Source organism: Leptodactylus fuscus, chromosome 1, assembly GCF_031893055.1.
Source record: "Leptodactylus fuscus isolate aLepFus1 chromosome 1, aLepFus1.hap2, whole genome shotgun sequence".
Classification (NCBI taxonomy): Eukaryota; Metazoa; Chordata; class Amphibia; order Anura; family Leptodactylidae; genus Leptodactylus; species Leptodactylus fuscus.
In genome coordinates, this window is record NC_134265.1 from 369,286,128 (window position 1) to 369,430,306 (window position 144,179).

General features: G+C 43.1%; 2 protein-coding genes and 1 pseudogene across 2 annotated transcripts; 2 read left to right on the forward strand and 1 right to left on the reverse strand.

The window, feature by feature from the left end:
* Positions 1–5,206: 5,206 nt before the first annotated feature.
* Positions 5,207–31,615, forward strand: LOC142188570 (adipose-secreted signaling protein). The gene is made up of 6 exons (XM_075261864.1): positions 5,207–5,303; positions 14,439–14,524; positions 24,813–24,955; positions 25,857–25,995; positions 30,669–30,791; positions 31,055–31,615. Exons 2-6 carry the CDS (start codon positions 14,506–14,508, stop codon positions 31,153–31,155), a joined length of 525 nt encoding a protein of 174 aa, XP_075117965.1. The 5' UTR covers positions 5,207–5,303; positions 14,439–14,505; the 3' UTR covers positions 31,156–31,615.
* Positions 31,616–36,694: 5,079 nt separating this feature from the next.
* Positions 36,695–90,095, reverse strand: LOC142188588 (heat shock 70 kDa protein 12B-like). Its single transcript, XM_075261883.1, has 13 exons — positions 89,967–90,095; positions 83,383–83,428; positions 56,596–56,696; positions 52,168–52,292; positions 50,161–50,347; positions 49,889–49,993; positions 49,665–49,781; positions 49,314–49,485; positions 49,028–49,114; positions 44,207–44,311; positions 43,855–44,113; positions 42,147–42,250; positions 36,695–40,386 (listed from the first exon to the last, which is right to left on the reverse strand). The coding sequence occupies exons 2-13, from the start codon at positions 83,423–83,425 to the stop codon at positions 39,746–39,748; spliced, it is 2,046 nt and encodes a 681-aa protein (XP_075117984.1). The 5' UTR covers positions 83,426–83,428; positions 89,967–90,095; the 3' UTR covers positions 36,695–39,745.
* A 10,012-nt stretch (positions 90,096–100,107) lies between these two features.
* Positions 100,108–100,227, forward strand: LOC142190775 (U2 spliceosomal RNA; annotated as a pseudogene).
* The last annotated feature ends 43,952 nt before the right edge of the window (positions 100,228–144,179 follow it).

The following is a 144,179-nucleotide window of genomic DNA, read 5'->3' on the forward strand; positions in this document are numbered from 1 at the left end:
TGATATACCCCTATATATAGTGCTGAGCTGTTTCTTGCCCTGATATACCCCTATATATAGTACTGAGCTGTTTCTTGCCCTGATATACCCCTATATATAGTACTGAGCTGTTTCTTGCCCTGATATACCCCTATATATAGTACTGAGCTATTTCTTGCCCTGATATACCCCTATATATAGTACTGAGCTGTTTCTTGTCCTGATATACCCCTATATATAGTACTGAGCTGTTTCTTGCCCTGATATACCCCTATATATAGTACTGAGCTGTTTCTTGCCCTGATATACCCCTATATATAGTACTGAGCTGTTTCTTGCCCTGATATACCCCTATATATAGTACTGAGCTGTTTCTTGTCCTGATATACCCTATATATAGTACTGAGCTGTTTCTTGCCCTGATATACCCCTATATATAGTACTGAGCTGTTTCTTGTCCTTATATACCCCTATATATAGTGCTGAGCTGTTTCTTGCCCTGATATACCCCTATATATAGTACTGAGCTGTTTCTTGCCCTGATATACCCCTATATATAGTACTGAGCTGTTTCTTGTCCTGATATACCCCTATATATAGTACTGAGCTGTTTCTTGCCCTGATATACCCCTATATATAGTACTGAGCTGTTTCTTGCCCTGATATACCCCTATATATAGTACTGAGCTGTTTCTAGCCCTGATATACCCCTATATATAGTACTGAGCTGTTTCTTGCCCTGATATACCCCTATATATAGTACTGAGCTGTTTCTAGCCCTGATATACCCCTATATATAGTGCTGAGCTGTTTCTAGCCCTGATATACCCCTATATATAGTACTGAGCTGTTTCTTGCCCTGATATACCCCTATATATAGTACTGAGCTGTTTCTAGCCCTGATATACCCCTATATATAGTACTGAGCTGTTTCTAGCCCTGATATACCCCTATATATAGTACTGAGCTGTTTCTAGCCCTGATATACCCCTATATATAGTACTGAGCTGTTTCTTGCCCTGATATACCCCTATATATAGTACTGAGCTGTTTCTTGCCCTGATATACCCCTATATATAGTACTGAGCTGTTTCTTGCCCTGATATACCCCTATATATAGTACTGAGCTGTTTCTAGCCCTGATATACCCCTATATATAGTACTGAGCTCAGCTTCTCACCTTTCCTGTATATATGTCATTGTTGCCTGTTGTTATTTGCTTCTCTTTAAGTGAGAAAACAAATTCTCTCCGCTGCGCAGGTGATAGGACGCGGGAGCCTATTTATACCCTACAGATGAGATGCAGCGAGGTCCCGGGTGATGTGGGGACAATGTCCTGAGCACTGAGCTCATGCTGGGCGGGGAGGTCTATTATTTGTCTATTATTTCACTTTATCCTATAGATAATTTATTCTGGTTTATGTCCTCTAGGGTGTGAGGGGATCATCTGGATGAAGCTGCGGAGTGGCCGGATGGTGACAGGGCAGATGGGGTGTATACGGGCTGTATAGGTTAGAGGTAATAGAGTCCTGGCAGATACCCCATAGCAAAGGCCACATCCCTATATGAGGGTTAAAGGGTGAATGCCAGGGGGTCTCACAGGTGGCCCTAAGTCAAACCGGATTGGTAAAACAGAGGGTCCACAATCCACTGCCCATTACATCCACAAAGAAGACCCTAAAACTAGTCTAGAAATTTAGGGGTAAGGAGTGGGGATAGTGGGCAATATGGCCCTGGAGGGGGGATGGGCATCACCGGCAGGGCAGTGGGCTCTTCTGCTGTCCCTTATTCTGCCTGGCCCAGACCTGTTGGGTCCCGGGTGGGGCAGGTGGTGACGTTCTCCTTTACTGGACATAGCCCTGGGGGGTAAGTGGTGAGCCGCCGGCCTGTCCCTCCGGACCCCGCTCTATATATAGTCATCAGTAACCAGAAGTGATTGCCTCATGCACTTTGGCTGCAGAATAAATCTCTCCCCTTGTGATCGGAGCAGGAGATGTTTATCCAGGATCTAAACAGCGAGAAATGGAAAATACATCAATATCATCTGCTGGGGAACTCATCGCCAGGCATTGTCAGCTATACTGAGCCGGGGCAGTGCAATGTGCTGCAGGAGGTGGACTCAGCCAGTGCAATGTGCTGCAGGAGGTGGATACACCCAGTGCAATGTGCTGCAAGTGGCGGATACACCCAGTGCAATGTGCTGCAAGTGGCGGATACACCCAGTGCAATGTGCTGCAGGAGGTGGACTCAGCCAGTGCAATGTGATGCAAGTGGCGGATACACCCAGTGCAATGTGCTGCAGAAAGTGGCCTCAGCCAGTGAAATGTGCTGCAGGAGGTTGAGTCAGCCAGTGCAATGGGCTGCAGGAGGTGGACTCAGCCAGTGAAATGTGCTGCAGGAGGTGGACTCAGCCAGTGCAATGTGCTGCAGGAGGTGGATAAAACCGATGCAATGTGCTGCAGGAGGTGGATAAAACTAGCACAATGTACTGCATGTGAGAGATACAGACAGTGCAATGTGCTGCAAGTGGTAGGGACAGTGGGGACTTCTGTCATATTCCATATCATGATGTTATACTCCACTAGAAGTGTCCCAGTAAAGGAGGTGAGGGCAAGAGCGAGGAGAACAGGGAGAGGGCGCTGGGGACATATATTACACCTGTCACTTATATAGTACACATATATTACACCTGTCACCTATATAGTACACATATATTACACCTGTCACCTATATAGAACACATATATCACACCTGTCACCTATATAGTACACATATATCACACCTGTCACCTATATAGTACACATATATTACACCTGTCACCTATATAGTACACATATATCACACCTGTCACCTATATAGTACACATATATTACACCTGTCACCTATATAGAACACATATATCACACCTGTCACCTATATAGAACACATATATCACACCTATCACCTATGTAGTACACATATATTACACCTGTCACCTATATAGTACACATATATTACACCTGTCACCTATATATTGCACCTGTCACCTATATAGTACACATATATTGCCCCTGTCACCCATATAGTACACATATATTAACCTGTCACCTATATAGTACACATATATTACACCTGTCACCTATATAGTACACATATATTACACCTGTCACCTATATAGTACACATATATTACACCTGTCACCTATATAGAACACATATATCACACCTGTCACCTATATAGTACACATATATTACACCTGTCGCCCATATAGTACACATATACTACACCTGTCACCTATATAGTACACATATATTACACCTGTCACCTATATAGTACACATATATTACACCTGTCACCTATATAGAACACATATATCACACCTGTCACCTATATAGTACACATATATTACACCTGTTACCTATATAGAACACATATATTACACCTGTCACCTATATAGAACACATATATCACACCTGTCACGTATAGAACACATATATCACACCTATCACCTATGTAGTACACATATATTACACCTGTCACCTATATAGTACACATATATTACACCTGTCACCTATATATTGCACCTGTCACCTATATAGTACACATATATTGCCCCTGTCACCCATATAGTACACATATATTAACCTGTCACCTATATAGTACACATATATTACACCTGTCACCTATATAGTACACATATATTACACCTGTTACCTATATAGTACACATATATTACACCTGTCACCTATATAGAATACATATATCACACCTGTCACCTATATAGTACACATATATTACACCTGTCGCCCATATAGTACACATATACTACACATGTCACCTATATAGTACACATATATTACACCTGTCACTTATATAGTACACATATATTACACCTGTCACCTATATAGTACACATATATTACACCTGTCACCTATATAGAACACATATATCACACCTGTCACCTATATAGTACACCTATATTACACCTGTTACCTATATAGAACACATATATTACACCTGTCACCTATATAGAACACATATATCACACCTGTCACCTATATAGAACACATATATCACACCTATCACCTATGTAGTACACATATATTACACCTGTCACCTATATAGTACACATATATTACACCTGTCACCTATATATTGCACCTGTCACCTATATAGTACACATATATTGCCCCTGTCACCCATATAGTACACATATATTAACCTGTCGCCTATATAGTACATATATATTGCACCTGTCACCTATATAGTACATATATATTGCACCCGTCACCGATATAACGCACATATATTACACCTGTCCCCTATATAGTACACATATATTACACCTGTCACCTATATAGTACACATATAGTATAGCTGCCACCTATATAGAACACATATATTGTACCTGTCACCAATATAGTACACATATATTGCACCTGTCACCTATATAGTACACATACTGCACCTGTCACCTATATAGTACACATACTGCACCTGTCGCCTATATAGTACACATACTGCACCTGTCACCTATATAGTACACATATATTACACCTGTCACCTATATAGTACACATATATTACACCTGTCACCTATATAGTACACATATATCACACCTGTCACCTATATAGTACACATATATTACACCTGTCACCTATATAGTACACATATATCACACCTGTCACCTATATAGAACACATATATCACACCTATCACCTATGTAGTACACATATATTACACCTGTCACCTATATAGTACACATACTGCACCTGTCACCTATATAGTACACATACTGCACCTGTCACCTATATAGTACACATACTGCACCTGTCACCTATATAGTACACATATAGTATAGCTGCCACCTATATAGTACACATATATTACACCTGTCACCTATATAGTATACATGTCACCTATATAGTACATATATTATAACTGTCACCTATATAGTACGCTCCTGGTCCTTTCGCTCACAGGCCACTACCTACCTCATTGTATTACCTTTCGTCGCCAACCATTTGCCAATCATAACATGACAGAAGGGACGTCACCCATCAATCACTAAGGAAGGGAAAAGATGAAGGCGTGGCTTTTACTGACCAATGAATCTTGATACTGGGCATGAACTGAGGGAGGAGCCGCGCTTTTGTTGCAGCCAATGGGAGCGCGGTGGGCGGGGTTATAGTGGCGGTTGCCGTCTGAGCACTGAGCAGTACCTCACAGGTTCAGTCTGTGCCCGGGACTAGACACGGGCAGTGCGGGGGGGGGGAGTGCTGCGCGTGCCGTCACCGCTGTCTCCTGTCACCGCTGTCTCCTGTCACCGCTGTCTCCTGTCACAGGTGAGAACATGGCGGCTGCTGCCAGTCAGACCCCCCGGGGAGCAGTGCTGTGTGCCTGCGGGTGTAAGGGCTGCCCTGTGGGAGAAGTTTATAGCCGGCGTGAGGAGTGACCGGAGGGGGCGCCAGGGGTAATGGGGGAGGTAGAGCGGTGATAGAGGGGTTAAAATATATATATGTGCTAATGGGGGATCATGTGAGGGAGAGATGGGGGGTGAGGGCTGCAGTATGGGGGCGCCTAATATTATATAGCATTGTATGGTCTGTGTGTGTGTATGTGTATATATATATATATATATATATCACTTCTATCCTAAACCTCCGCTCACACCTGTACAAAGGAGACCTGAGAGAGGAGTCCTGCAAATGCGCTGTGTGCACAGGGCGGACTATGCTCCGTTTTTTGATTTATTTTTTTTTTTCTCCCCACAAATCCAGGACACACAAAATGCAATGGGACACAGAGATGCAGTAGGATGTACAGACCCCACAAATAGTGACCGCAACACAGGTGTGACCCTAAAGTAGTGACTGCAGAGTATAATACAGTATATAACTACTATAAGGTCTGGTATATAGAGGAATATATCTGCTATAATACTACCTCCTATGTACAAGAATATAACTACTATAATACTACTCCTATGTACAAGAATATAACTACTATAATACTACTCCTATGTACAAGAATATAACTACTATAATACTACCTCCTATGTACAAGAATATAACTACTATAATACTGCCTCCTATGTACAAGAATATAACTACTATAATACTACTCCTATGTACAAGAATATAACTACTATAATACTATTCCTATGTACAAGAATATAACTACTATAATACTACTCCTATGTACAAGAATATAACTACTATAATACTACCTCCTATGTACAAGAATATAACTACTATAATACTACCTCCTATGTACAAGAATATAACTACTATAATACTACTCCTATGTACAAGAATATAACTACTATAATACTACTCCTATGTACAAGAATATAACTACTATAATACTACCTCCTATGTACAAGAATATAACTACTATAATACTACTCCTATGTACAAGAATATAACTACTATAATACTACCTCCTATGTACAAGAATATAACTACTATAATACTACTCCTATGTACAAGAATATAACTACTATAATACTACCTCCTATGTACAAGAATATAACTACTATAATACTACCTCCTATGTACAAGAATATAACTACTATAATATTACTCCTATGTACAAGAATATAACTACTATAATACTGCTCCTATGTACAAGAATATAACTACTATAATACTACCTCCTATGTACAAGAATATAACTACTATAATACTACCTCCTATGTACAAGAATATAACTACTATAATACTACCTCCTATGTACAAGAATATAACTACTATAATACTACTCCTATGTACAAGAATATAACTACTATAATACTACCTCCTATGTACAAGAATATAACTACTATAATACTACTCCTATGTACAAGAATATAACTACTATAATACTACCTCCTATGTACAAGAATATAACTACTATAATACTACTCCTATGTACAAGAATATAACTACTATAATACTACCTCCTATGTACAAGAATATAACTACTATAATACTACTCCTATATACAAAAATATAACTACTATAATACTACCTCCTATGTACAAGAATATAACTACTATAATACTACCTCCTATGTACAAGAATATAACTACTATAATACTACCTCCTATGTACAAGAATATAACTACTATAATACTACCTCCTATGTACAAGAATATAACTACTATAATACTACCTCCTATGTACAAGAATATAACTACTATAATACTACTCCTATGTACAAAAATATAACTACTATAATACTACCTCCTATGTACAAGAATATAACTACTATAATACTACTCCTATGTACAAAAATATAACTACTATAATACTACCTCCTATGTACAAGAATATAACTACTATAATACTACTCCTATGTACAAGAATATAACTACTATAATACAACTCCTATGTACAAGAATATAACTACTATAATCCTACCTCCTATGTACAAGAATATAACTACTATAATACTACTCCTATGTACAAAAATATAACTACTATAATACTACCTCCTATGTACAAGAATATAACTACTATAATACTACTCCTATATACAAAAATATAACTACTATAATACTACCTCCTATGTACAAGAATATAACTACTATAATACTACTCCTATATACAAAAATATAACTACTATAATACTGCTCCTATGTACAAGAATATAACTACTATAATACTGCCCCATTGTCTCCTGTCTTGGGCTTGTCAGGATATCTATAGTGTTATCCCAGTCTGTATTTGTTACTAATGCCGATGAGATCACACAGATCACCCCGATCACAGGTCACTTCCCCTGGGAGCTGATGATATACGCATAGAGCGCAGTGGTAGTGATTTGCCGGATGGCGGTGATCGGACGCTTTGCACCCTGGGGCCTGGTCTCCTTGTAGTAATTGTTTCTGTATAATTGGTGTGTGAGATTCTTTGCTCTTGTGATTCCCTTGTGGTCTCCTCCAGGTTGGACACTTTGACCCTGTTCCATGTTGTGGGACTCGGGAGTCTGTGATCAGTGCAGGATTGTTTTTTGGAAACTGTTTTTATTAAGCAAATGTTTCCATTGTTGCTGGTTGCAGCTTAAAGGGATTCTACCACTAAAACACTTTTTTTTCTAGTTACCACGTCGGAATAGCCTTTAAAAAGGCTATTCGTCTCTTACCTGTAGAAGTGCTCTCCGCCGCGCTGTTCGTTCAAAATACCGGTTTGTACCGGTATGCTAATGAGTTCTCTCGCAGCGATGGGGGCGTCCCCATTGCAGCTCGAAAACTGACCACAGCGCCGCCTCTCTGGTCTTCGGTGTCCTCCCTTTGCTTCTTCAGTGTACTGTCGGACGCCTGCGCAGTACGCTCTGTTCGACGAAGATTGCCGAACGTACTGCGCATGCGCGAAATTGCGATCCCAGCCATAGTGCGGGGACCGAACTTTCGCGCATGCGCAGTACGTTCGGCAATCTTCGCCGAACAGAGAGCATACTGCGCAGGCGTCCGACAGACGCTGAAGAGGCAAGGGGAGGACACCGAAGACCGGAGAGGCGGCGCTGCAGTGAGTTTTCGAGCTGCAATGGGGACGCCCCCATCGCTGCTCCTGCGATGGGGACGCCCCCATTGCTGCGAGAGAACTCATTAGCATACCGGTACAAACCGGTATTTTGAACGAACGGCGCGGCGGAGAGCACTTCTACAGGTAAGAGACGAATAGCCTTTTTAAAGGCTATTCCGACGTGGTAACTAGAAAAAAAAGTGTTTTAGTGGTAGAATCCCTTTAAGAGTCCCAGAAGACTGAGGCAGATGAGCCACGAACCCTTCTGCTGTGTGCACTGTGGTGTAAGGGCCCCATGCACACAGGACTGTATAATCTGCTCCGTGCATTGGCTGGGACTCCTTGCAGTATAGTGGTGTGTGGTGCAGGGAGTGCCGGTCTTCTCATAGCTTTCTGTCCGTACTATATACAGTAGAGCTATAGGGACACAAGACCACAGTGATATAAGGAGTGCGGTCTCCTGACTCTGGCCTATGCACACGGGGCAGACAGAGGGTAAGGGCTGGCGGGAGCTGTTCATCCTTATGTGTGATCCATGGCAATGTCTTCTCTTTAAGCAGGAAGGAATAGAAAAAAGCTCCGCAACTCTCCGAGGTTTTCTTTTCATAAAAAATTAATTTTTATTCCATATTATAGTAAAAAAGAGGACATACAAAAGAAAAGAAAAACGATGCCATGACTAAGGAACAGTAGTTTCTGAAACGCGTTGGCGTTTTTTTATCTCTTGTTTTTCTTTCCTTTTGTAGGGGAGACCCGGGGAGGCTCTCATGTAGGGGAGACCCGGGGAGGCTCTCATGTAGGGGAGACCCGGGGAGGCTCTCATGTAGGGGAGACCCGGGGAGGCTCTCATGTAGGGGAGACCCGGGGAGGCTCTCATGTAGGGGAGACCCGGGGAGGCTCTCATGTAGGGGAGACCCGGGGAGGCTCTCATGTAGGGGAGACCCGGGGAGGCTCTCATGTAGGGGAGACCCGGGGAGGCTCTCATGTAGGGGAGACCCGGGGAGGCTCTCATGTAGGGGAGACCCGGGGAGGCTCTCATGTAGGGGAGACCCGGGGAGGCTCTCATGTAGGGGAGACCCGGGGAGGCTCTCATGTAGGGGAGACCCGGGGAGGCTCTCATGTAGGGGAGACCCGGGGAGGCTCTCATGTAGGGGAGACCCGGGGAGGCTCTCATGTAGGGGAGACCCGGGGAGGCTCTCATGTAGGGGAGACCCGGGGAGGCTCTCATGTAGGGGAGACCCGGGGAGGCTCTCATGTAGGGGAGACCCGGGGAGGCTCTCATGTAGGGGAGACCCGGGGAGGCTCTCATGTAGGGGAGACCCGGGGAGGCTCTCATGTAGGGGAGACCCGGGGAGGCTCTCATGTAGGGGAGACCCGGGGAGGCTCTCATGTAGGGGAGACCCGGGGAGGCTCTCATGTAGGGGAGACCCGGGGAGGCTCTCATGTAGGGGAGACCCGGGGAGGCTCTCATGTAGGGGAGACCCGGGGAGGCTCTCATGTAGGGGAGACCCGGGGAGGCTCTCATGTAGGGGAGACCCGGGGAGGCTCTCATGTAGGGGAGACCCGGGGAGGCTCTCATGTAGGGGAGACCCGGGGAGGCTCTCATGTAGGGGAGACCCGGGGAGGCTCTCATGTAGGGGAGACCCGGGGAGGCTCTCATGTAGGGGAGACCCGGGGAGGCTCTCATGTAGGGGAGACCCGGGGAGGCTCTCATGTAGGGGAGACCCGGGGAGGCTCTCATGTAGGGGAGACCCGGGGAGGCTCTCATGTAGGGGAGACCCGGGGAGGCTCTCATGTAGGGGAGACCCGGGGAGGCTCTCATGTAGGGGAGACCCGGGGAGGCTCTCATGTAGGGGAGACCCGGGGAGGCTCTCATGTAGGGGAGACCCGGGGAGGCTCTCATGTAGGGGAGACCCGGGGAGGCTCTCATGTAGGGGAGACCCGGGGAGGCTCTCATGTAGGGGAGGCCCTTATGTAGGGGAGACCCTTATGTAGGGGAGACCCGGGGAGGCTCTCATGTAGGGGAGGCCCTTATGTAGGGGAGACCCTTATGTAGGGGAGACCCGGGGAGGCCCTCATGTAGGGGAGGCCCTTATGTAGGGGAGACCCGGGGAGGCTCTCATGTAGGGGAGGCCCTTATGTAGGGGAGACCCGGGGAGGCCCTTATGTAGGGGAGGCCCTTATGTAGGGGAGGCCCTTATGTAGGGGAGGCCCTTATGTAGGGGAGACCCTTATGTAGGGGAGACCCTTATGTAGGGGAGACCTGGGGAGGCACTTATGTAGGGGAGGCTCTTATGTAGGGGAGACCCGGGGAGGGTCTTGCGTTAAAACGTCAGAAGAACTTTGGTGTATGTGAGACAAATGAAACCAGAAAGTAACAAGTTCCCTCCCCAGTGACTGCCATGGCATCAGCGGATAGGTCAGTGTGCCACACATAATATAAGGTGTTTTAGGAGATAATGATGAGGTGGGAGATGGTGCGTCTTATATCGGTAGCCAGAATGGAGCTCCTTAGTCTTAGATTTCTGATGTCTTTTCTCAGTCTTTCCTCATTTCTGATAACAGGATTGGAAGGGTCTGTGGTCTTTGAACCTTTTGGCTTCCCTTAACTCACACTCCGATGTGTAAATGAAGCTCCACATATGGTAGATGGAGAGGTGATGAGGTGTGAACGTCCTCCGGACCAGTCTTTCATCCCCAGTCCTGGCTGTAGCCTGCGGTGCAATGTTTTAGATGCAAGAGATGGCAGTTCTGTGACCGCTTACCCTCTGGATGTGAGAGAGCGTTATCTGCCACTTTCTGCTGTCTCATCGTGAGACTGAGGGGGCTGTGTCTGCTTTTTAAGGCAGCAATCTTATAGATGTGCAGACTACGGCTCTCATGGCTGTTGGAGCTCTGTCCATATTAGATAATTGTATGGTATTGGCCCTTGTGAAACCTCAGATGTGTAGGGCCACTACTTATCATGTCTACAAGTGTTGTCAAAAAACTTCAGGTGAGGGCTATACGTGCCGCTACATCACACTCCATAAAGGTGATGGTAACCTGTAAGGTAACATGGATGGACATCCAACCCTGCTGAGTTTGTGCTCTACTGCATTCACGGCTATTAGTTATGAGGGTGCGCCACGTCGCCAGTCAAGGGTGCGTCACCAGTCGAGGGTGCGCCGCGGCATTGGAGGTTATAATTTAATGTCTTGTCATAAGTGATGATGATGCAAGAGTGTAACAGACCACAAAATAGCGACATTATTGCCCCCTGAGACACAAGTGTCCAACAAGACCCTCCGATGACCTTGGTAAGATCTGAGCCGAGCCCGAAGAGAGAGTTAGAAGCTGCTTATAAGGCCATTGAACAACGGGCCAAGAAAAGGAGGAACGCTTTATAAGAATTGGTTGTGTACCAGTCCTATATAGGGGCCTTACCCTGATGGAACAGAACCCAGTTATGTTCCTAAATTTCTATGAAACTCGATATGTAGCCACAGCTGCGAAATCTATATTGCTTATATTTTTAATAGGGTTGAGGGAGCGGGAAAGATCGGATCCCGATCGACGATCGAGCAAATTTCATGATCAGGATCGGCTGGAAAATGATCGAAAATCAGATTTTCAAAACGATCCTGAAATCTCAAGATGGGCTCAACCCTAATTTTTAATCTATTCCTAGTATTGGCTTCAAAAACTGCACAGAAAAACCTGAAGGTGTAGATGCAGCCTATAAGTGCTCAGCCCGCTCCGAGCAGTCAAGGCAGTGATCGGTCCCATCTGGGGTGAATCCTAATGGTTGACACTCCGGGCCAAATGTGTGTGTATTAACAGAGGGAGAGAGGGATAAACACAGGCCTGAGGAGACGAGGAGTGGATTATCTCATGGATGTAGACATGCCTGAGGCTGCTTCACCCCCCCCCCCCCCCAAGATTCGGTTGGCCCACATACACATTAAGCTGTGTTCTGATCTACTTTGGAGGTGGTCGTAGGTTTATATACGGACGCTGTGTCCTATGATGGTTCCTTGAAGTCTTAATTCTCCTGATTAGCGTTGAGCGATCGGGATTGGAAAAGTTCGGATCCCAATCGGCAATCGAGCAAATTTAACGATCGAAATCGGCTGGAAAATGATCGGAAATCGGATTTTAAAATCGATCCTGAAATCTCAAGATCGGCTCAACCCTACTCCTGATATGTTGGGACAGATTCTGTAACAGCCTTAGGTTGTCTCTGAACCTGACGGAGCCGGGTGGCTTTTGTCCAGTGTCTATGGGAATATTTATTTGTGACCACCTCATCTCAGACCCGAAACCGAGCTGACTTGGTACGGTAAGAGCGGGGACTGTTCCTCTCGGCGGGGAGGCTTCATCTCCATCCAGAACTGCTTTAATGTGATTTCAAAGGATTTTCATCCAATTTGCAGGGTTTAATACAACAACGGCAATAAAGCCATGCGGAGCTCAATCCGAGACCTCTGAGACATCTTGTATTACGTGAGATAATGGGGAATGCAAATGGGTAGGGGGTTGACACACACTGAGCTCCGAGGCGTCTAATCTCCTGGAATGTAGGAAGAGAAAGCCCGTGGGATACTCTCCCTGTACACCCCAATAACATTGTCCTGAGTCACACCTTATCCTGAAGCCCTGGAGTTGTCCTCAGTGTCGGGATGACAGGCCGCAGTCCTTAGGGGTTCGGGAGGAGACGACAGGCAGTAGACCCCAGCCCATGACTAACTCTTCCAGCAGGTCCCTTATTGGATATTCCACCTCAGAAGAAGACCTTTGTCCATGGGTACCTCATTCTATTTGCTTTGGTCTCATCGAATTTTAAGCGGATTGTTTGATTGTTGGGGGAGGGGGGCAAGCTTGCCAAAAATTGCATTTTTATGGGGCGGTTGGTGGGGGCAACCTCACGTCAAGGGCTTGTCTTATGGTCGGCAGCTTCTGATGATTGGTGGTCCCGCGTCAGTGCTCCACTTGTCTCCATGGGAGAGTATAACTTTTTTTTTTTGCTATCGTGAGTCCTTTTACAAGAAAAATTTGAACCCCCAATGGGCGTAAAAACAAGACCACATGGAACGTCAGACTCTATAAAGTCTGAACTTGGCGATCTAGGGGTGCACGCACAGAAATACTTGTCCTACAGCAGTTCATCATGTTGTATATTCCCATTGATGGAAAAGTAACCCAATAATGACCCAAAATTTAGAGGTAGGCTATGTTCACGTGGAAGTTTGGAGACTCCGGCGCATTGTCTACCTTAAATCACCTGACAAGGAAACAGTTAAAAAGACCCAACGGACCCCCATAATAGTCAGTGTGGTCTGTCAATCTCCATAAGTCTCTAGCAGTCCGTTGTTCTGGTTCTCATTAGGTTACAAACACACGTGAATAGTCCATCTGGTCACCCGTTCACTGGGGGCTTACTCGTTTGTCGGACCATCGTACAGCTGGGGACATGGTCGCTCCTCTTCCGTGTCTCCTGCCTATATCATAGGCCGACACAGTCACTCGTATAAAAAAACAATAACAATTGTAGTCTAACGTGGGGCAGAGCTATATAGTTGGCGTGAGGGGACCCCTGTAACATTAGGCAGGTGGTTGTAATGTTACGGCTGAGGGTCGCTGTGTAATGTCGCCAGGTTGTGGACTGTATGGGCCCTGTATCTATTATTTCTTCCTCGCGGGCTCTTGCATCAGCTTAACCACAAGGTTTTCGTTTTCCGATACAAAGACTATTGCACATGCTGTATATAACGGCGGCGTCCATGACGGGCACATCCTGGGGGTGTGAGATCTGTAGCCGCATCCTTCCTGAAGTTACCCACAAATACAAAGCGATGACACAGGCAGGGCGTCCTTATATCCCACAGCACCCGATGTGCCCCAGGTCAGGGCAGATAACACCACAAATACATCGCCTGTCTGCTGAAGCTTTGTATAGGACAAGGATATGATTGTGTGCTCTGTGTTGGGCAGGTACAGGCGCTGGTCCAGAATGGGCACTGATTTCTGACGGACTGGAAGATTTTGCCTGGTATCCTAGATGGCTGCGGCTAAGAAAGGTAAGTTGGTCTCCTGCTCCATGTATTGTAGACTTGCTTGTTGTTAGTAATTCCTCCCAGAACTTGATGTGCCGAAACCCCTACCCCCATTTCTACGAAAGTGGATGAATGTAAATGTGATATAATGACACGTGACGGCGCCCCAGTGCTATCCATTGTCTCGGGCCCCATCAATCCTGCATTTGGTAGAAAGGTTGTGTGACTGGCATCAATAGGGCCGATCAGTCAGCTTAGTATTAGCAGCCACTGTAATGTGTGAGAACCCTGGGTGGCATCTGATCAATGGCTGGGAGAGCCCCCCCGCCCCCTCCTTGTTGTGTACGTGTCACAGCGCACACCGCCGGGGGCAGAGTTACTGAAAAGAGAGAACATTAGCCATGCAGGAATCCATGTGGAGGGTAATAATAGTCCCTGCCATTATACCTCAGGATGGAAGGCTATTCTCTATAGGTGGGAGGAGATACCTCCGAAAGTATGCAAAATGCCTGTCACCTCCAAGCACCTATGTACAAGAATATAACTACTATAATACTGCTCCTATGTACAAGAATATAACTACTATAATACTACCTCCTATATACAAGAATATAACTACTATAATACTACTCCTATGTACAAGAATATAACTACTATAATACTGCTCCTATGTACAAGAATATAACTACTATAATACTACTCCTATGTACAAGAATATAACTACTATAATACTGCTCCTATGTACAATAATATAACTACTATAATACTACTCCTATGTACAAGAATATAACTACTATAATACTACCTCCTATGTACAAGAATATAACTACTATAATACTGCTCCTATATACAAGAATATATCTACTATAATACTGCTCCTATGTACAAGAATATAACTACTATAATACTACTCCTATGTACAAGAATATAACTACTATAATACTACTCCTATGTACAGGAATATAACTACTATAATACTACTCCTATGTACAAGAATATAACTACTATAATACTACTCCTATGTACAAGAATATAACTACTATAATACTACTCCTATATACAAGAATATAACTACTATAATACTACTCCTATGTACAGGAATATAACTACTATAATACTACCTCCTATGTACAAGAATATAACTACTATAATACTGCTCCTATGTACAAGAATATAACTACTATAATACTGCTCCTATGTACAAGAATATAACTATATAGAAAAGGATAGTAGGATCCGCTCGACCAGGTAAGTTAAAAAATAACTTTTAATCCGACATGGTTAAAAAACACACAAAAGAAAATAGATGTGAAATGACAAAAAAGAATTTTTCTTCTTTTTTGTCATTTCACATCTATTTTCTTTTGTGTGTTTTTTAACCATGTCGGATTAAAAGTTATTTTTTAACTTACCTGGTCGAGCGGATCCTACTATCCTTTTCTATATGCTTCAACTACAAAGTGCCTTAGTCAGAGGCCAGGATCGTGCACCCAGGAATTATAAGGACTTATCAAGCTAACTGGAGGTTGTGAGCTATATGCTTATTTTTCTTATCTAAGAATATAACTACTATAATACTACCTCCTATATACAAGAATATAACTACTATAATACTGCTCCTATATACAAGAATATAACTACTATAATACTACTCCTCTGTACAAGAATATAACTACTATAATACTACTCCTCTGTACAAGAATATAACTACTATAATACTACCTCCGAATGTACAAGAATATAACTACTATAATACTACTTCTATGTACAAGAATATAACTACTATAATACTACTCCTATATACAAGAATATAACTACTATAATACTGCTCCTATATACAAGAATATAACTAATATAATACTACTCCTCTGTACAAGAATATAACTACTATAATACTACTCCTCTGTACAAGAATATAACTACTATAATACTACCTCCGAATGTACAAGAATATAACTACTATAATACTACTTCTATGTACAAGAATATAACTACTATAATACTACCTCCTATATACAAGAATATAACTACTATAATACTACCTCCTATGTACAAGAATATAACTACTATAATACTACTCCTATGTACAAGAATATAACTACTATAATACTACCTCCTATGTACAAGAATATAACTACTATAATACTACTCCTATGTACAAGAATATAACTACTATAATACTACTCCTATGTACAAGAATATAACTACTATAATACTGCCCCTATGTACAAGAATATAACTACTATAATACTGCCCCTATGTACAAGACTATAACTACTATAATACTACTCCTATGTACAAGAATATAACTACTATAATACTGCCTCCTATGTACACTACTATAATACTACTCCTATGTACAAGAATATAACTACTATAATACTACCTCCTATGTACAAGAATATAACTACTATAATACTACTCCTATGTACAAGAATATAACTACTATAATACTACCTCCTATGTACAAGAATATAACTACTATAATACTACCTCCTATGTACACTACTATAATACTACTCCTATGTACAAGAATATAACTACTATAATACTGCTCCTATGTGCAAGAATATAACTACTATAATACTACTCCTATGTACAAGAATATAACTACTATAATACTACCTCCTATGTACAAGAATATAACTACTATAATACTGCTCCTATGTGCAAGAATATAACTACTATAATACTACTCCTATGTACAAGAATATAACTACTATAATACTACACCTATGTACAAGAATATAACTACTATAATACTACCTCCTATGTACAAGTATATAACTACTATAATACTACTCCTATGTACAAGAATATAACTACTATAATACTACCTCCTATGTACAAGAATATAACTACTATAATACTACTCCTATGTACAAGAATATAACTACTATAATACTGCCTCCTATGTACAAGAATATAACTACTATAATACTACTCCTATGTACAAGAATATAACTACTATAATACTACCTCCTATGTACAAGAATATAACTACTATAATACTACTCCTATGTACAAGAATATAACTACTATAATACTACCTCCTATGTACAAGAATATAACTACTATAATACTGCCTCCTATGTACACTACTATAATACTACTCCTATGTACAAGAATATAACTACTATAATACTACCTCCTATGTACAAGAATATAACTACTATAATACTGCCTCCTATGTACACTACTATAATACTACTCCTATGTACAAGAATATAACTACTATAATACTACCTCCTATGTACAAGAATATAACTACTATAATACTACTCCTATGTACAAGAATATAACTACTATAATACTGCTCCTATGTACAAGAATATAACTACTATAATACTGCTCCTGTGTGCAAGAATATAACTACTATAATACTACTCCTATGTACAAGAATATAACTACTATAATACTGCTCCTGTGTGCAAGAATATAACTACTATAATACTACCTCCTATGTACAAGAATATAACTACTATAATACTACTCCTATGTACAAGAATATAACTACTATAATACTGCTCCTATGTACACTACTATAATACTACTCCTATGTACAAGAATATAACTACTATAATACTACTCCTATGTACAAGAATATAACTACTATGATACTACTCCTATGTACAAGAATATAACTACTATAATACTACTCCTATATACAAGAATATAACTACTATAATACTACCTCCTATATACAAGAATATAACTACTATAATACTACTCCTATGTACAAGAATATAACTACTATAATACTACCTCCTATGTACAAGAATATAACTACTATAATACTACCTCCTATGTACACTACTATAATACTACTCCTATGTACAAGAATATAACTACTATAATACTGCCCCTATGTACAAGACTATAACTACTATAATACTACTCCTATGTACAAGAATATAACTACTATAATACTGCCTCCTATGTACAAGAATATAACTACTATAATACTACTCCTATGTACAAGAATATAACTACTATAATACTACCTCCTATGTACAAGAATATAACTACTATAATACTACTCCTATGTACAAGAATATAACTACTATAATACTGCTCCTATGTACAAGAATATAACTACTATAATACTACCTCCTATGTACACTACTATAATACTACTCCTATGTACAAGAATATAACTACTATAATACTGCTCCTATGTGCAAGAATATAACTACTATAATACTACTCCTATGTACAAGAATATAACTACTATAATACTACACCTATGTACAAGAATATAACTACTATAATACTACCTCCTATGTACAAGAATATAACTACTATAATACTACTCCTATGTACAAGAATATAACTACTATAATACTGCTCCTATGTACACTACTATAATACTACTCCTATGTACAAGAATATAACTACTATAATACTGCTCCTGTGTGCAAGAATATAACTACTATAATACTACTCCTATGTACAAGAATATAACTACTATAATACTACTCCTATGTACAAGAATATAACTACTATAATACTACTCCTATGTACAAGAATATAACTACTATAATACTACTCCTATATACAAGAATATAACTACTATAATACTACCTCCTATATACAAGAATATAACTACTATAATACTACTCCTATGTACAAGAATATAACTACTATAATACTACTCCTATGTACAAGAATATAACTACTATAATACTGCTCCTATGTACAAGAATATAACTACTTCTATCCTTGTCTCTATTTAAAACAAAACTAAGTGAGATCCACAAACTTGCCAGGAAGGGTTAAATGATCAGCTGATGATGTAGAAAGGTTTTGGATCCTCCCAGTTTTAGTCATCTCAGAGTGTATATTAAGTTCACACTGCTTACAATGTTCAGGCTAGTTTCACTATGAGTAAGGGACGCCTCAATAGTCCCGAAACGCGTCAGTTTTCTAGCGGTTTTTAACTCACCATGTCCAGTGTCTACCTTGTCTACACTATGTTTTTTTGTGTTTAAATGTATACTTCAGCCTATGGTGGCAAACAGAAATTTTAAAAGGATGAAATAAAAAGAAAAGTTTTTACAAGCTGTGAGTCGCGGACCCTTATATCGAACCTTCGGTTTGACAAGATTATACTTCCATTTATTTACTCCAATGAGTCAAGGAGAATAGGGTCGTGCACCAACAATCATCATTTGAACGACTACAAGGGTGAGCTACTTTATATCTTTTTCTATTTTTGTATTTTTTGTATTTTTTTGACTCTATAAAGTTTAAGCCCCCAAAGAAGTGAATTTTTATAGTAATTTTTGTATCAAATTATATTACTATTTAAAATGGACAGTACTATAGCCACCAAACGTGAGAAAATTGTAGCAGTGTTTGGCAATACAGCCGGGATAATGAATGATGAATTAAAAGACGTTAAAGATCTGATAAGAAGTAAAGAAAAATTACTTATACAAGAGCTCAAACTTTTCTGGGATAAAATTACCTTAACCCAATATATAGAAAGGGAGATGATCCCAAGGGGACTAAGATTACATAAACTGCCCACTTTCATGTACGATGAAGTATTCTTAAAATCGTGGAACAATATTTTAAGTGATTGTTCGTTAAAATTGATGAAGCTCATCGTACAACATGAAGAGTCTAAATTCATCAAAGTGAAGGAGGAAATAAGCCTATTGCAAGAAAAATTGGATAAGATCAAAATGACAGATAAATTGAAGGAATGGGAAGATAATTTAAACAAAAAACTTGATACCATTGAAAACAAGATCATGGAGATCAAGAAAAAGAAGTTTGAACGTGATGTTCAAGATTATACCTCGGGGTATATTTATAAAAAAGCCCCTAAAACATCTTCACCATTCCCAAGACCTATTTTGAAACAAAACAACCAAAAGGGTGCACGACCTAGAAACAAGAGAAATGTTTCATTCAGCTCAGTGGAACAAACAGATATTTCCTTTTCAACAATGGAAAGGGATTCAGGGGATACCTTTGAAAGTTTTAACAACAGTATGGAGTCCTACAAAAGCAGACGAAGACAACACGGCCAGTCAGTTGGGTCAAAAAACGGGGACGAATCGTCACCAGACGAGGGAAAAGAAAAAACAAACAAAAGACCCCGCTACACCATGAGGGCACGGAATTAGTTAAATCAGAAGAGCTGGAATCCAGCACTACGTGCAGTGTGTTGAACCTCTCCTCAATCAATCTTTCACAGGCTGAATTGACACTGTTGGATCGTGGTCTGAACTTTGTTCCCACTAGGCAATTCAATATGTTTCAGACAGTAATGGACATCAATAAGTTTATCAGAACTTTGACAATAAAAAAACATTTTTTTGAAGACACGGATAGACAGACATCGATTTCTAGCACTTTTGATAACATTATCTGTCATAGAAACTCCTTACCATTAAATGCAACTTTGAAAGATCATGTAGCAGCACAGTGTTTGGTGGATTTAGACTATGAAAATGATATGACAATCAAAACCATTGACAATGTGGGTGTTGATAGAAAAAACCCAGATTTTTACCCTACAAAAACCAGAAATCCTTGCTTCCACCTCTTTCAACAGAAGGTGGAGGAGGAATTGGTTGAGCTGGAAAATAAACTCAAAAAAAGCAGAGCTAAAAGGAATAATAACTTAACTAGAAAAGAAAGAGAGGCCATTAAAAAACTAAAAGAATCCCATAACCTAATTATAAAGAGGGCTGACAAGGGGGGGATGACAATAGTTATGGATTATAAAGATTATGTGGAGGGCTGTCATACTATCCTTGATGATGATAACACCTATTTAAAACTTAAGGAAGATCCAACAACAGCATATAAAAAAACTTTAGAAACCCTTATCAAAGAAGGTGAGGCATTAGGGATCTTTGATAAAATGGATAGTGAATACCTTATTAACCCTACTCCTACCATACCAACTATATACGGTCTCCCAAAAGTCCACAAAAACATCAAACCTGTCCCGTTACGTCCTATAATATCCGGACGTAATTCCCTTAATGAGAGGCCCGGGGCATGGTTGGACAAAATACTTCAGCCTCTTGTTTACCGCACCATGGGTCATATTAAAGACAGCCGAGAAATATTAAAAATATTTGACAACTTTATTTGGGAAGAAAATATGTCCTGGCTTTCTTGTGATGTCAGCTCCCTTTATCCTAGTATCCCCCACGGGGATGCCCTCGATGCTTTAGCCTGCCAGCTTTATAAATATAGCCTATACACCCCAGCAATGTGTGAGTATATTCTATCCATCACTTCATTTTTATTAACACACAATTATTTTGTTTTTTTGGACACTTTTTATTTGCAGATTAAGGGGGCTCCTATGGGAGCCCCCTTCTCACCTTCACTTGCAAATTTATTTTTATCGTTTTGGGAAGAGAAATTCATTTTCTCTCCTGCCAATCCGTTTGTTGATTCTGTTTTCTGGTATGGGCGCTACATCGATGACCTACTCATAGTGTGGGTCGGAGATGTGGCGCCCATACCGGATTTTATTTCTTTTTTGAACAAAAATGAATATGGTTTAGGTTTTACATTTCAACATAGTTTTTCTACAATAAATTTTTTGGATATTACATTGCGGGGGTGTGTGGACTCAAATAGGGTTATCACTAAATTATATCGCAAACCTACGGCTGGTAACGCTATTTTGAAGGCAGATAGCTGCCATCCGGCGGCTACTATCAGAGGGATCCCCGTGGGGGAATTAATCCGAGCAAAACGTGCTTGCAATCATGAGGAGGATTTTGTACAAGAAAGTCAGGAGGTAATCAACAGACTCCAAAGCAGAGGTTACTCTAAGAAAATATTGAATCAGGCATTTGAGAAAGTACAATCGAGGGATAGAGAAAAATTATTGGAGGAAAAAACTGAAATTAATACCAATCTAGAACACGCCACAGTGTTCTCAACAAATTACAGTCCACAGTTCAATTTAATAAAGAAAATAATCAAAAACAATTTACCTATCCTGGAGCTTGATGATACAGTTAAAAAAATCCTTAAAAATGGGTTTCACTTTGTCCCTAGGAGAGGTGTATCTTTGGGGAATGATTTGTCCCCTAGTTTCTTAAAATCCCCCAACATTAGTTTAATACCAGATAGAAAGGGATCGTTTAGGTGTGGCAGACCTAAATGTAAGAGCTGTCCCTTTACTGACAATACGGTAGAATTAAGCAGTTTTAAAACAAATTTCAAAGTAAAGTTTAATTCCAGCATTAACTGCACCACCAGATATACTGTATACTGCATCAAATGTTCAGCTTGTAGAATGGACTATGTAGGCAGTACCACCAGGCCATTGAAGGTAAGAATAGCCGAACATATCAGAGACAGTAAGAAGCAGGGTACGGATGGTATTTCTGGTGCATCAAAACATTTCTCGAGTAAACATGGTGGAGAGATAGATAATTTCTCTTTCTGGGGAATTGAAACAGTCAATGATAACATCAGAGGAGGCAATAAAAAAAAGATCTTACTTAAAAAAGAAGCATTATGGATCCTCCGGTTTGGCTGTCGGCAACCGGAGGGTATGAATGCTAAGTCAGACCTGGCTTTTATTTTTTGACTAACAAACTTTTCATCTCTAACCTTATTAAATTAACGTGTTTTATTTTATATCATTTATAAAAAACGTATAAAAAATTTTTTTAGATATGTTAAGGGATGTGTTGAAAAGTTTTGAGAATTAAGGTATCTGTATCAGCGAATCTGATGTCTATCTTAGATGCTTGGTTAAAGTTAGTGAAAACAGTGTTACATGTCAGTTTACCTGTTAGACTAGATTTCAGCCCTCAACTCTGCAAGTTAATTACCTTGGGAGTGGTCAGGCTTGTTGTACCTTTGTAGGACTAAATTCACATGGAGGGAGGTACTGCGGTAATCTGTTTCAGTTTAGTATTGAAAGTAGCTAACTTTTTGATATCAACTTTAGTTAGAGTTGAGATATTTATTCTTTTATGCTCGTGCAACAGAATAATCTCGAATAAACAAGTGTTTTTTTTTTTTTTTTTTTTTTTTTTTTTTTACTTCTATCCTTGTCTCTATTTAAAACAAAACTAAGTGAGATCCACAAACTTGCCAGGAAGGGTTAAATGATCAGCTGATGATGTAGAAAGGTTTTGGATCCTCCCAGTTTTAGTCATCTCAGAGTGTATATTAAGTTCACACTGCTTACAATGTTCAGGCTAGTTTCGCTATGAGTAAGGGACGCCTCAATAGTCCCGAAACGCGTCAGTTTTCTAGCGGTTTTTAACTCACCATGTCCAGTGTCTACCTTGTCTACACTATGTTTTTTTGTGTTTAAATGTATACTTCAGCCTATGGTGGCAAACAGAAATTTTAAAAGGATGAAATAAAAAGAAAAGTTTTTACAAGCTGTGAGTCGCGGACCCTTATATCGAACCTTCGGTTTGACAAGATTATACTTCCAAGAATATAACTACTATAATACTACTCCTATGTACAAGAATATAACTACTATAATACTACTCCTATGTACAAGAATATAACTACTATAATACTGCTCCTATGTACAAGAATATAACTACTATAATACTGCTCCTATGTACAAGAATATAACTACTATAATACAACCTCCTATGTACAAGAATATAACTACTATAATACTACTCCTATGTACAAGAATATAACTACTATAATACTACCTCCTATGTACAAGAATATAACTACTATAATACTGCTCCTATGTACAAGAATATAACTACTATAATACTACTCCTATGTACAAGAATATAACTACTATAATACTACTCCTATGTACAAGAATATAACTACTATAATACTACTCCTATGTACAAGAATATAACTACTATAATACTACTCCTATGTACAAGAATATAACTACTATAATACTGCTCCTATATACAAGAATATAACTACTATAATACTACTCCTATGTACAAGAATATAACTACTATAATACTACCTCCTATGTACAAGAATATAACTACTATAATACTACCTCCTATGTACAAGAATATAACTACTATAATACTACTCCTATGTACAAGAATATAACTACTATAATACTACCTCCTATGTACAAGAATATAACTACTATAATACTACTCCTATGTACAAGAATATAACTACTATAATACTACTCCTATGTACAAGAATATAACTACTATAATACTGCCCCCTAGAGTATAATGATGTCCTGTAGCACATTTCCCCTTACAGTTCGGGGCCTCTGTATGTATCTGGGGTCTCTGTTTCGGCCTCTTCCTCCTCTGTGGTTTCTCATCTCTTCTTTGATTTCTTTCTTCCCTCTCTACAGGTGCGAAGCCGAAGGTTTCGGGTGTGCGCTTCGCTTCAGGCTTCTCGGAGGAGGGCGCTCACAACCATGTGCACTTTGAGGAGAAGCTGCATGACTCGGTGGTGATGGTTTGTCAGCAAGAAGACGGCAACTACTTAGTGAAGGTACAAGAGACAGAGTGTGAGCAGAGACTCTCAGCCCTGACTGTGCCAGCTGTAGTCTGTCTATATTCTGGAGGTTTGTTGCACTGTATCAGGAGCAATCTCTGCAGGGGTACGTATTCCGGCTCCTATGTCTGAGCGGCCGCTGGTTTCCTCTGCTCGGCCTCTCGCTGTGCCGTGTTCTGAGCTGATGATCTTATTATGGAAGGTGATTACATGTAGCAGAGCCGAGCGCGTGCACCTCTTTGCTTCCTTCTAAATGCCTATTGATTGCTGACTGCCTGCCCAGTATTTTTAGGTGTAATAACACACATGAGGTGTAACATTATGTCCCCGCCGGGTGCTCGCTGCTTTTCTTTCTGCTAATAGCCCTTTATAGTGTTCACACTGGCCAGACGCCTCTGCTTATTAACCCTTATTTTCCTGGAACCTGGTACAGATATGTGACTACATACTGCACAGTCCTATACGTGTGACATGTTCACCGCCCCACTACATACATGTGACATGTTTCCCGCACCCCTACCAGACATGTGGCCGCAGCTCTGGATATATCTGTCTCGGTTCCCCTCGTCGGCCTCGGTTTTGGTGGGCGGCGAACCAGTCTAGACTTCTGTATTGATCTCCAGCTGTATTGGTGTCCCCCGGGTGTAGGCGTCTGACCCCGTCTATTCTCCCGCCCTCTATGTCCGCCAGCGTTCTTGTCTTCTCTCTAGTTCAGCCCTTGTTCACACACAGCCCCTTCCTAATGGTGGCCTGGTGTTCTACTATCTGACACCTCTAATATTACTATATAATAAGTTTTTTGGTGGGAGGGCGGAGAGGACACGATGTAGGTTCAGCTTGTCCTGATAATATGGCCGCTTATATAACTACTTCTTCCTCCTTCTCTGGTTCCTTGCAGGTCGGCTTCCTGAAGATCTTACACAAATATGAGATCACCTTCACCTTACCTGCCCTGCAGCGACTCGGAAGGAATATTTGTGCAGTTCCTCTCCCGAACCTGAACCTTAAAGTGACAAACATCACAGCAGTGCCTGAAGGTAGGTCCACGCCAAGCGGTCACTGACTACCCACCAGACTTACATAATACCGCTGACTGTGTCATGTGTCATCTGCACGGACCAGAACAATGTGCGGCTCCTCTAAGGGTTAAACGTTCTGAGACTTTATCTATAGCCTGTGCAGACACACTGTAACAACAACACTGCTGTGAGCTGGATAGTCTTATGGAAAATCTAAAAGGGATGATTTTCAATTTGTGATCTTCCCTGTCAAGGCTCAGTGTGAGGGGGGAACAATATATGGCCACTGTTGTTGGAAACAGTCAGCAGGCATGTGGTCAGTCACCCTGTTAACAGCTGAACTGGGCTTGTGTAATGTAGGGAGCCGATGTTTAGCGTACAGGTGACCATGCCCTGAATGCGACTCTCCAGAGCTGTATCTATACCCTGATCAGGCAGAGACTCCTGGGAGATTTCTGCTCTGAAGCTGTAGCGTTGTGAATGCAGCTCTAGAGTGTAATACAGGCTATCACTAGTGTCTCTTCTCCTCTGACCTGGCGTTATTTACTGTGGTGTTAGCAGCACCTATACGTTATTCTTCTGGCCTGGAGGATCTGGGCACTGACAACCTGCCAACTCTGTATTGAGTAGTTGTCAGTGTCACTTTTTTGGCATGCCGAGGGTTAAGCTTGCAGATTACATCTCGCGTGAATCAATCTAAGGAAGGTGGAGCTGCTTTTAAGGAAGATTTGGGCTTTAAGTGACCAACAAATGACTGTGGGAAGGCCACTCAGATTAGAACGTGTTCGCTGTAATCTCCTCATTCCCCGGAGGACATAAGAAGCCGCTGCCGCATTAATCTCGATACTGTGCCGGAGCAAAACACAAGTCCGATTGTGGGAATTGTGCAAAAGCCACCAGTGCTTAATGAGTAACCAAGTCATCGCCGAATATTCTGCAAATTTATGTCGGCGCTCACACCATTAGTGCTATGGGCAATGAATGTTGTGTATTGTGTTGTCTATTTCCGGCTGCAGGATTGTAGGGGGGGTATTACATTACAGGGGGCGCCCACTGAGCTCTGAATCTGCAGCTGCACAAGCAGAAGGAGGACACGGCGCTATAAGCAGGGCACTGAGAGAAGCTGCTTTGTAGGGGGGTATTACATTACAGAGGGCGCCCACCAAGCTCTGAACCTGCAGCTGCACAAGCAGGAGGAGGGCATGGCGCTATAAGCAGGGCATTGGGAGAAGCTGCTTTGTAGGATACACCTATTGTCCTCTGATCTACAGCGCTTGTGCAGATGCAAGTTCAGAGCTCAGTGGGGGTTTTCTGTAAAAACTTCCTACCCCCTTCTCTAATGACCCCGTATATATTCCTGCATCTCCTCCCTGTTCTCTTCTTACATATGGCGCTTGTGCCCATCACATAGGGAAGTGTGTTGTCTCTCCATATTCGTGCTCATACACAAGCCTTGTGTGACAGCGGTACGTGCGGCCTGTGCCGGAGGATGAGAGTTGTCGTACATCTTGATGTGATTCGCTCGTCCTCTTCTTGCTCTCGGGGATGATCCGTTTCTTTGTCAGCCGTTGAATCGCTGGAGATGACGGGGAAATATGACAGCTTAATGTACGAGGCGGACTAGTGGCATTTATACGTGATGGCTCTCACTCCGGATGACGGGGGAACTGTTCTACTGAACGATCCTTCCATAAATGTCACCGCTCTCTCAGCACGGAGTGTGAAGCCGAGAACATAGTGTATGTCCTGGATAGAGGATCCCTCCCCATGTCATGGCTCCAGGTGACGCTGCATTCATTCCTAGTACTATGGAAGGATCTACATCGGGCCACATTATAGAGCACACAGTGGTCCCTTCTGAGACATGGATGGACTTGGGAGGTGGGGGATGGGGTGCCCTGCTCGTCCCTACAGACAGTCACTGGCCTTGTCAGTCAATCTGGAATAATCCGACCATGGTATAGGCATGTTACTGCAGGGGGCGCTCTACCGCGAAGCGTTGTGATGCTCTGCAGGTCTCCATAATGAGCTGTAATTGGTAATGGATCCCTCCCTAGACCCCATCATACGTTTCGGGAAATGATCTGGAGCCCCGGCCGATGCTTTATCCTCCTAATGAGGTTGCGAAGAGTCCTCGTAAATGGGAAGGTAATTGAGTTAGGGGGCTGGAGACAGGGCGGACATCGGATGCTTTAGGTTTCAGTTCTCTTATTAGCTCAATGGTTTTCAGATTTTTGTCTCTGAACTGTAGGAGTCAAGGACCATATAGTCCATAATAAGAGGCGGGGTCTGTCTGCTTCATGTAGGGGTGACGGAGGGTATTCCCATCATACGGGGGCAACCTCTAGGACCTCACACATCCCTCTTCAGAGCAGCGCTCCTATCCACCCACCTACCCACTATATCCTAGTGTAGTGGAAACTCCTGAACTCTCTGTTCTGTAATGGGGTCTCCAGGGACCCCCGCTGTATGAGATTGTGCAGTAATACAGAATAGAAACTGCATCTCAGTAATGTTACTAGGATAGGACAGACTTTCTGGGATCTGTTTTTGCTCTTTCCAATTAAGCAATTAATGATACAGTAAATGAGGAGCGTCTGTGCCGGAGGAGTCCTGACCCAGCAGATGCAGTGAGATGACTAATGGTGGGGGGTGGGAGTCTGCCTTATAGTGCAGGGTATACGTTACCTATACATATTAGGATGTCTGGCATACAGCCTCCCCTGGTACTTCTACCCCGGGCTGTCCCCACCCCCGCCACCCTTTTGCTGAATTATTTCGGCTGTTCTCCTGTCTGTACATAGACGGGTTTGTTGTCTCCCAGCCCAGCAGCTATTCTAGAGAGCAGATTGTCTTATCAGCAGATGAATGAGGCGGATTTACTGCACAAAACAGCAGACATGGGCGGATGGATGGAGAATGTAAAAATACCAGAATATCTCCGCAGCTTAAAGGAACAGTGTACTGAGAAGACCGGACTCAAGACAGGGATTTATCAGGCACAGGTACAAGACCTATCGATCCTAGATATAGTCACTGTACGGGACCTGGCTGGCCGTAGATGTAGTCACTGTACAGGACTTTGCCGGCGCTAGATGTAATCACTGTACAGGACCTGGCCGGCCATAGATGTAGTCACTGTACGGGACCTGGCCGGCCATAGATGTAGTCACTGTACGGGACCTGGCCGGCCCTAGATGTAGTCACTGTACTGGACCTGGCCGGCCCTAGATGTAGTCACTGTACTGGACCTGGCCGGCCCTAGATGTAGTCACTGTACAGGACCTGGCCGGTCATAGATGTAGTCACTGTACAGGACCTGGCCGGCCCTAGATGTAGTCACTGTACAGGACCTGGCCGGCCCTAGATGTAGTCACTGTACAGGACCTGGCCGGCCCTAGATGTAGTCACTGTACAGGACCTGGCCGGCTCTAGATGTAGTCACTGTACAGGACCTGGCCGGCTCTAGATGTAGTCACTGTACAGGACCTGGCCGGCTCTAGATGTAGTCACTGTACAGGACCTGGCCGGCAATAGATGTAGTCACTGTACAGGACCTAGCCGGCCCTAGATGTAGTCACTGTACAGGACCTGGCCGGCCCTAGATGTAGTTACTGTACAGGACTTGGCCGGCCATAGATGTTGTCACTGTACAGGACTTGGCCGGCCCTAGATGTAGTCACTGTACAGGACCTAGCCGGCCCTAGATGTAGTCACTGTACAGGACCTAGCCGGCCCTAGATGTAGTTACTGTACAGGACCTGGCCGGCAATAGATGTAGTCACTGTACAGGACCTAGCCGGCCCTAGATGTAGTCACTGTACAGGACTTGGCCGGCACTACATGTAGTCACTGTACAGGACTTGGCCGGCACTAGATGTAGTCACTGTACAGGACCTAGCCGGCCCTAGATGTAGTCACTGTACAGGACTTGGCCGGCACTAGATGTAGTCACTGTACAGGACCTAGCCGGCCCTAGATGTAGTCACTGTACAGGACCTAGCCGGCCCTAGATGTAGTTACTGTACAGGACTTGGCCGGCACTAGATGTAGTCACTGTACAGGACCTAGCCGGCCCTAGATGTAGTTACTGTACAGGACTTGGCCGGCCATAGATGTAGTTACTGTACAGGACTTGGCCGGCCATAGATGTAGTCACTGCAGTTCTAGGACTCTTTGCTTTTGCAGAACTTCCAGAAAGGGTTTTTTGACTTTTTAGTTTTTATTTTCAGTCAAGACATTGACTTTATTACTGATATATTCTTCTTTCTTCTTATTTGGAAATTGCTCAAAAATAACATTTCTACAAGCACTCTTCTCCCCGATCCTGACTGTCCCGGAGACGAGGGGTTTCTGACCGTTCCTCCAGTCTTGGGATCACTACGATCCCCTTCTTCCACTTGGGTGACTGGATTCAGCTGTTGTGACTTTTTTAGCTTTTCTATTAACCAGTTAAGTTATTAAATTGACATTTATGGAAACTTTAGTCACTGCGTGCGTCCTGTGGACAATCCCTAACGCTCGGCCTATCTACGTCAGGTGTCTCAATGACTTTACAATGACTGCAGATAAGATTTCGGCCCAGGTTCACATTACTACGTCTCTACACGAGTACAAGTTTGCTCTTGACTTTCTCCTCGGGGCTTTGTCGCTCCGGTCTACATAACTTCTTATCTGTTCTCCTTACACAGGACACAACATCAGATGTGAGTACACTGCTCATAAAGAAGGCGTCTTAAAGGAGGAGATGATTCTGGCCAGCGAGTCCAACGATAAGTCTCTTCTCAAGGTAGTGGTCCAGGCGCGGGTCCTGGGTAAGTGGTCTCTTGTCACTGGGATGTGCCGGACTCTGGTAGTTGTGAGACGTATGCTCCATGTAACTACCATCTGTCTGTGTTCACACATGGTTGCCGCGCCCTCAGGGCTGACGCTTGTATTTAGTGTCATATGATTTATGTCACATCGAGTTGACCTTGAGATGCGAGTCAGCCCGGCTTGGCCATAAGACATATTCCTGCCATCTGCTGTTTGCTTTCAGACATCGGTGCTCACACGTTTCTTCCTCTTGTCATTGCAGACCGCCATCACGGCACTCCGATGCTGCTGGAGGGAGTGAAGTGTATCGGGGCCGAGGCAGAGTATGACTCCGAGCAGAGCGACTGGCACGGCTTCGACTGATGTTGGTGGTGGATTACGGACAATCGCCCTTTCTGTGCCGCTCTGCTTCTCAAAACCTATAGCCATGAAGATTGTAGGGACTAGATGGGATCCATTTAGTCCGAAGGGCAGCTTGAAGCCTTTCATTTGCGGAGGAGGGTCTGGCGCGCTCTGATTGGCTGAGAGACTTGTCAGTCAGTATCTAAAGGGTGCACACTGGATGGAGCCCCTGAACCCCCGTGGCTTGTTGTCATTGCGTTTTTGCCGTGTGTGAGCCTTTCCCTTCCCTGGGTTGCCTTAGTACCCGTAGCTTATTAACCGAGCTCCCACAATCTGGCACCAGTAGGGGGCAGCCTGACCCTGTCGCCCGTCTATAGCTTACGGTACTCCCTCAGGTACGATGTGGGGGCTGAGCCCGTCATGTGGTTATTCAGAATGTCAATTGTGAAATTGTTCCAGAATAAAATTTTATTTTTACGTGGATTTCGGACTTCCAATATTTTTCTTGGCATTATGCAAAGTGTAGGAATACGGCGATGTTTCCTCACCATCCAGCGGGATGAAAGGGACGTCGCCATCCACGTCGATGATCACACGTTACAAGGTATCAAATGTGGAGAGCACAGCTAACTCCCCAGAGCCAAGACAGCACCACCTACTGGATCTGCCACAGTTGGGAGGACCTACTGTTAGACACTCCATTCTAGTCTCGACCATCTCCTATGCTTCTGCATTGCTTAAGGACCTTTGACGTCATCCAGGTCCTTAAGTAGCAGCAACACGCTCACTGCTATGCTGAATCTCATAAAGAACATTTGATATGTCCTGCCAAGATGGCTGCTACCACCAGATCGGTAGTCGGAGTGGAGAGCTGTATTGTGCGTCACTGCGATTGCTTAAGGACCCTTGATAATGTTACCATAGATCCTTAACAGCTAGAAATAGTCAGTGTGCAGCGTATACATGGCTCAGTATACAGATGAAGCTTAACAGTTGGAAATAATACAGTACAATAATCCTGTAATTAAACATTAAAAATAAGCAGAAATTTATTATTTTTTTTTTTTTGGTGTCCCATTCCCTTTAAGGAAACTTTTCTCATCATAGGTTTATATTGGAGTTACTTAAGGGCTATCGTGATTAGAATATTTTTTTAGGAATATTTTTGTTTGTAGGGTCACATGTATACACCCCAGCATCAAGACTGACTTGTAGTGGACAATGGAAGCCTTTAAGATGAACATTGTGATGGCCGTAGATCGTGCCCGCTCCGTCCCTGTGCGTCATCCCTGTCAGGCTCTTCTCCATCCTCACCTTTTGTCAGTGGCTGGAAACAATCTAATAATAAACCCATCCGACCATCTTTAGACGGACGACATGTGGATTATGTCAGCCCCCCCCCCCCCCCTCCACTATGTGCTGCATCTCGGACGTCATGGCCTACAACAGAGCTAAAAGCAGAAGTGACTCAACAGATGAAGAGACACTAAATGGTTAATTAGATGGACGACCCTGGAACCTACAGAGGTATACAGTATAATCCTATCTGTGCAGTGTGACGTCCACGCCATTGCTTTACCTATCCTGTGTCGGGTGACGGTGGTGCAGCGAGAAGCAGAGTCGTCCTCAGACGCTTGAGCGGAGAATTTATTATATCTGATGGGAGCAATATCCTGTTCTGCGAACCCGGACTGGACAGAAAAGCTGAATTGATGGATGTGAGTTCAGTCTAAGCTGCGCTTACACATTATATACCTCTATAGAAACTGCACTTCCTGGACGTTATACACACACTCTAAAAACTTAAGATTTAGCTTTCTTCATCCAAATTTCACAAGCATGTGGTCTATTGACAGCCCTTTCTAATATTAGGTGACGGTCGAGGGTCTCTGACCTCCCTTGGTCCCAGGTTGGTGAGCCTGTCCATGCTCTGGTCTTTGCATAGACGGCTGTCCAAATATTTGCCGGAGCTCAATACCTGGGCTAACCAGGGTTGTAGAGAGATGAATAACTGGGCGGCCATGTGCCCCATCCTAACCCATCCATAAGGCCCCCAATATAGTTTACTTGCTCCCTGATGGGTTAGGACAGACGACGCTACTCTCCATCTTAGTTGAGAAATATGTATGCGTTCAGTACAGCGTGTCATGGATCTCGATGTAGGGCGAGACCAGTTATAACCATGCTTGTGTCACTTGGTGATCACGGTCCATAGTAACGTTTCATGATCCGTCATTATCTCCTGCCACAAATGGAAATGTCATGTACTCTCTGCCCTCGAGAAGAAGAAATCGGAGTCTTATAAAGATGACCAGTCCTCCACCTGTGTGAATTGAATTTCGTATCTGCATCCACTGACATCTCACCAGGGCCGCCATGTCCATACCATCCCTATGGAAGATGATTTTGGGCCTGTGGGGTATTGCCAGCTGCTCCGCTGTTAGCCTGTCCAATGCAATGTTATCGGTCAGTGTTAGATGTGATGTTATGGGTAAACCAAATGGGACACTCTCGGGTGGACCTGGTCTTTTCTGATGTCATGCACGGTGAGATCTGTGAGGTGATGTCTTTTGATGCCATGTTTTATAAATGGCGTCCAAGTTCTGTGTGCCCACAGCGGTGATAGTTGTGGACCCTGCTGTTGTTCTTAAGCCGGCAATGAAGTTCCCCTTTTAACAATACTGAAGGTCGAGCAGTGAGACCCTTTAGACTGCCTAGATCCTCTTCTCCTTTGTCTATCGTTTTTGGGAGTCCATAGATCACAATGTGTTCACCTGCAGAAGAGCACGAGACTGAGGACCTTCACGTCGTCCTGTAACAGATCATTCTTTTATACTCTCCATGGTCCCACAGAGACCAGGTAGTCCCCCATTATGTGTCCCTGGGGATGGAGAACATTGACAGACTTGCTGAGATCCATCGGTTTGGCAGCCTGGAGACAAATGTGTAACCAGAGGTGGTAACTTTGTCTAGACTGGCGGAGCTTTGACCGCTGCAGTGTCAAAAACATCCCATCCAGACTGAAGGTTACCAAATAACCCATCAGAAGCTGCCCAAGGTTCACAGGGCTTGTGTCCTGAAGCCATGTGGTCGGGCCCTTCCAGAGCTGCAATCACGCTTCTGCCAACTGTCTGCATTTTAGATGATGTTGAATGCAGCTCTGGATGTAACTGGAGTAAGAGAAGAGCCGTTCTACAAGGTCATTTTTTTTGTTTGCTCTTCCCTGTAACTTAGAAATCCCCAGATATCCTGATTTATTGTGATTCCAGCGAGTGATGCGCAGAAACGAGATCTGCTCCAGGGAAATCAATCGTGTCCTCAGACTTTCACTACTGTCGTTATTTTCCTGCCAAAATTTGCATTTCATTCCTCTGGTAGATGATTGTTTACCGTGGGTCAATACTATTAAAATATTTATGGGGGGCTGAGTGATCCATCGTTATCTAGTGATGGGCTTAAATAAGAGAAGGGGCCAAGATATACTCCTGAGGATGGGGGTACGGCCGTCAGGTGTCACATCATCCTGCTCAGTATGTAACTGGTTAAATAGCAATGATTATAATAATAACGATGGGCCCCCATCAGAAACTAGGGCCACAACCTATTATCTGTGTCCCCACATGGCTGGGGTCGTGCTTACTGACTACAACTTATTGTTGTTTAAGAGCTTTCATAACGAAACTGCGCAATTCTGGTACCTGCAGAGAAAAACTTAGTAGAGCCCTGCCGGGGCCTTCCTTGTACTCATTGGGATCTGCTTATCTGCCTATAGGAAGCAGGACCAGCCCTGCCGGGGCCTTCCTTATACTGGGTGGGATCTGCTTATCTGTGCATAGGAAGCAGGACCAGCCCTACCGGGGCCTTCCTTACACTTCAGTAACTTCAGCATGCATAGACAGAGAGATCTGTTCGTTTCTAGAAGCTATGTGACTTAGAAGACTGATGGTTCCTTAGACTGTCCATCATTTTTCCTTCCACGTCCATACCCTCTAGTGATCTAATCCAGCAGATGTATAGACTACGGATGCTCATACACTAAATAAAAGTTGGCTGGCCACGAGTTTAAGAAACAAAAAAAAAAACATCTTTTGTTGCCTGTTGTCATACAGGCCCAAAGCCTGTGCTAGCAGTAACAGGCTATTACTACTAGCACAGGCTTTGCTCTTTATGGTAATATCCCAAACCAGATGACGCCTGACATATTACCATACAGGCCCGAAGCCTGCTAAGATTAACATCGGATCCCGGAGAGGTGAGTAACAGTGTTTATTATGTTCTCTCACCTCCCCTGGGGCTATGATTATTATACTCAGGGGTCTGATCCAGTAAGACGTCTGGAGCGCCGCCTCAGGCCATCACCTCACCGCATTAGAGGTGCAGTGCTGGGTATGACCCTTCCTGGTCTTGAATGAACAGACCAGATCTGCAAGAAAAGCAACAGGAACAAATATCTACCCTAAGATTTACTCTGCTCCCGAGATCGATGGCTGGAGGTGACGTGTTCCTTTATTGGGCCTGAAGAAGGCTTGTGTCTCTCTCGGGAGGTTTTTGCAGTCAGGAAGATGATGAGTGATAAAGTGACAGAACATCCCTGCCTTGTGACCGCCGCGGCTGCTCTCCTGGGAAAACTCTTGTAAATGCTTTTAATAAGTGTGAACATTGCTGAAATAAGACTATTTCCAGTTTAAGGAAGGTGAAACCTTCATCTCCTGCGTACGGGCACTTTTAACTCTGCAAAATCCATATCCGTGTCAAAAAAGAAATGACTTTTCCCATACTGCATGTGCTAAGACTACCCTGGGTATGTTTTGGGGTGGAGGAGGTTTGGAGAGCTGATGGTAGCCTGTCCTGGGATAGTGGTGGATTGGGAGGTTCTAGTGGATTTGACTGGGTGGTAGTGGATAGGGTGGGGGGGAGATCTTGGTGGATTGCTCATAGGATGATGGATTGGGGGTTTCCAGTGGATACTCCTGGTTTGGTGGATATATGTTGCAGGAGGATTGTGGTTTAATGAAGGATTGTCATGGGATGGTGGCGGACCTGGAGTTTGTTTCATCTTGTCCGTATTTGCAGATGTTCTCGATTGCGAGAGAATTGACTCGATGTCCTGAGCGTCTTTCTCTTCCATTTCCCGGAGGAGGATAAATAACTGGCATCTGCTCTGTATCATACACTGTAATTACACACAATGTGATGTTCTCATCAGCGGCTGCCGTGTGTGGGATTTTTCATCACATCTGTAACTTTCCTACCACGGAATGAGATCTCTGACACCTCAGTGTAACTATCATCGGAGCACTGCATTGCTATATGTAGTCCTAGGGATCTGGTACAGACTAGGATGCTGGTAATGCTGGAGTTGTAAAGGGGGCTCCAAAGACAATGTGGAAACCAATGGAGACAAGCTTGTTTGCTACCACCACTAGGGGGAGCTCACGGTGTTTGCACTACTTGGTTGGACGGTGCCCACTGAAGTGGGCAGGTTCACCCTACATTCCTCTGTGTATGGCTACAAAACATGAAGTAACTCGGCAAGAGTCAACATAGGATACGTGTACAATAGTGGTTTATTTAGTTCATGGTATACATATTACACATAGTACGCAGGGGCTACAAGTAACAGGTACAAAAATAAATTCTGAGTACATTCTCATATATAGTATTCTTAATAAAAACCCCGATAGTGGGCAGGATCCAAAAGATTTTCTTTGTAAAGCTGCGCCTTTGCTTAGCCAAGGGTAAAGGTTTATGCTGAAACTTGTGGGTATATCTACCATGGAGATGGCTGGAGCTGTAAGTGGCCCTATAGGTGATGGATTGTTCCACAGGAGTCGAGAAGGCCCCTCAACAGTCTCTAAAGCCAGCACCAAGACAAAGAACGTTCCATCACATGAGACAATTGAAGTTCTTGAGATGATCGGATGGTCAATAACAGAGTCTTCTGAGGTTGTAAAGTGAAGTCACCTACCAAATGGCAACTTGGTTCCTGATTTTAAAACAGCTCTCCTTCTTTTCAGATGTACAGGGCCTCCAGAATTGGGCAGCAATACTCCAGCACCACAGGTTATTTGAGAAGAGGATGATACCTGCACTTATAGCTGCTGAATGTAAAGTACAGACCAAAAGTTTGGCCACACCTTCTCATTCAAAGAGTTTTCTGTATTTCCATGGCTGACAATTGTAGATTCACACTGAAGGCATCAAAACTCAGAAGACATGTGGTATTATATACTTACCAAAAAAGGTGACACAACTGAAGATCCTAGAATATAAGACAGATTTTCAAAGTAGCCATCTTTTGCTTTGATTACTGCTTTGCACACTCTTGGCATTCTCTTGATGAGCTTCATGAGGTAGTCACCGGAAATGGTTCTCACTTCACAGGTGTGTCCTGTCAGGTGTAATAAGTGGGATTTCTTGCCTTATAAATGGGGTTGGGACCATCAGTTGTGTTGTGCAGAAGTCAGGTGGATACACAGCTGATAGTCCTACTGAATAGACTCTTATAATGTGTATTATGGCAAGAAAAAAGCAGCTAAGTAAAGAAAAACGAGTGGCCATCATTACTTTAAGAAATGAAGGTCAGTCAGTGCGAAAAATTGGGAAAACTTTGATAGTGTCCCCAAGTGCAGTTGCAAAAACCATCAAGTGCTACAAAGAAACTGGTTCACATGAGGACCGCCCCAGGAAAGGAAGACCAAGAGTCACCTCTGCTGCAGAGGATAAGTTAATCCGAGTCACCAGCCTCAGAAATCGCAGGTTAACAGCAGCTCAGATTAGAGACCAGATCAATGCCACAGAGTTCTAGCAGCAGACACATCTCTACAACAACTGCTAAGAGGAGACTTTGTGCAGCAGCCAACCTTCATGGTAAAATAGCTGCTAGAAAACCACTGCTAAGGACCGGCAACAAGCAGAAGAGACCACAAGGAATGGACATTAGACCAGTGGAAATCTGTGCCAAGGTCTGATGAGTCCAAATTTGAGATCTTTGGTTCCAACCACCGAGTCTTTGTGCGATGCAGAAAAGGTGAACGGATGGACTCTACATGCCTGGTCCCACCGTGAAGCATGGAGGAGGAGGTGTGATGGTGTGGGGTTGCTTTGCTAGTGACATTGTTGGGGATTTATTCAAAATTGAAGGCATACTGAACCAGCATGGCTACCGCAGCGTCATACTATTCCATCTGGTTTGCGTTTAGTTGGATCATCATTTATTTTTCAACAGGACAATGACCCCAAACACCTCCAGGCTGTGTAAGGGCTATTTGACCAAGAAGGAGAGTGATGGGGTGCTACCAGGCCTCCACAGTCACCAGACCTGAACCCAATCGAGATGGTTTGGGGTGAGCTGGACCGCAGAGTGAAGGCAAAAGGGTCAACAAGCGCTAAGCATCTCTGGGAACTTCTTCAAGACTGTTGGAAGACCATTTCTGGTGACTATCTCTTGAAGCTCATCAAGAGAATGCCAAGAGTGTGCAAAGCAGGAATCAAAGCAAAAGGTGGCTACTTTGAAGAACCGAGAATAAAAGACAGATTGTCAGTTGTGTCACACTGTTTGGTATGTACATAATCCCACATGTGTTACTTCTGAGTTTTGATGCCTTCAATGTGAATCTACAATTGTCAGTCATGAAAATACAGACAACTCTTTGAATGAGAAGGTGTGTCCAAACTTTTGGGCTGTACTGTATGAAGAAAGGCAGGTCGGATCCACATGAAAGTGTTTAATGTTACATGTCTAGTATTTCTTAGGAACCACAGAGTTAAAAATTTGCCCGCGTGGGCACTCGCTCATTGTAGTCTTCTGTGTAGTTACAGTGGTAGCCTCTGCAATGAAGTGATGAACGAAATGTGACCTCCACTTTTCTTAAATCTGTATATTTATGCCCCATCTCATCACCGACAGGGCAGTACACACTCCATAAGCTTAAGGACACCCACCCCGTAAGTGAGAGGGGAACATCTCACGCTCACGATGGTCGGGTCTAGGGCAAACAAGATGGCTCCTTTGAGTATTGTCAGACCAACGTCTTGAGGGATGATGTAACTCCAAGTAAGCTACCCCTGAGTGGGAGAGATTTATCCTCCATGGTTTTCTACAGGAATGGAGCGGAGTTGAAATTGGTTTGACCATTGGCCTGCAAAACAGGTAAGATGCCAAGTTCATGCCTGTCTGACAGATCCTTGCAGCCCTTCCATCACATGAGGCCAACTAGTCCATGAACCAAATGACCATTAGATCCATTTTGTGGATTTTGGGGAATTTCTGATTTAAGACAAATAATTTTGAGAATTTTTTTTTTTTTTTTTTGTATTTGATTTGAAACGCTAAAGCTCGGATACCACCATAAACTCTTTGCGTGTTCAAATTCCAGTGTCCATAAAATGTTTAGGTGTGGTTCTGGAGTTATAAAAAGTCTGTGATATTTGTCTTAGTTTCAACTTAGTGCTGGTTGGCCGGCAGTCTTTGCAATGGTACATATATGCTACCTAAAAGGGGGACCCAAAACTGCACCGTTATAAATGCTTCCCGATCTCTCCTCTCTTTCCGGTGCTATAAAACTTGACAGTCAAGTGCTGAGAATTGACAGTCACGTAAGATATTCTACTAGTTGGAGAGGAAGTCAATGGCGGCTCGCACAATCTTTGAAGTCTTGACATCCATGGCTGTGACTTTGATTTCCGTGTCGCCAAACTGCATGCTGGCCTTAATCTCCCGACGAAGGACCTTGCCATTGGCCTCGTTGATATCTGGCAGGTCCAGGTTGATGGTGCCGCACTTCCTGACACCCGGATCGGTGATGTACACCACATCGTCACTTGATGAGCAATAAATGTTGATGATGATTTTGCGTTGGCCGAATCGGGCCGGGCAGTAGCTCCTTTGTACAATGTCTCCGAGGGCCACCGACTGGTCCACAGACACAAACTTATCAAAGATATCAGTGCACCAGTTCTTTCCTTCTTTCACAAGGAGCTTCTCTTTTGGGTGTTTCCCTTCCACAAACTTGTTAAGGACGCCCACCCCGTAAGTGAGAGGAGAACGTCTCACTCTCACAATGGTGGGGTCTAGGCCAAACAAGACAGCTCCTTTGAGTATTGTCAGACCAACGTCTTGAGGGATGATGACACGGCACACTTCACTGAAAGCCGACTGGACGGCATTCTGCAACATGGGAGACTCTGCAAAGCCGCCCACCAGGAACAGGTACTTGATGCCCTTCACCTCGGGCTTGTTGATGAGATCTCCTGCAAAAAAGAAGACGAAATGCACTTGGAGTAGATCTTAACTAGAACATGGCACACATTTACTCTTCACCTTGCTGCCAATTTTTATTCTTCCGCTTCTAATTTATGTAAATGTATATCTCAAACATTTACGAGTTTGTGTGGGCGAGCCAGTCTGGTCAGACCAGCCATCCATTGTAGTAAAAGCTCTCGAAAGGGAAAATGTGACTGATGCGCAGCAGGTATAGAAGTAAAACAGAAGATGGCACACACTAAGATTATTTCTTGTCTGCCAATTTTTATACATGTACTGCAAATTTTTATAAGTGTATGATATATGTATTGAGATGGGGGGATCGATTCGTATCAAGCCAGATTTGTTAAAGGTTTGTGAAGATTCTGCGAATAGAAACCCAAATGTATTTGTGAATCTAGTCTTAGGTCAGACCCATAATGGTGCCAATATACTGTATGAGGGCCTATAAAGGAAGGAAGTAATAACAAACCCAACAACCCCAACCAAACAACAGCCAACCGCCAAACCAAAAACACCAACAGATGACTAAGGCCCAAATAAAGGCAAACATTGAAGCAAACAGAGAGCGGTACATCGAAGAATGGAGAAACGAAATAAATAACTCCAAGAAACTCAACGTATACCAATCTCTGCAAAGAGACTACACCATGGCCACTTACCTAGAGAAAATACCCCACCCCAAAGACAGACCCTGAGCGGATACAGACTGAGCGCCCACAACCTAGAGATAGAGACGGGGCGATACAGGCAGACGTACAAGCCACGGGAGAACAGACTGTGCCAGAACTGTGACCAGGGGGCCCTAGAAGACGAGACCCACTTCCTGCTACACTGCACCAAATACTCAGCTGTGAGGGCTGTCTACTACCAAAGACTCTCTGCCCACATCCCAGACTGGGAGAAGAGGAAACTCTACATCCTACTGGGAGAAGAAGAGGCCACTGTGGAGATTGCTGCCCAATACGTGTCCAGCTGCCACCAAACCAGAGGAAGATGGTATTCCAAAGACTATTAAACCCCCCATCCACCACCCAAAGACCTTTAAAACCCACCCACTCTACGCCCACCCATACCCACACATCCCAAACAAGAACGACAAGACCCCAAGGATGCATGTACCCCTAAACCACACATCCCCTTCTCCCACCCCCAACCATTCTTTGCTTTGGCAATACCAAATGTTTTTCTTCGGTCATGCTAATAAAGCCCCTTTGTATCTTGTTATATACTGTGTCGGGCCTTGTCTTTCCTAGTTACACCCCTATCATAACAAACCAGACCGGTCAGACATATATAAGAAGCTCCTCTCCATTGTGAGGACACCTCCACTGATCTGACTCTGCCCTACAATATAGCAGAGCTGTTTGGTGGGGGGACACGGATCGCTGCGCAGCGGCGGCTCTGGCCATACATTATTAATAACAGCTTGTCTGCATTACCGAAGCAGTAAATAATCTGTATCTGTTACATCTCCTGATGGAACATCCTGATATCCCCCAGCACCGCAGAAGACTATAAAAGGACAGATCCCCCAGGAGTCCTGGGGTTGTCGTCTGTTGTAAAGTGGGGAAAAATTCATACATTGTCTTTGCGAAAGAGAAGTGACAACCAAAATGGCTGCCTTCACAGCCGTGGAGATAACAGGCAGGAGTTGCTGCAATGTGGAAACCATACGGTAAGAATGGAAATGAGGCGCCCCCTAGAGGCAGCATGGGGTAGGACTGGAGTTTTCCTCTAGCTGTACCTATGTGCTGGACGATCTGTTGGATGGTGGGCTGGAAGAGTTCATTCATTGCCTCAGACGACATCCGGAGCATCCCCTGCGACGACCACTTCACAAAGTTTACACTATAAGGGAAAAATATCTGAGAATTACACAAAGGCACGGCAGCCGGAGGAAACATCATCGAATACTGTCCCATGATCGGCAATTCACATCGCTGTATCGGTGGCCTGAATATAACGGGTGCCAATGGAAATGTAGCCTGAGAGTCATCAAATGTTCCCCGAGGGGCAGATCTGTGATACCCTGTGCCATCTTGGATGAATATTATTTTACGTGTGACCAATATGTTACCGACTCAGATACTGAAATAACAAGACTGACACCTGCAGAATCGATGAGGAAGAGCATGGAAGACCAGAGCCAACAATTTACGAAGACAAATGGTTAATCCAAGCTAGTGTCCTATGAAGAGCGGTACCGTATACTATTCTGTTTATACGCTGGGACTAAAGCACATCCAGGTGTACTCGGATGATCTTACACACTCCGCCATAGCACTGGCATGATAATACCAGGAAGGTTAAAGACCTAGGTGCTGTATGTAAGGCCGGCACCACAGGTCTGTCTCTATTTTTGAGCAGGTAGGTGTCCACATCCGTGTCCACATCAGATGTACTCGGGATACCTCCGGCTGAACATGTTGTTTTCCAGGTCTGGGAGCTGCTCGCATCACTCAGGCCATTGTATACAGAGGGATGACTGCGGCCGGATCAATATGGATTTATCTCACCACATAAGGACAGTTGAGGAGACAAGACATCCCCAGGGCGTCTTCAGAGGGTGGCAGGATATAGTTCATTACACTGTGATCAATACAACGTGTTCTATTATTGCTGTAGTCTGGCCATGAGCACAGGCTGCAGAGGGGCCCCAGTTGTCGCCTGTTTTAGGGCCCTACCTCTATAGTTCTGCAGATTTCTCCTGCGCCTCTTTCCATGGAGCAGCAGTGATTATTAGGAAGCAAGTGAAAGAAGATGAACTTCAACTAAAAGACCACCTTTAACCATCCCCAACTCTTGGCATCCATGATTCTGGCTCTGTTGTAATTTTTTCTTAATTCCTAATGGGCATTGTTAGGTTCAGCACCCAATAGGCTGATTAGGCTCCTTACTGTGAGATGGGTGGTCCCAGTCTGTCTTCTCCTGTTCAGGACCGCCTACCTGACAATAAGGAGCATAGTTACCATATTAGGTCCTGAAACTAACAATAGGAATGGTGTGGGCTGGAGAAAAAGTTCCAATCGGTGGAGCATAGCCTATAGAAGGATGCAAAGAGTTGGAGATGCTTCGAAGAGATTCATAGCGGGACCGCTTCTGCCCAAGTATAGTGTCCAACCCTGACATTACCTGGAACAGGGCTCCGTGTATGGAACATCCCAGGGATCATTATCTGTGACATCCTCTAAGAATAAGGATTCACCATACAATGATGAAGATCTAAAATCCCTATAATACGAAACTCACCCATAGAGCTACATACACCCAGGACCCCACCGATATGATGAGGGCTCGGAGCTCCCTTGTTAGTCTCGGACAACCCAATGGGGATGAGGCCAAAGACTGATTGTAGGTATGGAGTAGGATGAATAACGTCACACACTGCGTCCTCCACATGGAGCATTTCCACCAATCTTAAGCTCTAGTATTATTTCATGTCCGTCACCTACCTGCTCTTCCGTAGAGCGGTCTCCACATTCTGTCTGGTGTGTCTCCTGTAGAAGTCAATGAAGGAGAACGGGAGGGAAATGTTCAGGTGGTTGGACCGCTGCGGAGCTGCCGTTCTTTTCCGAGCCTCAAACGCGATCATCAGGTCTACCCAGGCTGCTGGACGCTTCACCTTAAAGGTCTGGATGAAGTCTTCGCCGAATATCTTACACAACATCTTCTCAAAGGCAAGGTCCACCCCTACGGCTCCATAGGGACCACCTATATGGACAGAAGACATCATGAGGTCTCTTCTTATCCATGATTCCTTGGGTGAGGTCTACAGTTCATTGTAGATATTATACGATCTTGTACCTGATGCTTTGTACAGTTCCTTGAGTGTTCCTTGTGGCTGCTCAATCTGATGGACAGTCAGGTCCACCGTTCCTCCGCCGCAGTCGGCCACAATGTAACGGTCGCCTAGAAGTGGATAAGAGAAATGTAAATCCATCGTTAAGATAAGATAAGATAATCCTTTAATAGTCCCACATTGGGGAAATTTCAGCGTGTTACAGCAGCATAGTAATACAGATACAGGATAATACAGAGTAATATATTACAGACGTAGACACAGATAAGCTGAGAAGAGAAGATATACTAGGAGCCCATGGCAGCTAAGGAAAAAACAGAAGAGAAAGAGGAAGACCTCATGGTCATCCTCATAATCATTAGTTCTCTGTGCGGATTGCTCTTCGTTTGGTCTGATGTAGATTATACAGCCTGGTCGCGGTTGGAAGGAAGGACCTGCGATAGCTCCTTCTCACACTTGGGGTGAAGCAGACGGTCACTTACACTGCTGCCAAGTCCCATCAGGGTCCCATACATGGGGTGGGATTTGTTCTCCCGCATGGAGGTCACCACAGACAGTATCCTTCTGTCACCCACCACCTGTACTGGGTCCAAGGGGCTCTGAAAGACTCTGGATCATGAAATATTTAGAAATTATTACATATTACTCAATTCCTATAGTCTGGTAACCACAATCTCCCAGAATATCTCCTAATAATCCAGTATTTTATAACGTGAAACCTACAGACTGAAAAGTAGCAATGAACATGGCCGCCTGTACGTCTAGAGTGAACCGGCCTCAGACAGTCCACACGGGAAGAGGATTATTTGAGTATGAGCAGCGCCCACAGTTTCCTTGTCCACGATCCAGACATAGATGGGCGCCTTCATTCACAAAATGTACTGCTATATACCATACGGAGCCTGTATATACCTCCATGTCCTGCTGTATCTCAGCTCCAAAATGGCTGTAACATTGTAATCACTTCCATATATCATCATTACAGTCACAGAACTTCTTGGTGCTGACTCCTTTTTGTCATTTTGTTGTTTACACAGCACAATACAGTCTCTTCCCCACAGAGAACAGGAGCCTTGTCCTCGCCTTCCATCTTGCAGAGCTCATTCGGTTCCTCCACACATTACATAAATCCTCTGACTACCTCTTGTCACACGGGGCCGACTCCTGACACACAAATAACTGCTGGCCATTATGGCTCGTCCTGCGTTGCAGCTTTTATGTTCTCTCATAGAGCTGAGCACGACCCTGGAGGCCGAGTAGGGGGTGCACATATTTAATTTGTTTGGCCCAATAAAAAGGAAAGAGGAAACATCAGAGGAAATGCAGTTTCCTTGATCTTTAGTTCTGTTCAATCCTCAGCAAAAGTTATAAAAACAGATCGGGTGGAGCCATCCTGTAATTATATGTATAGAGCCCGGCCAGGAACCCTCAGCAAGTATAAATAGCATCTAATATCAGTCACCCCTCCCACTGCAGGGAAACTACAGCCAGCCTGAAAAGGGTGATAACAGATAGTAATAGATTGTATTCTCCTGTCCTACAGTCGGCCTCTCCTCTCCTGACATGGGTGATAACAGATAGTAATAGATTGTATTCCCCTGTCCTACAGTCAGCCTCTCCTGACATGGCTGATAACAGATAGTAATAGATTGTATTCCCCTGTCCTACAGTCGGCCTCTCCTCTCCTGACATGGCTGATAACAGATAGTAATAGATTGTATTCTCCTATCCTACAGTCGGCCTCCACTGACATGGCTGATAACAGATAGTAATAGATTGTATTCCCCTGTCCTACAGTCGGCCTCTACTGACATGGCTGATACCAGATAGTAATAGATTGTATTCTCCTATCCTACAGCCGGCCTCCACTGACATGGCTGATAACAGATAGTAATAGATTGTATTCCCCTGTCCTACAGTCGGCCTCTCCTCTCCTGACATGGCTGATAACAGATAGTAATAGATTGTATTCCCCTGTCCTACAGTCGGCCTCTCCTCTCCTGACATGGCTGATAACAGATAGTAATAGATTGTATTCCCCTGTCCTACAGTCGGCCTCTCCTCTCCTGACATGGCTGATAACAGATAGTAATAGATTGTATTCCCCTGTCCTACAGTCGGCCTCTCCTCTCCTGACATGGCTGATAACAGATAGTAATAGATTGTATTCTCCTGTCCTACAGTCGGCCTCTCCCCTCCTGACATGGCTGATAACAGATAGTAATAGATTGTATTCTCCTGTCCTACAGTCGGTCTCTCCTCTCCTGACATGGCTGATAACAGATAGTAATAGATTGTATTCCCCTGTCCTACAGTCGGCCTCTACTGACATGGCTGATAACAGATAGTAATAGATTGTATTCTCCTGTCCTACAGTCGGCCTCTCCCCTCCTGACATGGCTGATAACAGATAGTAATAGATTGTATTCCCCTGTCCTACAGTCGGCCTCTCCTCTCCTGACATGGCTGATAACAGATAGTAATAGATTGTATTCTCCTGTCCTACAGTCGGCCTCTACTGACATGGCTGATAACAGATAGTAATAGATTGTATTCTCCTGTCCTACAGTCGGCCTCTCCCCTCCTGACATGGCTGATAACAGATAGTAATAGATTGTATTCCCCTGTCCTACAGTCGGCCTCTACTGACATGGCTGATAACAGATAGTAATAGATTGTATTCCCCTGTCCTACAGTCGGCCTCTCCTCTCCTGACATGGCTGATAACAGATAGTAATAGATTGTATTCTCCTGTCCTACAGTCGGCCTCTCCTGACATGGCTGATAACAGATAGTAATAGATTGTATTCTCCTGTCCTACAGTCGGCCTCTACTGACATGGCTGATAACAGATAGTAATAGATTGTATTCTCCTGTCCTACAGTCGGCCTCTCCTGACATGGCTGATAACAGATAGTAATAGATTGTATTCCCCTGTCCTACAGTCGGCCTCTCCTCTCCTGACATGGCTGATAACAGATAGTAATAGATTGTATTCTCCTGTCCTACAGTCGGCCTCTCCTCTCCTGACATGGCTGATAACAGATAGTAATAGATTGTATTCCCCTGTCCTACAGTCGGCCTCTCCCCTCCTGACATGGCTGATAACAGATAGTAATAGATTGTATTCACCTGTCCTACAGTCGGCCTCTCCCCTCCTGACATGGCTGATAACAGATAGTAATAGATTGTATTCTCCTGTCCTACAGTCGGCCTCTCCCCTCCTGACATGGCTGATAACAGATAGTAATAGATTGTATTCTCCTGTCCTACAGTCGGCCTCTCCTCTCCTAACATGGCTGATAACAGATAGTAATAGATTGTATTCTCCTGTCCTACAGTCGGCCTCTCCTCTCCTGACATGGCTGATAACAGATAGTAATAGATTGTATTCTCCTGTCCTACAGTCGGCCTCTCCCCTCCTGACATGGCTGATAACAGATAGTAATAGATTGTATTCTCCTGTCCTACAGTCGGCCTCTCCTGACATGGCTGATAACAGATAGTAATAGATTGTATTCCCCTGTCCTACAGTCGGCCTCTCCTCTCCTGACATGGCTGATAACAGATAGTAATAGATTGTATTCCCCTGTCCTACAGTCGGTCTCTCCTCTCCTGACATGGCTGATAACAGATAGTAATAGATTGTATTCCCCTGTCCTACAGTCGGTCTCTCCTCTCCTGACATGGCTGATAACAGATAGTAATAGATTGTATTCCCCTGTCCTACAGTCGGTCTCTCCTCTCCTGACATGGCTGATAACAGATAGTAATAGATTGTATTCTCCTGTCCTACAGTCGGCCTCTCCTCTCCTGACATGGCTGATAACAGATAGTAATAGATTGTATTCTCCTGTCCTACAGTCGGCCTCTCCTCTCCTGACATGGCTGATAACAGATAGTAATAGATTGTATTCTCCTGTCCTACAGTCGGCCTCTCCTCTCCTGACATGGCTGATAACAGATAGTAATAGATTGTATTCCCCTGTCCTACAGTCGGCCTCTACTGACATGGCTGATAACAGATAGTAATAGATTGTATTCCCCTGTCCTACAGTCGGCCTCTCCTCTCCTTACATGGCTGATAACAGATAGTAATAGATTGTATTCTCCTGTCCTACAGTCGGCCTCCACTGACATGGCTGATAACAGATAGTAATAGATTGTATTCCCCTGTCCTACAGTCGGCCTCTCCTCTCCTGACATGGCTGATAACAGATAGTAATAGATTGTATTCTCCTGTCCTACAGTCGGCCTCTCCTCTCCTGACATGGCTGATAACAGATAGTAATAGATTGTATTCCCCTGTCCTACAGTCGGCCTCTCCTCTCCTGACATGGCTGATAACAGATAGTAATAGATTGTATTCCCCTGTCCTACAGTCGGCCTCTCCTCTCCTGACATGGCTGATAACAGATAGTAATAGATTGTACTCCCCTGTCCTACAGTCGGCCTCTCCTCGCACCACTTGGCTTTGGTTGGTGCTTTCTATCATTCAGCCTCTAGGTGGTGCCAGAAGCAAACGACTCCGATTTCTCTTTGTAAGATGAAGGAACTTTCGAGACAAAAATCATCATAAGAAGGGTCAGTTCCTTCTGGATGTGTCTTGTGATGTCATACTGATATTCCAGGAGGTATCATCGGTGGAGGAGTAACTGGTCCATTGTGGAGACTACAACTGACCCCAAACCTGCTGGAGGCGCCTTGTCACGTATGAGGACAACAGTACAAGGAATGGCTTGGAGGCCTACTTTTCATTGGTGGCCTTTTCCTGGTGCTGAACACACTTGACCCATCTCTGGTCCATACACCCCACCGTGACTCACCTGCCTGCATCTCCGACCACAGCTCCCCCATCCCAGTCTCCACCAGAAACGTCCGGCTATGCCGTGATCTTCGGAGTTGTTCTCTCGCTGGTGAATAAGAGGAGACACCGGTTATTGGGTGCGTGGTAGAGATTTCACATTAGTTCACAGTGACGGATAGAACTATGAAGATCCAAAGAGAAGTCAGGATGTTCTCGAGAAACATGAAACACCATCCATAATATCAGGCACCAAGACATCAATCACTGATACCGTACTCAGAGCTGGTCTCGGGTGACGTCCTCACCTTGTCTGAAGCTGGAGTCAACTGACCGATCGGTGGGTAAGCCATTGAAGAAAGCCTTACAACTGAGGTCAATGAGCTGGTGGAGTCGGAGCTTCCGGCAGTAGATGGAGGCCGCTTCTGGTTCCAGAGCGATCAGGAGCTGCTCGGGATATTCTGGAGACACCAAACCTGCCTAGAAAGTCACAACATCAAACCAGACATCAGATCACTTCAGAAGCCATAGAATCAGCTTGAGATATGAAGGTTATCTGGTCTAATCAAATCCATATTCTTGTACATAGGGGGCAGTATTACACGCCATCTTTGATTTTAGGGTCACGATGGCTCCTGCCAAACCTGGCGCCATCTTACCAAATATGCCGCTTCTCTCATGAATTGCTTTGCTGGCTGCTTCCAGATAGCAGGGACAGTAATCACCCATCGAATCCCTTCCTTCTCATCCAGAGATGGACATTGTTCCTTCAGTTCCTTCCAAAGAATATAAAAGAATTAGTGCCGCCATCTACACACATCACATGCTGAGGCCTCATTATTCTAGTCCCATTCCCTGATACAACTGTATACTTGTGACTCACATGCACTGCATGTTCTTTGAAGAACCTCAAGGCGTGTGCAAACACCTCCAGAGCTTGGACCTTCTTCCCGTTCAAGGCTTCCAGTTCAGTCTTCATGGTGAGATCCTAAAAGATACAACATCATAAGCCTGAAGATTACATTATGACCATGGGAGGAATATGTCGTCCTGTACACATCAGACGTCCTGTCCAGATTGGAAGAGATAAGAAGATTCTCCCAGGAGGCTTCCCTGAGGATCTACAGATTTCACGGTCAGGTTTACTGCTCTTACACTGGTGCTGTGAATCTTCATCTTGAATTTCTCGAAGTAGAGCCAGTCTCGAGCCTCCTCAGGGTCTAGATCGTGGTAGAAGTCTCTAGCCGTATATCCAAAACTATGGAATGCTTTGTCAGGGGTCAGCAGTAAACTTGTGGGAGTCTTTTGGTGGGCAACGCCGGGATCCCCTCCTTCCCATTTCCTAAAAACAAACAGCAGAGATGGTTTATGGTGGATCCATCATGAAGATATCTGGACACAATGGCAAGGACTTGTGGTGTTGGATATACACAATGGTGAAGAATTATTGGTGGGGCCTCCTGGTGGGCCTTAGTCCTTGTGCAGATCTTTGGCACTGCAGACTGAATCTGATGGCACATCTGTGGTAGACATCTGAAGGCCAGCCTCTGACATCTACAGCAGTAACATTATGGACATAAGGTCTAAACCTGTCCATACACATTAGACGCGCATTGGCCAAACCCTACGATATCTGGAGGCCTCTCTACTCTACCCTGATGCCAGAAATCAGTGGAAAGAAGGATCGGGCAGTGGGATTTCAATTGTTCCATTTGTTCTCAAGAGATAAGCGCTGACCAGAACTGTCCAAACTGTGATGTCTAGACAAATGGGTCAGAGATTCTCCAAAATGGTAGGTCTTGTGTGACCCAAGGCTCTTCGATGTGTGTGGGGAGCAAAGGCTAGCCTGTCCGTTCTGATCTTTCAGAGGAGCTTCTATAAATTGTGGAAATATTCCTTCAAGAACTGGACCTGCCACTCGTCTTCTCTTCTGTTTTTGGTTCTGACACCTACTACCCACTAGATGTCCTTCTTAGATGTCTTAGATGTTGCCTACAGTGGTACAGAAGGTCTATGTGCATACTAGATTGTAACCCCAAAGGGTAATCATGGGAGGTCCTGGGGTAACATAGATGATAGGTTGAAGGCTCCAAATCAGAGAGCTCACGTTCCATCTGAGACCCATTGGGAGACTTTGGACCCGGTAGGGGATATGACTATTTATTACAGGATATTCCGCAGTGAATATGAGAAGATGGTGAGCAGATGCCGCCATGATTGATTAGTACGGATTCATTTACACATTCCAGACAGAAAAAAGTCACTTTTCATATTTCCATAATTGAATCAATCTGGAGAGTGACGATGTGTGTGTAATGAGGCCAGATCATGGGAGGTGGAAGGAGGCCAAGAGTCTGCTGTGTCTACCATCCATGGCTACTGTTCTACTACATTATACAGCGTACGGGGGACCTGCTCAACCATCGAGATGTCCTTCTAGGACACCAGATTTCCCACTTAAACATTGGATAGACCATTCTGCCAGGTCCAGGAGGATTGTCCACCCTTCCGGGATGCCGGCCACTATGGTGTAACCTCTTGGGAGAACCAGTAGGTCAAGTAGGTAGACGGCCATGATCAGATGAATGTAGCCAGAGGCAGACTGACTCACGTGAGGTCATCATGAAACATCTAGTAGATGAGGTCACCCGGTATGTTTATGGATTAGTCCCTGGTGTCCCAGTGTATAACTAAGCAGAACCATACATGAGGTCCATCCTGAAGAAGGAGTAATGGCCGACTCCCCGCCGACTCTCGGCCTCTGCACATGATTAGTGAGGCCGGCTGATGGTGGACACGGAGACAGCACATCCTGTGGTATGATACGGGCGGGCGGAGGTGAAGCCAAAACACATTCCAACATTCTTCAGTTACTAGGAGACCAACCCAAATATCACTACATTATACTCAGAGTCTCATGGGGCGCAGATAACGGGCGGGCGGGGTCCTGGTCTGCTACCACCCAATGTAAACAGGAGCCTTATCTCCTGGATGGATCTCATTGTAGGTATTTATGAGGGTAGTCACCGACCAAAACATTATCCACAAGATGGCTCCACCTACAGTGTGTCCTCAGTATACCGGATCATCTCCTATATGTGGTGCTCATGAGGTTGTCACGGCCCCGCCCACATGGCTGACCATATAATAACCACAAGTTACCTCATCATATGGATCACTTCAGGGTCCTTCACAAAGCTGAAGGCGTAACCACTGGACGTGGTACCAAAGTCTATAGCCACGACCACAAGGAACCGGGACGGTGGGATGGACCGATGCTCGCTCCTCTGGAATACAAGAAATATTGTACGGAAACTATATCAGGCAATACATAATACAAAATATATGAGAAGAGGGAGGAAGTGCAAGTATATAGACCACCATGATGGTATAACCTGGGTATATACTGTATATAATTATATATGTACAGCCGGTATAACCTGGGTATATACTGTATATAATTATATATATGTACAGCCGGTATAACCTGGGTATATACTGTATATAATTATATATGTACAGCCGGTATAACCTGGGTATATACTGTATATAATTCTATATGTACAGCCGGTATAACCTGGGTATATACTGTATATAATTATATATGTACAGCCGGTATAACCTGGATATATACTGTATATAATATATATGTACAGCCGGTATAACCTGGGTATATACTGTATATAATTCTATATGTACAGCCGGTATAACCTGGGTATATACTGTATATAATTCTATATGTACAGCCGGTATAACCTGGATATATACTGTATATAATATATATGTACAGCCGGTATAACCTGGGTATATACTGTATATAATTCTATATGTACAGCCGGTATAACCTGGGTATATACTGTATATAATTCTATATGTACAGCCGGTATAACCTGGGTATATACTGTATATAATTATATATGTACAGCCGGTATAACCTGGGTATATACTGTATATAATTATATATATGTACAGCCGGTATAACCTGGGTATATACTGTATATAATTATATATGTACAGCCGGTATAACCTGGATATATACTGTATATAATATATATGTACAGCCGGTATAACCTGGGTATATACTGTATATAATTCTATATGTACAGCCGGTATAACCTGGGTATATACTGTATATAATTCTATATGTACAGCCGGTATAACCTGGGTATATACTGTATATAATTCTATATGTACAGCCGGTATAACCTGGGTATATACTGTATATAATTCTATATGTACAGCCGGTATAACCTGGGTATATACTGTATATAATTCTATATGTACAGCCGGTATAACCTGGGTATATACTGTATATAATTCTATATGTACAGCCGGTATAACCTGGGTATCTCCTGTATATAATTATATATGTACAGCCGGTATAACCTGGGTATATACTGTACAGTCCTATGAAAAAGTTTGGGCACCCCTATTAATCTTAATCATTTTTAGTTCTAAATATTTTGGTGTTTGCAACAGCCATTTCAGTTTGATATATCTAATAACTGATGGACACAGTAATATTTCAGGATTGAAATGAGGTTTATTGTACTAACAGAAAATGCGCAATATGCATTAAACCAAAATTTGACCGGTGCAAAAATATGGGCACCTCAACAGAAAAGTGACATTAATATTTAGTAGATCCTCCTTTTGCAAAGATAACAGCCTCTAGTCGCTTCCTGTAGCTTTTAATCAGTTCCTGGATCCTGGATGAAGGGATTTTGGACCATTTCTTTCTACAAAACAATTCAAGTTCAGTTAAGTTTGATGGTCGCCGAGCATGGACAGCCCGCTCTCAAATGATCTGAAAACAAAGATTGTTCAACATAGTTGTTCAGGGGAAGGATACAAAACGTTGTCTCAGAGATTTAACCTGTCAGTTTCCACTGTGAGGAACATAGTAAGGAAATGGAAGACCACAGGGACAGTTCTTGTTAAGCCCAGAAGTGGCAGGCCAAGAAAAATATCAGAAAGGCAGAGAAGAAGAATGGTGAGAACAGTCAAGGACAATCCACAGACACCTCCAAAGAGCTGCAGCATCATCTTGCTGCAGATGGTGTCACTGTGCATCGGTCAACTATACAGCACACTTTGCACAAATAGAAGCTGTATGGGAGAGTGATGAGAAAGAAGCCGTTTCTGCACGTACGCCACAAATAGAGTTGCCTGAGGTATGAAAAAGCACATTTGGACAAGGCAGCTTCATTTTGGAAACAAAGATTGAGTTGTTTGGTTATAAAAAAAAGGCGTTATGCATGGCGTCCAAAAAGAAACAGCATTCCAAGAAAAACACTTGCTACCCACTGTAAGATTTGGTGGAGGTTCCATCATGCTTTGGGGCTGTGTGGCCAATGCCGGCATCGGGAAACTTGTTAAAGTTGAGAGTCGCATGGATTCCACTCAGTATCAGCAGATTCTTGAGAATAATGTTCAAGAATCAGTGACGAAGTTGAAGTTACGCCGGGGATGGATATTTCAGCAAGACAATGATCCAAAACACTGCTCCAAATCCTCAGGCATTCATGCAGAGGAACAATTACAATGTTCTGCAATGGCCATCCCAGTCCCCAGACCTGAATATCATTGAACATCTGTGGGATGATTGGAAGCGGGCTGTCCATGCTCGGCGACCATCTAACTTAACTGAACTTGAATTGTTTGTCCAAAATACCTTTATCCAGGATCCAGGAACTGATTAAAAGCTACAGGAAGCGACTAGAGGCTGTTATCTTTGCAAAAGGAGGATCTACTAAATATTAATGGCACTTTTCTGTTGAGGTGCCCATACTTTTGCACCAGTCAAATTTTGGTTTAATGCATATTGCGCATTTTCTGTTAGTACAATAAACCTCATTTCAACCCTGAAATATTACTGTGTCCATCAGTTATTAGATATATCAAACTGAAATGGCTGCTGCAAATACCAAAATATTTAGAACTAAAAATGATTAAGATTAATAGGGGTGCCCAAACTTTTTCATAGGACTGTATATAATTATATATGTACAGCCGGTATAACCTGGGAATATACTGTATATAATTATATACGTACAGCCGGTATAACATTGGTATATACTGTATATAATTATATACGTACAGCCGGTATAACCTGGGTATATACTGTATATAATTCTATACGTACAGCCGGTATAACCTGGGTATATACTGTATATAATTCTATACGTACAGCCGGTATAACCTGGGTATATACTGTATATAATTCTATACGTACAGCCGGTATAACCTGGGTATATACTGTATATAATTCTATACGTACAGCCGGTATAACCTGGGTATATACTGTATATAATTATATACGTACAGCCGGTATAACCTGGGTATATACTGTATATAATTATATATGTACAGCCGGTATAACCTGGGTATATACTGTATATAATTCTATATGTAAAGCCGGTATAACCTGGGTAGATACTGTATATAATTCTATATGTACAGCCGGTATAACCTGGGTATCTCCTGTATATAATTCTATATGTACAGCCGGTATAACCTGGGTATCTCCTGTATATAATTCTATATGTACAGCCGGTATAACCTGGGTATCTACTGTATATAATTCTATATGTACAGCCGGTATAACCTGGGTATATACTGTATATAATTCTATATGTACAGCCGGTATAACCTGGGTATATACTGTATATAATTCTACATGTACAGCCGGTATAACCTGGGTATATACTGTATATAATTATACATGTACAGCCGGTATAACCTGGGTATATACTGTATATAATTATACATGTACAGCCGGTATAACCTGGGTATATACTGTATATAATTATACATGTACAGCCGGTATAACCTGGGTATATACTGTATATAATTATACATGTACAGCCGGGATAACCTGGGTATATACTGTATATAATTATATATGTACAGCCGGTATAACCTGGGTATATACTGTATATAATTCTATATGTAAAGCCGGTATAACCTGGGTAGATACTGTATATAATTCTATATGTACAGCCGGTATAACCTGGGTATATACTGTATATAATTCTATATGTACAGCCGGTATAACCTGGGTATATACTGTATATAATTCTATATGTACAGCCGGTATAACCTGGGTATCTCCTGTATATAATTATATATGTACAGCCGGTATAACCTGGGTATATACTGTATATAATTATATATGTACAGCCGGTATAACCTGGGTATATACTGTATATAATTATATATGTACAGCCGGTATAACCTGGGTATATACTGTATATAATTATATATGTACAGCCGGTATAACCTGGGTATATACTGTATATAATTATATATGTACAGCCCGTATAACCTGGGTATATACTGTATATAATTCTATATGTACAGCCGGTATAACCTGGGTATATACTGTATATAATTATATATGTACAGCCGGTATAACCTGGGTATATACTGTATATAATTATATATGTACAGCCCGTATAACCTGGGTATATACTGTATATAATTCTATATGTACAGCCGGTATAACCTGGGTATATACTGTATATAATTATATATGTACAGCCGGTATAACCTGGGTACATAGTCAGACATGTTTTCATGTTCACCTACCGGAGACTGAGATGGAGTCAGTGGAGCGATATTACAGCTTTCATTCAGGAAGTTTGATGAGTGTGTTGGTGACGGGGTACGGGAGCGATCCATGCTGTCTGCTATAAGGGAATCAGACACAGTTATAGTGCCTGCAGCACAGTATATACCCTATATACCCCCACTATTATTATATCACTGCCGGCTGTTTCTATTCTGGTTGTCTATTAGTTGCATTGTTCATGTCACATCCATCAGGGTGCACTTACTTATGCCACACAAAGGAATGTGAGATTATACAGCCACCCCCCCCCCCCCCAACACCGAGTGAGGGGATCGCAGAGATTTCATGTTGATTAATAACAGATGTGCTGAGAATTGTGTGATGAAAGGGGACGGGGTGATGTGGGGGGCTGGGGGATCCAGAACCTTCCCTCTCAGCTGGGCAGGATCTGCACAGGGCTCAAGTAACAGCGAAGGAGCCAGGAACACGTATATACTAAAGTATGAGAAATACAACTGTATATAGGGGCAGCGATAGGAGAGATTGTACCGGGATACATGGCTGCCAGACTGCAGGATAAGTAATGTAATGTATGTACACAGTGACTGCACCAGCAGAATAGTGAGTGCAGCTCTGGAGTATAATACAGGATAAGTAATGTAATGTATGTACACAGTGACTGTACCAGCAGAATAGTGAGCGCAGCTCTGGAGTATAATGCAGGATAAGTAATGTAATGTATGTACACAGTGACTGCTCCAGCAGAATAGTGAGTGCAGCTCCGGAGTATAATACAGGATAAGTAATGTAATGTAATGTATGTACACAGTGACTGTACCAGCAGAATAGTGAGCGCAGCTCTGGAGTATAATACAGGATAAGTAATGTATGTAAACAGTGACTGTACCAGCAGAATAGTGAGCGCAGCTCTGGAGTATAATACAGGATAAGTAATGTAATGTATGTACTCAGTGACTGTACCAGCAGAATAGTGAGCGCAGCTCTGGAGTATAATACAGGATAAGTAATGTAATGTATGTACACAGTGACTGTACCAGCAGAATAGTGAGCGCAGCTCTGGAGTATAATATAGGATAAGTAATGTAATGTATGTACACAGTGACTGTACCAGCAGAATAGTGAGCGCAGCTCTGGGGTATAATATAGGATAAGTAATGTAATGTATGTACACAGTGACTGCACCAGCAGAATAGTGAGCGCAGCTCTGGAGTATAATACAGGATACGTAATGTAATGTATGTACACAGTGACTGTACCAGCAGAATAGTGAGCGCAGCTCTGGAGTATAATACAGGATAAGTAATGTAATGTATGTACACAGTGACTGTACCAGCAGAATAGTGAGCGCAGCTCTGGGGTATAATACAGGATAAGTCATGTAATGTATGTACACAGTGACTGTACCAGCAGAATAGTGAGTGCAGCTCTGGAGTATAATACAGGATAAGTAATGTAATTTATGTACTTAGTGACTGTACCAGCAGAATAGTGAGTGCAGCTCTGGAGTATAATACAGGATAAGTAATGTAATTTATGTACTTAGTGACTGTACCAGCAGAATAGTGAGTGCAGCTCTGGAGTATAATACAGGATAAGTAATTTATGTACACAGTGACTGTACCAGCAGAATAGTGAGCGCAGCTCTGGGGTATAATACAGGATAAGTCATGTAATGTATGTACACAGTGACTGTACCAGCAGAATAGTGAGCGCAGCTCTGGAGTATAATACAGGATAAGTAATGTAATGTATGTACAGTGACTGTACCATCAGCATAGTGAGCGCAGCTCTGGAGTATAATGCAGGATAAGTAATGTAATGTATGTACACAGTGACTGCACCAGCAGAATAATGAGCGCAGCTCTGGAGTATAATACAGGATAAGTAATGTAATGTATGTACACAATGACTGTACCAGCAGAATAGTGAGCGCAGCTCTGGAGTATAATACAGGATAAGTAATGTAATGTATGTACACAGTGACTGTACCAGCAGAATAGTGAGCGCAGCTCTGGAGTATAATACAGGATAAGTAATGTATGTACACAGTGACTGTACCAGCAGAATAGTGAGCGCAGCTCTGGAGTATAATACAGGATAAGTAATGTAATGTATGTACACAGTGACTGTACCAGCAGAATAGTGAGCGCAGCTCTGGAGTATAATACAGGATAAGTAATGTAATGTATGTACAGTGACTGTACCAGCAGAATAGTGAGCACAGCTCTGGAGTATAATACAGAATAAGTAATGTAATGTATGTACACAGTGACTGCACCAGCAGAATAGTGAGCGCAGCTCTGGAGTATCATACAGGATAAGTAATGTAATGTATGTACACAGTGACTGCACCAGCAGAATAGTGAGCGCAGCTCTGGAGTATAATACAGGATAAGTAATGTATGTACACAGTGACTGCACCAGCAGAATAGTGAGCGCAGCTCTGGAGTATAATACAGGATAAGTAATGTAATGTATGTACACAGTGACTGTACCAGCAGAATAGTGAGCGCAGCTCTGGAGTATAATACAGGATAAGTAATGTAATGTATGTACACAGTGACTGTACCAGCAGAATAGTGAGCGCAGCTCTGGAGTATAATACAGGATAAGTAATGTAATGTATGTACAGTGACTACACCAGCAGAATAGTGAGCGCAGCTCTGGAGTATAATACAGGATAAGTAATGTAATGTATGTACACAGTGACTGTACCAGCAGAATAGTGAGCACAGCTCTGGAGTATAATACAGAATAAGTAATGTAATGTATGTACACAGTGACTGCACCAGCAGAATAGTGAGCGCAGCTCTGGAGTATAATACAGGATAAGTAATGTAATGTATGTACTCAGTGACTGTACCAGCAGAATAGTGAGCGTAGCTCTGGAGTATAATACAGTATAAGTAAGGTAATGTATGTACACAGTGACTGTACCAGCAGAATAGTGAGCGCAGCTCCGGAGTATAATACAGGATATATAATGTAATGTATGTACACAGTGACTGCACCAGCAGAATAGTGAGAGCAGCTCTGGAGTATAATACAGGATAAGTAATGTAATGTATGTACACAGTGACTGCACCAGCAGAATAGTGAGCGCAGCTCTGGAGTATCATACAGGATAAGTAATGTAATGTATGTACACAGTGATTGTACCAGCAGAATAGTGAGCGCAGCTCTGGAGTATAATACAGGATAAGTAATGTATGTACACAGTGACTGCACCAGCAGAATAGTGAGCGCAGCTCTGGAGTATAATACAGGATAAGTAATGTAATGTATGTACACAGTGACTGCACCAGCAGAATAGTGAGCGCAGCTCTGGAGTATAATACAGGATAAGTAATGTAATGTATGTACACAGTGACTGCACCAGCAGAATAGTGAGCGCAGCTCTGGAGTATAATACAGGATAAGTAATGTAATGTATGTACACAGTGACTGCACCAGCAGAATAGTGAGCGCAGCTCTGGGGTATAATACAGGATAAGTAATGTAATGTATGTACACAGTGACTGCACCAGCAGAATAGTGAGCGCAGCTCTGGGGTATAATACAGGATAAGTAATGTAATGTATGTACACAGTGACTGTACCAGCAGAATAGTGAGCGCAGCTCTGGAGTATAATACAGGATATGTAATGTAATGTATGTACACAGTGACTGTACCAGCAGAATAGTGAGCGCAGCTCTGGAGTATAATACAGGATAAGTAATGTATGTACACAGTGACTGTACCAGCAGAATAGGGAGTGCAGCTCTGGAGTATAATACAGGATAAGTAATGTAAGGTATGAACACAGTGACTGTACCAGCCGAATAGTGAGCGCAGCTCTGGAGTATAATACAGGATAAGTAATGTAAGGTATGAACACAGTGACTGTACCAGCAGAATAGTGAGCGCAGCTCTGGAGCATAATGCAGGATAAGTAATGTAATGTATGTACACAATGACTGTACCAGCAGAATAGTGAGCGCAGCTCTGGAGTATAATACAGGATAATGATGTAATGTATGTACACAGTGACTGCACCAGCAGAATAGTGAGCGCAGCTCTGGAGTATAATACAGGATAAGTAATGTATGTACACAGTGACTGTACCAGCAGAATAGGGAGTGCAGCTCTGGAGTATAATACAGGATAAGTAATGTATGTACACAGTGACTGTACCAGCAGAATAGTGAGCGCAGCTCTGGAGTATAATACAGGATAAGTAATGTAATGTATGTACACAGTGACTGCACCAGTAGAATAGTGAGCGCAGCTCTGGAGTATAATACAGGATAAGTAATGTAATGTATGTACAGTGACTGTACCAGCAGAATAGTGAGCGCAGCTCTGGAGCATAATGCAGGATAAGTAATGTAATGTATGTACACAATGACTGTACCAGCAGAATAGTGAGCGCAGCTCTGGAGTATAATACAGGATAATGATGTAATGTATGTACACAGTGACTGCACCAGCAGAATAGTGAGCGCAGCTCTGGAGTATAATACAGGATAAGTAATGTAATGTATGTACACAGTGACTGTACCAGGAGAATAGTGAGCGCAGCTCTGGAGTATAATACAGGATAAGTAATGTAATGTATGTACACAGTGACTGTACCAGCAGAATAGTGAGCGCAGCTCTGGAGTATAATACAGGATAAGTAATGTAATGTATGTACACAGTGACTGTACCAGGAGAATAGTGAGCGCAGCTCTGGAGTATAATACAGGATAAGTAATGTAATGTATGTACAGTGACTGTACCAGAAGAATAGTGAGCGCAGCTCTGGAGTATAATGCAGGATAAGTAATGTAATGTATGTACACAGTGACTGCTCCAGCAGAATAGTGAGCGCAGCTCTGGAGTATAATACAGGATAAGTAATGTAATGTATGTACACAGTGACTGTACCAGCAGAATAGTGAGCGCAGCTCCGGAGTATAATACAGGATAAGTAATGTAATGTATGTACACAGTGACTGTACCAGCAGAATAGTGAGCGCAGCTCTGGAGTATAATACAGGATAAGTAATGTATGTAAACAGTGACTGTACCCGCAGAATAGTGAGCGCAGCTCTGGAGTATAATACAGGATAAGTAATGTAATGTATGTACACAGTGACTGCACCAGCAGAATAGTGAGCGCAGCTCTGGAGTATAATACAGGATAAGTAATGTAATGTATGTACACAGTGACTGTACCAGCAGAATAGTGAGCGCAGCTCCGGAGTATAATACAGGATATATAATGTAATGTATGTACACAGTGACTGCACCAGCAGAATAGTGAGCGCAGCTCTGGAGTATAATACAGGATAAGTAATGTAATGTATGTACACAGTGACTGTACCGGCAGAATAGTGAGCGCAGCTCTGGAGTATAATACAGGATAAGTAATGTATGTACACAGTGACTGCACCAGCAGAATAGTGAGCGCAGCTCTGGAGTATAATACAGGATAAGTAATGTAATGTATGTACACAGTGACTGCACCAGCAGAATAGTGAGCGCAGCTCTGGAGTATAATACAGGATAAGTAATGTAATGTATGTACACAGTGACTGCACCAGCAGAATAGTGAGCGCAGCTCTGGAGTATAATACAGGATAAGTAATGTAATGTATGTACACAGTGACTGCACCAGCAGAATAGTGAGCGCAGCTCTGGAGTATAATACAGGATAAGTAATGTAATGTATGTACACAGTGACTGCACCAGCAGAATAGTGAGCGCAGCTCTGGAGTATCATACAGGATAAGTAATGTATGTACACAGTGACTGCACCAGCAGAATAGTGAGCGCAGCTCTGGAGTATAATACAGGATAAGTAATGTAATGTATGTACACAGTGACTGAACCAGCAGAATAGTGAGTGCAGCTCTGGAGTATAATACAGGATAAGTAATGTAATGTATGTACACAGTGACTGTACCAGCAGAATAGTGAGCGCAGCTCTGGGGTATAATACAGGATAAGTAATGTAATGTATGTACACAGTGACTGTACCAGCAGAATAGTGAGCGCAGCTCTGGAGTATAATACAGTATAAGTAATGTAATGTATGTACACAGTGACTGTACCAGCAGAATAGTGAGCGCAGCACTGGGGTATAATACAGGATAAGTAATGTAATGTATGTACACAGTGACTGTACCAGCAGAATAGTGAGCGCAGCACTGGGGTATAATACAGGATAAGTAATGTAATGTATGTACACAGTGACTGCACCAGCAGAATAGTGAGCGCAGCTCTGGAGTATAATACAGGATAAGTAATGTAATGTATGTACACAGTGACTGTACCAGCAGAATAGTGAGCGCAGCTCTGGGGTATAATACAGGATACGTAATGTAATGTATGTACACAGTGACTGCACCAGCAGAATAGTGAGCGCAGCTCTGGAGTATAATACAGGATAAGTAATGTAATGTATGTACACAGTGACTGTACCAGCAGAATAGTAAGTGCAGCTCTGGAGTATAATACAGGATAAGTAATGTAATGTATGTACACAGTGACTGTACCAGCAGAATAGTGAGCGCAGCTCTGGAGTATAATACAGGATAAGTAATGTAATGTATGTACACAGTGACTGTACCAGCAGAATAGTGAGCGCAGCTCTGGGGTATAATACAGGATAAGTAATGTAATGTATGTACACAGTGACTGCACCAGCAGAATAGTGAGCGCAGCTCTGGAGTATAATACAGGATAAGTAATGTAATGTATGTACACAGTGACTGTACCAGCAGAATAGTGAGCGCAGCTCTGGAGTATAATACAGGATAAGTAATGTAATGTATGTACACAGTGACTGTACCAGCAGAATAGTGAGCGCAGCCCTGGGGTATAATACAGGATAAGTAATGTAATGTATGTACACAGTGACTGCACCAGCAGAATAGTGAGCGCAGCTCTGGGGTATAATACAGGATAAGTCATGTAATGTATGTACACAGTGACTGTACCAGCAGAATAGTGAGCGCAGCTCTGGAGTATAATACAGGATAAGTAATGTAAGGTATGAACACAGTGACTGTACCAGCCGAATAGTGAGCGCAGCTCTGGAGTATAATACAGGATAAGTAATGTATGTACACAGTGACTGTACCAGCAGAATAGGGAGTGCAGCTCTGGATTATAATACAGGATAAGTAATGTATGTACACAGTGACTGTACCAGCAGAATAGTGAGCGCAGCTCTGGAGTATAATACAGGATAAGTAATGTAATGTATGTACACAGTGACTGTACCAGCAGAATAGTGAGCGCAGCTCTGGAGTATAATATAGGATAAGTAATGTAATGTATGTACACAGTGACTGTACCGGCAGAATAGTGAGCGAAGCTCTGGAGTATAATATAGGATAAGTAATGTAATGTATATGCACACAATGACTGCACCAGCAGAATAGTGAGTGCTGCTCTGGAGTATAATACAGGATAAGTAATGTAATGTATGTACACAGTGACTGTACCAGCAGAATAGTGAGCGCAGCTCTGGAGTATAATACAGGATAAGTAATGTAATGTATGTGCACACAGTGACTGCACCAGCGGATTAATGAGCGCTGCTCTGGAGTATAATACAGGATAAGTAATGTAATGTATGTACACAGTGACTGTACCAGCAGAATAGCGAGCGCTGCTCTGGAGTATAATACAGGATAAGTAATGTAATGTATGTACACAGTGACTGCACCAGCAGAATAGTGAGCGCTGCTCTGGAGTATAATACAGGATAAGTAATGTAATGTATGTACACAGTGACTGCACCAGCAGAATAGTGAGCGCTGCTCTGGAGTATAATACAGGATAAGTAATGTAATGTATGTACACAGTGACTGTACCAGCAGAATAGTGAGCGCAGCTCTGGGGTATAATACAGGATAAGTAATGTAATGTATGTACGCAGTGACTGTACCAGCAGAATAGTGAGCGCAGCTCTGGAGTATAATACAGGATAAGTAATGTAATGTATGTACGCAGTGACTGTACCAGCAGAATAGTGAGCGCAGCTCTGGAGTATAAATACAGGATAAGTAATGTAATGTATGTACACAGTGACTGCACCAGCAGAATAGTGAGCGCTGCTCTGGAGTATAATACAGGATAAGTAATGTAATGTATGTACACAGTGACTGCACCAGCAGAATAGTGAGCGCAGCTCTGGGGTATAATACAGGATAAGTAATGTAATGTATGTACACAGTGACCAGCAGAATAGTGAGCGCAGCTCTGGGGTATAATACAGGATAAGTAATGTAATGTATGTACACAGTGACTGTACCAGCAGAATAGTGAGGGCAGCTCTGGAGCATAATACAGGATAAGTAATGTAATGTATGTACACAGTGACTGCACCAGCAGAATAGTGAGTGCAGCTCTGGTGTATAATACAGGATAAGTAAAGTAATGTATATGCACACAGTGACTGCACCAGCAGAATAATGAGCGCAGCTCTGGAGTATAATACAGGATGAGTAATGTAATGTATGTACACAGTGACTGTACCAGCAGAATAGTGAGCGCAGCTCCGGAGTATAATACAGGATAAGTAATGTAATGTATATGCACACAGTGACTGCACCAGCAGAATAGTGAGTGCAGCTCTGGAGTATAATACAGGATAAGTAATGTAATGTATGTACACAGTGACTGTACCAGCAGAATAGTGAGCACAGCTCTGGAGTATAATACAGGATAAGTAATGTAATGTATATGCACACAGTGACTGCACCAGCAGAATAGTGAGCGCTGCTCTGGAGTATAATACAGGATAAGTAATGTAATGTATGTACACAGTGACTGTACCAGCAGAATAGTGAGCGCAGCTCTGGGTTATAATACAGGATAAGTAATGTAATGTATGTACACAGTGACTGTACCAGCAGAATAGTGAGCGCAGCTCTGGAGTATAATACAGGATAAGTAATGTAATGTATGTACACAGTGACTGCACCAGCAGAATAGTGAGCGCAGCTCTGGAGTATAATACAGGATAAGTAATGTAATGTATATACACAGTGATTGTACCAGCAGAATAGTGAGCGCAGCTCTGGAGTATAATACAGGATAAGTAATGTAATGTATGTACACAGTGACTGCACCAGCAGAATAGTGAGCGCAGCTCTGGAGTATAATACAGGATAAGTAATGTAATGTATACGCACACAGTGACTGCACCAGCAGAATAGTGAGCGCTGCTCTGGAGTATAATACAGGATAAGTAATGTAATGTATGTACACAGTGACTGCACCAGCAGAATAGTGAGCGCAGCTCTGGAGTATAATACAGGATAAGTAATGTAATGTATGTACAGAGTGACTGTACCAGCAGAATAGTGAGTGCAGCTCTGGAGTATAATACAGGATAAGTAATGTAATGTATGTACACAGTGACTGCACCAGCAGAATAGTGAGTGCAGCTCTGGGTTATAATACAGGATAAGTAATGTAATGTATATGCACACAGTGAGTGCACCAGCAGGATAGTGAGCGCTGCTCTGGAGTTTAATACAGGATAAGTAATGTAATGTATGTACACAGTGACTGTACCGGCAGAATAGTGAGCGCAGCTCTGGAGTATAATACAGGATAAGTAATGTAATGTATATGCACACAGTGACTGCACCAGCAGAATAGTGAGCGCTGGTCTGGAGTATAATACAGGATAAGTAATGTAATGTATGTACACAGTGACTGCACCAGCAGAATAGTGAGCGCAGCTCTGGAGTATAATACAGGATAAGTAATGTAATGTATATGCACACAGTGACTGCACCAGCAGAATAGTGAGCGCAGCTCTGGAGTATAATACAGGATAAGTAATGTAATGTATGTACACAGTGACTGTACCAGCAGAATAGTGAGCGCAGCTCTGGAGTATAATACAGGATAAGTAATGTAATGTATGTACACAGTGACTGTACCAGCAGAATAGTGAGCGCAGCTCTGGGGTATAATACAGGATAAGTAATGTAATGTATGTACACAGTGACTGCACCAGCAGAATAGTGAGCGCAGCTCTGCGGTATAATACAGGATAAGTAATGTAATGTATGTACACAGTGACTGCACCAGCAGAATAGTGAGCGCAGCTCTGGGGTATAATACAGGATAAGTAATGTAATTTATGTACACAGTGACTGTACCAGCAGAATAGTGAGCGCAGCTCTGGAGTATAATACAGGATAAGTAATGTAATGTATGTACACAGTGACTGTACCAGCAGAATATTAAGCGCAGCTCTGGAGTATAATACAGGATAAGTAATGTAATGTATGTACACAGAGACTGTACCAGCAGAATAGTGAGCGCAGCTCCGGAGTATAATACAGGATAAGTAATGTAATGTATGTACACAGTGACTGTACCAGCAGAATTATGAGCGCAGCTCTGGGGTATAATACAGGATAAGTAATGTAATGTATGTACACAGTGACTGCACCAGCAGAATAGTGAGCGCAGCTCTGCGGTATAATACAGGATAAGTAATGTAATGTATGTACACAGTGACTGTACCAGCAGAATAGTGAGCGCAGCTCTGGAGTATAATACAGGATAAGTAATGTAAGGTATGAACACAGTGTCTGTACCAGCAGAATAGTGAGCGCAGCTCTGTAGTATAATACAGGATAAGTAATGTAATGTATATGCACACAGTGACTGTACCAGCAGAATAGTGAGCGCAGCTCTGGGGTATAATACAGGATAAGTAATGTAAGGTATGAACACAGTGACTGTACCAGCAGAATAGTGAGCGCAGCTCTGGAGTATAATACAGGATAAGTAATGTAATGTATATGCACACAGTGACTGCACCAGCAGAATAGTGAGCGCAGCTCTGGAGTATAATACAGGATAAGTAACGTAAGGTATGAACACAGTGACTGTACCAGCAGAATAGTGAGCACAGCTCTGGAGTATAATACAGGATAAGTAATGTAATGTATGTACACAGTGACTGTACCAGCAGAATAGTGAGCGCAGCTCTGGAGTATAATACAGAATAAGTAATGTATGTACACAGTGACTGTACCAGCAGAATAGGGAGTGCAGCTCTGGAGTATAATACAGGATAAGTAATGTATGTACACAGTGACTGTACCAGCAGAATAGTGAGCGCAGGTCTGGTGTATAATACAGGATAAGTAATGTAATGTATGTACACAGTGACTGCACCAGCAGAATAGTGAGCGCAGCTCTGGAGCATAATGCAGGATAAGTAATGTAATGTATGTACACAGTGACTGTACCAGCAGAATAGTGAGCGCAGCTCTGGAGTATAATACAGGATAAGTAATGTAATGTATGTACACAGTGACTGCACCAGTAGAATAGTGAGCGCAGCTCTGGAGTATAATACAGGATAAGTAATGTAATGTATGTACAGTGACTGTACCAGCAGAATAGTGAGCGCAGCTCTGGAGCATAATGCAGGATAAGTAATGTAATGTATGTACACAATGACTGTACCAGCAGAATAGTGAGCGCAGCTCTGGAGTATAATACAGGATAATGATGTAATGTATGTACACAGTGACTGCACCAGCAGAATAGTGAGCGCAGCTCTGGAGTATAATACAGGATAAGTAATGTAATGTATGTACACAGTGACTGTACCAGGAGAATAGTGAGCGCAGCTCTGGAGTATAATACAGGATAAGTAATGTATGTAAACAGTGACTGTACCAGCAGAATAGTGAGCGCAGCTCTGGAGTATAATACAGGATAAGTAATGTAATGTATGTACTCAGTGACTGTACCAGCAGAATAGTGAGCGCAGCTCTGGAGTATAATACAGGATAAGTAATGTAATGTATGTACACAGTGACTGCACCAGCAGAATAGTGAGCGCAGCTCTGGAGTATAATACAGGATAAGTAATGTAATGTATGTACACAGTGACTGTACCAGCAGAATAGTGAGCGCAGCTCCGGAGTATAATACAGGATATATAATGTAATGTATGTACACAGTGACTGCACCAGCAGAATAGTGAGCGCAGCTCTGGAGTATAATACATTACATTACTTATCCTGTATGTAAACAGTGACTGTACCAGCAGAATAGTGAGCGCAGCTCTGGAGTATAATACAGGATAAGTAATGTAATGTATGTACTCAGTGACTGTACCAGCAGAATAGTGAGCGCAGCTCTGGAGTATAATACAGGATAAGTAATGTAATGTATGTACACAGTGACTGCACCAGCAGAATAGTGAGCGCAGCTCTGGAGTATAATACAGGATAAGTAATGTAATGTATGTACACAGTGACTGTACCAGCAGAATAGTGAGCGCAGCTCCGGAGTATAATACAGGATATATAATGTAATGTATGTACACAGTGACTGCACCAGCAGAATAGTGAGCGCAGCTCTGGAGTATAATACAGGATAAGTAATGTAATGTATGTACACAGTGACTGCACCAGCAGAATAGTGAGCGCAGCTCTGGAGTATAATACAGGATAAGTAATGTAATGTATGTACACAGTGACTGCACCAGCAGAATAGTGAGCGCAGCTCTGGAGTATCATACAGGATAAGTAATGTATGTACACAGTGACTGCACCAGCAGAATAGTGAGCGCAGCTCTGGAGTATAATACAGGATAAGTAATGTAATGTATGTACACAGTGACTGAACCAGCAGAATAGTGAGTGCAGCTCTGGAGTATAATACAGGATAAGTAATGTAATGTATGTACACAGTGACTGTACCAGCAGAATAGTGAGCGCAGCTCTGGGGTATAATACAGGATAAGTAATGTAATGTATGTACACAGTGACTGTACCAGCAGAATAGTGAGCGCAGCTCTGGAGTATAATACAGTATAAGTAATGTAATGTATGTACACAGTGACTGTACCAGCAGAATAGTGAGCGCAGCACTGGGGTATAATACAGGATAAGTAATGTAATGTATGTACACAGTGACTGTACCAGCAGAATAGTGAGCGCAGCACTGGGGTATAATACAGGATAAGTAATGTAATGTATGTACACAGTGACTGCACCAGCAGAATAGTGAGCGCAGCTCTGGAGTATAATACAGGATAAGTAATGTAATGTATGTACACAGTGACTGTACCAGCAGAATAGTGAGCGCAGCTCTGGGGTATAATACAGGATACGTAATGTAATGTATGTACACAGTGACTGCACCAGCAGAATAGTGAGCGCAGCACTGGAGTATAGTACAGGATAAGTAATGTAATGTATGTACACAGTGACTGTACCAGCCGAATAGTGAGCGCAGCTCTGGAGTATAGTACAGGATAAGTAATGTAATGTATGTACACAGTGACTGCCCCAGCAGAATAGTGAGCGCAGCTCCGGAGAATAATACAGGATAACTAATGTAATGTATGTACACAGTGACTGTACCAGCAGAATAGTGAGCGCAGCTCTGGAGTATAATACAGGATAACTAATGTAATGTATGTACACAGTGACTGTACCAGCAGAATAGTGAGCGCAGCTCTGGAGTATAATACAGGATAAGTAATGTAATGTATGTACACAGTGACTGCATCAGCAGAATAGTGAGCGCAGCTCTGGGGTATAATACAGGATAAGTAATGTAATGTATGTACACAGTGACTGTACCAGCAGAATAGTGAGCGCAGCTCTGGGGTATAATACAGGATAAGTAATGTAATGTATGTACACAGTGACTGTACCAGCAGAATAGTGAGCGCAGCTCTGGGGTATAATACAGGATAAGTAATGTAATGTATGTACACAGTGACTGTACCAGCAGAATAGTGAGCGCAGCTCTGGGGTATAATACAGGATAAGTCATGTAATGTATGTACACAGTGACTGTACCAGCAGAATAGTGAGCGCAGCTCTGGGGTATAATACAGGATAAGTCATGTTATGTATGTACACAGTGACTGTACCAGCAGAATAGTGAGTGCAGCTCTGGAGTATAATACAGGATAAGTAATGTAATTTATGTACTTAGTGACTGTACCAGCAGAATAGTGAGCGCAGCTCTGGGGTATAACACAGGATAAGTCATGTAATGTATGTACACAGTGACTGTACCAGCAGAATAGTGAGTGCAGCTCTGGAGTATAATACAGGATAAGTAATGTAATTTATGTACTTAGTGACTGTACCAGCAGAATAGTGAGCGCAGCTCTGGAGTATCATACAGGATAAGTAATGTAATGTATGTACACAGTGATTGTACCAGCAGAATAGTGAGCGCAGCTCTGGAGTATAATACAGGATAAGTAATGTATGTACACAGTGACTGCACCAGCAGAATAGTGAGCGCAGCTCTGGAGTATAATACAGGATAAGTAATGTAATGTATGTACACAGTGACTGCACCAGCAGAATAGTGAGCGCAGCTCTGGAGTATAATACAGGATAAGTAATGTAATGTATGTACACAGTGACTGCACCAGCAGAATAGAGAGCACAGCTCTGGGGTATAATACAGGATAAGTAATGTAATGTATGTACACAGTGACTGTACCAGCAGAATAGTGAGCGCAGCTCTGGAGTATAATATAGGATAAGTAATGTAATGTATGTACACAGTGACTGTACCAGCAGAATAGTGAGCGCAGCTCTGGGGTATAATACAGGATAAGTAATGTAATGTATGTACACAGTGACTGCACCAGCAGAATAGTGAGCGCAGCTCTGGAGTATAATACAGGATAAGTAATGTAATGTATGTACACAGTGACTGTACCAGCAGAATAGTGAGCGCAGCTCTGGAGTATAATACAGGATAAGTAATGTAATGTATGTACACAGTGACTGTACCAGCAGAATAGTGAGCGCAGCTCTGGAGTGTAATACAGAATAAGTAATGTGATGTATGTACACAGTGACTGCACCAGCAGAATAGTGAGCGCAGCTCTGGAGTATAATAAAGGATAAGTAATGTAATGTATGTACACAGTGATTGCACCAGCAGAATAGTGAGCGCAGCTCTGGAGTATAATACAGGATAAGTAATGTAATGTATGTACACAGTGACCAGCAGAATAGTGAGCGCAGCTCTGGGGTATAATACAGGATAAGTAATGTAATGTATGTACACAGTGACTGTACCAGCAGAATAGTGAGGGCAGCTCTGGAGCATAATACAGGATAAGTAATGTAATGTATGTACACAGTGACTGCACCAGCAGAATAGTGAGCGCAGCTCTGGAGTATAATACAGGATAAGTAATGTAATGTATGTACACAGTGACTGCACCAGCAGAATAGTGAGTGCAGCTCTGGTGTATAATACAGGATAAGTAAAGTAATGTATATGCACACAGTGACTGCACCAGCAGAATAGTGAGCGCTGCTCTGGAGTATAATACAGGATAAGTAATGTAATGTATGTACACAGTGACTGCACCAGCAGAATAGTGAGCGCAGCTCTGGAGTATAATACAGGATAAGTAATGTAATGTATGTACACAGTGACTGCACCAGCAGAATAGTGAGCGCAGCTCTGGAGTATAATACAGGATAAGTAATGTAATGTATATACACAGTGATTGTACCAGCAGAATAGTGAGCGCAGCTCTGGAGTATAATACAGGATAAGTAATGTAATGTATGTACACAGTGACTGCACCAGCAGAATAGTGAGCGCAGCTCTGGAGTATAATACAGGATAAGTAATGTAATGTATGTACACAGTGACTGTACCAGCAGAATAGTGAGCGCAGCTCTGGAGTATAATACAGGATAAGTAATGTAATGTATGTACACAGTGACTGTACCAGCAGAATAGTGAGCGCAGCTCTGGAGTGTAATACAGAATAAGTAATGTGATGTATGTACACAGTGACTGCACCAGCAGAATAGTGAGCGCAGCTCTGGAGTATAATAAAGGATAAGTAATGTAATGTATGTACACAGTGATTGCACCAGCAGAATAGTGAGCGCAGCTCTGGAGTATAATACAGGATAAGTAATGTAATGTATGTACACAGTGACCAGCAGAATAGTGAGCGCAGCTCTGGGGTATAATACAGGATAAGTAATGTAATGTATGTACACAGTGACTGTACCAGCAGAATAGTGAGGGCAGCTCTGGAGCATAATACAGGATAAGTAATGTAATGTATGTACACAGTGACTGCACCAGCAGAATAGTGAGCGCAGCTCTGGAGTATAATACAGGATAAGTAATGTAATGTATGTACACAGTGACTGCACCAGCAGAATAGTGAGTGCAGCTCTGGTGTATAATACAGGATAAGTAAAGTAATGTATATGCACACAGTGACTGCACCAGCAGAATAATGAGCGCAGCTCTGGAGTATAATACAGGATGAGTAATGTAATGTATGTACACAGTGACTGCACCAGCAGAATAGTGAGCGCAGCTCCGGAGTATAATACAGGATAAGTAATGTAATGTATATGCACACAGTGACTGCACCAGCAGAATAGTGAGTGCAGCTCTGGAGTATAATACAGGATAAGTAATGTAATGTATGTACACAGTGACTGTACCAGCAGAATTGTGAGCACAGCTCTGGAGTATAATACAGGATAAGTAATGTAATGTATATGCACACAGTGACTGCACCAGCAGAATAGTGAGCGCTGCTCTGGAGTATAATACAGGATAAGTAATGTAATGTATGTACACAGTGACTGCACCAGCAGAATAGTGAGCGCAGCTCTGGAGTATAATACAGGATAAGTAATGTAATGTATGTACACAGTGACTGCACCAGCAGAATAGTGAGCGCAGCTCTGGAGTATAATACAGGATAAGTAATGTAATGTATGTACACAGTGACTGTACCAGCAGAATAGTGAGCGCAGCTCTGGAGTATAATACAGGATAAGTAATGTAATGTATGTACACAGTGACTGCACCAGCAGAATAGTGAGCGCAGCTCTGGAGTATAATACAGGATAAGTAATGTAATGTATATACACAGTGATTGTACCAGCAGAATAGTGAGCGCAGCTCTGGAGTATAATACAGGATAAGTAATGTAATGTATGTACACAGTGACTGCACCAGCAGAATAGTGAGCGCAGCTCTGGAGTATAATACAGGATAAGTAATGTAATGTATACGCACACAGTGACTGCACCAGCAGAATAGTGAGCGCTGCTCTGGAGTATAATACAGGATAAGTAATGTAATGTATGTACACAGTGACTGCACCAGCAGAATAGTGAGCGCAGCTCTGGAGTATAATACAGGATAAGTAATGTAATGTATGTACAGAGTGACTGTACCAGCAGAATAGTGAGTGCAGCTCTGGAGTATAATACAGGATAAGTAATGTAATGTATGTACACAGTGACTGCACCAGCAGAATAGTGAGTGCAGCTCTGGGTTATAATACAGGATAAGTAATGTAATGTATATGCACACAGTGAGTGCACCAGCAGGATAGTGAGCGCTGCTCTGGAGTTTAATACAGGATAAGTAATGTAATGTATGTACACAGTGACTGTACCGGCAGAATAGTGAGCGCAGCTCTGGAGTATAATACAGGATAAGTAATGTAATGTATATGCACACAGTGACTGCACCAGCAGAATAGTGAGCGCTGCTCTGGAGTATAATACAGGATAAGTAATGTAATGTATGTACACAGTGACTGCACCAGCAGAATAGTGAGCGCAGCTCTGGAGTATAATACAGGATAAGTAATGTAATGTATATGCACACAGTGACTGCACCAGCAGAATAGTGAGCGCAGCTCTGGAGTATAATACAGGATAAGTAATGTAATGTATGTACACAGTGACTGTACCAGCAGAATAGTGAGCGCAGCTCTGGGGTATAATACAGGATAAGTAATGTAATGTATGTACACAGTGACTGTACCAGAAGAATAGTGAGCGCAGCTCTGGGGTATAATACAGGATAAGTAATGTAATGTATGTACACAGTGACTGCACCAGCAGAATAGTGAGCGCAGCTCTGCGGTATAATACAGGATAAGTAATGTAATGTATGTACACAGTGACTGCACCAGCAGAATAGTGAGCGCAGCTCTGGGGTATAATACAGGATAAGTAATGTAATTTATGTACACAGTGACTGTACCAGCAGAATAGTGAGCGCAGCTCTGGAGTATAATACAGGATAAGTAATGTAATGTATGTACACAGTGACTGTACCAGCAGAATATTAAGCGCAGCTCTGGAGTATAATACAGGATAAGTAATGTAATGTATGTACACAGAGACTGTACCAGCAGAATAGTGAGCGCAGCTCCGGAGTATAATACAGGATAAGTAATGTAATGTATGTACACAGTGACTGTACCAGCAGAATTATGAGCGCAGCTCTGGGGTATAATACAGGATAAGTAATGTAATGTATGTACACAGTGACTGCACCAGCAGAATAGTGAGCGCAGCTCTGCGGTATAATACAGGATAAGTAATGTAATGTATGTACACAGTGACTGCACCAGCAGAATAGTGAGCGCAGCTCTGGAGTATAATACAGGATAAGTAATGTAATGTATGTACACAGTGACTGCACCAGCAGAATAGTGAGCGCAGCTCTGGGATATAATACAGGATAAGTAATGTAATGTATGTACACAGTGACTGCACCAGCAGAATAGTGAGCGCAGCTCTGCGGTATAATACAGGATAAGTAATGTAATGTATGTACACAGTGACTGCACCAGCAGAATAGTGAGCGCAGCTCTGGAGTATAATACAGGATAAGTAATGTAATGTATGTACACAGTGACTGTACCAGCAGAATAGTGAGCGCAGCTCTGGGATATAATACAGGATAAGTAATGTAATGTATATGCACACAGTGACTGCACCAGCAGAATAGTGAGCGCAGCTCTGGAGTATAATACAGGATAAGTAATGTAATGTATATGCACACAGTGACTGCACCAGCAGAATAGTGAGCGCAGCTCTGGAGTATAATACAGGATAAGTAATGTAATGTATGTACACAGTGACTGTACCAGCAGAATAGTGAGTGCAGCTCTGGAGTATAATACAGGATAAGTAATGTAATGTATGTACACAGTGACTGCACCAGCAGAATAGTGAGTGCAGCTCTGGAGTATAATACAGGATAAGTAATGTAATGTATGTACACAGTGACTGCACCAGCAGAATAGTGAGCGCAGCTCTGGAGTATAATACAGGATAAGTAATGTAATGTATGTACACAGTGACTGCACCAGCAGAATAGTGAGCGCAGCTCTGGAGTATAATACAGGATAAGTAATGTAATGTATATGCACACAGTGACTGCACCAGCAGAATAGTGAGCGCTGCTCTGGAGTATAATACAGGATAAGTAATGTAATGTATGTACACAGTGACTGTACCGGCAGAATAGTGAGCGCAGCTCTGGAGTATAATACAGGATAAGTAATGTAATGTATGTACACAGTGACTGTACCAGCAGAATAGTGAGCGCAGCTCTGGAGTATAATACAGGATATGTAATGTAATGTATGTACACAGTGACTGCACCAGCAGAATAGTGAGCGCTGCTCTGGAGTATAATACAGGATAAGTAATGTAATGTATGTACACAGTGACTGCACCAGCAGAATAGTGAGCGCAGCTCTGCGGTATAATACAGGATAAGTAATGTAATGTATGTACACAGTGACTGTACCAGCAGAATAGTGAGCGCAGCTCTGGGGTATAATACAGGATAAGTAATGTAATGTATGTACACAGGGACTGTACCAGCAGAATAGTGAGCGCAGCTCCGGAGTATAATACAGGATAAGTAATGTAATGTATGTACACAGTGACTGCACCAGCAGAATAGTGAGCGCAGCTCTGGAGTATAATACAGGATAAGTAATGTAATGTATGTACACAGTGACTGTACCAGCAGAATAGTGAGCGCAGCTCTGGGGTATAATACAGGATAAGTAATGTAATGTATGTACACAGGGACTGTACCAGCAGAATAGTGAGCGCAGCTCCGGAGTATAATACAGGATAAGTAATGTAATGTATGTACACAGTGACTGTACCAGCAGAATAGTGAGTGCAGCTCTGGAGTATAATACAGGATAAGTAATGTAATGTATATGCACACAGTGACTGCACCAGCAGAATAGTGAGCGCTGCTCTGGAGTATAGTACAGGATAAGTAATGTATGTACACAGTGATTGTACCGGCAGAATAGTGAGCGCAGCTCTGGAGTATAATACAGGATAAGTAATGTAATGTATATGCAAACAGTGACTGCACCAGCAGAATAGTGAGCGCTGCTCTGGAGTATAATACAGGATAAGTAATGTAATGTATGTACACAGTGACTGCACCAGCAGAATAGTGAGCGCAGCTCTGGAGTATAATACAGGATAAGTAATGTAATGTATGTACACAGTGACTGCACCAGCAGAATAATGAACGCAGCTCTGGGGTATAATACAGGATAAGTAATGTAATGTATGTACACAGTGACTGCACCAGCAGAATAGTGAGCGCAGCTCTGCGGTATAATACAGGATAAGTAATGTAATGTATGTACACAGTGACTGTACCAGCAGAATAGTGAGCGCAGCTCTGGGGTATAATACAGGATAAGTAATGTAATGTATGTACACAGGGACTGTACCAGCAGAATAGTGAGCGCAGCTCCGGAGTATAATACAGGATAAGTAATGTAATGTATGTACACAGTGACTGCACCAGCAGAATAGTGAGCGCAGCTCTGGAGTATAATACAGGATAAGTAATGTAATGTATGTACACAGTGACTGTACCAGCAGAATAGTGAGCACAGCTCTGGGGTATAATACAGGATAAGTAATGTAATGTATGTACACAGGGACTGTACCAGCAGAATAGTGAGCGCAGCTCTGGAGTATAATACAGGATAAGTAATGTAATGTATGTACACAGTGACTGTACCAGCAGAATAGTGAGTGCAGCTCTGGAGTATAATACAGGATAAGTAATGTAATGTATATGCACACAGTGACTGCACCAGCAGAATAGTGAGCGCTGCTCTGGAGTATAATACAGGATAAGTAATGTAATGTATGTACAAAGTGACTGTACCGGCAGAATAGTGAGCGCAGCTCTGGAGTATAATACAGGATAAGTAATGTAATGTATATGCACACAGTGACTGCACCAGCAGAATAGTGAGCGCAGCTCTGGAGTATAATACAGGAGAAGTAATGTATGTACACAGTGACTGTACCAGCAGAATAGTGAGCGCAGCTCTGGAGTATAATACAGGATAAGTAATGTATGCACACAGTGACTGCACCAGCAGAATAGTGAGCGCAGCTCTGGAGTATAATACAGGATAAGTAATGTAATGTATATGCACACAGTGACTGCACCAGCAGAATAATGAGCGCAGCTCTGCGGTATAATACAGGATAAGTAATGTAATGTATGTACACAGTGACTGCACCAGCAGAATAGTGAGCGCAGCTCTGGAGTATAATACAGGATAAGTAATGTAATGTATGTACACAGTGACTGCACCAGCAGAATAGTGAGCGCAGCTCTGGAGTATAATACAGGATAAGTAATGTAATGTATGTACACAGTGACTGTACCAGCAGAATAGTGAGCGCAGCTCTGGAGTATAATACAGGATAAGTAATGTAATGTATGTACACAGTGACTGTACCAGCAGAATATTAAGCGCAGCTCTGGAGTATAATACAGGATAAGTAATGTAATGTATGTACACAGAGACTGTACCAGCAGAATAGTGAGCGCAGCTCCGGAGTATAATACAGGATAAGTAATGTAATGTATGTACACAGTGACTGTACCAGCAGAATTATGAGCGCAGCTCTGGGGTATAATACAGGATAAGTAATGTAATGTATGTACACAGTGACTGCACCAGCAGAATAGTGAGCGCAGCTCTGCGGTATAATACAGGATAAGTAATGTAATGTATGTACACAGTGACTGCACCAGCAGAATAGTGAGCGCAGCTCTGGAGTATAATACAGGATAAGTAATGTAATGTATGTACACAGTGACTGTACCAGCAGAATAGTGAGCGCAGCTCTGGGATATAATACAGGATAAGTAATGTAATGTATGTACACAGTGACTGCACCAGCAGAATAGTGAGCGCAGCTCTGCGGTATAATACAGGATAAGTAATGTAATGTATGTACACAGTGACTGCACCAGCAGAATAGTGAGCGCAGCTCTGGAGTATAATACAGGATAAGTAATGTAATGTATGTACACAGTGACTGTACCAGCAGAATAGTGAGCGCAGCTCTGGGATATAATACAGGATAAGTAATGTAATGTATATGCACACAGTGACTGCACCAGCAGAATAGTGAGCGCAGCTCTGGGATATAATACAGGATAAGTAATGTAATGTATATGCACACAGTGACTGCACCAGCAGAATAGTGAGCGCAGCTCTGGAGTATAATACAGGATAAGTAATGTAATGTATATGCACACAGTGACTGCACCAGCAGAATAGTGAGCGCAGCTCTGGAGTATAATACAGGATAAGTAATGTAATGTATGTACACAGTGACTGCACCAGCAGAATAGTGAGTGCAGCTCTGGAGTATAATACAGGATAAGTAATGTAATGTATGTACACAGTGACTGCACCAGCAGAATAGTGAGTGCAGCTCTGGAGTATAATACAGGATAAGTAATGTAATGTATGTACACAGTGACTGCACCAGCAGAATAGTGAGCGCAGCTCTGGAGTATAATACAGGATAAGTAATGTAATGTATGTACACAGTGACTGCACCAGCAGAATAGTGAGCGCAGCTCTGGAGTATAATACAGGATAAGTAATGTAATGTATATGCACACAGTGACTGCACCAGCAGAATAGTGAGCGCTGCTCTGGAGTATAATACAGGATAAGTAATGTAATGTATGTACACAGTGACTGTACCGGCAGAATAGTGAGCGCAGCTCTGGAGTATAATACAGGATAAGTAATGTAATGTATGTACACAGTGACTGTACCAGCAGAATAGTGAGCGCAGCTCTGGAGTATAATACAGGATATGTAATGTAATGTATGTACACAGTGACTGCACCAGCAGAATAGTGAGCGCTGCTCTGGAGTATAATACAGGATAAGTAATGTAATGTATGTACACAGTGACTGCACCAGCAGAATAGTGAGCGCAGCTCTGCGGTATAATACAGGATAAGTAATGTAATGTATGTACACAGTGACTGTACCAGCAGAATAGTGAGCGCAGCTCTGGGGTATAATACAGGATAAGTAATGTAATGTATGTACACAGGGACTGTACCAGCAGAATAGTGAGCGCAGCTCCGGAGTATAATACAGGATAAGTAATGTAATGTATGTACACAGTGACTGCACCAGCAGAATAGTGAGCGCAGCTCTGGAGTATAATACAGGATAAGTAATGTAATGTATGTACACAGTGACTGTACCAGCAGAATAGTGAGCGCAGCTCTGGGGTATAATACAGGATAAGTAATGTAATGTATGTACACAGGGACTGTACCAGCAGAATAGTGAGCGCAGCTCCGGAGTATAATACAGGATAAGTAATGTAATGTATGTACACAGTGACTGTACCAGCAGAATAGTGAGTGCAGCTCTGGAGTATAATACAGGATAAGTAATGTAATGTATATGCACACAGTGACTGCACCAGCAGAATAGTGAGCGCTGCTCTGGAGTATAGTACAGGATAAGTAATGTAATGTATGTACACAGTGATTGTACCGGCAGAATAGTGAGCGCAGCTCTGGAGTATAATACAGGATAAGTAATGTAATGTATATGCAAACAGTGACTGCACCAGCAGAATAGTGAGCGCTGCTCTGGAGTATAATACAGGATAAGTAATGTAATGTATGTACACAGTGACTGCACCAGCAGAATAGTGAGCGCAGCTCTGGAGTATAATACAGGATAAGTAATGTAATGTATGTACACAGTGACTGCACCAGCAGAATAATGAACGCAGCTCTGGGGTATAATACAGGATAAGTAATGTAATGTATGTACACAGTGACTGCACCAGCAGAATAGTGAGCGCAGCTCTGCGGTATAATACAGGATAAGTAATGTAATGTATGTACACAGTGACTGTACCAGCAGAATAGTGAGCACAGCTCTGGGGTATAATACAGGATAAGTAATGTAATGTATGTACACAGGGACTGTACCAGCAGAATAGTGAGCGCAGCTCTGGAGTATAATACAGGATAAGTAATGTAATGTATGTACACAGTGACTGTACCAGCAGAATAGTGAGTGCAGCTCTGGAGTATAATACAGGATAAGTAATGTAATGTATATGCACACAGTGACTGCACCAGCAGAATAGTGAGCGCAGCTCTGGAGTATAATACAGGAGAAGTAATGTATGTACACAGTGACTGTACCAGCAGAATAGTGAGCGCAGCTCTGGAGTATAATACAGGATAAGTAATGTATGCACACAGTGACTGCACCAGCAGAATAGTGAGCGCAGCTCTGGAGTATAATACAGGATAAGTAATGTAATGTATATGCACACAGTGACTGCACCAGCAGAATAGTGAGCGCAGCTCTGGAGTATAATACAGGATAAGTAATGTAATGTATGTACACAGTGACTGCACCAGCAGAATAGTGAGCGCAGCTCTGGAGTATAATACAGGATAAGTAATGTAATGTATGTACACAGTGACTGCACCAGCAGAATAGTGAGCGCAGCTCTGGAGTATAATACAGGATAAGTAATGTAATGTATATGCACACAGTGACTGCACCAGCAGAATAGTGAGCGCAGCTCTGGAGTATAATACAGGATAAGTAATGTAATGTATGTACACAGTGACTGCACCAGCAGAATAGTGAGCGCAGCTCTGGAGTATAATACAGGATAAGTAATGTAATGTATATGCACACAGTGACTGCACCAGCAGAATAGTGAGTGCAGCTCTGGAGTATAATACAGGATAAGTAATGTAATGTATGTACACAGGGACTGTACCAGCAGAATAGTGAGCGCAGCTCCGGAGTATAATACAGGATAAGTAATGTAATGTATGTACACAGTGACTGCACCAGCAGAATAGTGAGCGCAGCTCTGGAGTATAATACAGGATAAGTAATGTAATGTATGTACACAGTGACTGTACCAGCAGAATAGTGAGTGCAGCTCTGGAGTATAATACAGGATAAGTAATGTAATGTATGTACACAGTGACTGTACCAGCAGAATAGTGAGTGCAGCTCTGGAGTATAATACAGGATAAGTAATGTAATGTATATGCACACAGTGACTGTACCAGCAGAATAGTGAGTGCAGCTCTGGAGTATAATACAGGATAAGTAATGTAATGTATGTACACAGTGACTGTACCAGCAGAATAGTGATCGCTGCTCTGGAGTATAATACAGGATAAGTAATGTAATGTATGTACACAGTGACTGCACCAGCAGAATAGTGAGCGCAGCTCTGGAGTATAATACAAGATAAGTGATGTAATGTATGTACACAGTGACTGTACCAGCAGAATAGTGAGCACAGCTCTGGAGTATAATACAGGATAAGTAATGTAATGTATGTACACAGTGACTGTACCAGCAGAATAGTGAGCGCTGCTCTGGAGTATAATACAGGATAAGTAATGTAATGTATGTACACAGTGACTGCACCAGCAGAATAGTGAGGGCAGCTCTGGAGTATAATACAGGATAAGTAACGTAATGTATGTACACAGTGACTGCACCAGCAGAATAGTGAGAGCAGCTCTGGAGTATAATACAGGATAAGTAATGTAATGTATGTACACAGTGACTGTACCAGCAAAATAGTGAGCGCAGCTCTGGAGTATAATACAGGATAAGTAATGTAATGTATGTACACAGTGACTGCACCAGCAGAATAGTGAGCGCAGCTCTGGAGTATAATACAGGATAAGTAATGTAATGTATGTACACAGTGATTGCACCAGCAGAATAGTGAGCGCAGCTCTGGAGTATAATACAGGATAAGTAATGTAATGTATGTACACAGTGATTGCATGTCCTAGTCCTAGTGACTTCTGAATTCCACCTCACATCTCTCTGTCCACCACCCTGTCCTTAGTTCGGTGACCCCCCTGTTGTGACCCCGCAGGCCGCGGTTCTCTGTCCCAGCCCTCAGTACATGGACGTTGGGCGTTGTCGTTTTATTCCTCTTTACTCCAAACATCCTCTGAGAATGGAGGAGACGGAAATCCCTTCCTATAGGTTTCCTCTTATCACCGGCTGCTATCTGGACTCTCCCTGGCTCCCATCTTCTTATGTGGCCTCCAGAATAAACTTCCCCTCCCCCACTGTCGCCTCTGGCAGCGTCTCAGGGCGGTGGGTGAGATCTTCCATCTGGTACCATATATCCCATATACATGTTATAGATGTAAGTGCCATTATATACATGGGAAGGGGGACACACCCCGAGTGCGGGGCCCCTGATGTCAAGGACACAGACACATCAATTAGAATAACAGGGGGCGCTCTCACCCATCAGAAAGTCCTCAGCAGTGGCCAGAAGCATTGTATGTGTATGTGAGGCCTCCACCCTCCGTGTCCCAGTAATGGGGGAATGAACACTTATTATGGCGATGCCTGGAGTCCTCCACTACAAGGGGTGCGGGGTCTGCAGTTTGGTTATGGGTTCTTGGACCCCCATGTAGTAGACAGATCTCCCCCCATATACATGTATAATGTGTGGGTGTGGCCTGGAAGCAGAGGTGTGATTTGGATAAGCAGGGGCGGGGCCTAAATTATGTCCTGTAATTATATATATATATCTATACATTACGGCTCATGGTAGGTGACACTTACCTATCTGCAGCGTCCCCATCCGGCTGTCCAGTAATGTCGTCATGTCCTAGAAACACAGATAAAGTTATTATAGTGATGAACCCTCAGAGTAAGATGGTGTGAGCGCCCCAAAATTATGTGAGTGCTACTAATACAGAAGCAACAGAGCTCACAGGGAGGCTAAACTACCCTATAGATGTCACCAGCAGTCCCATGTAACACCACAGGTAATGTAGTAGATTTCACCAGCAGTCCCATGTAACACAACGGGTAATGTAGTAGATGTCACCGGCAGTCCCATGTAACACAACGGGTAATGTAGTAGATGTCACTGGCAGTCCCATGTAACACAAAAGGTAATGTAGTAGATGTCACCGGCAGTCCCATGTAACACCACAGGTAATGTAGTAGATGTCACCGGCAGTCCCATGTAACTCCACAGGTAATGTAGTAGATGTCACCGGCAGTCCCATGTAACACCACAGGTAATGTAGTAGATGTCACCGGCAGACCCATGTAACTCCACAGGTAATGTAGTAGATGTCACCGGCAGTCCCATGTAACACCACAGGTAATGTAGTAGATGTCACCGGCAGTCCTATGTAACACCACAGGTAATGTAGTAGATGTCACCGGCAGTCCCATGTAACACCACAGGTAATGTAGTAGATGTCACCGGCAGTCCCATGTAACACTACAGGTAATGTAGTAGATGTTACCAGCAGTCCCATGTAACTCCACAGGTAATGTAGTAGATGTCACCGGCAGTCCCATGTAACACCACAGGTAATGTAGTAGATGTCACCGGCAGACCCATGTAACACCACAGGTAATGTAGTAGATGTCACCGGCAGTCCCATGTAACTCCACAGGTAATGTAGTAGATGTTACCGGCAGTCCCATGTAACACTACAGGTAATGTAGTAGATGTCACCGGCAGTCCTATGTAAGACTACAGGTAATGTAGTAGATGTCACCGGCAGACCCATGTAACTCCACAGGTAATGTAGTAGATGTCACCGGCAGACCCATGTAACTCCACAGGTAATGTAGTAGATGTTACCGGCAGTCCCATGTAACACTACAGGTAATGTAGTAGATGTCACCGGCAGTCCCATGTAACACCACAGGTAAGGTAGTAGATGTCACCGGCAGTCCTATGTAACACCACAGGTAATGTAGTGGATGTCACTGGCAGTCCCATGTAACTCCACAGGTAATGTAGTAGATGTTACCGGCAGTCCCATGTAACACTACAGGTAATGTAGTAGATGTCACCGGCAGTCCCATGTAACACCACAGGTAAGGTAGTAGATGTCACCGGCAGTCCTATGTAAGACAGACAGAGATGACGGTTCCCGTAATATTTTGTTGCACGACCTTTTGAGGCTGCGATCGCTGCGATCAGACGATTCCTGTAACTGTCACTGAGACTTCTGCCCCTCTCCGCAGGGATTTGGCCTCCTCATGAGCAAACTGCTCCGCTTGTCTCGGATGTGAAGGGGCCTTCTCCAGACGCCATGTTTCAGCTCCTTCCATAGGATTTAGGTCGGGGCCCATAGAAGCCACCACAGAATAGTCCAGTGTTCTCCTCTCAGCCATTCTTGGGGGGTTTAGCTTCGTGTTTTGGGTCATTATCCTGTTACACGACCCAGGACCTGTGGCTGAGCCCAAGCTTTCTGACACTGGGCAGCAGATTTCTCTCTAGAATCCCTTCATAGTCTTGAGATTTCCTTGTACCCTGCACAGATACAAGACCCCTGTGCCAGATGCAGCAAAGCAGCCCCAGGACATACCAGAGTCTCCTCCATGTGTCACAGCAGGGACAGTCTTCATGTGTCTGTCTGTGACCATATAGCTGATGGGCCTTGTCAAAAGGTCTCCTCTGCCCATAGGACATAGTCCCAGAAGCTTTGTGGCTGGTCAGCATGGAGTTTGGTTATTACTTGTGTCAGATTCCAGTTCTTTCTGTGACCATTAAACGAAGAGGACCAACAATTCCGCCCACATGTGCAGCTGATAGGTTGCTGCGGAGCCTGATATTGGGGGGGTCTGTAGTCTGCGCCCCCCAGCTGTATAAGAAGAAGAGCTTTAGGATGTGAGCGGTGCTGGGAGGAAGCCTGACAGGGTCTGTGAGTGAGTCACTGGGTGGTCTGCACGTCACCAGCACTAGACAGGTCACATATAGAGAACAGGAGCTGTGTACAGTGTACGAGAGCTAAGGCTGTGGAGAGCAGAGGTTACACTAGAGAGACATGCAGTCCCATGCACCAGGGATATTATCAGTCACATTGCACACCTCCACATCACCAGGGATATTACCAGTCACACTGCACACCTCCACATCACCAGGGATACTATCAGTCACACTGCACACCTCCACATCACCAGGATATTATCAGTCACACTGCACACCTCCACATCACCAGGGATATTACCAGTCACACTGCACACCTCCACATCACCAGGGATATTACCAGTCACACTGCACACCTCCACATCACCAGGGATACTATCAGTCACACTGCACACCTCCACATCACCAGGGATATTATCAGTCACACTGCACACCTCCACATCACCAGGGATATTATCAGTCACACTGCACACCTCCACATCACCAGGGATACTATCAGTCACACTGCACACCTCCACATCACCAGGGATATTATCAGTCACACTGCACACCTCCACATCACCAGGATACTATCAGTCACACTGCACACCTCCACATCACCAGGGATACTACCAGTCACACTGCACACCTCCACATCACCAGGGATACTACCAGTCACACTGCACACCTCCACATCACCAGGGATATTACCAGTCACACTGCACACCTCCACATCACCAGGGATACTATCAGTCACACTGCACACCTCCACATCACCAGGGATACTATCAGTCACACTGCACACCTCCACATCACCAGGGATACTATCAGTCACACTGCACACCTCCACATCACCAGGGATATTATCAGTCACACTGCACACCTCCACATCACCAGGGATATTATCAGTCACACTGCACACCTCCACATCACCAGGGATATTACCAGTCACACTGCACACCTCCACATCACCAGGGATATTACCAGTCACACTGCACACCTCCACATCACCAGGGATACTATCAGTCACACTGCACACCTCCACATCACCAGGATACTATCAGTCACACTGCACACCTCCACATCACCAGGGATATTACCAGTCACACTGCACACCTCCACATCACCAGGGATATTACCAGTCACACTGCACACCTCCACATCACCAGATATATTATCAGTCACACTGCACACCTCCACATCACCAGGGATATTACCAGTCACACTGCACACCTCCACATCACCAGGGATATTACCAGTCACACTGCACACCTCCACATCACCAGGGATATTACCAGTCACACTGCACACCTCCACATCACCAGGGATACTATCAGTCACACTGCACACCTCCACATCACCAGGGATACTATCAGTCACACTGCACACCTCCACATCACCAGGGATATTATCAGTCACACTGCACACCTCCACATCACCAGGGATATTATCAGTCACACTGCACACCTCCACATCACCAGGGATATTACCAGTCACACTGCACACCTCCACATCACCAGGGATACTATCAGTCACACTGCACACCTCCACATCACCAGGGATACTATCAGTCACACTGCACACCTCCACATCACCAGGGATACTATCAGTCACACTGCACACCTCCACATCACCAGGGATACTATCAGTCACACTGCACACCTCCACATCACCAGGGATACTATCAGTCACACTGCACACCTCCACATCACCAGGGATATTATCAGTCACACTGCACACCTCCACATCACCAGGGATATTATCAGTCACACTGCACACCTGCACATCACCAGGGATATTATCAGTCACACTGCACACCTCCACATCACCAGGGATATTATCAGTCACACTGCACACCTCCACATCACCAGGGATTTTACCAGTCACACTGCACACCTCCACATCACCAGGGATACTATCAGTCACACTGCACACCTCCACATCACCAGGGATATTATCAGTCACACTGCACACCTCCACATCACCAGGGATACTATCAGTCACACTGCACACCTGCACATCACCAGGGATATTATCAGTCACACTGCACACCTGCACATCACCAGGGATACTATCAGTCACACTGCACACCTGCACATCACCAGGGATATTATCAGTCACACTGCACACCTGCACATCACCAGGGATACTATCAGTCACACTGCACACCTCCACATCACCAGGGATATTATCAGTCACACTGCACACCTCCACATCACCAGGGATAGTACCAGTCACACTGCACACCTCCACATCACCAGGGATAGTACCAGTCACACTGCACACCTCCACATCACCAGGGATACTATCAGTCACACTGCACACCTCCACATCACCAGGGATATTATCAGTCACACTGCACACCTCCACATCACCAGGGATATTATCAGTCACACTGCACACCTCCACATCACCAGGGATATTATCAGTCACACTGCACACCTCCACATCACCAGGGATATTACCAGTCACACTGCACACCTCCACATCACCAGGGATATTACCAGTCACACTGCACACCTCCACATCACCAGGGATATTACCAGTCACACTGCACACCTCCACATCACCAGATATATTATCAGTCACACTGCACACCTCCACATCACCAGGGATACTATCAGTCACACTGCACACCTCCACATCACCAGGGATATTACCAGTCACACTGCACACCTCCACATCACCAGGGATATTACCAGTCACACTGCACACCTCCACATCACCAGGGATATTACCAGTCACACTGCACACCTCCACATCACCAGGGATACTATCAGTCACACTGCACACCTCCACATCACCAGGGATATTACCAGTCACACTGCACACCTCCACATCACCAGGGATATTACCAGTCACACTGCACACCTCCACATCACCAGGGATACTATCAGTCACACTGCACACCTCCACATCACCAGGGATACTATCAGTCACACTGCACACCTCCACATCACCAGGGATACTATCAGTCACACTGCACACCTCCACATCACCAGGGATACTATCAGTCACACTGCACACCTGCACATCACCAGGGATATTATCAGTCACACTGCACACCTCCACATCACCAGGGATATTATCAGTCACACTGCACACCTCCACATCACCAGGGATATTATCAGTCACACTGCACACCTCCACATCACCAGGGATATTATCAGTCACACTGCACACCTGCACATCACCAGGGATATTATCAGTCACACTGCACACCTCCACATCACCAGGGATATTACCAGTCACACTGCACACCTCCACATCACCAGGGATACTATCAGTCACACTGCACACCTCCACATCACCAGGGATATTATCAGTCACACTGCACACCTCCACATCACCAGGGATACTATCAGTCACACTGCACACCTGCACATCACCAGGGATATTATCAGTCACACTGCACACCTGCACATCACCAGGGATACTATCAGTCACACTGCACACCTGCACATCACCAGGGATATTATCAGTCACACTGCACACCTGCACATCACCAGGGATACTATCAGTCACACTGCACACCTCCACATCACCAGGGATATTATCAGTCACACTGCACACCTCCACATCACCAGGGATAGTACCAGTCACACTGCACACCTCCACATCACCAGGGATAGTACCAGTCACACTGCACACCTCCACATCACCAGGGATAGTACCAGTCACACTGCACACCTCCACATCACCAGGGATAGTACCAGTCACACTGCACACCTCCACATCACCAGGGATATTATCAGTCACACTGCACACCTCCACATCACCAGGGATATTATCAGTCACACTGCACACCTCCACATCACCAGGGATACTATCAGTCACACTGCACACCTCCACATCACCAGGGATAGTACCAGTCACACTGCACACCTCCACATCACCAGGGATATTATCAGTCACACTGCACACCTCCACGTCACCAGGGATATTATCAGTCACATTGCACACCTCCACATCACCAGGGATATTATCAGTCACACGTTGCTCTACTCCGCATTAGCTGTTTGACATCTTCATGTCAATATCTTCCTTATCTACTTGTTGCTCTCCATCTTACATTGCCCCTATCCAGTGTATACAGAGCAGTTTTGTGTGTCGGCCATTACACTGGCAGTGCAGTGGGGTATTTACACCTGGGCCCTGGAGCTCAATGTCTTTTCTTTCACATAAGAAGACACCAGTGTTATAAATGGCCATATATCTGCACCGTTATATACTAATCTTATTGCCCTCACTGTATAGTCACTGCGCGGTAATATCGGCTCAGTCTGTGGCTATGGAGTATGTTTGTGGGTGCGATGGACTCTGGTTACGGTACATTTGTACATAATTGTGTGTGTTGTTGTGTATGACGCTGCGATACGTAATACCGTATAATATAAATGTGTTAGCCCCTTCCACAGCCGCCGGCCATAAGTTACCGCAGTGTGTGTGTGACGGGTAATGCGCCCATATTACAAGTCTGAACACGTACCTGTGTGTGCGGCGCACCGATGGATGGCGGCGGTGACTTTACGTTCTTGGGTTTATTGATTGATGTGGAGAAAGTTTTCTTTCCTCTGTAAAGTGCAGATCATTCCTCAGCCGTCCGCGCTCCGCAGCCCCAGACTTGTTTCCTCTGAGCAGTCACTCCCAGCTCTGCCCTACAAGAGACGGCCGGCCCAGATGTAGGAGGAGGAGGCCGGAGCAGGACCCCAGGGAGGAAACACTACACGCGGCGGCGCACACTCAGCACTGCTACAACTGCACTCTGCCCAATATGCACTGATGTAGGAGATGTCACCGGCAGTCCTATGTAACACTACAGATAACACAGTGATAACTCTCTATATACAGGTAATGTAGTAGATGTCACCGGCAGTCCTATGTAACACTACAGATAACACAGTGATAACTCTCTATATACAGGTAATGTAGTAGATGTCACCGGCAGTCCTATGTAACACCACAGATAACACAGTGATAACTCTCTATATACAGGTAATGTAGTAGATGTCACCGGCAGTCCTATGTAACACACAGATAACACGGTGATAACTCTCTATATACAGGTAATGTAGTAGATGTCACCGGCAGTCCTATGTAACACCACAGATAACACAGTGATAACTCTCTATATACAGGTAATGTAGTAGCTGTCACCGGCAGTCCTATGTAACACCACAGATAACACAGTGATAACTCTCTATATACAGGTAATGTAGTAGATGTCACCAGCAGTCCTATGTAACACCACAGATAACACAGTGATAACTCTCTATATACAGGTAATGTAGTAGATGTCACCGGCAGTCCCATGTAACAGCACAGATAACACAGTGATAACTCTCTGAGTACAGGTAATGTAGTAGATGTCACCGGCAGTCCTATGTAACACCACAGATAACACAGTGATAACTCTCTATATACAGGTAATGTAGTAGATGTCACCGGCAGTCCTATGTAACACCACAGATAACACAGTGATAACTCTCTGAGTACAGGTAATGTAGTAGATATCACCGGCAGTCCTATGTAACACCACAGATAACACAGTGATACCTTTCTATATACAGGTAATGTAGTAGATATCACCGGCAGTCCTATGTAACACCACAGATAACACAGTGATAACTCTCTATATACAGGTAATGTAGTAGATGTCACCGGCAGTCCCATGTAACACACAGATAACACAGTGATAACTCTCTATATACAGGTAATGTAGTAGATGTCACCGGCAGTCCTATGTAACACCACAGATAACACAGTGATAACTCTCTATATACAGGTAATGTAGTAGATGTCACCGGCAGTCCTATGTAACACCACAGATAACACAGTGATAACTCTCTATATACAGGTAATGTAGTAGATGTCACCGGCAGTCCTATGTAACACAACACATAACACAGTGATAACTCTCTGAGTACAGGTAATGTAGTAGATGTCACCGGCAGTCCTATGTAACACCACAGATAACTCAGTGATAACTCTCTATATACAGGTAATGTAGTAGATGTCACCGGCAGTCCTATGTAACACTACAGATAACACAGTGATAACTCTCTATATACAGGTAATGTAGTAGATGTCACCGGCAGTCCTATGTAACACTACAGATAACACAGTGATAACTCTCTATATACAGGTAATGTAGTAGATGTCACCGGCAGTCCTATGTAACACCACAGATAACACAGTGATAACTCTCTATATACAGGTAATGTAGTAGATGTCACCGGCAGTCCTATGTAACACCACAGATAACACAGTGATAACTCTCTGAGTACAGGTAATGTAGTAGATGTCACCGGCAGTCCTATGTAACACCACAGATAACACAGTGATAACTCTCTATATACAGGTAATGTAGTAGATGTCACCGGCAGTCCTATGTAACACCACAGATAACACAGTGATAACTCTCTATATACAGGTAATGTAGTAGATGTCACCGGCAGTCCTATGTAACACCACAGATAACACAGTGATAACTCTCTATATACGGGTAATGTAGTAGATGTCACCGGCAGTCCTATGTAACACCACAGATAATACAGTGATAACTCTCTATATACAGGTAATGTAGTAGATGCCACCGGCAGTCCTATGTAACACTACAGATAACACAGTGATAACTCTCTATATACAGATAATGTAGTAGATGTCACCGGCAGTCCTATGTAACACACAGATAACACAGTGATAACTCTCTATATACAGGTAATGTAGTAGATGTCACCGGCAGTCCTATGTAACACACAGATAACACAGTGATAACTCTCTATATACAGGTAATGTAGTAGATGTCACCGGCAGTCCTATGTAACACCACAGATAACACAGTGATAACTCTCTATATACGGGTAATGTAGTAGATGTCACCGGCAGTCCTATGTAACACCACAGATAACACAGTGATAACTCTATATACAGGTAATGTAGTAGATGTCACCGGCAGTCCTATGTAACACCACAGATAACACAGTGATAACTCTCTATATACAGGTAATGTAGTAGATGTCACCGGCAGTCCTATGTAACACTACAGATAACACAGTGATAACTCTCTATATACAGGTAATGTAGTAGCTGTCACCGGCAGTCCTATGTAACACCACAGATAACACAGTGATAACTCTCTATATACAGGTAATGTAGTAGATGTCACCGGCAGTCCTATGTAACACTACAGATAACACAGTGATAACTCTCTATATACAGGTAATGTAGTAGCTGTCACCGGCAGTCCTATGTAACACCACAGATAACACAGTGATAACTCTCTATATACAGGTAATGTAGTAGATGTCACCGGCAGTCCTATGTAACACTACAGATAACACAGTGATAACTCTCTATATACAGGTAATGTAGTAGCTGTCACCGGCAGTCCTATGTAACACCACAGATAACACAGTGATAACTCTCTATATACAGGTAATGTAGTAGATGTCACCGGCAGTCCTATGTAACACTACAGATAACACAGTGATAACTCTCTATATACAGATAATGTAGTAGATGTAATAATAATAATAATAATACATTTTATTTATATAGCGCCAACATACTCCGCAGCGCTGTACAATTTATAGGGTTCAGATACAGACATACATAACAAAGAACGTCATTTCACACAATGGGACTGAGGGCCCTGCTCAAAAGAGCTTACAATCTATGAGGTAGAGGGGGTGACACAGGAGGTAGCAGGGGCGGCATTGCTTATACAGTGTTCAGACAATTTTGTGCATTAGGAATTGTGATAGGCTTGTCTGAAAAGATGCGTCTTTAGTTTGCGTTTGAAACTGTAGAAGTTGGGAGTTAATCTGATTGTCCGGGGTAGAGCATTCCAGAGAAGTGGTGCAGCTTGGGAGAAGTCTTGTATACGAGCGGGGGAGGTTCTGATGATAGAGGATGGAAGTGTTAGGTCATTGAGTGAGCGGAGAGCACGGGTTGGGCGGTAGACAGAGATGAGGGAAGAAATGTATGGAGGTGCGGCATTATGGAGAGCCTTGTGGATGAGAGTAATAACTTTATATTTTATTCTATAATGAATAGGCAGCCAATGTAGCGACTGGCACAGACCGGAGGCATCGCTGTAGCGTCTAGCCTGATAGATGAGCCTGGCCGCTGCATTCAGAATAGATTGTAGAGGGGAGAGTTTAGTGAGGGGAAGACCGATTAGTAAGGAATTACAGTAGTCAAGGCGAGAATGAATCAGAGAGACAATAAGTGTCTTTAGTGTATCTCTGGTAAGGAAAGGGCGTATTCTGGAGATGTTTTTGAGGTGGAGGTGACATGAACGTGCGAGTGATTCAATATGAGGGGTGAAGGAAAGGTCTGCGTCAAATATGACCCCAAGGCAGCGGGCATGCTGCCTAGGAGTTATAGTAAGGCCTGAGACTGCAATGGATATATCAGGGACAGATCTGTTAGATGGTGGAAACAGTAGTAGTTCAGTCTTAGAGAGATTCAGTGTCAGATAGAGCGAGGACATGATATTAGAGACAGCAGAGAGACAGTTGCCAGTGTTCTGTATGAGTGCAGGGGTGATGTCACGGGAAGATGTGTATAATTGGGTGTCATCAGCATAAAGATGGTACCTGAAGCCAAATCTGGCGATGGTTTGTCCAATGGGGGCTGTGTAGAGAGAAAAGAGCAGGGGGCCGAGGACCGAGCCCTGAGGAACCCCAACAGCAAGGGAAAGAGGGGAGGAAACAGAGCCCGCAAATGATAGACTGAAAGTGCGGTCTGAGAGATAAGAGGAGAACCAGGAGAGCGCAGTGTCATTGAGGCCAACTGAGCGGAGCATAGTGAGGAGAAGTTGATGGTCAACAGTGTCAAAAGCTGCAGAGAGGTCCAGAAGAATAAGAAGAGAGAAGTCACCATTGGATTTAGCCTTTAGTAGATCATTAGAGACTTTTGTGAGAGCCGTTTCAGTAGAGTGCAGAGCGCGGAAACCAGATTGTAAGGGGTCAAGCAGAGAGTTAGCAGAGAGATAGCGGATTAAACGAGAATAGACCAGGCGTTCCAAAAGTTTAGAGATGAAGGGGAGGTTAGAGACGGGTCGATAGTTAGCAGCACAGGATGGGTCCAGGGAGGGTTTTTTCAGTAGCGGGATTATAACAGCATGCTTGAAGGAGGATGGGAAGATTCCAGAAGAGAGAGAGGTTAAATATTTTAGTAAGGTAAGTAGTGACAGCAGGGGACAGAGATTGGAGAAGGTGTGAGGGGAAGGGGTCACTACTGCAGGTTGTGGGGCGAGATGAAGAAAGTAGCTGGGAAACTTCCTCTTCTGTGACAGGTTCAAAAGATGAGAATGGACAGTCTAAAGTGCGGCTGGTGAGGGGATCAGTACTATCGTAGGTGTGGGAGTCAATGCCACCTGGGGCTTGGGCAGTAATTTCCTGACGGATCTTATCAATTTTATCATGGAAATACATGGCCAGGTCATCAGCACTAAGGTCTGTGAATGGCGTCTGCACCTTGGGTGTGAGTAAGGAGTGAAAGGTTTCAAAAAGCCTTTTAGGGTTGCTGGAGAGAGAAGAGATGAGGGCGGTGAAATAGTCTTGTTTGGCAAGGTAAAGGGCAGAACTATATGTTTTAAGCATGAACTTGAAGTGGAGGAAATCTGCAGGTGAGCGTGATTTTCTCCATAGACGTTCGGCACACCTAGAGCAGCGCTGAAGAAATCGTGTCTGTGGCGTGTGCCAGGGCTGCTGCCTCCTATGTGGGACTTTACGAGTGGAGGGGGGAGCAACCTCATCCAATGCATTTTTGAGGGTATCATTATAGTGACTGGTGGCCAGATTGGGACAGGAGATTGAAGAGATAGGGGACAGGGAGGACTGTAGAGTATCTGAGAGGTGCTGGGTGTCAATAGCACGCAAGTTCCTATATGTGTGATGGGTAGGGGCGTCTTGTGAAGGGGAGAGAGCACTGATGGTGAGAGATAGAAGATTGTGGTCAGAAAGCGGCAGAGAAGAGTTAGAAAATTTAGAGACTGTGAGGAGTCGATGGAAGACTAGATCAATCGTGTTACCGTCTATATGTGTGGCGGAAGAAGAACATTGTGAGAGACCAAGAGAAGTGGTTAATGAGAGAAACTGTGAGGCAGCCGGGGAGTGAGCGGGGCAATAGGGATGTTAAAGTCACCCATGATGAGGGTAGGAATGTCACTGGATAAAAAGTGGGGAAGCCAAGAAGCAAAGTGGTCCAAAAATTGGTAGGGTGAGCCAGGTGGGCGGTAGATCACAGCTACACGTAAGGAGAGTGGGCGGAAAAGTCTGATAGCATGGACTTCAAATGAGGAGAATGTGAGTGAGGGGACCGGGGGAATGGACTGAAAAATGCACTGCGGTGACAGCAGTAATCCTACCCCACCACCCTGCCTATTATCAGGCCTAGAGGTGTGTGCGAATTGTAGGCCACCATGACACAGAGCAGCAGGGGAGGCAGTGTCTGCCTGCTGGATCCAAGTCTCAGTAAGGGCGAGCAGGCTGAGGGATTTACTAAGGAATAAGTCATTAATATATTCTAGTTTGTTACATACTGAGCGGGCGTTCCAGAGAGAGCAGTTAAAGGAGACAGGGGAGAGATGAGGGGAAGGAACACGGTAAATACTGATGAGGTTTGTAGGCCTTCTATGTGTGCAGGGAGAAGAGTTAGTGAAGGAAGGAGGGCCGGGGTTAGGAGAGATGTCCCCAGCAGCGAGGAGGAGTAACATGGACAGAGACAGAAGGGGGTTCAGGGATTTATGTGGGCGCTTATGTTTGGTGTCACTGCTAAAAGAAATAAAGGGATGATTAAAGAGTGTGAAAAGTGTGTGAGAGCTGTACATGGGAGAAGGAAGAAAAGAGGGACTGATATGGATGGTGTGTACTGGTGGTAGAGATGGAGGAGAGGTCTGCAGGAAGACAATGGCTAAGATAGTAAGAGACAGTGCAGCTACAGGATACCATGTGGTAAAACTTGTTGTTTTAGGTTGAAATTTACCTGGTGTTCTGCCATGGTTAGCCTGTTCCGTGCCCTGTTTAAGTGCCATGTATAAGTGCACTTTGGTTAATCTGCACTTCCGTTAAGATGCAATTTGGTTAAGATGCATGCTGCAGATGAGATGCCCCCGCATATGAGATGCACCCCATAAGCTATATCTACTTATATAGGAAAGCACAGCTTCAGACTAGCACTAATTTAAGTCGTTAACTAATTAATCTACAAACTGTGACACATGAGGAGACTGGCAGTGTGGATCCAAGTAAACACTTGGCCAGAAACACCAATAAAATCAGTGAAGATCAAAAGACTGACACTAGTGCAGATAAGAAGACATGGAAGTGCAAAAAATATACAGCCTGGATGAAATGCTAGGATATAGTTCAGTAATCAGGCAGAGGTGAAATACAGGATTATATACCATTGAATATTACAGCAGATGATCGAAGGGAGAATTCAGACAGCAAGCAGAGGTGGGTTCAATAGCAGATTATATACCTGTATGAAGAGAGGAAGAATGAAGGTCATAGTCATGCCATGTATAAGTGCACTTTGGTTAATCTGCACTTCGGTTAAGATGCAATTTGGTTAAGATGCATGCTGCAGATGAGATGCCCCCGCAGATGAGATGTCACCGGCAGTCCTATGTAACACCACAGATAACACAGTGATAACTCTCTATATACAGGTAATGTAGTAGATGTCACCGGCAGTCCTATGTAACACCACAGATAACACAGTGATAACTCTCTATATACAGGTAATATAGTAGATGTCACCGGCAGTCCTATGTAACACTACAGGTAACACAGTGATATCTCTCTATATACAGGTAATGTAGTAGATGTCACCGGCAGTCCTATGTAACACTACAGATAACACAGTGATAACTCTCTATATACAGTAATGTAGTAGATGTCACCGGCAGTCCTATGTAACACCACAGATAACACAGTGATAACTCTCTATATACAGGTAATGTAGTAGATGTCACCGGCAGTCCTATGTAACACCACAGATAACACAGTGATAACTCTCTATATACAGGTAATGTAGTAGATGCCACCGGCAGTCCTATGTAACACCACAGATAACACAGTGATAACTCTCTATATACAGGTAATGTAGTAGATGTCACCGGCAGTCCTATGTAACACCACAGATAACACAGTGATAACTCTCTATACACAGATAATGTAGTAGATGTCACCGGCAGTCCTATGTAACACCACAGATAACACAGTGATAACTCTCTATATACAGGTAATGTAGTAGATGTCACCGGCAGTCCTATGTAACACTACAGATAACACAGTGATAACTCTCTATATACAGGTAATGTAGTAGATGTCACCGGCAGTCCCATGTAACACCACAGATAACACAGTGATAACTCTCTGAGTACAGGTAATGTAGTAGGTGTCACCGGCAGTCCTATGTAACACTACAGATAACACAGTGATAACTCTCTATATACAGGTAATGTAGTAGATGTCACCGTCAGTCCTATGTAACACCACAGATAACACAGTGATAACCGTCTATATACAGGTAATGTAGTAGATGTCACCGGCAGTCCTATGTAACACCACAGATAACACAGTGATAACTCTCTATATACAGGTAATGTAGTAGATGTCACCGGCAGTCCTATGTAACACCACAGATAACACAGCGATAACTCTCTGAGTACAGGTAATGTAGTAGATGTCACCGGCAGTCCTATGTAACACCACAGATAACACAGTGATAACTCTCTATATACAGGTAATGTAGTAGATGTCACCGGCAGTCCTATGTAACACCACAGATAACACAGTGATAACTCTCTATATACAGGTAATGTAGTAGATGTCACCGGCAGTCCTATGTAACACCACAGATAACACAGCGATAACTCTCTATATACAGGTAATGTAGTAGATGTCACCGGCAGTCCTATGTAACACCACAGATAACACAGTGATAACTCTCTATATACAGGTAATGTAGTAGATGTCACCGGCAGTCCTATGTAACACCACAGATAACACAGTGATAACTCTCTATATACAGGTAATGTAGTAGATGCCACCGGCAGTCCTATGTAATGTAGTAGGTGTCACCGGCAGTCCTATGTAACACCACAGATAACACAGTGATAACTCTCTATATACAGGTAATGTAGTAGATGTCACCGGCAGTCCTATGTAACACCACAGACAACACAGTGATAACTCTCTATATACAGGTAATGTAGTAGATGTCACCGGCAGTCCTATGTAACACCACAGATAACACAGTGATAACTCTCTATATACAGGTAATGTAGTAGATGTCACCGGCAGTCCTATGTAACACTACAGATAACACAGTGATAACTCTCTATATACAGGTAATGTAGTAGATGTCACCGGCAGTCCTATGTAACACCACAGACAACACAGTGATAACTCTCTATATACAGGTAATGTAGTAGATGTCACCGGCAGTCCTATGTAATACTACAGATAACACAGCGATAACTCTCTATATACAGGTAATGTAGTAGATGTCACCGGCAGTCCTATGTAACACCACAGATAACACAGTGATAACTCTCTATATACAGGTAATGTAGTAGATGTCACCGGCAGTCCTATGTAACACCACAGATAACACAGTGATAACTCTCTATATACAGGTAATGTAGTAGATGCCACCGGCAGTCCTATGTAATGTAGTAGGTGTCACCGGCAGTCCTATGTAACACCACAGATAACACAGTGATAACTCTCTATATACAGGTAATGTAGTAGATGTCACCGGCAGTCCTATGTAACACCACAGATAACACAGTGATAACTCTCTATATACAGGTAATGTAGTAGATGTCACCGGCAGTCCTATGTAACAGGACACATTATGAGATCACGTCTCAGTATGTATATATAGCGCTCTGTTCCCTTACTGCTTCCTCGGCTCTTCCTCTTCTTTTCATCTGTGACTTCCTCTGCTTTGGCCCGCACCGTTCGGCTGTATATACTGTCCATGCCCCGCGCTCTCCGCACTTGTGACTACAGTTGACACCAGATTTACGTTCACAGGGGTTTGGTCACAAGTTTAATTATTTTCTTGAATTCTTAAGCGGTAGAATAAAGAAGACGACATGATCCATGTGTTGGCCATCGCTGTCCTGTTGCCTCCCTGTGGGCAGTTCTACCAGCACTCTTATTTTCTCTTGCTGTGACTTGAATTTGTAGAAACATGGGAAGAATATGCAAATCTGTCTCCCAAGATGTAAACAGGGAGACAGCGCCTCTGTTATGCTGCCCTCTATGGGAAGCACCCTGAACATCATGCCCGACTTTCCCAGAAGCCTTTGCTGCATAATGCGGGGTTATAAGCAAATCAATTTCTCAGCTATAGACGGCATCAGTTCTCTCTAGGCTGCGCTGACGAGGTCCAACCAGACAGAAACGGCGCCGTCCGTAGCTGAGAAATTGATTTGGTTGTAACCCCACATTATGCAGCAAAGGCTTCTGGGAAAGTCGGGCATGATGTTCAGGGTGCTTCCCATAGAGGGCAGCATAACAGAGGCGCTGTCTCCCTGTTCACATCTTGGGAGACAGATTTGCATATTTTTCCCATGTTCCCTTGCAGTAGAGCGACTGTGCATCGCTTCTCGGCCTTTTGGCTAAGATCGAGTGTAGTATATGTCCTTATCAGAAGCAGGAAGTAGGTGAAACCGCTGGGGTGGACTGGAAACGCCCTGGCGGGAGTAGACCGAACCCTGTGGAGATGGGAATGAGAGAACCGCTTTGGGCATGTTGCCGGGGGACGCAGTCAGTAATCGGTTCCGCCAGTGGTTTTGGCTCCGGCCACTGTAGGGAACTGACAGAACGCTGCAGACGCTGGCAACATGACCACCTGGTGCTTTGGTGCCAGTGTTTTTTGGCTGGGGGTCGGGGAGCGCTCGAAAGCCTCTTGTGTTGTGCCTTGAGGGGCAGAGTGGACCCCGGGGTGCCTTAGACGACTTGGCGTGGGAAACCCACTGGTTTTCGGCACATTGCGTGGCACAAGTTCACACCTTTTTGAGCACCCACTCCCTATGCCTGGTTTACCAGAGCGGGAGAATTTTTATAGATCCGGCGGTGAACCGGGCCTTGATGGCACGTTACCACTTATTTATCTGTTTTCACTTCTTTTTGTACACTTTTGGAACGCCCCCGATGGTCATTTGGGAGGTGAAGTCTGTAATGGGCCTCCCTTCTGTCTTTCTTGGTGATCCGCCCTGGGTTGACTGGGGCGGACGCAGGTACTTGGTCTGAGTCCAGGAGTATCCGAGGTGGTGGCAGCCCAAGGAGAAACTGGACGAGGGTCAGTCCGTAGTACCCTAGGTGGTGGCAGCTCAAGGAGAAACTGGACAAGGGTCAGTCCGTAGTACCCTAGGTGGTGGCAGCTCAAGGAGAAACTGGACGAGGGTCAGTCCGTAGTACCCTAGGTGGTGGCAGCTCAAGGAGAAACTGGACAAGGGTCAGTCCGTAGTACCCTAGGTGGTGGCAGCTCAAGGAGAAACTGGACAAGGGTCAGTCCTTAGTATCCTAGGTGGTGGCAGCCCAAGGAGAAACTGGACGAGGGTCAGTCCGTAGTACCCTAGGTGGTGGCAGCTCAAGGGGAAAAGGATGTTTGAGGGATTTCGGCTTCGGCTGTTAGCCCACTGGTACTCGACTCTGCTTGGCACCTTTTGGGCCTTGTGGGGAACGGTAAATGTCGGGAACCCCCTTCCCTTTAGGGAAAGGGTACATTTTTGACAGCATCCTGGGCACGTTTTTTTTAGTGGCACTCCCACTTTTTTTGTGCACTGTGTGAGGTCTTCGATAAAAAACAAACAAGCTATGGCTGTATAAGTCTCCACACACCGGAGAAGGTGGCCTCTCCCTAAGGAAAGACGTTATCCCCATAATTTTGTAGAAACAGTAATAGAGAAATCGTCCGGAACCGACAACACAACGGGACAAAAAGCTTTCACTCCACCATCTGGTGAGAGGTTGTGGTCAGGGATCCTCTTATATCCCTGGGGCTGCTGAGCAAGATGGAGGAGCTTGGACTTCACAGTTCTACGGGCCTTTTCCATTGCCCCAGAATCTTGCCAAGTGACCCCTGGGATAATTGTGGACCACCACACTACAAATGGGGCAAAGAATCCTAAGATCAGTTCCCGGTCTGTCCTCCACATTTTCCTCCCATCACGAGGAACCTAAATAACAGGACAAGATTCTACTTTGCTACATTGTTATGGCTTTAGGCGCTACCTGAGCCTATCAAAGACCTCTGATGTGTCTCCACCCCACCTCAACATTACCAGGTCCCAGCCTCGTTCCTACCAATTCGAAACGCATCCTGTCGAGCAGCTCCGAGATCTAGACCCCTGCCCATAAGAGTCTGAATACAGAGACGTGCTAGGACAACATCGCACCGAAGGCCTTCGAGACCTGGACTACCAAGGAGAATCCAACTCCTGAACCTGCAGCGGCCAAAAAAAGCCAAATAACAATCTGTGCCGAATAAGAAAGACTCAACCCTGGAAGAGCAAAGAGAAGACGACGCTCCTGATAACCCGGGCGGGAAGAGAGGACACCTGCAATCCCATCCAACACTCTGTCCGTCTCTTCAATGCCTGAGGGGTTGTGAAATATTTGGCCACCTTGCTCCATCCCAACTACTACACTCAATGTCTAAGACTCGCCATGCCATGGACAACCCAAGTATCTCAGGTCTTCACTCTTAGGCGTCCCGTCCCTACTAGGTTCCACCACTTGGTCCACGCCTTACCATAGCCCTTCCACAAGGATGGGTCCACCATTGACTGCACCAGTTGTATCACGTTCCTCCAATATAAAAACCATCCAACGCTGTTTCTGGCAATAGCTCCTGAAACTTAATGAGACTGTCAGCCCCCGGCCACATGGCAAGCTCTGGACCAAAGCTAAATGACGAAGAAGAACCAACGGAAAATAAGGAAAGAAGAAGAAGATGTCTGCTGAGACGTTGGGCCTTCTGGTGCTTTCTAGAAAGATGGTGTCATGGTGGGTGAACCGTTTTACCCTCTGCAGCTGTAATTTTTGGCTCTCCCTGACATGGCGGGAGGAGAACATGGGCTGTGATGTTTCCCATACACAAGGAGAATCTGCTTATTACGTCTCACTCAGGAGGACTGACCTGTAAGGACCTCAATAAACTACTTGGGATCAGATAGAAACTTACTCTGATCTGCAGCAGCGTCTCACCCAGACCTGCTTTCTTTTCCCCTCTCCATAGACTTCTATAGGGACATGCTATCTCATCCTGCAGTACGTCACACTCCATCCCCAACACCAAGATGGATTCAAAGGAGATGTTACAATGAATGTTACTTTGTTATAACGGGAAGGAGGAGGAAGAGAGAAGAGGCCGATGGAGGAGAAAGAAGCATTTCCCTGAGGACATATAATGTGACATCATTTGGTATATTCCCCCGGACTGTTGGTTGAGTATTTGTGGGTGCCAGGTGTTATCCTGGGGTTCGGCCATTGCTGCTCTCCAGGTGTCACCGCTCCTGACTACTGTGTCTGCGCAGGCGCCGTGTGTCAGACGGATTCACGTTACATGTTTTCTGGCTCCGGCGTTACGGATAAAATAATTACATAATCTGCCAAAAATCTCCTCTGAAATGACTTGCAGCTGATGTGGGGTTTCCTGAGCACAGAACAGGGGGGCCGAGGAGGCCAGCACCAAATATAGAGCCGTGCCAGGGCGGAGGGGGGAGGGGTGTCAGCATGTGCACAGTACTACTTCTAGTCCTGTATATATGGACAGTGCACAGTACCACTTCTCTAGTCCTGTATATATGGACAGTGCACAGTACTACTTCTCTTCTCCTGTATATATGGACAGTGCACAGTACCACTTCTCTTCTTCTGTATATATGGACAGTGCACAGTACCACTTCTCTAGTCCTGTATATATGGACAGCGCACAGTACCACTTCTCTTCTCCTGTATATATGGACAGTGCACAGTACTACGTCTCCCGTATATATGGACAGTGCACAGTACCACTTCTCTAGTCCTGTATATATGGACAGTGCACAGTACCACTTCTCTAGTCCTGTATATATAGACAGTGCACAGTACTACTTCTCTTCTCCTGTATATATGGACAGTGCACAGTACCACTTCTCTTCTTCTGTATATATGGACAGTGCACAGTACCACTTCTCTAGTCCTGTATATATGGACAGTGCACAGTACTACTTCTCATCTCCTGTATATATGGACAGTGCACAGTACCACTTCTCTTCTCCTGTATATATGGACAGTGCACAGTACTACTTCTCTAGTCCTGTATATATGGACAGTGCACAGTACTACTTCTCTTCTCCTGTATATATGGACAGTGCACAGTACTACTTCTCTTCTCCTGTATATATGGACAGTGCACAGTACCACTTCTCTAGTCCTGTATATATGGACAGTGCACAGTACCACTTCTCTTCTCCTGTATATATGGACAGTGCACAGTACTACTTCTCTTCTCCTGTATATATGGACAGTGCACAGTACCACTTCTCTTCTCCTGTATATATGGACAGTGCACAGTACCACTTCTCATCTCCTGTATATATGGACAGTGCACAGTACCACTTCTCTTCTTCTGTATATATGGACAGTGCACAGTACCACTTCTCTTGTCCTGTATGTATGGACAGTGCACAGTACTACTTCTCATCTCCTGTATATATGGACAGTGCACAGTACTACTTCTCTTCTTCTGTATATATGGACAGTGCACAGTACCACTTCTCTAGTTCTGTATATATTGGCAGTGCACAGTACCACTTCTCATCTCCTGTATATATGGACAGTGCACAGTACTACTTCTCTATCCTGTATATATGGAGAGTGCACAGTACTACTTCTCTAGTCCTGTATATATGGACAGTGCACAGTACTACTTCTCTAGTCCTGTATATATTGGCAGTGCACAGTACCACTTCTCTAGTCCTGTATATATGGACAGTGCACAGTACCACTTCTCTTCTCCTGTATATATGGACAGTGCACAGTACTACTTCTCTAGTCCTGTATATATGGACAATGCACAGTACTACTTCTCTAGTCCTGTATATATGGACAGTGCACAGTACTACTTCTCTAGTCCTGTATATATGGACAGTGCACAGTACTACTTCTCCTCTCCTGTATATATGGACAATGCACAGTACTACTTCTCTAGTCCTGTATATATGGACAGTGCACAGTACTACTTCTCCTCTCCTGTATATAAGGACAGTGCATAGTACTACTTCTCTAGTCCTGTATATATGGACAGTGCACAGTACTACTTCTCTAGTCCTGTATATATTGGCAGTGCACAGTACTACTTCTCTAGTCCTGTATATATTGGCAGTGCACAGTACCACTTCTCTAGTCCTGTATATATGGACAGTGCACAGTACTACTTCTCCTCTCCTGTATATATGGACAATGCACAGTACTACTTCTCTAGTCCTGTATATATGGACAATGCACAGTACTACTTCTCTAGTCCTGTATATATTGGCAGTGCACAGTACCACTTCTCTAGTCCTGTATATATTGGCAGTGCACAGTACCACTTCTCTTCTCCTGTATATATGGACAGTGCACAGTACTACTTCTCTAGTCCTGTATATATTGGCAGTGCACAGTACCACTTCTCTTCTCCTGTATATATGGACAGTGCACAGTACTACTTCTCTTCTCCTGTATATATGGACAGTGCACAGTACTACTTCTCTATCCTGTATATATGGACAGTGCACAGTACTACTTCTCCTCTCCTGTATATATGGACAGTGCACAGTACTACTTCTCTATCCTGTATATATGGACAGTGCACAGTACCACTTCTCTAGTTCTGTATATATGGACAGTGCATAGTACAACTTCTCTAGTCCTGTATATATGGACAGTGCACAGTACTACTTCTCTAGTCCTGTATATATTGACAGTGCACAGTACTACTTCTCCTCTCCTGTATATATGGACAGTGCACAGTACTACTTCTCTTCTCCTGTATATATGGACAGTGCACAGTACCACTTCTCTATCCTGTATATATGGACAGTGCACAGTACCACTTCTCTAGTCCTGTATATATGGGCAGTGCACAGTACAACTTCTCTAGTCCTGTATATATGGAGAGTGCACAGTACTACTTCTCTAGTCCTGTATATATGGACAGTGCACAGTACTACTTCTCTAGTCCTGTATATATTGGCAGTGCACAGTACCACTTCTCTAGTCCTGTATATATGGACAGTGCACAGTACCACTTCTCTTCTCCTGTATATATGGACAGTGCACAGTACCACTTCTCTATCCTGTATATATGGACAGTGCACAGTACCACTTCTCATCTCCTGTATATATGGACAGTGCACAGTACTACTTCTCTATCCTGTATATATGGAGAGTGCACAGTACTACTTCTCTAGTCCTGTATATATGGACAGTGCACAGTACTACTTCTCTAGTCCTGTATATATTGGCAGTGCACAGTACCACTTCTCTAGTCCTGTATATATGGACAGTGCACAGTACCACTTCTCTTCTCCTGTATATATGGACAGTGCACAGTACTACTTCTCTAGTCCTGTATATATGGACAATGCACAGTACTACTTCTCTAGTCCTGTATATATGGACAGTGCACAGTACTACTTCTCTAGTCCTGTATATATGGACAGTGCACAGTACTACTTCTCCTCTCCTGTATATATGGACAATGCACAGTACTACTTCTCTAGTCCTGTATATATGGACAGTGCACAGTACTACTTCTCCTCTCCTGTATATAAGGACAGTGCATAGTACTACTTCTCTAGTCCTGTATATATGGACAGTGCACAGTACTACTTCTCTAGTCCTGTATATATTGGCAGTGCACAGTACTACTTCTCTAGTCCTGTATATATTGGCAGTGCACAGTACCACTTCTCTAGTCCTGTATATATGGACAGTGCACAGTACTACTTCTCCTCTCCTGTATATATGGACAATGCACAGTACTACTTCTCTAGTCCTGTATATATGGACAATGCACAGTACTACTTCTCTAGTCCTGTATATATTGGCAGTGCACAGTACCACTTCTCTAGTCCTGTATATATTGGCAGTGCACAGTACCACTTCTCTTCTCCTGTATATATGGACAGTGCACAGTACTACTTCTCTAGTCCTGTATATATTGGCAGTGCACAGTACCACTTCTCTTCTCCTGTATATATGGACAGTGCACAGTACTACTTCTCTTCTCCTGTATATATGGACAGTGCACAGTACTACTTCTCTATCCTGTATATATGGACAGTGCACAGTACTACTTCTCCTCTCCTGTATATATGGACAGTGCACAGTACTACTTCTCTATCCTGTATATATGGACAGTGCACAGTACCACTTCTCTAGTTCTGTATATATGGACAGTGCATAGTACAACTTCTCTAGTCCTGTATATATGGACAGTGCACAGTACTACTTCTCTAGTCCTGTATATATTGACAGTGCACAGTACTACTTCTCCTCTCCTGTATATATGGACAGTGCACAGTACTACTTCTCTTCTCCTGTATATATGGACAGTGCACAGTACCACTTCTCTATCCTGTATATATGGACAGTGCACAGTACCACTTCTCTAGTCCTGTATATATGGGCAGTGCACAGTACAACTTCTCTAGTCCTGTATATATGGACAGTGCACAGTACCACTTCTCTAGTTCTGTATATATGGACAGTGCACAGTACCACTTCTCTAGTCCTGTATATATGGGCAGTGCACAGTACAACTTCTCTAGTCCTGTATATATGGACAGTGCACAGTACTACTTCTCTTGTCCTGTATATATGGACAGTGCACAGTACTACTTCTCTTCTCCTGTATATATGGACAGTGCACAGTACTACTTCTCTTCTCCTGTATATATATGGGCAATGCACAGTACTACTTCTCTTCTCCTGTATATATGGACAGTGCACAGTACTACTTCTCTAGTCCTGTATATATTGGCAGTGCACAGTACCACTTCCCTTCTCCTGTATATATGGACAGTGCACAGTACTACTTCTCTAGTCCTGTATATATGGACAGTGCACAGTACCACTTCTCTTCTCCTGTATATATGGACAGTGCACAGTACTACTTCTCTAGTCCTGTATATATTGGCAGTGCACAGTACCACTTCTCTAGTCCTGTATATATGGACAGTGCACAGTACCACTTCTCTTCTCCTGTATATATGGACAGTGCACAGTACTACTTCTCTAGTCCTGTATATATGGACAGTGCACAGTACAACTTCTCTTCTCCTGTATATATGGACAGTGCACAGTACTACTTCTCTTCTCCTGTATATATGGACAGTGCACAGTACTACTTCTCTAGTCCTGTATATATGGACAGTGCACAGTACTACTTCTCTTCTCCTGTATATATGGACAGTGCACAGTACTACTTCTCTTCTCCTGTATATATGGACAGTGCACAGTACCACTTCTCTAGTCCTGTATATATGGACAGTGCACAGTACCACTTCTCTTCTCCTGTATATATGGACAGTGCACAGTACTACTTCTCTTCTCCTGTATATATGGACAGTGCACAGTACCACTTCTCTTCTCCTGTATATATGGACAGTGCACAGTACCACTTCTCATCTCCTGTATATATGGACAGTGCACAGTACCACTTCTCTTCTTCTGTATATATGGACAGTGCACAGTACCACTTCTCTAGTCCTGTATATATGGACAGTGCACAGTACTACTTCTCTAGTCCTGTATATATGGACAGTGCACAGTACCACTTCTCTTCTTCTGTATATATGGACAGTGCACAGTACCACTTCTCTTGTCCTGTATGTATGGACAGTGCACAGTACTACTTCTCTAGTCCTGTATATATTGGCAGTGCACAGTACCACTTCTCTAGTCCTGTATATATGGACAGTGCACAGTACTACTTCTCCTCTCCTGTATATATGGACAATGCACAGTACTACTTCTCTAGTCCTGTATATATGGACAATGCACAGTACTACTTCTCTAGTCCTGTATATATTGGCAGTGCACAGTACCACTTCTCTAGTCCTGTATATATTGGCAGTGCACAGTACCACTTCTCTTCTCCTGTATATATGGACAGTGCACAGTACTACTTCTCTAGTCCTGTATATATTGGCAGTGCACAGTACCACTTCTCTTCTCCTGTATATATGGACAGTGCACAGTACTACTTCTCTTCTCCTGTATATATGGACAGTGCACAGTACTACTTCTCCTCTCCTGTATATATGGACAGTGCACAGTACTACTTCTCTATCCTGTATATATGGACAGTGCACAGTACCACTTCTCTAGTTCTGTATATATGGACAGTGCATAGTACAACTTCTCTAGTCCTGTATATATGGACAGTGCACAGTACTACTTCTCTAGTCCTGTATATATTGGCAGTGCACAGTACCACTTCTCTAGTCCTGTATATATGGACAGTGCACAGTACCACTTCTCTAGTTCTGTATATATGGACAGTGCACAGTACTACTTCTCTAGTCCTGTATATATTGGCAGTGCACAGTACCACTTCTCTTCTCCTGTATATATGGACAGTGCACAGTACCACTTCTCTAGTTCTGTATATATGGACAGTGCACAGTACCACTTCTCTAGTCCTGTATATATGGACAGTGCACAGTACTACTTCTCTTCTCCTGTATATATGGACAGTGCACAGTACTACTTCTCCTCTCCTGTATATATGGACAGTGCACAGTAATACTTCTCTTCTCCTGTATATATGGACAGTGCACAGTACCACTTCTCTATCCTGTATATATGGACAGTGCACAGTACCACTTCTCTAGTCCTGTATATATGGGCAGTGCACAGTACAACTTCTCTAGTCCTGTATATATGGACAGTGCACAGTACCACTTCTCTAGTTCTGTATATATGGACAGTGCACAGTACCACTTCTCTAGTCCTGTATATATGGGCAGTGCACAGTACAACTTCTCTAGTCCTGTATATATGGACAGTGCACAGTACTACTTCTCTTCTCCTGTATATATATGGACAGTGCACAGTACTACTTCTCTTCTCCTGTATATATGGACAGTGCACAGTACTACTTCTCTTCTCCTGTATATATATGGACAGTGCACAGTACTACTTCTCTAGTCCTGTATATATTGGCAGTGCACAGTACCACTTCTCTTCTCCTGTATATATGGACAGTGCACAGTACTACTTCTCTAGTCCTGTATATATTGGCAGTGCACAGTACTATTTCTCTAGTCCTGTATATATGGACAGTGCACAGTACCACTTCTCTTCTCCTGTATATATGGACAGTGCACAGTACTACTTCTCTAGTCCTGTATATATTGGCAGTGCACAGTACCACTTCTCTAGTCCTGTATATATGGACAGTGCACAGTACCACTTCTCTTCTCCTGTATATATGGACAGTGCACAGTACTACTTCTCTAGTCCTGTATATATGGACAGTGCACAGTACAACTTCTCTTCTCCTGTATATATGGACAGTGCACAGTACTACTTCTCTTCTCCTGTATATATGGACAGTGCACAGTACTACTTCTCTAGTCCTGTATATATGGACAGTGCACAGTACCACTTCTCTTCTCCTGTATATATGGACAGTGCACAGTACTACTTCTCTAGTCCTGTATATATGGACAGTGCACAGTACTACTTCTCTTCTCCTGTATATATGGACAGTGCACAGTACTACTTCTCCTCTCCTGTATATATGGACAGTGCACAGTACCACTTCTCTAGTTCTGTATATATGGACAGTGCACAGTACTACTTCTCTTCTCCTGTATATATAGACAGTGCACAGTACCACTTCTCTTCTCCTGTATATATGGACAGAGCACAGTACTACTTCTCTTCTCCTGTATATATGGACAGTGCACAGTACCACTTCTCTATCCTGTATATATGGACAGTGCACAGTACTACTTCTCTACCCCTGTATATATAGACAGTGCACAGTACCACTTCTCTTCTCCTGTATATATGGACAGAGCACAGTACTACTTCTCTTCTCCTGTATATATGGACAGTGCACAGTACCACTTCTCTAGTCCTGTATATATGGACAGTGCACAGTACCACTTCTCTATCCTGTATATATGGACAGTGCACAGTACTACTTCTCTTCTCCTGTATATATGGACAGTGCACAGTACTACTTCTCTAGTCCTGTATATATGGGCAGTGCACAGTACAACTTCTCTAGTCCTGTATATATGGACAGTGCACAGTACCACTTCTCTAGTTCTGTATATATGGACAGTGCACAGTACAACTTCTCTAGTCCTGTATATATGGACAGTGCACAGTACTACTTCTCTTGTCCTGTATATATGGACAGTGCACAGTACTACTTCTCTTCTCCTGTATATATGGACAGTGCACAGTACTACTTCTCTTCTCCTGTATATATATGGGCAATGCACAGTACTACTTCTCTTCTCCTGTATATATGGACAGTGCACAGTACTACTTCTCTAGTCCTGTATATATTGGCAGTGCACAGTACCACTTCTCTTCTCCTGTATATATGGACAGTGCACAGTACCACTTCTCTTCTCCTGTATATATGGACAGTGCACAGTACTACTTCTCTAGTCCTGTATATATTGGCAGTGCACAGTACCACTTCTCTAGTCCTGTATATATAGACAGTGCACAGTACTACTTCTCTAGTCCTGTATATATGAACAGTGCACAGTACAACTTCTCTTCTCCTGTATATATGGACAGTGCACAGTACTACTTCTCTAGTCCTGTATATATGAACAGTGCACAGTACTACTTCTCTTCTCCTGTATATATGGACAGTGCACAGTACTACTTCTCTAGTCCTGTATATATGGACAGTGCACAGTACTACTTCTCTTCTCCTGTATATATGGACAGTGCACAGTACCACTTCTCTTCTCCTGTATATATGGACAGTGCACAGTACTACTTCTCTAGTCCTGTATATATGGACAGTGCACAGTACTACTTCTCTTCTCCTGTATATATGGACAGTGCACAGTACTACTTCTCCTCTCCTGTATATATGGACAGTGCACAGTACCACTTCTCTAGTTCTGTATATATGGACAGTGCACAGTACTACTTCTCTTCTCCTGTATATATAGACAGTGCACAGTACCACTTCTCTGTCCTGTATATATGGACAGTGCACAGTACTACTTCTCTTCTCCTGTATATATGGACAGTGCACAGTACCACTTCTCTATCCTGTATATATGGACAGTGCACAGTACTACTTCTCTACCCCTGTATATAAGGACAGTGCACAGTACCACTTCTCTAGTCCTGTATATATAGACAGTGCACAGTACTACTTCTCTAGTCCTGTATATATGGACAGTGCACAGTACTACTTCTCTTCTCCTGTATATATGGACAGTGCACAGTACCACTTCTCTTCTCCTGTATATATGGACAGTGCACAGTACCACTTCTCTTCTCCTGTATATATGGACAGTGCACAGTACTACTTCTCTAGTCCTGTATATATGGACAGTGCACAGTACTACTTCTCTTCTCCTGTATATATGGACAGTGCACAGTACCACTTCTCTTCTCCTGTATATATGGACAGTGCACAGTACTACTTCTCTAGTCCTGTATATATGGACAGTGCACAGTACTACTTCTCTTCTCCTGTATATATGGACAGTGCACAGTACCACTTCTCTTCTCCTGTATATATGGACAGTGCACAGTACTACTTCTCTAGTCCTGTATATATGGACAATGCACAGTACTACTTCTCTTCTCCTGTATATATGGACAGTGCACAGTACCACTTCTCTATCCTGTATATATGGACAGTGCACAGTACTACTTCTCTACCCCTGTATATAAGGACAGTGCACAGTACCACTTCTCTAGTCCTGTATATATAGACAGTGCACAGTACTACTTCTCTAGTCCTGTATATATGGACAGTGCACAGTACTACTCCTCTTCTCCTGTATATATGGACAGTGCACAGTACCACTTCTCTTCTCCTGTATATATGGACAGTGCACAGTACTACTTCTCTAGTCCTGTATATATGGACAGTGCACAGTACCACTTCTCTTCTCCTGTATATATGGACAGTGCACAGTACCACTTCTCTTCTCCTGTATATATGGACAGTGCACAGTACTACTTCTCTAGTCCTGTATATATGGACAGTGCACAGTACTACTTCTCTTCTCCTGTATATATGGACAGTGCACAGTACTACTTCTCCTCTCCTGTATATATGGACAGTGCACAGTACCACTTCTCTAGTTCTGTATATATGGACAGTGCACAGTACTACTTCTCTTCTCCTGTATATATAGACAGTGCACAGTACTACTTCTCTTCTCCTGTATATATAGACAGTGCACAGTACCACTTCTCTATCCTGTATATATGGACAGTGCACAGTACTACTTCTCTTCTCCTGTATATATGGACAGTGCATAGTACTACTTCTCTATCCTGTATATATGGGCAGTGCACAGTACTACTTCTCTTATCCTGTATATATGGACAGTGCACAGTACTACTTCTCTATCCTGTATATATGGGCAGTGCACAGTACTACTTCTCTTCTCCTGTATATATGGACAGTGCACAGTACTACTTCTCTTCTCCTGTATATATGGACAGTGCACAGTACCACTTCTCTTCTCCTGTATATATGGACAGTGCACAGTACTACTTCTCTTCTCCTGTATATATAGACAGTGCACAGTACCACTTCTCTATCCTGTATATATGGACAGTGCACAGTACTACTTCTCTACCCCTGTATATAAGGACAGTGCACAGTACCACTTCTCTATCCTGTATATATGGACAGTGCACAGTACCACTTCTCTACCCCTGTATATATGGACAGTGCACAGTACCACTTCTCTAGTCCTGTATATATAGACAGTGCACAGTACTACTTCTCTAGTCCTGTATATATAGACAGTGCACAGTACTACTTCTCTAGTCCTGTATATATAGACAGTGCACAGTACTACTTCTCTAGTCCTGTATATATGGACAGTGCACAGTACCACTTCTCTTCTCCTGTATATATGGACAGTGCACAGTACTACTTCTCTAGTCCTGTATATATGGACAGTGCACAGTACTACTTCTCTAGTCCTGTATATATGGACAGTGCACAGTACTACTTCTCTTCTCCTGTATATATGGACAGTGCACAGTACTACTTCTCTTCTCCTGTATATATGGACAGTGCACAGTACTACTTCTCTAGTCCTGTATATATGGACAGTGCACAGTACTACTTCTCTTCTCCTGTATATATGGACAGTGCACAGTACTACTTCTCTTCTCCTGTATATATGGACAGTGCACAGTACTACTTCTCTAGTCCTGTATATATGGACAGTGCACAGTACTACTTCTCTTCTCCTATATATATGGACAGTGCACAGTACTACTTCTCTTCTCCTGTATATATGGACAGTGCACAGTACTACTTCTCTAGTCCTGTATATATGGACAGTGCACAGTACTACTTCTCTAGTCCTGTATATATGGACAGTGCACAGTACTACTTCTCTAGTCCTGTATATATGGACAGTGCACAGTACTACTTCTCTTCTCCTATATATATGGACAGTGCACAGTACTACTTCTCTTCTCCTGTATATATGGACAGTGCACAGTACTACTTCTCTAGTCCTGTATATATGGACAGTGCACAGTACTACTTCCCTCCCCGCTGCCCCTTACGTGTATGCTCTTGGCCGTGGAGCTGGCACTCTCTGTCTCACTTGCTATGGCGGCTGTTGGGTGCGTCCGGTTTCCTGGTTGTTTGGGGGTTGGGTCGGGGCGGCTGGTCTGACCCGTATCTGGCATTGTCCTGCGTCCCCTCCTTACATATTATTTATTTTCTCTGGTTCCTGATGAGGAGACTTTAACAATCTCCAGATCTCGTCCTCAGACCTGACAACCGATAACCAGAATCCCGACCACCAAACGTCTGAGATTTCCTCTCCGTGGGCACCTGGCGGTTCTCGTACCCAACCATAGAGTATAACCATGGCGGACAATACGTCCCCGATTCCCGCCAGCACCAGGCCCTGTATCTGCCACATATCAGAATACATTTCCTACCACATGACTAAACCTGTATATCTGTGATTGAAGATTCCGCGTGTAGAAAGATACGATGACAGCGCCTTCTCCTCATGGCCGGCCATCGGTATTCCTAATATCTGGGTGGACAATGTGATGACGAAGGGCTGAGAGGTTGTAAGTAGTTCCCTGATGATAGAGAATAACACAGGAGAAAAGGGAACACGGAGAAGACAACGTTCCAGACTATCATTTGTGTCCTTGGTCGGCTGACCTGTGCTAGTGAAGCCTCCTTCTCCTCACACATTGCTCGTCAGGCTGATACTGTCGCCATCCTGGCTATAGATTCATACACGATCCCCTGCCGGCCTAGAGGAAGGACAAGCGGGGACTATAGAAAGGTCACCCGGGGTCACTCTCAGGCTGTAGTTGGGGGATCTTCACCGTAATCACCGGCACTGGTCAGAAAATTCAGTGGAGTTTTTTATTTTTTTGGTCCAGCCATTGAGACAGAGCGAACCTCGATGTGAAACGTATCTGATATATAGGCTGTATATGACATCCCCGGTCAGTAAGTGGGATCAGCAGTGGAGCGCCGCCTCGGTACAGGACACATCTGGAACCAGTTGGTCGCCGACTCCTCCATGTGATCTTCATCAGGCCGATGCTGTTTTCTCTATAGCAGTTTGGGTTTCTACAGAGCGATGTTATTATACGGCGACGTCTTTTTGTTATTTCGTCCAATCAGTTGTGTCTGTGAATGATTAGCGCCCCCGGTGGAGGTTCAAGGTCATTGACATAAAGCCCTGAGGTTCCTCTGACTGACAGATCTGTGGTCGATGCGGCTACAAATACATTCACTCGAGCCTGAGCCCAACGCGTTGTGTCCACTGACTGTCCGAGCCCCAAGTTACAGAAGAGGCCGAGTCTGTACCCCGATACTGGTGGTGTCTGATTTACTGTCAGGTGATGGGGAAGGCTGCGCCGATGTCCTGTACCCCAAGTGTCATTATCCTGTACCCCGAGTATCAGCCTGTCATTCCCCTGTACCCCAAGTATCAGCCTGTCATTACCCTGTACCCCAAGTATCAGCCTGTCATTACCCTGTACCCCAAGTATCAGCCTGTCATTATCCTGTACCCCAAGTATCAGCCTGTCATTATCCTGTACCCCAAGTGTCAGCCTGTCATTATCCTGTACCCCAAGTATCAGCCTGTCATTATCCTGTACCCCGAGTGTCCATGTGTTACTATCCTGTACCCCGAGTGTCCATGTGTTAGTATCCTGTACCCCGAGTGTCCATGTTTTACTATCCCGTACCCCGAGTGTCCATGTGTTACTATTCTGTACCCCGAGTGTCCATGTGTTACTATCCCGTACCCCGAGTGTCCATGTGTTACTATCCCGTACCCCGAGTGTCCATGTGTTAGTATCCTGTACCCCGAGTGTCCATGTGTTACTATCCTGTACCCCGAGTGTCCATGTGTTAGTATCCTGTACCCCGAGTGTCCATGTGTTACTATCCCGTACCCCGAGTGTCCATGTGTTACTATCCTGTACCCCGAGTGTCCATGTGTTACTATCCTGTACCCCGAGTGTCCATGTGTTACTATCCTGTACCCCGGGTGTCCATGTATTACTATCCTGTACTCCGAGTGTCCATGTGTTACTATCCTGTACCCCGAGTGTCCATGTGTTACTATCCTGTACCCCGAGTGTCCATGTGTTACTATCCTGTACCCCGAGTGTCCATGTGTTACTATCCTGTACCCCGAGTGTCCATGTGTTACTATCCCGTACCCTGAGTGTCCATGTGTTACTATCCCGTACCCCGAGTGTCCATGTGTTACTATCCTGTACTCCGAGTGTCCATGTGTTACTATCCTGTACCCCGAGTGTCCATGTGTTACTATCCTGTACTCCGAGTGTCCATGTGTTACTATCCTGTACCCCGAGTGTCCATGTGTTACTATCCTGTACTCCGAGTGTCCATGTGTTACTATCCTGTACCCCGAGTGTCCATGTGTTACTATCCTGTACCCCGAGTGTCCATGTGTTACTATCCTGTACCCCGAGTGTCCATGTGTTACTATCCCGTACCCTGAGTGTCCATGTGTTACTATCCTGTACCCCGAGTGTCCATGTTTTACTATCCTGTACTCCGAGTGTCCATGTGTTACTATCCTGTACCCCGAGTGTCCATGTGTTACTATCCCGTACCCCGAGTGTCCATGTGTTACTATCCTGTACCCCGAGTGTCCATGTGTTACTATCCTGTACCCCGAGTGTCCATGTGTTACTATCCTGTACCCCGAGTGTCCATGTGTTACTATCCTGTACCCCGAGTGTCCATGTATTACTATCCTGTACTCCGAGTGTCCATGTGTTACTATCCTGTACCCCGAGTGTCCATGTGTTACTATCCTGTACCCCGAGTGTCCATGTGTTACTATCCTGTACCCCGAGTGTCCATGTGTTACTATCCTGTACCCCGAGTGTCCATGTGTTACTATCCCGTACCCTGAGTGTCCATGTGTTACTATCCCGTACCCTGAGTGTCCATGTGTTACTATCCTGTACCCCGAGTGTCCATGTGTTACTATCCCGTACCCTGAGTGTCCATGTGTTACTATCCTGTACCCCGAGTGTCCATGTTTTACTATCCTGTACTCCGAGTGTCCATGTGTTACTATCCTGTACCCCGAGTGTCCATGTGTTACTATCCTGTACCCCGAGTGTCCATGTGTTACTATCCCGTACCCTGAGTGTCCATGTGTTACTATCCCGTACCCCGAGTGTCCATGTGTTACTATCCTGTACCCCGAGTGTCCATGTATTACTATCCTGTACTCCGAGTGTCCATGTGTTACTATCCTGTACCCCGGGTGTCCATGTGTTAGTATCCTGTACCCCGAGTGTCCATGTGTTACTATCCCGTACCCCGAGTGTCCATGTGTTAGTATCCTGTACCCCGGGTGTCCATGTGTTAGTATCCTGTACCCCGAGTGTCCATGTGTTACTATCCTGTACCCCGAGTGTCCATGTGTTACTATCCCGTACCCCGAGTGTCCATGTGTTACTATCCCGTACCCCGAGTGTCCATGTGTTACTATCCCGTACCCCGAGTGTCCATGTGTTACTATCCCGTACCCTGAGTGTCCATGTGTTACTATCCTGTACCCCGAGTGTCCATGTGTTACTATCCTGTACTCCGAGTGTCCATGTGTTACTATCCTGTACTCCGAGTGTCCATGTGTTACTATCCTGTACTCCGAGTGTCCATGTGTTACTATCCTGTACCCCGAGTGTCCATGTGTTACTATCCTGTACCCCGAGTGTCCATGTGTTACTATCCTGTACCCCGGGTGTCCATGTGTTACTATCCTGTACTCCGAGTGTCCATGTGTTACTATCCCGTACCCCGAGTGTCCATGTGTTAGTATCCTGTACCCTGAGTGTCCATGTGTTACTATCCCGTACCCCGAGTGTCCATGTGTTAGTATCCTGTACCCTGAGTGTCCATGTGTTACTATCCTGTACCCCGGGTGTCCATGTGTTACTATCCTGTACCCCGAGTGTCCATGTGTTACTATCCTGTACCCCGAGTGTCCATGTGTTACTATCCTGTACCCCGAGTGTCCATGTGTTACTATCCTGTACCCCGAGTGTCCATGTGTTACTATCCTGTACCCCGAGTGTCCATGTGTTACTATCCTGTACCCCGAGTGTCCATGTGTTACTATCCTGTACCCCGGGTGTCCATGTGTTACTATCCTGTACTCCGAGTGTCCATGTGTTACTATCCTGTACTCCGAGTGTCCATGTGTTACTATCCCGTACCCCGAGTGTCCATGTGTTACTATCCTGTACCCCGAGTGTCCATGTGTTACTATCCTGTACTCCGAGTGTCCATGTGTTACTATCCTGTACCCCGAGTGTCCATGTGTTACTATCCTGTACCCCGAGTGTCCATGTGTTACTATCCTGTACCCCGAGTGTCCATGTGTTACTATCCTGTACCCCGAGTGTCCATGTGTTACTATCCTGTACCCCGAGTGTCCATGTGTTACTATCCTGTACCCCGAGTGTCCATGTGTTACTATCCTGTACCCCGGGTGTCCATGTGTTACTATCCTGTACTCCAAGTGTCCATGTGTTACTATCCTGTACCCCGGGTGTCCATGTGTTACTATCCTGTACCCCGAGTGTCCATGTGTTACTATCCTGTACCCCGGGTGTCCATGTGTTACTATCCTGTACCCCGAGTGTCCATGTGTTACTATCCCATACCCCGAGTGTCCATGTGTTACTATCCTGTACTCCGAGTGTCCATGTGTTACTATCCTGTACCCCGAGTGTCCATGTGTTACTATCCTGTACCCCACTCTCCGCACGTCTCCCTCCATACTGTCTCCTATCCTCAGATTCCCGTCTTGTCCTGTATCACATCTTAGGAAACAACTTCTCAGCAGTTTCAGAAGGACTTGACCTGTGACCTGAGAGTAAAGAATCCTGGAGCCCCCTCACATCTCCAGGGAGGAATCTGCAGGACCCTTGTATAAACATCAGGAAATGATGAAAGAGGAGGGGGAGGTCTGAGAGCCCCTGGAGTCAGATATACGGATTAACCCCTTCTCTGCCACTCGTAGACCGCAGGAATATGTGCGGATACTTAGAATTACAATGGGCGTGCTGTGGAGATTATTGTAATATTCTGGTACCTGACTATATACTCATACACACTGGATTATCCGCATTTTGGGACCCTCTGTTACTTTGTAGGAACTTTCCAGTAATAATACTAATAATGGTCGGCTCTGGGGTGACATCAGTCTGCTGACTTGCACTATCAGGAAATCTCGGTCCTCACCCATAGTCAGAATAGTTGTTTGGCGTTGGGGCTGCGTACAGTTTCCTGTCAGGAAGTCACAGCCTGGTGGCACTTGTCCTGCTATAGTCCTCGCTGCCCGTTCCCAACCATTACACCCATTTCCTTCATAGGTGGAGCGATGGCTGATCTCTGCCTTATGGAATGCCGCCATAGGGTCACATACACACAGCGCTCCTCGTATCCTCTCCTGGTACTGATATATGTTCCCTAAATATCCCCTATACATTATAATGCTCCCTTAGTATCCCCTATACATTATAATGCTCCCTTAGTATCCCCTATACATTATAATGCCCCCTTAGTATCCCATATACATTATAATGCCCCCTTAGTATCCCCCATACATTATAATGCTCCCGTAGTATCCCCTATACATTAAAATGCTCCCTTAGTATCCCCTATACATTATACTGCCCCCTTAGTATCCTCTATACATTATAATGCTTCCTTAGTATCCCCTATACATTATAATGCCCCCTTAGTGTCCCCTATACATTATTGTCACGGGATGGTTAGAGTCTATACTATAGGCAATGTGTAATATATATTTCATGTGGAATGTATTCTCTAACCTGTTATATACATCAATGTGTAGTTGGCTGATTCGGGTCTAGTGTGTTAGCACATTGTATGCAAATACCTCTAACTAGTGAGGACCAGTGAGGACAATGGGTGGAGATAATCTGATCTGTGTCTCCAAGAAGATGTTGGATGGTGCATTGTCCATAGTAGACAGGGAGTCTGCTCTCCTTGGTATAGGTGAGGGGGGAAGGATCTGTGACTCAGCCCTTCCCACCCACAGATATAGGTGTAACAGTTTTAGTATATAGTTGTAGCTAGCAGTTAGTATGAGTTAGCCGGCCTGTGCACAGCTCTGAAGAGAGCCAGGATTTAGTTACAGGACCAAGGAACCCAAAGTTATCATTGGATTGTGACTTCTGTGGACTTATTGTTATTACGGTTGATGTGACCGCCGCCGGCTACTAACTTTGTGGATTACAATAAATTGCTGTTGTCTCCCGACCTCTTGCGTCCGTGTTGATTCAAAAGACCATCCGGAGGAAGACGTATACCTTTGCTCCGTGACAACTGGTTGGCAGCGGTGGGATCAACAGCGGACAGCGAGATGGACTACAGCAGCCCAGCGATTAATGGAGCCACAACCTCAGAATACAGGAACTGGACTATGGCACGTCTACAAGTAAGGGCCCGGGAACTAAACCTGAGTTACCAGGGAAGAACGAAAGATCAACTGATCGAGGCACTGGAGGAGATGACCCTGCAAAGCGACCATGAGGAGGGCTGCCCCCAGGAGACTGGAGAGATACGGGAGTGGCAGGTACAGACCCAAAAGAGCAGATGGGTTGTTTTGTATGAGGAGGAGTTGGCAGTGCTGGGGCTAGGAGCAACTGCAGAGCAAAGGAGTAGAGCATTACAGAGGGCTCAGGAAACGGAGAAGGAGGAACAGAGAATGGCGCATGAAAAGGAAAGAATGGCGCATGAAATGCGAATGGCTGAGATAACTACGCGGAATTATAATCAAACGTCGGCCCCCAGCCCAACAGTGAGAGAACCACCATATGTCTCCCATAAACACTTCAAGACCTTTGATGAAGCGGCTGGGGATGTTGATGGATATTTTCAGGACTTCGAACACCAGTGCCACCTGATGGAAGTCCCAGAGAAGGATTGGGTCCGGTATCTGGTGGGGCACCTACGAGATGGGGCTGCGGAAGCTCTCAGAGCCATGGACCCTAGTGATCAGCGGGACTATGAGGCCATTAAAAGAGCGGTGCAGAAGTATTATGCCGTCACTCCAGAGACCTACCGAGTTCAATTCCGCTCTTTGTCTTACAATGGGGGAAGCTCCTTCCACATGTTCGCCCACAAGTTGAAGCAAGCATGCAAGCGCTGGCTAGAAGGAGAGGAGGCTGTCACAGTCGATAAGATCCTCCAAGTCATACTTAAGGAACAGTTCTTTTCCCAGTGCCCCGCTGAGATCCGTGAGTGGGTGCTGGAACGGAACCCAGCCACAGTGGAGCAAGCTGCTTCCCTTGCAGATGAGGGCCTGACCATCAAGCCGCAGTGGAAGAGGTTGTTTGCAGAGGAGCGGAAAACTACCACAGTCCGCCAGACACCCTTCATCCAGCCACCCACCTTTCGTGCCCGGCCTCAGGATTACAATTCCCCCTCTACCCCTGCCCCAGCCCATCGGCCTCCAGCTATGAACAACCCTGTCCCTAGACAACGACCTACTGGAAGAATGCTAGAGCGCAGATGTTTTGGGTGCGGGCGGCCTGGACATTTGCAAGCTAGTTGCCCTGTTAACATGGGGGCACGGGCCACCGTGGCATCCCGGCCTATTCACTACCTGGGAACCACCCCTAGGACTGAAAGTTTGGCCCCATTTCCAGATGACTCCATGAATGACCCATCTGTTCCACCTCCAGGGGTCTATGGGATTCAGCCTTCCGCCACACATCCCGCAAACCTTCAGCGGAAGCACTTGCAGGAGGTCCTACTGGATGGCCGAACAGTTGTTGGATTCCGGGACTCGGGAGCTTTCCTAACGGTAGCGGACCCCCGAGTGGTTCGACCCGAGGCCCTAGAGGAGGGCCCTGGCCTTTCTATCGAGTTGGCAGGAGGTACTCGGAAACGTATTCCTAAAGCTACCGTGGAACTCGACTATGGTTATGGACCAAAACGATGCACAATTGGTGTGATGAGCGGGCTGCCGGCCGATGTTCTGTTAGGCAACGATGTTGGAAATCTACAGTGCCACTTTGTGGGAGCAGTGACCCGAAGCCAAGCTCAGAGAGACGCCAACATGGATCGACCGGATTTTTTGCCAGATGCCAGCCCTTCAACTCTACAACTTTACCATTCAGTACCGCCGAGGGAACCAACACCAGAACGCAGATGGGTTATCCCGGCAGGAGGACATATGAGCTATAGAGACTGATGTGCATTCCCCAATTTACCTGTGTAGGCCAATTGTGTCATGCACATGTTTTGAGAGGGGGAGGGGTTGTCACGGGATGGTTAGAGTCTATACTATAGGCAATGTGTAATATATATTTCATGTGGAATGTATTCTCTAACCTGTTATATACATCAATGTGTAGTTGGCTGATTAGGGTCTAGTGTGTTAGCACATTGTATGCAAATCCCTCTAACTAGTGAGGACAATGGGTGGAGATAATCTGATCAGTGTCTCCAAGAAGATGTTGGACGGTGCATTGTCCATAGTAGACAGGGAGTCTGCTCTCCTTGGTATAGGTGAGGGGGGAAGGATCTGTGACTCAGCCCTTCCCACCCACAGATAGAGGAAGTAACAGTTTAGTATATAGTTGTAGCTGCAGTTAGTATGTGTTAGCCGGCCTGTGCACAGCTCTGCAGAGAGCCAGGACTTAGTTACAGGACCAAGGAACCAAAGTTATCATTGGATTGTGACTTCTGTGGACTTATTGTTATTACGGTTGATGTGACCGCCGCCGGCTACTAACTTTGTGGATTACAATAAATTGCTGTTGTCTCCCGACCTCTTGCGTCCGTGTTGATTCAAAAGACCATCCGGAGGAAGACGTATACCTTTGCTCCGTGACAATTATAATGGCCCCTTAGTATCTCCTATACATTCTAATGCCCCCTTAGTATCCCCTATACATTATAATGCCCCCTTAGTATCTCCTATACATTATAATGCCCCCTTAGTATCCCATATACATTATAATGCTCCCTTAGTATCCCCTATACATTATAATGCCCCCTTAGTATCAACTATACATTATAATGCCCCCTTAGTATCCCCTATACATTATAAAGCCCCCTTAGTATCCCCTATACATTATAATGCTCCCTTAGTATCCCCTATACATTATAATGCTCCCTTAGTATCTCCTATACATTATAATGCCCCCTTAGTATCCTCTATACATTATAATGCCCCCTTAGTATCTCCTATACATTATAATGCCCCCTTAGTATCCCCTATACATTATAATGCCCCCTTAGTATCACCTATACATTATATTGCCCCCTTAGTATCCCCTATACATTATAATGCTCCCTTAGTATCCCCTATACATTATAATGCCCCCTTAGTATCCCCTATACATTATATTGCCCCCTTAGTATCCCCTATACATTATAATGCTCCCTTAGTATCTCCTATACATTATAATGCCCCCTTAGTATCACCTATACATTATAATGCCCCCTTAGTATCACCTATACATTATAATGCCCCCTTAGTATCTTCTATACATTAAAATGCCCCCTTAGTATCCCCTATACATTATAATGTCCCTTTAGTATCCTCTATAAATTATAATGCTCCCTTAGTATCCCCTATACAATATAATGCTCCCTTAGTATCTCCTATACATTATAATGCTCCCTTAGTATCCCCTATACATTATAATGCTCCCTTAGTAACCCCTATACATTATAATGCTCCCTTAGTATCCCCTATACATTATAATGCTCTCTTAGTATCCCCTATACATTATAATGCTCCATTAGTATCCCTATACATTATAATGCTCCCTTAGTATCCCCGATACATTATAATGACCCCTTAGTATCCCCTATACATTATAATGCTCCCTTAGTATCCCCTATACATTATACTGCCCCCTTAGTATCCTCTATACATTATAATGCTTCCTTAGTATCCCCTATACATTATAATGCCCCCTTAGTATCTTCTAAACATTATAATGCCCCCTTAGTATCCCCTATACATTATCATGTCCCATTAGTATCCCCTATACATTATAATGCCACCTTAGTGTCCCCTATACATTATAATGCTCCCTTAGTATCCCCTATACATTATAATGCCCACTTAGTATCCTCTATACATTATAATGCTCCCTTAGTATCCCCTATACATTATACTGCCCCCTTAGTATCACCTATACATTATAATGCCCCCTTAGTATCCCCTATACATTATTATGCTCCCTTAGTATCCCCTATACATTATAATGCTGCCTTAGTATCCCCTATACATTATAATGCCCCCTTAGTATCCCCTATACATTATAATGTCCCCTTAGTATCCCCAATACATTATAATGCCCCCTTAGTATCCCCTATACATTATAATGCCCCCTTAGTATCTCCTATACATTATAATGCTCCCTTAGTATCTGCTATACATTATAATGCCCCCTTAGTATCCTCTATACATTATAATGCCCCCTTAGTATCTCCTATAAATTATAATGCCCCCTTAGTATCCCCTATACATTATAATGCCCCCTTAGTATCTTCTATACATTATAATGCTCCCTTAGTATCTCCTATACATTATAATGCTCCCTTAGTATCCCCTATACATTATAATGCCCCCTTAGTATCCCCTATACATTATATTGCCCCCTTAGTATCCCCTATACATTATAATGCTCCCTTAGTATCCCCTATACATTATAATGCCCCCTTAGTATCCCCTATACATTATAATGCCCCCTTAGTATCTCCTATACATTATAATGCCCCCTTAGTATCCCATATACATTATAATGCTCCCTTAGTATCCCCTATACATTATAATGCCCCCTTAGTATCCCCTATACATTATAATGCTCCCTTAGTATCCCCTATACATTATAATGCCCCATTAGTATCCTCTATAAATTATAATGCTCCCTTAGTATCCCCTATACATTATAATGCCTCCTTAGTATCCCCTTTACATTATAATGCCCCCTTAGTATCAACTATACATTATAATGCCCCCTTAGTATCCCCTATACATTATAATGCCCCCTTAGTATCTCCTATACATTATAATGCCCCCTTAGTATCCCCTATACATTATAATGCCCCCTTAGTATCCCCTATACATTATAATGCTCCCTTAGTATCCCCTAAACATTTTATAATGCTCCCTTAGTATCCCCTATACATTATAATGCTCCCTTAGTATCCCTATACATTATACTGCCCCTTTAGTATCACCTATACATTATAATGCCCCCTTAGTATCTTCTATACATTATAATGCTCCCTTAGTATCCCCTATACATTATAATGCCCCCTTAGTATCTCCTATACATTATAATGCTCCCTTAGTATCCCCTATACATTATAATGCTCCCTTAGTATCTCCTATACATTATAATGCCCCCTTAGTATCCTCTATACATTATAATGCCCCCTTAGTATCTCCTATACATTATAATGTCCCCTTAGTATCCCCTATACATTATAATGCCCCCTTAGTATCCGCTATACATTATAATGCTCCCTTAGTATCTCCTATACATTATAATGCTCCCTTAGTATCCCCTATACATTATAATGCCCCCTTAGTATCCCCTATACATTATATTGCCCCCTTAGTATCCCCTATACATTATAATGCTCCCTTAGTATCCCCTATACATTATAATGCCCCCTTAGTATCCCCTATACATTATAATGCCCCCTTAGTATCTCCTATACATTATAATGCCCCCTTAGTATCCCATATACATTATAATGCTCCCTTAGTATCCCCTATACATTATAATGCCCCCTTAGTATCCCCTATACATTATAATGCTCCCTTAGTATCCCCTATACATTATAATGCCCCCTTAGTATCCCCTATAAATTATAATGCTCCCTTAGTATCCCCTGTACATTATAATGCCTCCTTAGTATCCCCTTTACATTATAATGCCCCCTTAGTATCTCCTATACATTATAATGCCCCCTTAGTATCAACTATACATTATAATGCTCCTTACTATCTCCTATACATTATAATGCTCCCTTAGTATCCCCTATACATTATAATGTCCCCTTAGTATCCCCTATAAATTATAATGCTCCCTTAGTATCCCCTATACATTATAATGCCCCCTTAGTATCAACTATACATTATAATGCCTCCTTAGTATCCCCTTTACATTATAATGCCCCCTTAGTATCTCCTATACATTATAATGCCCCCTTAGTATCACCTATACATTATAATGCCCCCTTAGTATCAACTATACATTATAATGCCCCCTTAGTATCTTCTATACATTAAAATGCCCCCTTAGTATCCCCTATACATTATAATGTCCCTTTAGTATCCTCTATACATTATAATGCTCCCTTAGTATCCCCTATACAATATGATGCTCCCTTAGTATCTCCTATACATTATAATGCTCCCTTAGTATCCCCTATACATTATAATGCTCCCTTAGTAACCCCTATACATTATAATGCTCCCTTAGTATCCCCTATACATTATAATGTTCCCCTTAGTATCCCCTATACATTATACTGCCCCCTTAGTATCACCTATACATTATAATGCCCCCTTAGTATCTTCTATACATTATAATGCCCCCTTAGTATCCCCTATACATTATAATGTCCCCTTAGTATCCCCTATACATTATAATGCTCCCTTAGTATCCCGTATACATTATAATGCCCACTTCGTATCCTCTATATATTATAATGCTCCCTTAGTATCCCCTATACATTATACTGCCCCCTTAGTATCACCTATACATTATAATGCCCCCTTAGTATCCCCAATACATTATAATGCCCCCTTAGTATCCCCTATACATTATAATGTCCCCTTAGTATCCCCAATACATTATAATGCCCCCTTAGTATCCCCTATACATTATAATGTCCCCTTAGTATCCCCAATACATTATAATGCCCCCTTAGTATCCCCTATACATTATAATGCTCCCTTAGTATCCCCTATACATTATAATGCCCCCTTAGTATCTCCTATACATTATAATGCTCCCTTAGTATCCCCTATACATTATAATGCTCCCTTAGTATCCCATATACATTATAATGCTCCCTTAGTATCCCCTATACATTATAATGCTCCCTTAGTATCCCCTATACATTATAATGCTCCCTTAGTATCCCCTATACATTATAATGCTCCCTTAGTATCCCTTATACATTATAATGCCCCCTTAGTATCCCCTATACATTATAATGCTCCCTTAGTATCCCTATACATTATACTGCCCCCTTAGTATCACCTATACATTATAATGCCCCCTTAGTATCTTCTATACATTATAATGCTCCCTTAGTATCCCCTATACATTATAATGCCCCCTTAGTATCTCCTATACATTATAATGCTCCCTTAGTATCCCCTATACATTATAATGCTCCCTTAGTATCTACTTTACATTATAATGCCCCCTTAGTATCCTCTATACATTATAATGCCCCCTTAGTATCTCCTATACATTATAATGCCCCCTTAGTATCCCCTATACATTATAATGCCCCCTTAGTATCCGCTATACATTATAATGCTCCCTTAGTATCTCCTATACATTATAATGCTCCCTTAGTATCCCTTATACATTATAATGCCCCCTTAGTATCCCCTATACATTATATTGCCCCCTTAGTATCCCCTATACATTATAATGCTCCCTTAGTATCCCCTATACATTATAATGCCCCCTTAGTATCCCCTATACATTATAATGCTCCCTTAGTATCCCCTATACATTATAATGCCCCCTTAGTATCCCCTATAAATTATAATGCTCCCTTAGCATCCCCTATACATTATAATGCCTCCTTAGTATCCCCTTTACATTATCATGCCCTCTTAGTATCTCCTATACATTATAATGCCCCCTTAGTATCACCTATACATTATAATGCCCCCTTAGTATCTTCTATACATTAAAAATCCCCCTTAGTATCCCCTATACATTATAATGTCCCTTTAGTATCCTCTATACATTATAATGCTCCCTTAGTATCCCCTATACATTATAATGCTCCCTTAGTAACCCCAATACATTATAATGCTCCCTTAGTATCCCCTATACAATATAATGCTCTCTTAGTATCCCCTATACATTATAATGCTCCCTTAGTATCCGCGATACATTATAATGCCCCCTTAGTATCCCCTATACATTATAATGCTCCCTTAGTATACCCTATACAGTATACTGCCCCCTTAGTATCACCTATACATTATAATGCCCCCTTAGTATCTTCTATACATTATAATGCCCCCTTAGTATCCCCTATACATTATAATGTCCCCTTAGTATCCCCTATACATTATAATGCCCCCTTAGTATCCCCTATACATTATTATGCTCCCTTAGTATCCCCTATACATTATAATGCCCACTTAGTATCCCCTATACATTATAATGCTCCCTTAGTATCCCCTATACATTATACTGCCCCCTTAGTATCACCTATACATTATAATGCCCCCTTAGTATCTTCTATACATTATAATGCCCCCTTAGTATCCCCTATACATTATAATGCCCCCTTAGTATCCCCAATACATTATAATGCCCCCTTAGTATACCCTATACATTATAATGCTCCCTTAGTATCCCCTATACATTATAATGCCCCCTTAGTATCCCATATACATTATAATGCTCCCTTAGTATCCCCTATACATTATAATGCTCCATTAGTATCTCCTATACATTATAATGCTCCTTTAGTATCCCCTATACATTATAATGCTCCCTTAGTATCCCCTATACATTATAATGCTCCCCTAGTATCCCCTATACATTATAATGCCCCCTTAGTATCCCCTATACATTATAATGCTCCCTTAGTATCCCCTATACATTTTATAATGCTCCCTTAGTATCCCCTATACATTATAATGCTCCCTTAGTATCCCTATACATTTTACTGCCCCCTTAGTATCACCTATACATTATAATACCCCCTTAGTATCTTCTATACATTATAATGCTCCCTTAGTATCCCCTATACATTATAATGCTCCCTTAGTATCCCCTATACATTATAATGCTCCCTTAGTATCCCCTATACATTATAATGCTCCCTTAGTATCCCTATACATTATAATGCTCCCTTAGTATCCCCTATACATTATAATGCCCCCTTAGTATCCCCTATTCATTATAATGCTCCCTTAGTATCCCCTATACATTATACTGCCCCCTTAGTATCCCCTATACATGATAATGCCCCCTTAGTATCCTCTATACATTATAATGCCCCCTTAGTATCCCCTATACATTATAATGTCCCCTTAGTATCCTCTGTACATTATACTGCTCCCTTAGTATCCCCTATACATTATAATGCCCCCTTAGTATCTTCTATACATTATAATGCTTCCTTAGTATCCACTATACATTATAATGCTCCCTTAGTATCCCCTACACATTATAATGCTCCCTTAGTATCCCCTATACATTATAATGCTCCCTTAGTATCCCTATACATTATAATGCCCCCTTAGTATCCCCTATACATTATAATGCCCCCTTAGTATCCCATATACATTATAATGCTCCCTAAGTATCCCTATACATTATAATGCTCTCTTAGTATCCCCTATACATTATAATGCTCCCTTAGTATCCCCTATACATTATAATGCTCCCTTAGTATCCCCTATACATTATACAGCCCCCTTAGTATCCCCTATACATTATAATGCCCCCATAGTATCCCCTATACATTATAATGTCCCCTTAGTATCCTCTATACATTATAATGCTCCCTTAGTATCCCCTATACATTATAATGCCCCCTTAGAATCTCCTATACATTAAAATGCTCCCTTAGTATCCCTATACATTATAATGCCCCCTTAGTATCTCATATACATTATAATGCTCCCTTAGTATCCCCTATACATTATAATGCTCCCTTAATATCCCATATACATTATAATGCTCCCTTAGTATCCCCTATACATTATAATGCGCCCTTAGTATCTCCTATACATTATAATGCTCGCTTAGTATCCCCTATACATTATAATGCTCCCTTAGTATCCCTTATACATTATAATGCCCCTTTAGTATCCCCTATACATTATAATGCTCCCTTAGTATCCCTATACATTATACTGCCCCCTTAGTATCACCTATACATTATAATGCCCCCTTAGTATCTTATATACATTATATTGCTCCCTTAGTATCCCCTATACATTATAATGCCCCCTTAGTATCTCCTATACATTATAATGCTCCCTTAGTATCCCCTATACATTATAATGCTCCCTTAGTATCTACTTTACATTATAATGCCCCCTTAGTATCCTCTATACATTATAATGCCCCCTTAGTATCTCCTATACATTATAATGCCCCCTTAGTATCCCCTATACATTATAATGCCCCCTTAGTATCCGCTATACATTATAATGCTTCCTTAGAATCTCCTAAACATTATAATGCTCCCTTAGTATCCCCTATACATTATAATGCCCCCTTAGTATCCCCTATACATTATATTGCCCCCTTAGTATCCCCTATACATTATAATGCTCCCTTAGTATCCCCTATACATTATAATGCCCCCTTAGTATCCACTATACATTATAATGCTCCCTTACTATCCCCTATACATTATATTGCCCCCTTAGTATCCCCTATAAATTATAATGCTCCCTTAGTATCCCCTATACATAATAATGCCTCCTTAGTATCCCCTTTACATTATAATGCCCCCTTAGTATCTCCTATACATTATAATGCCCCCTTAGTATCACCTATACATTATAATGCCCCCTTAGTATCTTCTATACATTAAAAATCCCCCTTAGTATCCCCTATACATTATAATGTCCCTTTAGTATCCTCTATACATTATAATGCTCCCTTAGTATCCCTATACATTTTACTGCCCCCTTAGTATCCCCTATACATTATAATACCCCCTTAGTATCTTCTATACATTATAATGCTCCCTTAGTATCCCCTATACATTATAATGCTCCCTTAGTATCCCCTATACATTATAATGCTCCCTTAGTATCCCATATACATTATAATGCTCCGTTAGTATCCCCTATACATTATAATGCTCCCTTAGTATCCCCTATACATTATAATGTCCCCTTAGTATCCTCTATACATTATACTGCTCCCTTAGTATCCCCTATACATTATAATGCCCCCTTAGTATCTTCTATACATTATAATGCTTCCTTAGTATCCACTATACATTATAATGCTCCCTTAGTATCCCCTATACATTATAATGCTCCCTTAGTATCCCCTATACATTATAATGCTCCCTTAGTATCCCTATACATTATAATGCCCCCTTAGTATCCCCTATACATTATAATGCCCCCTTAGTATCCCATATACATTATAATGCTCCCTAAGTATCCCTATACATTATAATGCTCTCTTAGTATCCCCTATACATTATAATGCTCCCTTAATATCCCCTATACATTATAATGCTCCCTTAGTATCCCCTATACATTATACAGCCCCCTTAGTATCCCCTATACATTATAATGCCCCCATAGTATCCCCTATACATTATAATGTCCCCTTAGTATCCTCTATACATTATAATGCTCCCTTAGTATCCCCTATACATTATAATGCCCCCTTAGAATCTCCTATACATTAAAATGCTCCCTTAGTATCCCTATACATTATAATGCCCCCTTAGTATCTCCTATACATTATAATGCTCCCTTAGTATCCCCTATACATTATAATGCTCCCTTAATATCCCATATACATTATAATGCTCCCTTAGTATCCCCTATACATTATAATGCTCCCTTAGTATCTCCTATACATTATAATGCTCGCTTAGTATCCCCTATACATTATAATGCTCCCTTAGTATCCCTTATACATTATAATGCCCCCTTAGTATCCCCTATACATTATAATGCTCCCTTAGTATCCCTATACATTATACTGCCCCCTTAGTATCACCTATACATTATAATGCCCCCTTAGTATCTTCTATACATTATAATGCTCCCTTAGTATCCCCTATACATTATAATGCCCCCTTAGTATCTCCTATACATTATAATGCTCCCTTAGTATCCCCTATACATTATAATGCTCCCTTAGTATCTACTTTACATTATAATGCCCCCTTAGTATCCTCTATACATTATAATGCCCCCTTAGTATCTCCTATACATTATAATGCCCCCTTAGTATCCCCTATACATTATAATGCCCCCTTAGTATCCGCTATACATTATAATGCTTCCTTAGTATCTCCTATACATTATAATGCTCCCTTAGTATCCCCTATACATTATAATGCCCCCTTAGTATCCCCTATACATTATATTGCCCCCTTAGTATCCCCTATACATTATAATGCTCCCTTAGTATCCCCTATACATTATAATGCCCCCTTAGTATCCACTATACATTATAATGCTCCCTTACTATCCCCTATACATTATATTGCCCCCTTAGTATCCCCTATAAATTATAATGCTCCCTTAGTATCCCCTATACATAATAATGCCTCCTTAGTATCCCCTTTACATTATAATGCCCCCTTAGTATCTCCTATACATTATAATGCCCCCTTAGTATCACCTATACATTATAATGCCCCCTTAGTATCTTCTATACATTAAAAATCCCCCTTAGTATCCCCTATACATTATAATGTCCCTTTAGTATCCTCTATACATTATAATGCTCCCTTAGTATCCCTATACATTTTACTGCCCCCTTAGTATCCCCTATACATTATAATACCCCCTTAGTATCTTCTATACATTATAATGCTCCCTTAGTATCCCCTATACATTATAATGCTCCCTTAGTATCCCCTATACATTATAATGCTCCGTTAGTATCCCATATACATTATAATGCTCCGTTAGTATCCCCTATACATTATAATGCTCCCTTAGTATCCCCTATACATTATAATGCTCCCTTAGTATCCCCTATACATTATAATGCTCCCTTAGTATCCCCTATACATTTTATAATGCTCCCTTAGTATCCCCTATACATTATAATGCTCCCTTAGTATCCCTATACATTTTACTGCCCCCTTAGTATCACCTATACATTATAATACCCCCTTAGTATCTTCTATACATTATAATGTTCCCTTAGTATCCCCTATACATTATAATGCTCCCTTAGTATCCCCTATACATTATAATGCTCCCTTAGTATCCCCTATACATTATAATGCTCCCTTAGTATCACTATACATTATAATGCTCCCTTAGTATCCCCTATACATTATAATGCCCCCTTAGTATCCCCTATACATTATAATGCTCCCTTAGTATCCCCTATACATTAGACTGCCCCCTTAGTATCCCCTATACATGATAATGCCCCCTTAGTATCCTCTATACATTATAATGCCCCCTTAGTATCCCCTATACATTATAATGTCCCCTTAGTATCCTCTATACATTATAATGCTCCCTTAGTATCCCCTATACATTATAATGCCCCCTTAGTATCTTCTATACATTATAATGCTTCCTTAGTATCCCCTATACATTATAATGCTCCCTTAGTATCCCCTATACATTATAATGCTCCCTTAGTATCCCCTATACATTATAATGCTCCCTTAGTATCCCTATACATTATGATGCCCCCTTAGTATCCCCTATACATTATAATGCCCCCTTAGTATCCCATATACATTATAATGCCCCCTTAGTATCCCTATACATTATAATGCTCTCTTAGTATCCCCTATACATTATAATGCTCCCTTAGTATCCCCTATACATTATAATGCTCCCTTAGTATCCACTATACATTATACAGCCCCCTTAGTATCCCCTATACATTATAATGCCCCCATAGTATCCCCTATACATTATAATGTCCCCTTAGTATCCTCTATACATTATAATGCTCCCTTAGTATCCTCTATACATTATAATGCCCCCTTAGAATCTCCTATACATTAAAATGCTCCCTTAGTATCCCTATATATTATAATGCTCCCTTAGTATCCCATATACATTATAATGCTCCCTTAGTATCCCCTATACATTATAATGATCCCTTAGTATCCCCTATACATTATAATGCTCCCTTAGTATCCCCTATACATTATAATGCCCCCCTTAGTATCTCCTATACATTATAATGCTCCCTTAGTATCCCCTATACATTATAATGCTCCCTTAGTATCCCCTATACATTATAATGCTCCCTTAGTATCCCCTATACATTATAATGCTCCCTTAGTATCCCCTATACATTATAATGCCCCCTTAGTATCTCCTATACATTATAATGCTCCCTTAGTTTCCCTTATACATTATAATGCTCCCTTAGCGTCCCCTATACATTATAATGCTCCCTTAGTATCCCCTATACATTATAATGCTCCCTTAGTATCCCCTATACATTATAATGCTCCCTTAGTATCCCCTATACATTATAGTGCCCCCTTAGTATCCCCTATACATTATAATGCTCCCTTAGTATCTCCTATACATTATAATGCCCCCTTAGTATCTCCTATACATTATAATGCTCCCTTAGTATCCCCTATACATTATAATGCTCCCTTAGTGTCCCCTATACATTATAATGCTCCCTTAGTATCCCTATACATTATAATGCTCCCTTAGTATCCCCTATTCATTATAGTGCCCCCTTAGTATCCCCTATACATTATAATGCTCCCTTAGTATCCCCTATACATTATAATGCTCCCTTAGTATCCCATATACATTATAATGCTCCCTTAGTATCCCCTATACATTATAATGCCCCCTTAGTATCTCCTATACATTACAATGCTCCCTTAGTATCCCATATACATTATAATGCTCCCTTAGTATCCCCTATACATTATAATGCTCCCTTAGTTTCCCCTATACATTATAATGCTCCCTTAGTATCCCCTATACATTATAATGCTCCCTTAGTATCCCTATACATTATAATGCTCCCTTAGTATCCCCTATACATTATAATGCCCCCTTAGTATCCCCTATATATTATAATGCTCCCTTAGTATCCCCTATACATTTTATAATGCTCCCTTAGTATCCCCTATACATTATTATGCTCCCTTAGTATCCCTATACATTATAATGCTCCCTTAGTATCCCCTATACATTATAATGCTCCCTTAGTATCCCTATACATTATAATGCTCCCTTAGTATCCCCTATACATTATAATGCCCCCTTAGTATCCCCTATATATTATAATGCTCCCTTAGTATCCCCTATACATTATAATGCTCCCTTAGTATCCCCTATAAATTATAATGCTCCCTTAGTATCCCTATACATTATAATGCTCTCTTAGTATCCCCTATACATTATAATGTCCCCTTAGTATCCCCTATACATTATAATGCTCCCTTAGTATCCCCTATACAATATACTGCCCCCTTAGTATCACCTATACTTTATAATGCCCCCTTAGTATCTTTCATACATTATAATGCCCCCTTAGTATCCCCTATACATTATAATGCTCCCTTAGTATCCCCTATACATTATAATGCTCCCATAGTATCCCATATACATTATAATGCTCCCTTAGTTTCCCCTATACATTATAATGCTCCCTTAGTATCCCCTATATTTTATAATGCTCCCTTAGTATCCCTATACATTATAATGCTCCCTTAGTATCCCCTATACATTATAATGCCCCCTTAGTATCCCCTATACATTATAATGCTCCCTTAGTATCCCCTATACATTATAATGCTCCCTTAGTATCCCCTATACATTATAATGATCCGTTAGTATCCCCTATACATTTTAATGCTCCCTTAGTATCCCCTATACATTATAATGCTCCCTTAGTATCCCTATACATTATAATGCTCCCTTAGAATCCCCTATACATTATAATGCCCCCTTAGTATCCCCTATACATTATAATGCTCCCTTAGTATCCCCTATACATTATACTGCCCCCTTAGTATCACCTATACATTATAATGCCCCCTTAGTATCTATTATACATTATAATGCCCCCTTAGTATCCCCTATACATTATAATGTCCCCTTAGTATCCTCTATACATTATAATGCTCCCTTAGTATCCCCTATACATTATAATGCTCCCTTAGTATCCCCTATACATTATTATGCTCCCTTAGTATCCCCTATACATTATAATGCTCCCTTAGTATCCCCTATACATTATAATGCTCCCTTAGTATCCCTATACATTATAATGCTCCCTTAGTATCCCCTATACATTATAATGCCCCCTTAGTATCTCCTATACATTATAATGCCCCCTTAGTATCCCCTATACATTATAATGCCCCCTTAGTATCCCCTATACATTATAATGCTCCCTTAGTATCCCCTATACATTATACTGCCCCCTTAGTATCCCTATACTTTATAATGCCCCCTTAGTATCCCCAATACATTACAATGCCCCCTTAGTATCCCCTATACATTATACTGCCCCCTTAGTATCCCCTATACATTGTACTGCCCCCTTAGTATCCCCTATAAATTATACTGCCCCCTTAGTATGCCCTATACATTATAATGCCCCCTTAGTATCCCCTATACATTACAATGCCCCCTTAGTATCCCTTATACATTATACTGCCCCCTTAGTATCCCCTATACATTATAATGCCCATTTAGTATCCTCTTTACATTATAATGCTCCCTTAGTATCACCTATACATTATAATGCCCCCTTAGTATCACCTATACATTATAATGCCCCCTTAGTATCTTCTATACATTATAATGCCCCCTTAGTATCCCCTTTACATTATAATGCCCCCTTAGTATCCTCATTACATTATAATGCTCCCTTAGTATCACCTATACATTATAATGCTCCCTTAAATCTCTATACATTATAATTCTCCCTTAGTATCCCCTATACATTATAATGCCCCCTTAGTATCCCCTATACATTATAATGCCCCCTCACTATCACCTATACATTATAATGCCCCCTTAGTATCTTATATACATTATAATTCCCCCTTAGTATCCCCTATACATTATAATGCCCCTTAGTATCCCCTATACATTATAATGCCCCCTTAGTATCCCCTATACATTATAATGCTCCCTTATTATCCCCTTTACATTATAATGCTCCCTTAGTATCTCCTATACATTATAATGCTCCCTTAGTATACCCTATACATTATAATGCTCCCTTAGTATCCCTATACATTATAATGCTCCCTTAGTATCCCCTATACATTATAATGCCCCATTAGTATCCCCTATTCATTATAATGCCCCCTTAGTATCCCCTATACATTATACTGCCCCCTTAGTATCACCTATACATTATAATGCCCCCTTAGTATCTTCTATACATTATAATGCCCCCTTAGTATCCCCTATACATTATAATGTCCCCTTAGTATCCTCTATACATTATAATGCTCGCTTAGTATCCCCTATACATTATACTGCCCCCTTAGTATCACCTATACATTATAATGCCCCCTTAGTATCCCCTATACATTATAATGCTCCCTTAGTATCCCCTATACATTATAATGCTCTCTTAGTATCCCCTATACATTATAATGCTCCCTTAGTATCCCCTATACATTATAATGCTCCCTTAGTATTCCCTATACATTATAATGCTCCCTTAGTATCCCCTATACATTATACTGCTCCCTTAGTATCCCCTATACAATATACTGCCCCCTTAGTATGCCCTATACATTATAATGCCCCCTTAGTATCCCCTATACATTATACTGCCCCCTTAGTATGCCCTATACATTATACTGCCCCCTTAGTATGCCCTATACATTATAATGCCCCCTTAGTATCCCCTATACATTATAATGCTCCCTTAGTATCCCCTATACATTATACTGCCCCCCTTAGTATGCCCTGTCACGGAGCAAAGGTATACGTCTTCCTCCGGATGGTCTTTTGAATCAACAGGGACGCAAGAGGTCGGGAGACAACAGCAATTTATTGTAATCCACAAAGTTAGTAGCCGGCGGCGGTCACATCAACCGTAATAACAATAAGTCCACAGAAGTCACAATCCAATGATAACTTTGGTTCCTTGGTCCTGTAACTAAATTCTGGCTCTCTGCAGAGCTGTGCACAGGCCGGCTAACACATACTAACTCCAGCTACAACTATATACTAAAACTGTTACACCTATACCTGGGGGTGGGAAGGGCTGAGCCACAGATCCTTCCCCCCTCACCTATACCAAAGAGAGCAGACTCCCTGTCTACTATGGACAATGCACCATCCAACATCTTCTTGGAGACACTGATCAGATTATCTCCACCCATTGTCCTCACTAGTTAGAGGTATTTGCATACAATGTGCTAACACACTAGACCCGAATCAGCCAACTACACACTGATGTTTACAACAGGTTAGAGAATACATTCCACATGAAATATATATTACACATTGCCTATAGTATAGACTCTAACCATCCCGTGACAACCCCTCCCCTTCTCAAAACATGTGCATGACACAATTGGCCTACACAGGTAAATTGGGGAATGCACATCAGTCTCTATAGCTCATATGTCCTCCTGCCGGGATAACCCATCCGCGTTCTGGTGTTGGTTCCCTCGGCGGTACTGAATGGTAAAGTTGTAGGGTTGAAGGGCTGGCATCTGTCAGAAAATCCGGTGGATCCATGTTGGCTTCTCCCTGAGCTTGGCTTCGGGTCACTGCTCCCACAAAGTGGCACTGTAGATTTCCAACATCGTTGCCTAACAGAACATCGGCCGGCAGCCCGCTCATCACACCAATTGTGCATCGTTTTGGTCCATAACCATAGTCGAGTTCCACGGTAGCTTTAGGAATACGTCTTTGAGTACCCCCTGCCAACTTGATAGAAATGCCAGGACCCTCCTCTAGGGCCTCGGGTCGCACAACTCGGGGGTCCGCTACCGTTAGGAAAGCTCCCGAGTCCCGGAATCCAACAACTGTTCGGCCATCCAGTAGGACCTCCTGCAAGTGCTTCCTCTGAAGGTTTGCGGGATGTGTGGCGGAAGGCTGAATCCCATAGACCCCTGGAGGTGGAACAGATGTGTCATTCATGGAGTCATCTGGAAATGGGGCCAAACTTTCTGTCCTAGGAGTGGTTCCCAGGTAGTGAATAGGCCGGGATGCCACGGTGGCCCGTGCCCCCATGTTAACAGGGCAACTAGCTTGCAAATGTCCAGGCCGCCCGCACCCAAAACATCTGCGCTCTAGCATTCTTCCAGTAGGTCGTTGTCTAGGGACAGGGTTGTTCATAGCTGGAGGCCGATGGGCTGGGGCAGGGGTAGAGGGGGAATTGTAATCCTGAGGCCGGGCCCGAAAGGTGGTTGGCTGGCTGAAGGGTGTCTGGCGGACTGTGGTAGTTTTCCGCTCCTCTGCAAACAACCTCTTCCACTGCGGCTTGATGGTCAGGCCCTCATCTGCAAGAGAAGCAGCTTGCTCAACTGTGGCTGGGTTCCGTTCCAGCACCCACTCACGGATCTCAGCGGGGCACTGGGAAAAGAACTGTTCCTTAAGTATGACTTGGAGGATCTTATCGACTGTGACAGCCTCCTCTCCTTCTAGCCAGCGCTTGCATGCTTGCTTCAACTTGTGGGCGAACATGTGGAAGGAGCTTCCCCCATTGTAAGACAAAGAGCGGAATTGAACTCGGTAGGTCTCTGGAGTGACGGCATAATACTTCTGCACCGCTCTTTTAATGGCCTCATAGTCCCGCTGATCACTAGGGTCCATGGCTCTGAGAGCTTCCGCAGCCCCATCTCGTAGGTGCCCCACCAGATACCGGACCCAATCCTTCTCTGGGACTTCCATCAGGTGGCACTGGTGTTCGAAGTCCTGAAAATATCCATCAACATCCCCAGCCGCTTCATCAAAGGTCTTGAAGTGTTTATGGGAGACATATGGTGGTTCTCTCACTGTTGGGCTGGGGGCCGACGTTTGATTATAATTCCGCGCAGTTATCTCAGCCATTCGCATTTCATGCGCCATTCTTTCCTTTTCATGCGCCATTCTCTGTTCCTCCTTCTCCGTTTCCTGAGCCCTCTGTAATGCTCTACTCCTTTGCTCTGCAGTTGCTCCTAGCCCCAGCACTGCCAACTCCTCCTCATACAAAACAACCCATCTGCTCTTTTGGGTCTGTACCTGCCACTCCTGTATCTCTACTGTCTCCTGGGGGCAGCCCTCCTCATGGTCGCTTTGCAGGGTCATCTCCTCCAGTGCCTCGATCAGTTGATCTTTCGTTCTTCCCTGGTAACTCAGGTTTAGTTCCCGGGCTCTTACTTGTAGACTTGCCATAGTCCAGTTCCTGTATTCTGAGGTTGTGGCTCCATTAATCGCTGGGCTGCTGTAGTCCATCTCGCTGTCCGCTGTTGATCCCACCGCTGCCAACCAGTTGTCACGGAGCAAAGGTATACGTCTTCCTCCGGAAGGTCTTTTGAATCAACACGGACGCAAGAGGTCGGGAGACAACAGCAATTTATTGTAATCCACAAAGTTAGTAGCCGGCGGCGGTCACATCAACCGTAATAACAATAAGTCCACAGAAGTCACAACTCAATGATAGCTTTGGTTCCTTGGTCCTGTAACTAAATCCTGGCTCTCTTCAGAGCTGTTCACAGGCCGGCTAACACATACTAACTGCAAGCTACAACTATATACTAAAACTGTTACACCTATATCTGTGGGTGGGAAGGGCTGAGTCACAGATCCTTCCCCCCTCACCTATACCAAAGAGAGCAGACTCCCTGTCTACTATGGACAATGCACCATCCAACATCTTCTTGGAGACACTGATCAGATTATCTCCACCCATTGTCCTCACTGGTCCTCACTAGTTAGAGGTATTTGCATACAATGTGCTAACACACTAGACCCCAATCAGCCAACTACACACTGATGTTTACAACAGGTTAGAGAATACATTCCACATGAAATATATATTACACATTGCCTATTGCCGGACTCTAACCATCCCGTGACATGCCCTATACATTATAATGCCCCCTTAGTATCCCCTATACATTATAATGCCCCCTTAGTATCCCCTATACATTATAATGCTCCCTTAGTATCCCCTATACATTATAATGCCCCCTTAGTATCACCTATACATTATAATGCCCCCTTAGTATCCCCTATACATTATACTGCCCCCTTAGTATCCCCTATACATTATAATGCCCCCTTAGTATCACCTATACATTATAATGCCCCCTTAGTATCTTCTATACATTATAATGCCCCCTTAGTATTCCCTTTACATTATAATGCCCCCTTAGTATCCTCTTTACATTATAATGCTCCCTTAGTATCCCTTATACATTATAATGTCCCGTTAGTATCCTCTATACATTATAATGCCCCCTTAGTATCTCCTATACATTATAATACTCCCTTAGTATCCCCTATACATTATAATGCTCCCTTAGTATCCCCTATACATTATAATGCTCCCTTAGTATCCCCTATACATTACAATGCTCCCTTAGTATCCCCTATACATTATAATGCCCCCTTACTATCACCTATACATTATAATGCCCCCTTAGTATCTTCTATACATTATAATGCCCCCTTAGTATCCCCTATACATTATAATGTCCCCTTAGTATCCCCTATACATTATAATGCCCCCTTAGTATCCCCTATACATTATAATGCTCCCTTAGTATCCCCTATACATTATAATGCTCCCTTAGTATCTCCTATACATTATAATGCTCCCTTAGTATACCCTATACATTATAATGCTCCCTTACTATCCCCTATACATTATAATGCTCCCTTAGTATTACCTATACATTATAATGCTCCCTTAGTATCCCCTATACATTATAATGCTCCCTTAGTATCCCTATACATTATAATGCTCCCTTAGTATCCCCTATACATTATAATGCCCCCTTAGTATCCCCTATACATTATAATGCCCCCTTAGTATCCCCTATACATTATACTGCCCCCTTAGTATCATCTATACATTATAATGCCCCCTTAGTATCTTCTATACATTATAATGCCCCCTTAGTATCCCCTATACATTATAATGTCCCCTTAGTATCCTCTATACATTATAATGCTCCCTTAGTATCCCCTATACATTATACTGCCCCCTTAGTATCACCTATACATTATAATGCCCCCTTAGTATCTTCTATACATTATAATGCCCCCTTAGTATCCCCTATACATTATAATGTCCCCTTAATATCCTCTATACATTATAATGCCCCCTTAGTATCCCCTATACATTATCATGCCCCCTTAGTATCTCCTATACATTATAATGCTCCCTTAGTATCCCCTATACATTATAATGCTCACTTAGCATCCCCTATACATTATAATGCTCCCTTAGTATCCCCTATACATTATAATGCTCCCTTAGTATCCCCTATACATTATAATGCCCCCTTAGTATCCCCTATACAATATAATGCTCCCCTAGTATCCCATATACATTATACTGCCCCCTTAGTATCCCCTATACATTATAATGCCCCCTTAGTATCCCCTATACATTATAATGCCCCCTTGGTATCTCCTATACATTATAATGCTCCGTTAGTATCCCCTATACATTATAATGCTCCCTTAGTATCCCCTATACATTATAATGCTCTCTTAGTATCCCCTATACATTATAATGCTCCCTTAGTATCCCCTATACATTATAATGCCCCCTTAGTATCCCCTATACATTATAATGCCCCCTTAGTATCTCCTATACATTATAATGCTCCCTTAGTATCCCCTATACATTATAATGCTCCCTTAGTATCCCTATACATTATACTGCTCCCTTAGTATCCCCTATACATTATAATGCTTCCTTAGTATCCCCTATACATTAAAATGCTCACTTATTATCCCCTATACATTATACTGCCCCGTTAGTATCCCCTATACATTATAATGCCCCCTTAGTATCCTCTATACATTATAATGCACCCTTAGTAACCCCTATACATTATAATGTCCCCTTAGTATCCTCTATACATTATAATGCTCCCTTAGTATCCCCTATACATTATAATGCCCCCTTAGTATCTCCTATACATTATAATGCTCCCTTAGTATCCCCTATACATTATAATGCTCCCTTAATATCCTCTATACATTATAATGCTCCCTTAGTATCCCTATTCATTATAATGCCCCCTTAGTATCTCCTATACATTATAATGCTCCCTTAGTACCCCCTATACATTATAATGCCCCCTTAGTATCCCCTATACATTATAATGCCCCTTAGTATCCTCTGTACATTATAATGCCCCCTTAGTATCTCCTATACATTATAATGCTCCTTTAGTATCCCTATACATTATAATGCCCCCTTAGTATCCCCTATACATTATAATGCCCCCTTAGTATCCCCTATACATTATAATGCCCCTTAGTATCCTCTGTACATTATAATGCTCCCTTAGTATCCCCTATACATTATAATGCTCCCTTAGTATCCCTTATACATTATAATGCCCCTTAGTATCCCCTATACATTATAATGCTCCCTTAGTATCCCCTATACATTATAATGCCCCTTAGTATCCTCTATACATTATAATGCCCCCATAGTATCCCCTATACATTATAATGTCCCCTTAGTATCCCCAATACATTATAATGCCCCCTTAGTATCCTTTATACATTATAATGCTCCCTTAGTATCCCCTATACATTATAATGCCCCCTTAGTATCTGCTATATATTATAATGCTCCCTTAGTATCCCTTATATATTATAATGCCCCCTTAGTATCCCCTATACATTATACTGCCCCCTTAGTATCACCTATACATTATAATGCCCCCTTAGTATCTTCTATACATTATAATGCCCCCTTAGTATCCCCTATACATTATAATGTCCCCTTAGTATCCTCTATACATTATAATGCTCCCT

Coding starts and splice junctions, on each gene's coding strand:
- LOC142188570 (XM_075261864.1), top strand. Junction 24,956..25,856: donor ACGGCAACTACTTAGTGAAG/GTACAAGAGACA, acceptor GGTTCCTTGCAG/GTCGGCTTCCTGAAGATCTT. Junction 25,996..30,668: donor CATCACAGCAGTGCCTGAAG/GTAGGTCCACGC, acceptor CTCCTTACACAG/GACACAACATCAGATGTGAG.
- LOC142188588 (XM_075261883.1), bottom strand. CDS start 83,425: ATGACGACATTACTGGACAGCCGGATGGGGACGCTGCAGATAG. Junction 52,293..56,595: donor TGACTCCATCTCAGTCTCCG/GTAGGTGAACAT, acceptor CTTGTATTCCAG/AGGAGCGAGCATCGGTCCAT. Junction 49,115..49,313: donor TGACTCCAGCTTCAGACAAG/GTGAGGACGTCA, acceptor CTTATTCACCAG/CGAGAGAACAACTCCGAAGA.